Below are 128,598 nucleotides of genomic sequence, written 5' to 3'. Positions count from 1 at the left end.
TGCATGCATACATACACACACACACACAAAATATATAAAAAAATATTTAATTGGAAGCAAAGTTGTAATGCATTAGCTGTAATAGGAAAATGTAATTTTAACAGCAAATATAAGGACACACATATGTATGTGTACATTATTTATTTAAATATAACATACGTGTATATGTTTGTGTATATATGTGTGTTATGTGTATATATATATATATATATATATATATATATATATATATATATATATATATATATTTTTTTTTTTTTTTTTTTTTTTTTTTTACATGCTTTTACATGCACAGTAGCACAGTTGCTACTACTTGCACTTATGGTAGCTGTTAAACTGCATTTTATTGCTGTGTATCATTGGTAATGTTCTATCTATCTATCCATTCATCCATCAATCATACTGAATCAGAATGATTCTTTAAACAAAACAAAAACAAAAACATTCCAATTCAAATGTGTACACTGGTTCCATATAAGGAATATATGGATTATATTATAATAAGACTGCACCCTCAACAGAATGTGTCCAAACTCGATTGTCACGCAGCACTACTATTAAACAACCCTTATGTAAATTGGATCATTCATACTACACTCCTTTCTTCTTGTCAGCACCAACATTCTCACTCGATCTTATAATTTAAATGGATCGCATTAATACTACGCAAACTGATCATATTTACTCTACGTAATAGAAACAAGTAACTAAAACTTGTAGAAATGACATTTATTATAAACAATTAAGTCCTGTTTTCATGAGAAACTTGATATTTGTTTTAAATTATATGATAATAAGTTTTCCCCCTTTTTTCCAGTGCATCCTGGGATGATGAGGGAGAAGTTATCATAGCCAGTCCATTCGAGAGCATTTAGTAACACTTTATGATCAATTTGTGATACATTGATTTGCATTGACAGTGTATTTAAATACAGTGATATGCAGAAATGAATGCAAGTTTCCATCATGCAGCTGAATGACTATTAAATAAGGTAAATAAGTGAGTAAATAAATGACCTGGATTGACACTTGGCATGGCCACCGCGCTGGTATTTGCATCTTTTGCAGTGAGTTTGATAGTGCTGAACCCAGGCAGTGATGACAAAAAATATTTGCAAATGTCGTTAATTGTGTCTGTGTATAGCAGCTGTGCATGCGCTCCTATGATATCACTGGTCATGTCAGGCTGCCAGCTTACTGTCTGAGTAAGAAATATTAAGGGTGTGGGAGTATGTTCATGCAAATACTGTATTTGGAAAGGGAATATGAGAAGGATCCGAGTGTAATGCTCGGACAGAAAAATTAAAGCGCCGCCATTAACAGGAAAATATACATTTAAATATCCCGGGTTTATGCAAAAAGTTATAATAAAAATTTTACAATCTACCTCATGAACACTTAAACGCTCTGCCAATTGTGCAATAAAATAAAACATCCGTGCAATACAACTTTTACTAATCTGAATCTCTACTGTTAATGTGCAATAAAACATACTTCTTTATTTAATTGCTTTTTAATTTTTTTGTTTTACTTAAAAAAATTTGCAACTCGAAGCTTCTATTACCAAAACAAATTCCTCATAATTGCAAAATAATAAATCTGATCCTAAAGACAAAACAATACTTTATTAAGCCAAAGACATAATCTAAGTTTTGAGGTGAGGGATGAAAACATTCGATGTATGACAAGACTTTCTTTTGCGATTTTACCTTCAGCTGTTTCTCTTTTTTCTTGCGCACATCCTCCCACTCGTTGACGATACGCCCCCATAAGATCCACGAGTCCTCCTCCAGGTGTGAGAGGTTGGAAGAGGCCGAGGAGCTGGACACTAGTGAGGAGCCGCTGTTCCTCCGAGAGCCATTCACCGAGCGCAGCGATTTACTGTCCGTCTCCAACAACCTGCGGAACAAAGTAACACCAAAAAAGGACAACATTAGGCCTATGTGGAAAAGTGCTATCATGGATCTTGGCCGTTTCTGAGGTATAGTTATCTCAACATGAGTAGAGGGACAGAAACGACAAACAGATTGAGAAAGCTATAACCATAGTGAAGCCCTACAGGTCCATTTGCTTCGATTTTGTAAAATGAAGTCTGCTTTTCCTACCAGGTTATTTTGACTGGCAGTACTTTCTCCTAAAAACACAAATCATAAATACATTTTTGCTAAATATAGTCTACTAAAACACTTTGCACTGACTACACCAAAGAAGTTTTTTTATTATTATTATCATTATCATTATTATTATTATTAACAGGATGACTATTTTGACCTTTTGATAAAAAAAAAATAAAAAATAAAAAAATCTAGATATAAACATCTGAAATCATGAGCTGATAAGATTAAAGTTCATTCAAAGTGCATTTACTCATATATGCATTTGACATAAATGCATTTGAAAAACCTGCTCTATTATCTATGAGATGCATCTTTGTAATAACTGTTTAACTATTCTTCGCAGGAAGAAAATAAAGGTTGATTAAATACACACCAGAAGCAACCATATACTAACCTGAAAGCTTTATTTTTTAGCTGTAATACAAAAGGACATACATACAAGGTATTACAACAGTTTTTCTATACACAAAAAGGAGAAACAAGAAAAGGAATAAAGAAAAAATATATATATATTTTAAATAAATATGGCTCATACTGTGGTCAGAGCATATACCATAACACTGTCATGCTGGAACATTTTAGAGTTCCAGTCAAGGGACATTGTAATGATATATATTAGATACAGGCATATAGTATATACAGTATACAGGCAACCTAGACAATTGTGGGTTTATGTAGTGCATATGTCTGCATGATAATATCTGCCACGTCATTCAGACAGCCTATTTAGGTAAAAGCAGGTAGATCTTAACCATGAATGTTGATAAAACATACCAGACTCCAGCGACACGACACGGCTGGGGTGCGAGACTGATATGTAAACAAGATGAATGTGTTTTACAAAAACCGAAGTGAAATATCTGAAGCTCCAATTGTAGATTGATTATCAGAAGATAAGCCAGCACCCTCTGTTTAAAGGGCCACAATGACAGGCAGCAGGTTGACCTTAAAGATACGCAGGCTAATAGCGTGCAGCTGGATTAGCTCACTCTCACACACATACACACACAGTTCATAGAGCATGCACACTCACATTCACAAAAGCCATGGAAATCTGATCTCGGAAAAAACAGTGGGGGCCAGCACTCCCGAGCTGTGAATCCGGTTACAGATTCGATGAGAGTCACCGAGAGCGACAGAGCTTAAGGTACAGTTGCATGCTGGGAGTACTGCATACATCTGTACAGCTCTGCTGCATATTGCACTATAATAACTGCCATGTGATGTCCACATTAAAATATTATTATATTATATTATTCAATCACAAAAGCAACACTGGACAAACTAAATAGGTACAATACATTTTTCATTACAGACTTCTAGTTATTATTTAGGGTATTAAAGCCTACAGTAGAAAATATCCATGTGTCTGTATCCACTTCAACAACGAATAAACCCTAAAAGAACAATATTTTAGAGATGCTTCTGAGCTCTGTTCAGTTCCACAAAAGCTTCTAATATGGTACAGTCCACTTTCTCACATTTACCCAATCGTCTTCTATTCTATAAATCCCTTTCTGCTCAGCCAAATACTTTAAATTGTAATTACAACTTTATATCTGAAATGCAAACCAGAATGAGACCCTGCTTCATAGCCTGATAGCATCCAATACAGGAATAAAACATTAAATATGAAATCCACTGCAGGTTTCACCTATTTATACCAGTTAGAACACGGATACGCTCTGAGATCTGCTTCTACTTTGATTAAAAATCATATCCATAAAAACGAGCATTTCAGTTCGTCTCATCGAGTCCAGAGTGCACTAAACGTGACCCGTCTCTAATGATTCACCGCTGGTTAAACAAAGTACAGCCCGGGTTTTTACTCTGGGCAAAGCCGAGTAACTAAAGATCTAACACACATATGTTGGTTTTTATCATTAGAAAAGAATGATGTGGCCAAGTACAAAAAGAAACAAACCAACCAAGCGAACAGAACTGATGAGAATCGACTGATATTCAGTATTTTGTCTGGCTAATAAAAAAAAAAAAAACATGATAATGCAGTGTATGATCCATGTAACCAACACCGCAATCACACTGGAGCTACACAAAAACACAAACAAACCCTTGTACTGCATTGTCGATATCAGTGCAGCTGCTGTCGTGTCTCAGTGCCATTTTGATAACGCGGTCACGTCATCATGGTATAACAGCACTGTGTATTGCGTTGTATTCTATAAAAAAAATAAAATAAAATAAATAAATTGAAGACCTTTAGAGAAATATAATTTCACTGTATATTGAAACTAATAATACCAATCAGTCAGATTATTACATGGGGTATCTATTAAACTTGCATTATTAACAAACTTGTTCAGGTTCTCACCAGGCTGTTTAGCTTCCCTTGATTTTGTCGTCGCTTATGATGCCCAGAGTAAATGACTATCAGTGTCTGTATCTCTCTAAAGCCAACACACAATCTCTCTCGGTCTCTCTCATACACACACTTATCTAAAAGCGAAAGACCTTCAACCTGTGTGCCAGTAGAGCAACTTACTATTCCAGTTGTTTGCGCATGTGTATAAGTGTATGCCTGTGCACCCGATGGCCATTGCATACTGTTTGTTTTTCAGGTTTTACCTCTCCTGAGTTAGTGCCCTACTTCTGGGAAAGAGAGAGACAGAGAAAGCGTGCAAACGTGTACTTTCAGCTGTGTGTGTAGGCGCTTTGCTCAGCATATCTAATTTACCATAATCACTGATCCAGTGTTCCATCATTATCATCTGTGACACAGAACACACTGGGTACGTGCTGTTTCTTTATAATGCGAGAAAAAGCCCAGAGATACTAAACCCCCTTATTATTGCTTTAATGGAGATAAAATGTATACAATAAAGATCTAATAAATTGAGTACTACGCTTTAAAAAAAAAAAAAAAAAAAAAACGCAAAAGAAAAAAAAAGGGGGGTCTTCAAGAACGAAAATTTGTTAACCAAACACGTTTACTAGCAAGATGTCAGCGTGTTCACACACCGCAAGGCTCGGGTTCGACGAACTATAACCGCTACCCATAATGCTCAGAGCATTGCAGGATGGAGCCCCAGTACTCATGTTCCAGTGAAAGATATTTCAGGTTGCTAAGCAGTAAAAAGCTATGACTAACGCATGACTTCCACCTCAGCACTATGAAACCAGCAACGTTAAAGAGAAAGTAGACCACTCTATGACTCATCTGCGGTTCAGGGTTTCCCCACGACACAGTGTACTTCCTAGGGATTTCACGCTGATATAAAGCTACTGTACAGTGAGAACGAGATCGCTGTTAGAAATAAAAAGACAAAACATAATTACTGAGTCAGGGGACAGTAAAATACTCTATATGATGATGTTCAGGAGCTGTGAAGTTACAATACTATAAATGTAATAAAAGCCAGGGAGAGAGAGAGAGAAAAGTAGTGTAAACAAGAGGGCGATAAAGAGACTCATTTAGAACTGGTGGAATTTGACATTTAGAACTGTGGCACTTGTTTTACTACATACCTGAGTGTTTCTTCATATTTTCGAATTTTAGTTTGTAATAAAGTGATTTGATGGGATGGAGATTGACGTGCACAAGACATCAGAACTGACCCGGTGTGATTCCTATGTGCTCTAAACTATATTGTAGAGATTTAGTTTTAGTTTATTTAGTTATATCGTCATATTTTTCTCCAGCATTCGGGCCATTTTTCCTTCAACCACATTGCATCTTTAGCTAGTATGTGCTGTTTACGATGAGCACAGATATACCATGGCAGGTTGACAATGCTAATTGATTAGGCATTCACAGGAATCGCTAATCGGCTAAAGGTCAAGGTGATGTTGAGGTTATATTGCTTGTATCAAGTATTCCGTGACACTCACACCCTGATTGACGAAGATTTTTTTTTCGTTTAAATCTCCTAACATTTGTTCTGAAAAGAAGCAGACTTCCTCTTACCACCTGAAGTGAATTCGCTTCCTATATAATATGATCTGAAGTGTTATAGTCAAGTTCATTTCTATAGCGCTTTTCACAACAAACAATGTCTCAAAGCAGCTTTACAGAATTGAACAGTTAAGGTGAGCGATGTGTATTTATCCCTGATGAGCAGCCATGGAGACTGTGGGAAGGAAAAACTCCCTTAGATGTTATGAGAAAAAAACCTTGAGAGGAACCAGACTCAAAACGGGAACCCATCCTCATTTGGGTGACATCAAGAGTGTGATTATAGTCTTTAAACAATACAGAACATTGGAGAGTGAGAAATAACATTATATTGCTCTTATGCCACAGTGAAATCACTAAATATTTTGATTTATAACAAAAAGCACACCATGTTTTAAGCCACTTTGTCTACAAGACTAATTAATTCTTATCGCTTCACTTATAGACATTCCTTCACCGGTCTGTCTAGTTGATCACATTAATGCAGCTAATAAGACAAAAAGCCTGACAGCTCATTAGGTTACCCAGAAGATGGAAAGAGCGAACTCCTCTGTCCTGAAGAGACTCCCATGACTGCTAGAAAGCACCGACACCCAAGACTCCTTTTATAAATATTTTATAAACCCATAGGTATACTCTGTTGAATGCATTGCTATAAATTGTTTATCTATTATATATTTTATTTGATGCATTCTTTCTAAAATTATATGGCAGAGCTTCTGCCATACAAACCTGTGTGGATGAGCTATTAGGATAAATGTGTGCATGAATATAAAATCGAGCATTCATGTTCTACTTAGAAAAAACGCTGCTACTAAAAATAAATCCACACCCTCAGACGCTTCACTGCATCTTTCTAAAGTCAGGATGGCGTTGATTAGATGTCACGCCGACTCGGGTGTGTTAATTCAAAAAGGAAAAGCTGCACGTGGCAGGAAAGGAGTTCAACACCCTCAGCAGCTGTAGTTAATGCCGGATATAAAGGAAAGATTTCCTGAAAACGGTCTTAACCCTGACGTGTGTGCGTTACTGAGAAGACATTGCACTAGAGCTTTATGAAAGCAGCAGGTGGACAGTAGTGAGTTAATCATGGTGTTAGTGGCACATGAAAGGTACCCAGCTGTGGCCAGAGCTGCCCCTGTATAGCTGAGGTCAAAGGGCAGCTGGCCTGAACACCATGCCTGTAGACACAAACAGGGCAAAAATCTAAGTTTAGGAGATCAAAAACAATCGGGGACACAATGAGAAAGAGCAATGCAGACTGGTATCATTTATGGGATGCTCGGTTTCACTAAGAAAAAGATAACATTCCCCTCAGCAGAAAGTTTCTCCTCAAATAAACCAATTCTGCATATTTACACACTACAGAGTCGCAGTATACCGGTACTGGAAAAATACTGGTATATATTATATTTCAAACGGTACAATATCATAATTTTGCTGAATTTGTGTATTACATACGCTGCTGTTCCAAAATTCACATGTAGGTGGCAATGCTTCACAAAATGCTGTGGAACAGTTCAAATACTGAAAAGATAAGTATAACAATTTATGTACAGTGAGGAAAATAAGTATTTGAACACCCTGCTATTTTGCAAGTTCTCCCACTTAGAAATCATGGAGGGGTCTGAAATTGTCATCGTAGGTGCATGTCCACTGTGAAAAACATAATCTAAAAAAATAAAAATAAATCCAAAAATCACAATGTATGATTTTTTTTACTATTTATTTGTATGATACAGCTGCAAATAAGTATTTGAACACCTGTCTATCAGATAGAATTCTGACCCTTAAAGACCTGTTGAAAATATAATTTTATTTTGTTGTATTTATCGGTCACACCTTAAAGGCCGGTCCTTGAAAATATTGTCTGACATTAATCCGGGCCGTAGTGCAAAAAAGGTTGTGGACCGCTGACTTATGGTATTGATTTTGTATCTATACCGAGGAATTACATTCTGGTATCGTACCAAAGCCAAAATTATGGAATCAAGCCACCCCTACTACACACTGCTCCATTATATTGTGCTGTAAAAATAAAGATTAAAATAGCTGATAGCCCAAAGGAAACAAATAGCATTAGACAATACTGTGGAAAAAAGACATGCCCACTGAGGAAGAGTGAGTGTTCCTAAAAACACACACCACATTGACAATGATTTACCTCAGAGCCCTTTTTTCAGAAATTCACAGGTAGCTTGATTTTTAAAAAAAATCCAACTTTCTGTTTGCTTAACTTTATTCAGACTATAACTATAGAATAGAGTAAACTCTGCTGTAACAAAGAAATTTTCCCACTGTGGGGTATATCTTATCTTAAACCCATTGCCTATTCACTATTTATTTAATAAATGCTGAAAATATATAGTGTCACACAAGACAACCTTCATATTCCCAACAGGCAGCAGTTAAATTATAGTGGAGAGCATCTCTAAAGCCATTTGTGAGGGAAATAATGACAAACAAATTCGCTACATCTCAAGTGTGGTTACATTTCTACAAATTGGATTATTTACTTTAAAATTCTTCACTTCTTCACACAACTTTTCTCACATCTTTCCCCCAGTAGATTTTCCTGGAATATGTGTATGAAGTCATGTGGTACAACGTCTCCACAGAATCCACTTGAAGATTTCTTAGAGATTTCAAACCATTTTAAAGACAAAGCAGGCTAACCCTGTTAGCAATTCAACTTAACCCCCTCACTTCAATCATAGGATATAATCCACACACATACACAAAGTTTTTTTGTTTTGTGTTAGCATAGGCAACACAATGCATATTGTGTGAGCCTGCTGCCTTTTTCACTTTCATTAGTAAACAGAAACCCAAATATTATTAGTCACCACTTTTTCTGTTCTACAGTCATCTGTAGTCGCTAGACAGCCACACTGAAACACTGGAACACTTGCCTAGAACCTTGCCTTCATAATAAAACCTGAGGTGTAATGAACAGAATCCATTCCCATTACACAATCTGAGCATACACACCATGAAATCTCTACGTGCGTTCTTGCTGAATAACTGGTGAACGTTTCAATGAGTATATAAAAAAAAAAAATAATTAGCAATGCACAAGCTATTAAAAACACAGTGAACAGCTCTAACACAGACCTTGAACAAGTTCTGAATGAAGATGAGCATCGATGCTAAGCAAAACACACTGCTTATAGCCTGATAATAATGTTTCTAAAACTACAGATGTACTGTTATTTTGTGAATATGCTACTAATAATTGTTGAAAACCTGACGATCATAATAGTAGAAGCAGTATGAAGGGTTCGGAGCAGCCACAGACCAGATTACTGATTATTAGCAATCAATTCTGAGGTGAGAAATTGTAAAAGAGAAAGAAAGAATAATTTAGAGGAACTGAGCCAGTACGCATACCACAACAGAAAATCCTTCCTTCTTTTGTTTCGTCATTACAGCGGTTTATTTTCTCACATAAAAGTTTCCCATGAGGGTATAACTTTATCAAAAACACAGCTACCTTGAGGCAATTTACAACTGGTATACCCAAATAACCAGCAAGCTGCTAGATCCATGTAAGCGACAGCCTGTTAAAACACATTTTGACCTACTGTATGTTGCAATAAAATATGAATGTTGGCCTGAAAGAAAATAAATTCTTCTCAAGTTCCATTGACAATTCGATTGAAAAGGCTTGTTTTACTGCCTCCTTACGCTTAAGGATTTTTCCATGAGTTGGTAATTGTGCGTTTTCTTAAAGCACAGAAGGTAAAATATAAATAGAGGAAAATCTAAATCTCATTTAAACCCCATTTCTGTGGGGGATTCTTTTTTAGGCTTATGTGTTTGGTGTCTTTCATATTAAAAAAGTAACATACGGGATAATCAAATTATTGCTTGATTAACATTGGGTTATTACATTGTCTCTTTTTTAGGAACTATTTTTGCCATAAGGGACATTTTTATTTTTTCTGTTTCCATGACAACTGTAAGAATTGTAGAAAAGGGGTTAGAAGACAAAACAAGAAGATTATTACATTTAAATAAGTGATCAAAATGCATTACAAAATTCATCGCACTTAAAGCCCTACTACAGAGCTGATGTGTGTGTGGTGTGTAAAAATCCATTTGTGGTCTGTGTTTTTTCTAACACACGTATTGGTTTTTTGTCTCTCTTTAGACATACAAATTGTTTCCTGACAGCACCAACAGCCACTCCTACACAGGGTCAGCAGCATACATTGTGCAGTCTGTTACAAATCCTTCACACTGCCAGATGCCTTCCACTGCACACTGCACACGCACACTGATCGAGTACGTAAATCCACACACAGAGGCCTTGTATGTCTAACAAGTCAGTGCATAGCAGATATGCACATGCATGTACACACAGCATTGTGTAGCACTTCCTGATCCTGTTTTCTCATGAATATTTTTAGGTTGCAATCTTAAGAAAACGAAGCAAGAGAGAAAACAGAGCAGCTACAGATCCCTCTCTTGTAAACAATGCTGTGCTGTTCTCATTGACACTGACAACACAAAGCTGTCACAGAGCGGAGGCTTCACCGTGTTAACACCATGCACTATCAATGCTCAGAGTGAACACAAAGAAAGCTTGCTCTAAATTTAGCTCACGCGGGTAGCGGTGTTATTAAACACTACATAATGTACAGTGAAACAGAAGTCAAATATGCACTATTCAATTGAATAAGAGTTTATGTCTGTAAGTAATGCATTTACAAGGAGTTGTTTCCTATTGTGAGATAAAACAGTCAAATAAGTGCTAAAACTATGGAATGCTCCTTCACTGACAAACAATACGCTTCATTATGACATTAAAACTTTAAGTGCAAGGTCTTTAAAAGATAAACAACACACACATAAATAGCAGTGTATGCTTTTACTCCACTCGCAAACCGCCGCTCGTCCACCCGCCACAGACATGTACACAGAGGTGTATATAGTATGGTACTGTACATTTCTGTTTTACCAAATTATGTACTGTCATTTGTTAAATGTATACATATATAATAGATTATAATAAACAATAGATCCAAATATATTATTGCGATTAATCTGTTCCGAATGTACCTTAAATTAATTCTTTTCAAGTTTTTAATACTCTAATCAACATAGGATTGGAAAAATATGAATGCTTTGTGCAAATCTATGTTTATTATTCGTAAAACCAAACTCGACGTAAGCTATTTTTTTTTTATTTCAACGGGAATGTGTCATAAGAACATCTCCATCGTAAACTGGGGACTACCTGTGTGTATTTTATATACTGTACGTGCGTGCGTGCGTGTATATATATCATATATATCGTAATATACAGGTCATAATATACAGGTAGTCTTCGACTTACAACCACGATTGGGACCGACAGACCGGTCGTAACAATTTGGTCGTAAGTAGAGTAGGCTATATGTACAGTACTGTGAAATGATGCCGGAAGCTGGTACGCACTGTCGTACGCCGCGGCTAGCGATTGTGGTCGTAAAGTCGAATGGTTGAAAGTTGACTACCTGTATGTATGTATATATATATATATATATATATATATATATATATATATATATATATATATATATATATATATATATGCGCACATTTTCTTTTCTTTGCTGCTGTAACAGAACGTTCCCCACTGTGGGACGAATATCTTATCTAGATGGATAGATGGATGGACAGAAGGACGGACAGATAGACAGACTGACAGACAGATGGACATATAGACGGACAGACCGACGGAGACGGACGAACAGATAGATAGACGGACAGACAGACCGACGGAGACGGACGGACATATATAAATAGACAGACAGATAGAGACAGCCATCTAACGTGTTTGCGTCCAAGATATTATTTGAGTTTGACTAGCCACTTTTCTTTTTCTTGACAGTCATATGACAGCTACGTGCTGCAGTTTTGTTTCCTGTTTCCTTTGGATAGATTACCCATGTACACTATTTGATGCACCTAATAAAAATCCTCCTTTCATCTGCCAGGTCGATGGATAAAGTGCAGCAAGCAAATTCAAAATAAGTTCATATTAGTTGAAGTACATTTTAACTACAACTTTGTTGAGTGTGCATAATCACTGTAAACATCAAAATGCTCTACATTTTAAAATGCTCTTTTTTGAAGAAGTCAGTAGAATCTTTTTTTTGTTTTTGTTTTTTGTTAAATCTGTTTCTGTAATAAACAACTAAAATTAAAAACCTTATAGCATGTGCTTGCAGGACATACAGGCCACTGATCTGCCCTTCCCCTTGTACAATTTATTCATATTAGCAGCTAAAAAAACTTTTATTCGGTTGATAACAATCAAGTGTGATTAGCAGAGGCATTTCCTCAGCAACTCGTCGAGAGTGATGGGGTATTTTCTGTTACTGGGGAAAAGCCAGAATACTACAGAAAGCCTCGCAAGTAAGCACACCTGAGAAACTGTTGTTTTTTCAGCATTAGCCATTCTTCCAAAATGAACATTTGTGACTGCATCTCTATATTTAATTAAAGTTCAATAAATTAGGAAAAATGAAAAAAATAAGAAGGCAGAGCACAATCTCTCACCTGTTCTGCTCCTCAAGCTTGGCAAGTAACTCCACATCATCTGGGCTAAGCTGTGTGGAGGACGGAGTTGAGGGAGAGAGGCCCGGCGAGGACAGCGAGACGGTAGACGATCCCACCATCGTATGCAGTGAGGACGGAGCGGCCACCTGGCTAGCCATCTGACTGACCGTGTGCGACACTGAGTTCTTCACCCATGAAAGAGTCGAACTCAGCTTGCCGGCTACTTTGTCCGTCGCCACCTGTGGAAAGTAGATGGTTACAGTAGGCTCGCTTATTGTCTGGGTGCAAACTATAATCAATAACTATTGTTTTGCGCAATCGCATCGAAGCTACGGGATAAGATTAAATGTTCCCCTGAGGTGAAAAATCAGCAGCTCAGGTACATGGGGCAAGTAGATTTCAGGTTATTAGCGTTTTATTCGTACAAATTAACACAAAAATAGGCAAAGCAAAAAAAATAAAAGAAAATGAACAGCACACTGGGAATATTAATTTTGAGAATATCCCCCAATGATTCGATTCAGCATGGACATCTCATGTCTATGTAGCTAAACCAATCTATACTATAATCAAGTCTAGAGCTGAGCTTCTCAAGCTTCATGTAACAGATCTGCCTAAAATAACACACTGAAAATGAAACATGGCCTACTGCTACACAGCAACTCTAGTCGGTCAAATCATTCTCAAGCATCTACAACCCGAAGTAATCCGAAGCATAAAAAAACTTTCTCAGTTGTTGAATATATTACTGGCAGTAGACACTTGTTTTTACCATTAGTTACGATCAGAGATTAGGAGGATAAGACATCCTTCTACCCAACGAATAAAGCCGGAGAGCGCCACCTCACAAACAGACAATAGAGTTCATGTTAAATCTTCAGTTTAAAAGCAGTACACTTTCTAATCAGTCCTCTGACTTTGTATCACCAGCTGCATGCAAATACGAGGCTAAAACTGTCCTCTAGAAGATCTTAAAATAAATGAAACCCTACAGATACGCCGACACAGCAGGGCAGGATATGAGCTGGTACAGCAGATGTTTCAAGAGGAAGACTGTGTGAATGATCATTTCGCACTGCTTGAAAAGACCCACACGTGTGTGTGCACGGGCATGTCACAGGGAAATAATGCAACATGGAACAAAGTTTTGCTGAAAAGCAGTATTTTAACTGGCCTATTGTACTCCTGGGCTCTAAACACTCATCCTGGTCATGTGATGAATGCATGCTGTTTTAACATGGATACAACACTTAATGTAACACATCTAACTGAAAGAATTTTGCTCATACACTTATGGCATATTACATTAGCTTTTTATAGTAACTGCATTGCATTATCTGTGTTTATATTCACTGGCACATGTTTACTTAACATTAACACAATGGTCATTATGAACCAACAGTGGTGTAATCAAAAGATAACACACTAAATGAAAAAAAAAAGAGAAGTAAAACGTGTCCATGACACTCTAGAAAACACAGTTAATATTCATACAATATGTTACTGAGCTGAGCATTTTTACTCTAAGCGGAGTTGCTGAATAAGGATTTCATCAGGACTGAAACAAAAGCAAGCACAGCAAGTTATGAAACAAAAACAGCTGGAAGTCAGCTGGATGTGGACCCTCTAACGCACACCTCCTTTGACGATAAATAGTGCTGTCTGGGGGGTTGGGAGCGTGTACCGTTAACTAAAATCAACATTCTCATGTTCATACAAGAAAAACTTTCATCTAAACTGCTCCCAAACATTTAGGTGCCTTCATGAAAGGTCCAGCATACTTTCAATCCTTTCTGAAGAATTGCATGCTTACCGAAAGATCACCTCATTCTTCAGCAGGTCACTCTCAAACAATAATTCCATCAAAGCAGTAGGTAAGCTGCATAAAATAAAACCAGTTCTCAAAGAGTCCCGTTCAATCCGGCATGTACTCGCTGAGAATCAAACATCCTACTGGATTTAAGCTGAGGTTCTAGGTATTTGACAGGCACCTGATTGTCACGGTGTCACCTGGGATCAAAGTGCACACACAGCAAGTGACCTGAGACAGACCGAGTTGATTAGACGATGTGAGCCGGTATCAGCCCTTTTCGTTTGCGTTAAACTGGTTTCGAAGCTGGAATTAACCTGGCAGAAGAAAGCCCCAAATGACGTCTGCGATGTTACCAGTTAACGCACACATCATGCCGGTAACCCCAGGGGGAAGTCTGTCTCTTTAGTCCTGAGCTGCTCTCATTTGCAAGAAGCACTTCTGCGAATCCAGAGTGAAACGGCTTTCATATCCGGACTGCTGGTGAAAACTACACGTGCTGAGCTTTGTGGTTTTTGTAGAAGGGGAGGGGACAAAAAAAATAAATAACAAAAAATAACAAAAAAAGAGAGAAAGGCAAAAGTGCATGCACAATTGATACTGACAAACGATGGACATTTTCTAGAGAAACCTTTACCGCTCCCTACACTGTAGTGAGGAAGGAGAGAGGAGAAAGAACGTGCAGGAGGTGGGGCATGGACAGGAAGCAAAACAGAGAGAGCAAAGTGCAGTTAGAAGGAGAAGTGAAGGAAACTATGATGCATTAAGCAATTAGCAAGATTTCTAAAATAAAGCCTGTGTTTAGATGTACACCACAGGGCTGCAGAATATTAAGGGAGAATATTAGTGGTAATTAAATTTGCACAATAGACTTTTCTGAGCTATAATTGATATTGTACAAAGTGTTTAATCCTTGAAAAGGCTGGAACACGCGAACACGTTTTCCACAGCAAGCCTTCATTTAAATCAGCTGCAAAATACATGCCAAGGACCTTAGTTTTACATTTTGCACAAGGCGTCACTATTTTCAGATCGCTAAACCGCCGAACCTAAAATTAGACCCCACATCCAGAATGCAGAAAAGAAACTATGGGAGCGCAAAAGTATTATATCGCAATTTTTCAGGTTGACTGCAGTCCAGAATACTATTTTTTTTTTTTATGTTGTTATGCATGACAAATTTTCCAGTAACTGAAAAAAAGAAACTAATCTAATTTCCCTATTGATGAAACCAGCTCTAACAGGAAATATGGCCTCAAAAAAAAAAAAAAAACAACAACAGGTATAGCAGGCTACTGAGGAACTAAAAATCTACAAAAACCCCCAAAACAAATAAGTAAATAAATAAATAATAAATTCTAAAATGAATGGATAAAATGCTTCATTTAAAAAGTAAAATCACCTCTACTGTGTTCAGTATATGAAAATGAAAAATAAAATAAATAGTGGGAAGAAGTTTTTAAATGCTAATTTATTTGAAAAATATTAAAAAAATAAATACTTGCCATGCAGCATACAGCTGTGAAATTGTGGAATAAAATATCTGCGTCTATTCATAACGAGGAGCAACTATTTTAACACACCGACTAATAACCAGATTTTGATGGGCGTTATATCTTTGGGCAGCTAAAATGCCAAGGCTTCAATTATGTTTTTTTAGTACCTGCTGGTTTTCTCGCAAGAAAAAAAGCATTGGTTTTCTCCAGTTGCTTTCTTGTTGGTTAAAAGTGCACCAAAAATCCCAAACCGGCCAACATTTGTTTTCCAAGTGCCTTTTATATAAAAATCAATCAGTTCATTAGAACAGTTACATTTCTAGGCACCAACCCTCCAGTGTTCTTAGCCAAATGACAAAATACAATCAAATGTATGGAATCTCCTTTAGAAATATTGAGACTCGCTGAGGCAAGAAAGCTGGATCAATCACAACTGGTTCATGGTTGCATCTTCTAGCATTACAATGATCAAGCATACATTCAAATTGATGGAAAAATGATTCAATGACCACGGAATCAAGCCGCTGACACGATCATCCCAGTGTTTTGTCCTAAACGCTGTGGACCGAGTTGAAGAAGAGAACATTTTTTGCGCTGTTTTTCTCGGCTCACAGTTTTCCATTAAATCCTACATTTACCAAAAGATCTTGGCTCTCATGTGGCACAAGGGAAAAAAAGGATTCAACCTATTGTTGATCACAAATGTGAATCAAGGTGTTTTCATAGCCATCTGGGACCGGGAGTCTAAGAGTGCTCTCAGGGTTGAAGCGGTGGTGGACTCTTCTCCTGATGAATCATAGAAACACTAGCTAATCACAAACATTCCCCCTATGTGACACAAATCTCCCGACACGCCTCCTCCCACCTTCCTCCCCTCCTCCACATCATAAAGCATGTAACACTTTTTTAAAAATCTGGATTGGTAGCAGCTGTATGTTAGTTAGTTGGAAAATGTACTCAATTTTCAGCATGAAATGAACGCTATACTTGAGGAATAGTGTCATTTTTGCACATGCAAGTTACAAAATAGTGGAAAAGCGTGGATGCAGCCATGAAAGATTTGTTAGTATGTTAGCCAAGTTAATCAAACCCTCACAAAAATTAAGCTAAACCATATTATTACCACAGCATAAACCATACTAATGTGTCTGTGTTGATAGCAAATACTGATAATTTTGAATAAATAAACTCTCCAAAAGTGAAGTGGTATTTAATTTACATTTGACAGTGTGAGGAACCAAGTGCCATAACCTAATACGCTAAACTCGGAGTTGAACAAATGTTCCGGACTTTCCAATCACTAATTAAAGTAAACAAGAATCCTGACTGATCCTTGATTTCTTGACATACTCTTACGTATGCATCAACAGTGCGACTTTGTACAATACGTTTGTTTAGATTTATTATATTTTTAGCAGGATGCATGTACAACTTCATGCTTAAAAAAAAATAAAGAAAAAACAATTGGGGTAAAAGGACCATATGCATGTGAATCAGAGTGGATTAAATTAAACGTTGGCTCAGTACCACAATGTAAAAGGGAGTGTTTCTGTCTCCCAGCCCCCCTTATAACCCTAAAGGCCTGAGAGCCACAGCTGTTACTAGTCTGGAGTGCATTTACACAGCTGTTTTGAAAGTGTGCACCCACACAGACAGACAGACTCACACACACACACACACACACACACACACACAGAAAAACTTCAATAGTACACCTACTGCTTTTCACCAAGAGTGTGGCTTCTTACATTAGAAAATCCATGCTGGCATTTAGGATGACCGGGCTTAAAAACCAAACTGTAAGCCTAAACATTTTCCTGATATAAATGCGTGTACAAATAGGTATATTTACATAACCCTTAACATGTATAAATGATCTTGGCAAGCTTTAACACCATCACAGCACTTAATGGGGGAACTTTAGCTTAGCTCAGCACTTCATACAACATAACTGGCACAATAAACAAGGGCATCAAACACTCTCGTGGGAACTGAAGCTTCACATGGACCCAAACTGCATCTGAAATCACTTGTTCGCTAACTCGTATATAGTGCATGGCCATAAATAAGGAGGAATGTTGAAGACAAATCGATCCTGAATGTTAAACCTAACCTGAACTGATATCTGCAGTAGGTTATTTTGTGACATGTTTATTCATCATTATGTTTACTATATAAAAATACATTACAATTATCTAAAATGTAAAAAAATTTAAATAAAAAAAATAATCACATTTCAAGTATATGAACATGCATCATGTACAGAACATGTGGGGTTTCCTGTGAGTGTCCTCGAGCTACACTTCATCAAATCCACTCAGTTTTGCTAATCCTGACTTTCCAATCACTAGTATTAACGTAAACAAGTATCTTAACTGATCCTTGATTACTTGACATACTCTTATGTATGTATCAACGCTATGAAATGGACAGGACCCTTTAAAGTACACTATATAGGAGAAAGATTTCATACTCGTATTTCATCTCCAACTAATCATTTAACGATCTAATTCCAAATCGAAATGTTCCTGACTGAAGTAGATTCTATCAACTGATGTAAGAAAATGCCTTTCAGTAAATGTAGTAGGGCTGGGCGATAAATCGATTTTATCAATCAACTCGAATGTGTAGTTTATATCGGTCTGTTTTAATAAAAATCGGTTTTCTCTTTAATGTCCGCCGACGCTCCCCTCTGGGCTCCCATAGTTTCGAACAAACTCAACCCCCGCCCCCCTCCCCCGCGCGTTTGCCACAGAGATACACAAACAACATGGCAGCGAGCAGAGAAGAACTCGTTCCCAAGAAAAGTAAAGCAGCAGCACTTTGTTTAGTGTTGCGCGTCCAATCGTACACTTACGGTACGAGTGGTGGAAGCGACCAAAATACATGTAAAGATGCTTCAGAACGGCGTTTCCGTTAAGAAACAGAAAAATCAGAGCATTTGAATCACCATATTCAAACAGTCATTTTACTGTGGAGTTTTGGAGAAAAGTAAAGGCAAAATCACTCCAAGCATCACTGCATTTTTAACCATGTTCCACATTCAAACACTCATAAAACATTTTTCTTTATAGGTTTGCTCAATCTTTCAAATTATTTTTATTTACAGTGTCCCTGTCTTTTACTCTCTTAAATTTTATCTCATTTTACTGTGGAGTTTTGGAGAAAAGTAAAGGCAAAATCACTTAAAACCTCAGGTGCATTTTCAATCATGTTCCACATTTAAACACTCATAAAACATTTTTCTTTGTAGGTTTGCTCATTTTATGTTATGTTACGTTCTATTTTCACAATTTACAAAGGCAGGGCCTGCATCTTGTATTTTTGGCTTGTTGTTTCTGATTGCACTTTAACCCAAAGTGGGTTATAATCCCAGAAGGGTAAATAAACTTTATTTAATAAAGTTAAAACTTTTATTTGAAAAAATGTTTGTCATATGCAGATTGATTTTAAGCAGGGGGGGGGATCGATTTAAATCGCAAATCGGATTTTTTGTGAAAAAATCGGGGATTTTTTTTTTTTTAGGCCATATCGCCCAGCCCTAAAATGTAGTCACTTAACAACTAACTAGTCAACGGTTTCCGTTCAGTATTGGAGACACTGGTTCAGGGATCTAATCTCGTACGTCAAACGGTGATTATTTTACACAAAAAATCATTTTAATCGTACAGAAACAGATCTACATTTAAATAATGGCAAGCCAGACCTGATGGCAACAAGAAAAATCTTATGAGATGACATGAGGAAGAAACCTTGAGATGATCCAGACAAGAACTCAAAGTGTTAAAGCAAACAGCTGTAGAAGAGTCAAAACAAACAGTACTCAAGTGGGTTAAAATGAAGTTTGGGCACTTTGTGATTAACTGATTACAGCAGCAGTTTCTCTAAAAATAATTCGATGCTATCTAGGGGGGGAAAAAAACTGTCCGTATTTTTCCTTGATCTTAACAAAGAGTTTTGTGCATAATAATAAAGTCAAAATCATATGCAACACTGTTTTTCATATGGCAAATTCTGGAAATTGGGCAGCCACCATACATTAGGTGGTGCCAGGTTCTCTTTGTGTGTTAGCCGGGAGTGTGTTTTATATTTCATTTTCTCCTGGGTGGAGGAATAGTCATGCAGAGCAGAGCAGACATTATTATGAGGTCTGAAGCTACAGTAATAACCCACCTGGTGCTGATACATTCACTAACTCAGCAGATAACCGACTAGGATGACGCTGAAGCGTAATTACAGATACCACTGTACTTCAGCAAATGATCGCATGAACAAAGCCTGTGGTTAAAGTTAGGCGGCTACAGGGACACACACCTTCACATCTAACCCTGTGCAGAAAAACAGGAAACACTAACTTAAACGAATAGAAATACACCCTGAGCCTGACCCTGTTTCCAAAGTCAAGGGCGCTGTGACATATTTTCCAACTCTGATAAGCAATCGCTTTCGCTGAAGCAGGAAAATAAAGTGATTTTGGAATTTAGCTGAAAGCTAAATCATCACGATTACTGATAACTCAGACAGCAGAATAAAGAGGTGAGCAGGCTACAAACAAAGTTGTCATTAAGGCAGCCGACAAACTACTGGATATTTAAAGAGGATAAACAGGTCCTGCTTTTTTTTATCAGGTTTAAAAAAAAACTCCACCCTAAAACACATGAAACATGTTTATATTAAAATATTTGTGATGTGTTGGTTGGTATTTGCTGTATGTTCGGTAGTCAGCAGTCTTTGGTAATTGATGTCAGCAGGACATTGCTTGTACATTTCTATTCAACTTCAAGAAAGTCAGGTTTTTCTGTTGGCTGTGAAAGAGAAAACAGCTTCATGATCTTCAATGTCATAACATAAATGTTAATGTTAAAGTAGTAGACAGAAATCACTGAACTCAAATATCAAGTCAATTTTATGCACATTGACACAAATCCAAGTATGTATGTATATATATTATAAATTTTTTATTTCCCCTCCTAAATGGACTCGATACAAACCACTATACAAAACAGCAGCACTGAAAAACAGAAGCCTATCTAGTTAGCAATCTACAATGTGACAAGAACAGTGACGTTGATGACGATATTAGCATGAAACTCGAAGCTAAGGAACCCGATCCGCTTGAGTAAAGTGTACAGATAAGAAGGTGAGAGATTTGGAAAGACCGGTAACACCAACGCGCAACTGCATTTCTCTCGAAAACGGAAAATAAAATCGATTTCTTTCTTAGATTTTTCATTACTAAGCCTTTCAGTGGATTTCTTTTCATGCTGTTGTTCAGGTGTGATGAAATAAACAGAGAGCAGTGTTATTTGGGCAAATCATGCCAGGTGATTTGGGGATTTTTTTTTTTTCGCTGCAGCACTGATATAAAAATCCCCCTGCTGGTTGTTATGAATTTCGCTCCAGCTGTCCAAATAAACTCTACAATGGGAAACCTGCTGCCTCAAAACATACACCTTTCAACAGATCAATATACACAGGAACAACCTAGTGGACTTTTCCCAGATATGAACACAGATATAACTGCGCTGACATAATCTACCTGCAAAACAAAAGTGTAAGCATCTATTTTGGGCCAAACAATCAACTCTGAAGTAAATGAGGATTATTTGTGAGCTAGCACACTCAGCTAAATTAATCAATACCATGCCCTGCTCAGCTTACAACTTGGCAACACACCAGGAAAACAAAGTAGAGGCTTATTTCTGCAAAGTCTCTCATACAAACACTAGAGACTTTTATACAAAGACTAGAGCAATTACTATAGACAGACAAGTGCATTTTTTTCCCATTGTTACAAAACTGCCATATCAATTTTTGCCACGAAGGAGGTACATTGTAGTGGCATAAGAAAGGAAATACGCAAGTTCAAATTCCAGTCGGTCACTGTTAGGCGCTCTAGTAAGCCCCTTAATCCTCCACTTACATTCTTGGATTGCATTCTGCCTCACTTAGAAGTCACTTTGGATAAAAGTGTCTGACAAATGAATAAATGTAGCTGACAGGCCTTTAATGAGAGCTAAATATGTGCTGTGAGATTGCTGACCAACATGAAGAATAATCAGCATAACGCATGCCTGCACAGTGTAGCATCAGATCTCTTTCTTGGTGGAAAAGTGAAAAAATTGCTGCTGTAGCCCAATCACCTCAGGTTCGGGTGTATTGTGTCTGCTCATCACTCTTTTATACTGGTTATCTGAGTTACTGTAGTCTTTCTGTAGTCTTTACTGTAGTCTTTCTTTCACCATTCACCTTGACTGTTGATTACAGTAAAGCTGCTTTGAGAATGTCTGTTGTGAAAAGCGCTATAAAAACAAACTTGACTTTGTCAACTCAAATCAGACGGACCATTCTCTGTCCAGTCAGACAGTTTTGCATGCAGAATTATGCTCTCCTCAAAAACCAGATTGAGCAACAGAAAGCAATGTTAATAATTACGTCATGTGACACACAAGTGCAAGTGCTGTTAACTTTGAAACTCATACAACCAATTCCGAAAGACAGTCAGATGCTGTGTAATATGTAATAAAACAAACCTTTATTTTATTCACAGTAAAACATATAAAGCTCATCAAATGTGTTAAGTGAGGAAGTGTACCATTTTAAGGAAAAGGGAAAAGAGCGAGAATCAATCTCGGATGCCCGTGATCATGAGGCCCTCAGGCAGCACTAATAGAAATCACTGCATGGTCTCCAAAAAACATCCAGGAATCACTGTCTGTGAATACAGTTAACGTAATCATGTCATCCACAATTGCAGGCCTATCATGTGAAGAAAAAACTATATATATAAACATGAGCCAAAAACACAGCCATCTTCTGTGGGACAATCCACATTTAAAGTTGAGTGAGGCAAAGTGGAAAAATGTTCTGGTGTCAAACAAATCAAAATTTTTAGTTCTTTTTAGAAACCATGAATGCCACATCCATCTGGCTAGTATAAGAGCTCATTAAAAAAAAGCCTGCTTCTCTGATGGTATGGTGATGCATTATTGCATATGGAATGGACAGCTTGCACATCTGTAAAGGCACATCAATGCTGAAAGGCATATACTGGTTTTAGAGCGACATATGCTTCCATCCAAATGGCACATTTTTCAGGAAAGGCCTTGCATATTTCATCAAGACAACGCTAAACCGTATACTGCATCTATTTCAACAGAATGGTGATGCAGTATAAATGAAATGAACTCAGTTGAACTCACTTGTTGAAAGGCAAGAGCTTGTACCGAGTCAAAACATCTGGCGCATCATGAAATGAAAAACATAAAGAAGACCCAGGAGTTTGGAGCAGCTAGAATCAAGTTTCAAACATAAATGGGGAAACATTCCTCTCTCAAAACTCCAGCAACTGGTCTCCTCAGTTCCCAGATGTATATATATATTGTTGTTAATTGAAGAGGGCATGCTACACAGTGGGTCCTTTTTTTTTTTTTATGCTCCAGCCATCAAATGCAAAATTACCTTATTTTTTCCTTAAAATGTTGAATTTTATCAGTTTAGAAATTTCTGCTTATTTTATTATTACATTTTACACAGCATCCCAAATGTATTTATTTATTTTTTAGAAGTGGGGTTGTAAAAGAACCGATATAATAACAAAAATGCGCTTTCCAATAAGTGCTTTATGATGATGTAAGATGAACGCAAATGCAGAGGGTTACAACTGAATCGAGACTGAAACCAGATCAATGTTGTTTAGGCACCTATTAACAACTGCACTTAGATTCGAAGCACACAAAATGTTCCAAGTGTGAAACCCACACCAGATCACACTCCGTCTTGTTTTATTCCTTATTTAAATAGAAGGAAGTCTCACACTATTATTACAGGTGAACATTCTTTGGGTGGGTTTGCTAGAAAAATGGTGCTTTGATCTACCTGCCCTCTATGTGCCATGTTTAATTCAGCTAACTGACAAAAAAAAACTCTGGGATTATCACAAAAAGCATATAGGTGCAACACCTTCCCAGAGCTTTGATGCACAGCAGGACAACCTTCTATAGAATGAGCACAGCTCAGCCTATCATCTCTTTCTGTCCATCTCTTCTTGCCTTATCACTATACTCTAACACTTCCCCTACACTGAATGCTCTATCATTTCATCATATCATTCACCTAGCTTAGCCATATCCTGCTCACAAACACACACACACACACACACACAACCAAGCAAATGAAAAACATTTTCTCCTGTACTCACAAAGGGTCTTCCCACAAGGCCAGACGGCATTTGCTCCACAATTATGTGTGACTAAAAGCTCTGATTTGCAGCTGCACTCTTTGTTATGGAATGAGAGTCTTCCAACATGCTGCGTTCATTAACGCTGTCCTCTGTTCAAACCTGCTGGATGCAGAAATGCCCTCCATCACAAGTGGAGTCTTAATCTCAGCATGGAGCAGAAATCCAGGGTGCAGAGACCGTGTTCGTGCATTGGTTTAAAGAGTGAGGCAAAGACACTGGCAGAATACTAAATGAGAGAGCATGGTGAATATGTAGCCCCTTTTCCATGAAAGGCAAAGTACAGCACCCAGGACAGTGGAATGAGCAACGTGAGAACAGCCAAAGCATTTGTTTTTTAAGGAAGCCAAGACTGGCAATAGACAATAAACTGTAGAATGGCACTAAAGGCACATTGTCTCAATACCAGTTTGCTGTAATCATGCCTACTCTGGCTGCTGCTGACATTTTAGAAACGTTTATGACATCTACAAATTTGAATCAGCCAATACGCTGTTGCTCTTTTCCTCCTTCCTGGCATGAATGAATGATTTTTTTTTCCTTCGTATTTCATGGTCACATGGCAAGGTGGAGAGCAAGAGAATTTCAATCAGTTCACCCTGTCAGGCACACATTCAACAAGCATTGTAGAAAAGAGCTCGAAGACAGGGACGTGGTGAGAGACAGGGTGAGAAGCAGACCGGTGGAGAATTCACACCAATATACACAGATATGAGAGAAAAATATTGAAAGAGAAAATGATCATTGGCACATGCTTTAGCCATAGAGAGAAGAGACTGACTCCAGGTGCTGCTTGTGTTCAAATTAAGAAATCGGATACTACAGACACTACCTATTTAAGATGCTTAGAAATGGGTTTTTGTTTAAAGCACACACACACACACACACACACACACACACACACACACAAAGGCATCTGACTGGACAAGTACAGACAAGACAAGCTCTTCTGTGTGGCCTCCAACTGCTCCTCTTCGAATCACGAACACAAAGACAACAGAACCAAATGTAACAACTGCTAACACACACACACACACACACACACACACACACATTGATCAATATGTTTAAACCCTGCCAACTCTTCCTTCCCTGTTTGCCTCTAATAGGCAAGTCTGATTCCACTCTAATCCACATATAACCACTAGGCACACACTTTATATGACAACAAATGCTCAAATTGACAAAGGATTAACTCAGCACTAAGTTAGTGTTCTTCTCGGAGCAGAACATGATTAGAAAAATCCCACCAGAGATTGGATTCAAAATAGGGAAATCATCACTTTCGTTTCCTGAGGTTTCCACAGACAGAAAGAGTTGACATTTTTAGCTTTACTTCGTTTTTGAGTTATTAAGGTTTGGATGAAACCCATTTAATTCAAGAGCCCAGTCGACCAGGCTAATAAATATCAGTACTCAATATACTTTTTATAGTGTTCGGTTCTTCGCTTTCAATGCTGTAAGGAATCTATCATACACCCCCAAAGCTATGCTGAACAGTCCACTGGTCATCCTCAGACACTACTTAAAGATCTACTGATTTACTCCTAAAACTGAGTGCAATTTTCCCCATCAGCTTCACCATCTGATTTCTAAATGACCAGCCTGGTTTCACCGAGCTGCTCAAATCTAGAAGAAGTTCAACACATGCCTACAAAACAACCTGCACAGTGTTTCACCTGACAGCGTCACTTCACATCTCCAGACTGATGTTCTATGTTAGTGTATATTCCTTCTGCACTTTTTCCCCCTCGTACGTTCATGCCAAAAACACACAGATGGTTGGACAGGATGAATGAACATGTGCTCGGTGATGGACTGGTATTCCATTCTGGTTGTGTTCATGCTTCACTTTTGCCTGCATCACCAGCCCTGTGATCAGCTTTGATACACCTAAACAGGACCAAATGGTTCCTGAAGATGGATGAGTAAGTGATGTGAACAGACGACAAAAAAAATTAATAGTTTGTATAGAAGACAGTAAACAGACCAAATCAACAGCAGATACACATGCAGTCAGACAAGACAGATATAGTATACACTTAATTGGTCCCCAAGGAGAAATGCAGGCAGACACACACACACACACACTATAAAAATCTGGTCTTATGCAGATCTAATCAGTTAAACTAGTCTGTTTTTAGCCCTGACCATGTCACTGTGGAGCATTAATACACCATATTCCGGTATAAACAACACGAGGTTCAAATGCATGTGTTCAAGCAGGAAGAAAAAAAAAAAGAAACACTCCAATGTGCAGCGTATTGGTACTTTCGAGCCATTACAGTGGAGAAACCGAGCACGTGAGGTGTGAACGCGTTCCCGAATGGCGTGTAGATGAAGCACAGTAAAGCTGCATCAGGTGTAAAGAGCAAGTCTTTCGGAAATCTAACATCTCCAGCTCCTCTGTGGAACAACAGGCAGCCATGCCCCCACCTCCCTCTGAGCTACATGAGCGCAGCCTAGCCAAGGGGGAAAAACCCCAACCAACAACAACACCGCTCCAGCAGATTTTTTTTTTTTTTTACCTTGGAAGCTTTTATGGTCAATCCTGTCCTTTAGCTAAACATTAACTTCCCCTGGAGCGAAGTGCACTGGCATTATCTCGCGCAGGGCGGACCGGGTGGGATTGCACCGTCCCAAACGAGACGTCAACGGGCGCGTTTCACACCGGCCACAGCGTCAACAATATCCATGGAGCTCAAGCAAGCTTGCTAGGCAGGAACCGGAGTGTGTATGCATGCATTCGTATGTGCACACACAGCACCGACAAATGGGCCACACACACTCACACACACGTCACTGCGCTGAAGCTAAACGCGCATGCGCGTCGTTTTTTTTTTTTGTTTGTTTTTTTTGTTTTTTTATTCTTCTTTCAGACTAATGCTGCCATCTGCTGTGGGTTCAAATAGCTCAAGATTCAGCATACATCGATCAGGCATAACATTTTGACTACACACCTAATATTGTGTTGCTGCCAAAACAGTGACCCCTCGAGCATTAACAGCTTTAACTTCTTCAGCAATTTTATCTACAGGAGCTCGTCTGTTGGATCAGACCACACTTGCCAGCCTCCGCTCCCCACATGCATCAATGATCATTCGTAGCCCATGACCCTGTCGCCGGGTTCACCACTGTTCCATCTTTGGACCACTTTTGATAGCAAGCCCCTTAACCCTCTGTGCTCCAGGGGCACTGCATCATAGCTGACCCTGTGCTCTGACCCCTGCTTCTTAACATCCTTGGGATATGCGAAAAAAAATGTACTGCTCTGTAATAAATATGCGGCAAGTAAAAAGCCACCCCCCTCCCGAATACAATATAAACTGCCATTCATTTTGTGCATTGCTGTTGTTTTTATGTAGACCTCACACACTATTTGTCCCTCTGATTCCACTTACACACACCTTAGATGTTCGACTCCTGTAATGATTCAGGTGTGACATGAGGATGTACTGTATATGAAATCTAGAAGTATCTAAAACGATAGAAACCTCACTGTTCATGTATTTGGCAGAATCTCCCTTTTCCATTCAAACCTCTCCACCACCACTGGTAAAACCAAAGAGCTGTCAAAGAACGTCAGGGACAAGATTGTAGACCTGCACAAGGCTGGAATGGGCTACAATAACGTCAGCAAAAAGCTTGGTGAGAAAGAGACCACTGTTGGCGCGATAAATCAAAAATGGAAGAAACACAAAATAAGTTGATTGCCCTCGCTCTAGAGCTCCATGCAAAATCTCACCACATGGGGTAAGGATGATTCTGAGAAAGGCGAGGGATCAGCCCAGATTTACACTGGAGGAGCTTGTTAATGATTTCAAGGGAGATGGGACAACAATTACCGAGAAAACCATTGGTAACACACCAAGGCCCCTCCGCTCAAAACTGCACATGAACAGGCCTGTCTGAAGTCTGCTGATGAACGACTGAATGATTCAGAGAAGGCTTGGGAGAATGTGATGTGGTCATATGATACTAAAATTGAGCTCTTTGGCATCAACTCGACTTGCTGTGTTTGGAGGCAGAAATATGCTGAATATGACCACAAGAACACCATCCCTGTTGTCAAACATGGAGAAGGAAACATTCTGCTTCTCTGCTAAGCATACAGGAAGACTTCACCACATGAACAGGGCCATGCACTGTAGAATATTGGATTAAAACCTCCTGGCCTTGAAGATGGGTCCTGGGCGGGTCTTCCTGCATGACAATGACCAAAAGTATATGGCCAAGGCAACAATCTGATGGTCTTGTAGCCCATTCCAGCCTTAGGCAGGTCTATAATCTTGTCCCTGACATCCTTTGACAGCTCTTTGGTCTTTCCCATGGTGGTGAAGAGGTTTGAATGGAAAAGGTTGATTTTGTGACCGGTACTTTCCTAAAAGGAGAGGAGTAATTTGGGTCTGTGGGAGTCGGAATTTTTGCTGGTCAAATATCAAATATTTAATTCACCCGATCAAATACAAATTAATCTATAACCTTTTTAATAATGTTTTTTGTTTATGAATTTTTTTTATATTCTGTCTCTCTGTTAAAATAATCCTACCATAAAAATTTTTGACTGTTCATTTCTTTGTAAGGTGGTACTAATGTACTAACTAAAGAAGGAAACTAATGTAGCTATTTAGAAAAAGAACATATGAAACTTTCCACAGACAGTTTCTTGTAATTCTAAAATGTAAGCATAGACATGATTAACTGAGGAAAAGAAAATACTTCCTTAGATTATGTGAGTTTCATAATTAATTGGACAAAATTAAGTATTGAAAAATGGTTAAGAGCAACATTATATAACTTATTAACTTATAATTATACCTGAATCTAATACTTGTTAGTGCAACCCATCCCTAGTGCCATGCTTACAGTTGGTCAAACAGGAGCACTTTGCTCAACAAAGAAAAACAAACCCACATATTAATTCATGTGTTGCATATTGTGTAAAGAGAGGAAATGACTAAACTATGCTACAAAGAAAAAAAAACACAATCACAGCTGGGATCAAGCCACTGGGTTCAATCATTTTATGTTTTTTCACTTCCATCGGTTTCACATGCAGTAAAGATGCACTTTGGTGACTGTCCTTTGTAAGTTTTAGCTTCGGTTCTCTCGTTAAATGAACAGTTGTGTTGGACCTGTATTTAAGTCTTTTAAGTCCTCTATTTACTTTAGTCTCAATAATCTATTAAACTGACATTAACATATTGTGATAATCCTTCTGTAACCCTCACACTTAAACACTTTACAATGACATTGTTAAAGAATTTGGTTTGGATATGAGGAAAACATTATATTAGAGATCAACCTGTACATTAGACTGATTACTACGTACTAGGGTACAAGAGTGTTTATATTATACTAAACACAAGACAATCATGTCTAATTACAGGAGATGGGGTGGGGGATCTTGATTTATATGGATACTAATTTAATAAGCATTGTACCAGTGTAAGGGCAATATAATATACAGGGAAATATAACAGGGGAAAAGTTTCAGGGAAATTCTGAGACTAATCACAATAAAAAAAAAATCACAATAGCTCTATTTCTTCTTATTTCTCAGAACTGGCCATAAAAATGAATGAAAAAATCTTACCATCAGAAAGCAGTCATTCCTTTAAATCTGCAACTCTTCAAAACCTCAACAAATGTGAACTCAGTCACAGCACACAGAACGCAGCCGTGATTTTAGTTGTAGTGGCACAGGAAACCAACTTTTCTGGTTTTTCATGGAGGTGCTGACGTTGATCGAATGTTGGTTATGATGTTAGACACACCCTCTCCTTTCTAAAGAAGAGTCATTGACGCAGCCTTATGATCCTGTGTATTCATTTTACGTAGCTGTTATTTTTAGCACAGAAACAACTAAAGAGGAAGCTCTGTTTGTATACCTGTCTGCTCTACATTGTATGGTGGGGTGTATAACTGTGTAACCAAAATAAGCCACGGATTAAAAATAAACAGAAAAAAATAAAATACAATATTCTATTTTATTATAATTTTCTATGTATTCCTTGCCCTCATGCCTTTGTTCTAACATTAGAGCAATGACATCACTTTTAATAAAAATAACCCACTCGAACTGACTAAATCAGCATATCAGTACACACCATATCTGTTTCTGCTTTATACTTCTTTATATTCTGTATATCTATACATTTCTTCACTTGCATCCATCATCATCCATCTTTTTTCATTTTGTGCTGCTGTAATATGTGAATATCCCTCAGGGAGGAATATGGTGATCTGCCTTTGAAAGAAAAATTGATCTTTATAGAAGGCTCTAGGTAATAGGTGAAACTAAATCGGCAATTAAATATAAAACAGGTGCACGTGGTTAATTAAATATTACAATTAGCTTTAAATATAATACTGTACATCTTTTTCTTCTTCTTTTGACCGATCCTGTTAGGGGTCGCACACACGCATCCACATCACTCACTCCTTTACATCTGCCTCTTTCAAACCAGCCACCTACATGTTTTCCCTTGCCGCATTTATAAACCACCTACTTGGCCTTCCTCTTTTGCCCCTTCCTGGTTGGCTCCATCCACAGAATTCTTTGACCGATCTACCTCATGTCCCTCCTCTGCACATGACCAAAGCATCTCCTTCTTGCCTCTTTCATCTTGTCTCCAAAATGTCCTACATGCACAGTCACAGTCACTCTAATAAAATCATTTCTAATCCTGTGTATCCTCGTCACTCCCAGTGAACATTCCAACATTATCAACTTTGCTGCCTCCAGGTCTGCTTCCTGTCTTTTTGTTAAAAATATAATACTGTACATACTATATGATACATTTCTGTGCCTTTTATTTCTTGAGTTATCACCTTGAAACAATTGTTTACTTTGGTAATGATATTGTGAAGATGCGTAAAGAGTTGGTCTGGAGCATCATGGAGAATCTGCAGGATCTCTTCTGCATTAAAAAACCTGACCTTGACCCCTGACAGATGTCCAACCATAGGTGAATGCTAAACTTTCCTTTAACTACAAAATTTTAAAACAGATTGTAAAAGGTTATGCTTATACCTACAGTACATAGAATGTATCAGTCAGGATCTAGGCCTAATATAGCACAGTGACAGCACTGTTTGAATGCTACATAATATACCACTAGCCTCTAATTGTTGATGGTTTTTTTCTTTATATGCTACCTCTGGGTACAATGTATTGTACTGCATGGTATTAGCTTTAACTATGTTGATACGACACAGCATGATTCACCAAAGCCAGGCAAAAAATATCAGATTAATATACTCAAGAAATATTTAAGCACATTAGAGAGTAGACAAAAATGTTGACTCCAGTCTTAGTTTTGATCTCATGTAGATTATATTACTAAAATAGTGTTCTTTAATCTCAGAATTATTGCTCAGATAAAAAACATTATGTCATTATGCCTTAAGTTATTACTGTTAAAATATAACACAGTGAATAGACTCAAGACAGAGGGCCTGGGTGAAATTTTATATATATATATATATATATATATATATATATATATATATATATATATATATATATATATATATATATATATATACATACAGATATCACATTCTGTAAATAAGCTACATATTTATCTGCACTATTTGCACGATTGCTACATTTTGCACTTCTGGTAGATGCCAAACTGCATTTCATTGCTGTGTACCTGTACAATGCAATGGCAATAAAATTCTATCTATCTATCTATCTATCTATCTATCTATCTATCTATCTATCTATCTATCTATCTATCTATCTATCTATCTATCTATCTATCTATCTATCTATCTATCTATCTATCTATCTATCTATTAGTGTTCCGTATTCAGACAGTTGCAGTGTTTAATCGTTGGTTGAAAGCATATTTGTTTAATAAAACCTAATGTGAATCATTTTTCTTAGGTAAAGAATAACATCTGGAGGGTTCACAGAGCATTTTGGTGAACAATATTTCTCTCTCACACTCTTTCTGTCTTGCATTCTCTATTAAGCTACACTTGCTACTCTTGATATGCAGCTATTCTGTACTCACTGGATTCACAGTATTAATGTAATTGGTTAAGACTACAATTCTCAAACATTTTGCACTCAATTCTTTATCAGTGAACAGCTTATGCAATTATAATACAAAAATAGAAGGGCATTATTTATAACCATGTTATCCGGTATCACCTGAATAAAGATGGGTTTTCTTCTGAGTCTGGTTCTTATCAATGTGTCATCCTCATATTGTCTAATATTGCTTGATAAGAATCCATTAATAGGAAGAAATACGTTAAATAATTTAAAATTTTCATCTTGAATCAATTCAACATTTGAATACATTTTTCTATTTGGGGACAACATCCATTAGAATTTATTTGAAACTGTATAAACAATTTTACAGATAATACCATGGGAAATGTACAGCTAATAATGTAGAAAATAGGAACTAGTAGTGTCTTTTGTGTGAAGTGGAAACAGATCAGTGGTCTAGTTCAGTGATACTTATAGTTCAATAAGAAATAGTCTAATGCAAAAGAATAAAACAGCCATGATAACACAGACATCTAATATGCAATATATATCTTTTTTTCCTTTCTTGTTTTCTTGTGTTCTAAGACATAACAAAAGTCGTTTCCTCGTGACCAGTACTTAATTTTTCTGTGTATTCGGCATAAGAGCACGTTTAAGATGCAGCATCCTCCACAAGAAAACAACTTTTATGTCAATATCAGGAGAAAATGTTAAAATATCATAACGCATGGCCTCTTAGCCATGGCACTTTCATAGGAGACTATTGTAGTAGTTAAATGCCCAGTATTGCAATGGGGTTATTGAGGGTGTAGATCAGGGGTCACCAACGTGGTGCCCGCAAGGACCACATGAGTAGCCCGTGGGCCTTTTCTTAAAATAGCTGTTTCCTCCTTTGTTAAATCATTGTTGATAATTATTATGAGAAATCATTAACATGATCATTGTCTTCACATAGATAAATATCATTAATTATTAATAATAACATATAATACAAGGTAAATTGAGCAAATTTGTTATTTTAGATCAAACTGAAAACTGTGTGTATCAAACTGGTAGCCCTTCAATTTAATCCGTACCTAAGAAGTAGCTCTCAGTTTCAAAAAGGTTGGTGACCCCTGGTGTGGATATTAATTATTAACCCCAGTCCAATAGGGGGCGACGAACAACAATTGTCTCTGAGTAACCTGCCGTGTCTCCCTCCCGTACCCTGCGCGCATGGTATTTACTGCGCATGCGCAGTTAAGTCTTCCTTTTTCCAGTGCAGCGGAGTCAATCCTTAGCGGTGTTTGACTCCTGGCTCCGGCTTTGGAGACTAAAAAGTCTGCAAAATGGTTAGTAAAACACTCAATACACAACTCCTAAGATTCATCAGGTGTTGCATGATTGTCCTAAAGATTAGTGATAGTAGGAAATGTTAAAAACATGACGGATGGTATTAGATTTAGCTTTTTACCCCCCCGGCGCTTCTTTTTAACGTGGCCTAATATGGCACCTTTTCTAGCGTTTACTAAACCAGAAACTGCAGCTGTATGTTTAATACTTCCACAAACCAGGGTTTTAGTATACATTTAACGGAATTGAAGGCCACACCATAGGGCCATTTGTATAAAAACAGCATGCTTTATGGTCCTGAAGCTACATGCTAAACCTGCTAGCTGCAGTCCACTGTGTGCTGCCATGTTGAAGTGTGTGTGCAGTGTGACTGTGGTGTAAATAGTTGTGTATGCATTGTTCTGTCAGTCTCATGATGCAACATTTTTTTTAACAGGGATTCGTAAAAGTAGTAAAGAACAAGGCCTATTTCAAGAGGTACCAGGTGAAGTTCAGGAGGAGGAGAGGTGAGACCTTTGCCCCATAAACCCAGATGCTCTGTACTGATCTCACCATGCCTTAAACATTCTCCTCGATTTTTCTCACAGAGGGAAAAACTGACTACTTTGCCCGTAAGCGCCTGGTCATCCAAGACAAGAACAAATACAACACCCCCAAGTACAGGATGATTGTCCGCTTCTCCAACCGAGACATCGTCTGTCAGGTAAGAAGCATCGTGCTTTTATTTGCCGCACATTCATTCTTCTCGTAGCCCAGGTTATTAGGAAGCTGGGGTCAGAGTGCAGGGTCAGCCGTGATACTGGAGCAGAGAGGGTTAAGGGCTGTGCTCAAGGGCCCAACAGTGGCAGCTTGCAGGTGCTTGGAGATGAACCTGCTGAACTTCTGATCAGTAACCCCAGACCCTTAGTTGTTGAGCCTCACATTTGTAAGCAATCGATCTCCATAGTTATTGGTCTATAGTGGGTCTAAAGTATGGCCTGATATTTTAGTGAGGGTCTGTGGAACCTTTGTTCAGCGTTTATTTTCTGCTGACGATGAAGAGGAGGTGATGGTTTGCGAATTTAACCCGTGCTAGTGTTTTGGGATGAAATAAATGTGGGGAAAATAAACGAATGGTGACATTTTATAAGGTGTGTAGGAAAGTGTAACTAGTCAATTTAATAGATTTAGATCCCAGAACTTACATGTTCTTGCTGCACATTTGGACTAGATTTAAGTAGCTAGGTTTAGATTAGGGTTGAAATGATTCCTTGAGTAAATTCTGTAATTCGAATCCAAAAAATATTGTTCGCCTCGATGCGTCGTTTAGTCCATTTAAATCCACACTGAGCACTGTTTCCCCACAGACCATTACTACTGACGCACTACCCGTTAAACTCTGGACTGCTCTGGGGTCTCGTTTGTAAGCGGGGCTGGGAACGTGCGTACGCCACTTTCTACGCACAAGTTGCCGTGTCTCATGTTTTCTCATTGTTTGTTTTTATAAAACGCAATCTATTGGTGGAAAGTGGCTTTTGTGCGTACATTTATAAATGGGACCCCTTGATTGGTGTAAACAAAAGACGCTGCAAAATGAAAATAGGAAAGAAAACGGCAAAGGGGTGAGATGATTCAGGCCAAAAGAACACAACAGGTTTCAAAGGTTTTTATTTTCTTTATCATTTTACACTTAAACAAAGACCTTTTTTTTTTTTTTTTTTACCTTTTTGAAATTGATTTCTTTATCATTTGTGAATAAAAGAGTGCAGGCAGGATGGAGTGGGTGGAGAAGAGTGATAGCAGGAGTGATTCGTGATAGAAGAGTATCTGTGAGAGTGTAAGGGAAAGTTTATAGGACTGTGGTGAGACCTGCGATGTTGTATGGTTTAGAGACAGTGGGATTGAGTAAAAGACAGGAGGTGGAGCTGGAGGTAGCAGAGCTGAAGATGGTGAGGTTTTCGGTGGGAGTGATGAGAATGGACAGGATTAGAAATGAGTTTATTAGAGGGACAGCACATGAACGTTTTGGAGACAAGGTGAGAGGTGAGATTGAGATAGTTTGGACATGTGCAGAGGAGGGACATGGGGTATATCGGTAGGAGAATGCTGAGGATGAAGCTACCAGGAAGGAGGAAAAGAGGAAGACCAAGGAGGAGGTTTATGGATGTGGTGAGGGAAGACATGCAGGTAGTTGGGTTGAAAGAGGCAGATTTAGAGGACAGAGGGGTATGGAGACGGATGATCCGCTGTGGCGACCCCTAATGGAAGAAGCCGAAAAAACACACTTGTATTTTTATGTAATATGGCAATTAAATGCAGTAAATTGGTTTAGTTTTTACAGATTGCTATTTGAGCAATAAAAAAATGACGACAAATTACTTTTACATGTTACAAGAACGGCCTTATTTTCTCTCGTATATTTAATATCGCAATAAATCGATGGTAGAATATCCGATTACTTAACAGACCTAATTTAGATTCTTGTATAACTACACAAGTGGGAAATGTGTGACCAGGTGATAGAAGGAAAAGCAGCAGCAGCAGCATTTGTTGAATTTGCGAAGCTTGAGCCACTATAATTTAGTTTTGTTTCCACGCTCTGTTAGTAATTCTGGCTGTAATTCACATCTCAGGCTTGCATTTATGCCCATTCCAATATATGTGTTTGGATCAAAAGATCTCCAAGATAGGGATTGATATTCTGTGCTTCAGATGAGAGCCAAATAATGAAAAGAAATTACAAGTGTTCAACATATGAGGGTCTGGGGTCCTCATTTTAAATTTATGGAAGGAGTCTCCGGTATCAGTCTTTATAGCAGGCTGTATAAAACGGATAAAGCAGAGGAAGTATCTGTTTAGCTTTCGTAATGAGTGATAACTGGAACAAACTGTGCTTAATATTAATGTTCCATAGCATTAAACATACAGGACAATTGCTGTTGTGCATTAATAAATAAAATAATTTTGAAGAGAAGGAATACTTTAGGTCAGGTTACATTGCACCATTCTGTTTAGTTTATTTTGTATAAATATATGCATTTTTTTTATACAATATTCTCAGATATATTATTTCCTGCTTAAATAAATACCCAGCTTGAAGTTGGAACAGTCGATGGAGTATACTGCACAAGCTGGCAAGCTTATTAATTTGACAAATGCATATGACTCGTATCCAGAGGCTCTGAGACGTCGGTGATTACAAAAAAAAAGCAGCCTGATGTGATTTAAGGATATTGTCAAGGTCCTGTGAAAGATGTTGCAGGATTTATTTATTTGTTTCTTTACTTGAGGGACTGCATAATGGATCTGCCTAATCAGTTAGCATTGGATGTGGACTTGAGCTGTATCAATTTTCAATTCCCCCCAGATGTACAGGTTGCTTTCACATCATGGTAGTTTTGTTTCTCTTCAGGGTTTAAAAGATGCACTTTGATACACTTGGAGTAGTCTAGCTTTTGATTTAGAGGGTAAGTCAAGAAGCCCCACTTCTCTAGGACCCTGGTGCTACATAAAACAACATGGAGCTACATTACAGACCACGGAGCTAAGAACTAAAGTTGTTCTCGCCACATAAAGTGCATTGTGTGCAATACAGGACAGTGTGGGACATGTACACAAGAACAATGTTGGCACCAACCAGCTTATTTAGCTGCAGCAGGGTAATACCGGGCTTCTGATGTACGCTAAAATCTGTAAAAAAAAAAAAAAAAAAATCTAACTGGTTTAATGATGGACTTTCGTTTTCTTTAGATCATTTTAAACTTGATCATGAGTGACTGTTATGTCACACCCTTTCCTGTTGAGAGAACACCTGTGCACATTAAAACAATGTGGTATTGTTAGCTGTTCTGCAGTACTGCATGTTCACTAGTTGGCTTTTGGCAGACATGGTGAAGTTCGATGGTGTGTACTTTACCTAAATCAGCGAGTGGTACAGTTCCACATTCAGTTAGAATGTTGTGCTCTATGCTGGGATTTCCCCATGAAATACCTCATATGGGGGAGAATTTATTTCTTTTGATGGTAAGCATGCTTGGGATGCAGATGTCAGATTTGGCAAAACTTCCTTATTTTATTTATTTATTTATTTTTTCTTTCTTTCTTTCTCCCTCCCCCCCCTGGTTCTTCCAGAGCAACTTTATACACAGCCTTGGTAATTTCTGTCTTGAGCTTTTTTTAAAGAAGGGCACAATATTCTTTCCCCCTGAAATTTCGCTGACTGAACTCTGAACTAGCTCATTTGATTTCTGCTATGATAGACTGTTAAAGCAGCCTTCTCATTTCTTTACCATCTAACAGCAAAAGCATTAGCATCAGCGTTCTGGTGTTTAATTTTTACCTGCTGCTGCGTTGAAAAAAAATGCTTGATTAATATTAGGATTATGTATTAGAATTCGTAACAAAGCAGATTGTTTCTCTTGTTCTTTGCTAGCCATCGATGTGCTTTAAGCAAACTAGTTTGAAACGTGTCTTTCACCCCTGTATTGATTAGAGAAACCTTCAGTCTTTTTCTCTAAATGTCTGATGCATTTCAAGCAGCAGTCAGTTTTTTTTTTTTTTTTTTTCCTTCAAGTCATGTTTGTGTGAAATCAATATTTATAAAATATATACATGACCATCATTTTTTCCCATGGAATGCTAGCAGGACAAATTGCACACGTTTTGAGTGTGCAAAGTCCTGAGAGACTGGAAACACAGACTTCACACACAACTTTGAACTCCAATGTAAGAACTTGGTGCAACAGTTCAAACAATATTTACCATGATGTTCACAAATGACTTTTCATTTTATTGCAGATCGCCTATGCCAAGATCGAGGGAGACATGATCGTGTGTGCCGCCTACTCTCACGAGCTTCCCAAGTACGGCATCTCTGTGGGGCTGACAAACTATGCAGCGGCCTACTGCACTGGACTACTCCTTGCCCGCAGGGTAAAACCCCATGCAGTGCTCACTTTAATGTGTTCAGACTTAAGCCTTTAAACTGTAAAGAGAGCCTCATGTATTTGCCTGAGAAATCTAATTTAAAGAGGATGTGCTGTAATGAGTGGGGTGTAATTGATCTCTTTGAGTTTGTGTGCCAGGAGTCATCTCTTCATTTACTGTGTTTTAGGTCTCCTGATAATTTTCTCCCACCCACATCTTGGCTGTACCCTTAAAGAATTTCAGCTTCAGCATGAATTGACAATAGCATCACTTCTGTATTGCTTACTGTTTAATTATCCCTAATTCTTGTACTTGTCAGTTAAACTATGGAGGTTTTGAACAATGGCGATAGTCTGTGAAATTGTGGAGAACATTATGATGCTCGCGCATTGACTGTTCATACTGTACAGATTTCCTCTTACTCAGAAGCTATTTAGTTTTGGACAGGTTAAGTGAGTTTGTGGCCTTGACAGTGACAGCAACATCAAGGTGAGTTGTGAACCGGCTTTTTGTGAAGGACAGAACTAAAGGACCAGGACATCCTTTTGTGGTAATAACATTCGAGATGATCGAGTATTATATGCTGTGGTTTCCCATGTGTCCAGCTTGCACAGCTGCTTTGGAGTATCTGAGCGAACCATAATGTCCTCCACAATTTCACCGACTTCCTCCATTGTTCAAAACATTCCACAGAATCCTCCATTACTGCCATTTCCCCTTTTGGCTGTCGAATGTGAATGAAGTCACTTTTCAGTACAAACACGCCCAATAATATAGTCCCACCCCCGGTTGATTGACGGCTTTCCGTTCAAGGCATCGGAAATTCATATGCAAAAGGAAATCTAATTCCATTTGTGTTTTGGCAGGTTACATGCTCAGAGAAAGTGAGAAAGCAAACGTGGTAATATTGCTTTTTAAATATGACATGGTTTTAACTCGCAAGACACGCAAACTACAGTTGCAGACGGACTGTTTTCCATTTGAACTTTGACAGTCACTGTGCGTTCGCAAGATTTGCAATTGCATTTGGATTACGTCGCAGTTTATGCGTTCGCATACGGAAAATGCAGCTGCAAATCGAATTTGCAATTTCTATCGAAAATGACCTGGAATATGCTTCCATAGATATTCATCTCACTTACAGTTTTTTTTTCTTAAATATGACTTACCATGCAGTCATGTACATTGCATATGTATATCGACATGGAGAATCATATTTCTTTTCCTTTTAGCTGCTGAACAAATTTGGCTTGGATAAGGTGTATGAGGGCCAGGTGGAGATCACTGGAGACGAGTTCAACGTGGAGAGCATCGATGGACAGCCAAGTGCTTTCACCTGCTACCTGGATGCTGGTCTTGCCAGAACAACAACTGGAAACAAAGTGTTTGGAGCCCTGAAGGGAGCCGTAGACGGAGGGCTGTCTATCCCTCACAGGTAACGCTCTTCCTCAACCGCGGTGGCCTTTTTCTTTTTGCTTTGGTGATTTGGTAACATGGCATTAATTTTGCACGACCTCCTGCTGCTTAATGATGATTCCTTTCAACCTGAGCAAATTGTAGTTGGTCCTTCATTTGCACAGTTGATGTTTCAAGACGGGACTGAAAGCAGCTCAAGGCAAAAGATGATCTAGTTTTATGTCCTTTTTAAATGGCCTAGCAAGTAGTCCTCTAAATGAAAGGCATATGGGCTTTTGTCAGTTTTAGGACCGTAGCTATAAATCGATATTTTTTTAAATTTTATTCTTAAACTGATCTTAAGTACTGATTCTAGTTCCTGTTTTAGCTGAATTGCATCTCCATTTTCTTCTTAGCATCAAGCGTTTCCCTGGCTATGATGCCGAAAGCAAAGAGTTCAACTCGGAGGTCCACCGCAAACACATTCTGGGCCTGAACGTGGCTGAATACATGGCGCTTCTGAGTGAGGAGGATGAGGAAGCTTACAAAAAACAGTTTTCTCGCTTCATCAAGAATGGAGTCACCTCTGAAAAAGTAAGTCCAGTAGTTAAACATGTCATAACCTGTCATAACTTAAATGTCGGGATGGTTTGGAAAATAACGTTTCCCCTCACTCTGTAAGATGGAAGAAATGTATAAGAAGGCCCATGCAGCCATTCGTGAAAACCCAGTGCATGAAAAGAAGCCCAAGAGGGAGGTTAAGAAAAAGAGGTATGTACAGATTTTTTTTTCCCTCTTTCCCTGTTCCCTCTTCTTGGTTTTGGAAAAGTATGGTGGTTCATATTTTTTTAATCCATCTAGAAGTTTTTAAATTCTACGATTTTGAAATATTTCACGTTCACATAAGCCGTTGTGTTGAACGACTCCAGTTCCTTTCATCCTGCAACAAAAATAATTGATTACACTAGCAAAAAATAAATGCTAATGAATAAACAGCTGATTCTGAAATTTATGTATTTCTAATTTCCACTGACGGGTCTGTGTGACCAGGTTTAATAAAATCAATTCTAATGTAATTATAAATTTTTTTTTAATAACACCACCTAAGCAAGACACTTTATAACTAAAGGCAGATTTTTTTTTTTGTTATACTTTCTTTTTTTTCACACCATGGTGTGTGTGTGTGTGTGTGTGTGTGTGTGTGTGTGTGTATATATGTATGTATATATATCATTACTACGAAGTCTTCTCACCCATTAAGTGTATTCTGGTTTGCATCTGTTTAAGCACATGTGGGACTAAATCACAACAGTGGTTTGCTGTAGTCTCCAGTGTAGGATTGAATAGTGTTCTATTAATGAAAAAATATGGAATGAAAGCAGTTATTGGTTTTGCTGGTCAGTAAATGTGGTGTTGTGTACAAGCACTTGGTCAGTATCACAGGAGGACGAACTCTCTGCCAAAATACAGTCTGGGAAAATGTTTAAATTCACTCCCTAAAAGTTTTGGGATAAATATTTGAAGATTCAGGAAATTGTGGCTGTGTTGACTCCTGGCCGTCTGGCTGAAGTTAAGATTTAACTCTGTATGTTTACACACTGCGAGACCCACAGAAATGTTGTGTATTTACTTACACGCTGCGAGACCGATGGAAATGTTTATTTATGTACCTACGGTACTTTTGGAACGTCAATCATCTCACTTTCAGGCCGGTCTTTAAATAGGAAAGATTTTCTTTGTAAAGGTCCTGAATTTTTCACATGAAAGTAGAGCCACAACTATTCAGCATAGCGGTTTTCTTTAATCACTGTACAGGTTTTGGTCATTGCCTTCACACTGGTGCTGCGATTGTAGCACTCAATTGCTGTAAACGGGTCGGTAAATAATTTTGACCCGGGGTTTGGTTTTGCTGACTTGAATTGTTTTCTGACAGATGGAACCGTGCCAAGCTCACCCTGGGCCAGAGGAAAGACCGCGTTGCTCAGAAGAAAGCCAGCTTCCTTCGTGCCCAGGCTGCAGAGGAGGACTAATACTACAGCCTCACTATATGGTTTTGCAGAATTTTGTCCTAATAAATCTATTGAAAAGACTCCATTTTGTTTGTGCTGTATTACAAACAAGGTTTTCCTCCAGGGTCTTTATATAAGGTCTTGGGTGAGGGTTTAATGGTGAAATCCATTTGCATATCTGGAATTTGAGGGTTTTTTTTGGGGGGGGGGCACCAAGTTTGGACACCAAGCATGTCTTATTTTAAATAATCCCATAATTCCCTGGGAATGTTTTATAGGTCTGAAGATGTGAGATCTACAAATCAGATGTGTAAAATGTTTGAGTTAAGAACTGAATTTGGACAAAAGTCATTTATAGTCTTTATTTATGGACTGATGCTTCATCAAATACGTTTCTGGAAGTACACAGTGTTTTGTAATAGGTTATGGGCAGTGACATTTGCAGTTACTCCTGATTTTAAAAATCTCCACTGGTAAGGCTTTGATTAGACAAATGTTGGAACCCACATACCTCTGTTTCCGTTCTCTGATTATGATCCTGATCTATCCAACTAAAATCAGAACCAAATTCCCATACATATGCTACATGTTCTGCAAGTTATAACATGCTTCTAACTTACATAAATATCATGCTTTTAAAAAAAAAAAGTGTCTGCATTCTACATGTAGCCGAGCGGAACTGCTGCTGACGACTGCTGCTGACGCTGATAGCTATATATTCTAAACACAACACTTGTTTTTGCCCCATTTTTCATGAGCTCAACTCAAAGATCTAAGACTTCTATGTACACAAAAGGTTTATTTCTCTCAAATATTGTTCACAAATCTAAATCTGTTAGTGAGCACTTCTCCTTTGCTGAGGGAATCCATTGTCCTCACAGGTGTGGCACATAAGATGCATGATTATTGCACAGGTGTGCTTCAGGCTGGCCACAATAAAAGGTCACTCTAAAATGTGCAGTTTTATCACACAGCACAATGCCACAGATGTCGCAAGTTTTGAGGGAGCGTGGGATTGGGATGCTGACTGCAGGAATGTCCACCAGAGCTGTTGCCCGTGAATTGAATGTTCATTTTTCTACCATTAGCCGTCTCCAAAAACGTTTCAGAGAATTTTGCAGTATATCCAACCGGCCTAACAAACCGCGGACGACGTGTAACCACACCAGCCCAGAACCTCCACATCCAGCATCTTCACCTCCAAGATTGTCTGAGACCAGCAACCCAGACTGCTGCTGCAACAATCAGTTTGCATAACCAAATTAAAATATGTCAGGCATCTGGCACTTTGGAGAGGTGTTCTTTCAACGGACGAATCCCGGTTTTCATTGTACAGGGCAAAATGCGTTAGGCAAATGGTGGTCACAACAGATACTGACTGGTTTCTGGACCCCCAATACAGTTGAACTGCACATTTTAGAGTGGCCTTTTATTATGGCCAGCCTAAAGCACACCTGTGCAATACTCATGCTGTCTAATCAGCATCTCAATGTGCCACACCTGTGAGGAGGATTGATTCCCTCAGCAAAGAAGTGCCCACTAACACAGATTTAGATTTGTGAACAATAAGAGAAATAAACCTTTTTTGTACATTTTGTACAAAGTCTTAGATCTTTGAGTTCAGCTCATGAAAAATGGGGCAAAAACAAAACTTGCGTTTATAATTTTTTTGTGTATATACATACATACACAGCAACATAGTGTCTGTCTACAAAATTATATTTGGAATCAATCATAAAGTCTAAAGCTATTATAACAAGCTTTTTTTTTTTCTTTTCTTTTTTTATTCCAAAAATATTTACCCCCAAAATATAGTACAGAAATTGGGACGTTGCAGTTTGATCGTTTCAGTGGCAGTTCTGTCTTCTGTTAGTGCTGGCAGGATGTCTGCTGTTTTTATATTCTCATACTTAACCTGTAGTATATCTTGTACAGAAAGGTATACTATACAGGCCAGTTAGGAATCGTGCATTTGCTCCTAATGTGAATTACTGGTTTAATTGTCAAACACGTTAGTTGTATCCAATTGTGTCTCTGAAGAGTGAAAGTGAACACTTTTGAAATGATACATGAAGACGGCCACTGATATCTTTTCCAATTGCTGCTTATGCAACTACATAGATTTAGTGTGCGATCCTTCCTACATAGAGAGCAGGACCAGTTATGGTCTTCTGTTCAGAAATAGCAGTAGCAACATCAGGATTTAATCAGCCGTCTCTTAATGATTTGGCTGCTAAGGGGGTTTACCATTTCATTCATCTTTCTAAAGTCTTTCATGAGATGGGGTTTCTATAGCAGGGACACATTACAGACACCTGTTCAAACACCTAGCAGCAATTCTTTTTGGATGTTTAATAAACACCATGTGGTCCCAAAAAAACCTCTGCATGTAGAGGATATTGACCTAAGGAGATGCACTGCAGATAAGATAGTGGATTAAAATACTCTGTTGAGGTTTGGACACCTTTTGTAATATGATTTCTGTCCAGACAAATTAAAGTCACTTGATATTTACTTCGAGTCCTTTGTATGTGAAATCTTCTTCCACAACAGTGTCTTCAGGTTGTTCAGGATAAGCGAATGTTCCATCTCCATTTGCTCAGTGGCTCCTCTCAGAGCCATGCATGCATACAGTTGCTTTTCTAACTCTTCCTTAACGTCCGGTGGTGCTCCATGGAGCAGATAGTCTTTCAGTGCACTGCAAACTTTAGCCAAGTTCGGCTGTGTTGCCTCAGTGGTGCAGTGGTGCTTGGTGAGGTCACAGGTAGTGTAGCAATCTACTCCATATAAACAGTCCGTGTCGACTTCGCACCGTCGTTCGCGCATCAATTTCTGGAAAGCAGCTTCAGGAACGATGCGCCTGGCGTCCAGCACCTTCAAGTCATGGCGCTCGGTGTAGCCAAAGCATGCTGCATTCACTTCACACATAAGAAAGCTGCCAAATGGCCCATGAAAGATGTCTTCCACCAGTTCTAAAAGGCCAATTGCAATTTTGGCCTTGCGAGGCCATGATGGTGCCGCCCACTGATCCATACTCCTGCGCAGGCTTGCTGGTAGCCAAAACTCCACAACCCAAGGCAGGCTGAGGCCATAGAGTGGTGCATACGGCACCTTCTCCAATACATACAAGTCTCCGCAGAAGCCCAGCAGCCTTGGAGTGTGTTCCCGACCCTGCAGGACGACGGCCATCAAAAACTCGTTCAGCTGCATCAGAGCCCAGGCTGAGCGTGCCTCTGCCAGAGAGATCTCGCCATCCTTGTTGGCATCGGCTACGCCAAGCACGAGCACCGCCAAGTCATGCAGATTTGCCTGATCGCCCACTTTAGCCTAAAGGCAGAGTGACATCCATTGGTGAGTTTCATTGTTGATAGTTGTACAAAAATAAATGTTGAATTTTTAACTGTAATAATAGATCACGCTAGAAGGTTCCAACCCTGGTCCTGGAATTCCACCTGTTGTCATGACCTGATATGGGGAAACTATACTAGATGGTTACCTACTACTACACACTACAAACGCTTTCTCAACTCCAAATAGATACTACACTATTTACTGTGTAGAAAATACTGTATAGTATAGTTACACATTCATTTGACACTTTTATCCAAAGTAACAAACAGTTTAGAATATTTCTTCTAGTTCCCACCCACGAGAGTATTTGATCAAATCTTCAAATTTAGAAAATGTGTTTTTAATTACTACTTAGGCATCAAACCAACTAAAACTACAGCACCAACACGTGAGCTCATAGATGCCTACGATTGGCTCGTGACAAAGGTGACATTGATGCAACCCTCCTCAAGCAGCAAGCAAAGTAACTATTTCGGATTTTTTCCTTTATTTGAAGTTTAAAGCACTTTACTCTCACCTTTAGATGGCTCAGAACCATCTCTCTGAACTTTTCCACAGATGTGCCTTTAGTGGGCCTATTAAAGGCTGCAGATTCTCTCCGAGGCTCCAGTTCTCCTTCAAGGTCATAGTGTGGCACATCCTCCATGTGGCACTTAATGATGCCCTCCAAATCCCCCCAGCTACCAGAATACACCTGGAATGTATACATAGAATCGACTGCAGTTCTTTATGCCTCCTAGAATGCCTTTATTTAAAATGTATGTAAAATGGGGAATTTATTATTATTATTTTTTTATCTTTTATGGACAGGCTGTTCTTTTGTCTAAATCCTATGACCTGATATTAATGGTGTGTCCAAAACAGGAGGCAATGCCTCACTTACTGGATGCCTTGCTGATCTCCTAAGTCGGTCTTTATAAGGCAGATATTCAATATATTAAATATATAGATATGGACTTGTATTTTACATGTAAGTGCATATTTATCTGCACTTTTTTAATTTGCACAATTGCAAGTATTTGCCCTTCTGGTAGATGCTAAACTGCATTTCATGGCTGTGTACCATTACTAAGCTCTCCGTCTGTCTGTCTGTATGAAGGTAAAAGCAAGAAAACTTTTTGAGACTGCCTCATGAAAAGTTCATCAAAAGTATAACATTCATTAAAATGGAATAATGCATCACAGAGGACAACAGCCCAGATATTTCTTGTTTGAATAAACCATTATTGCATTTATTTTTGTTTAGTACCAGGTTAAAGAAACGTTGGCACACGGTAAGCAAACCCAGTTGTTACCAATAAATAACTTTTGTCCACTAACTGTTCCTCTCATCCCAGTGTTTTCACCTGCCATTTATTGTACAGTCTGCTTATTCATAGGACTATAAGACCGCAAATTATGCCTTCAAACTGTTACCAGATGAAGGCACCTCAGAAGGCTGTATCATGTGCATTTGTGTTTTGTGATTACAACAATGCCTTGATGTCTTATTGCCTTTAAATACAGCTTCACTAGGCAGCAACGATCAAGTTTTTCAGACAATAAGCACAAAGTAAAGTAAACTTGTCTGTATCGCATTAAGATTCTCACCTGGTTACTTGGTTTGATAGAAAGGCATTTCCCAAAATACAGAGTTTCTTTCTCACATAAGCTACTGCAGGCTGTACCATCGATCACTCCTTTCTGGAACTTATCACACTGAAAAACACACACAAACACACACCACTATTTCACATCACAGGAACACCAGTAATCGGCACTGTATTTTCTAATTTGGGAAGTCATGGTCCAGCAGATGGCTCCCTTGTCACAGCCTATAAGAGGACCTTGGATCTGCTGGCCTTGTGAAATGCTGGATGCGTGGACTCACAATAGTGTTTTTGCACTCATGTCCACGGCACAGCTCTGTATAGGAGGAGTACTCGACATACACCACCCAGCTTCCTACAAACACGGCCAGCCAGGAAAAGAACAGGTACTTCATGTGCAAGTAGGAGAACCGAGCCTGGACAGAAGACAGAAAGAACTATGAAATGATTATACTAGAAAGCAATTACCAGATAACGGAAAAAAAAAAAAGTCATATCAGTCTTTTTATAACCAACACATAATTTTCAGTGGCTTCCATTTTAATTTCTGAGTTGACGTTTTAGTCATTGACAGCCTGGACTACTTTGGAGCTTCATAATAACAACGCTATCAACACCATTGTGCTTGTCATCTCATAGTTTGCTATCGATCCAAGCTGAGTCTCTACTGCAAATCAGTGACAATGCATTATATAACTCTAAGCTCAATGGGAATTTCTCATTAATAAAGCTTAGCTGGGACCAGTGCTAAAAACTGGTGAGAGTAAGAAAGGAAGTCTTATTTATTTATTTATTATTTTACTGTAGTTTGAACATTTATCTCCTTATTACAAAGTAATTGATTAGTAGAGTCCCTTCTGTAACAATAATGGTGGACGACCTCTCATATGAGAAGCTGTCTTGTCAATCGCATAAACACACTATATAGACAAAAGTATTGGGACACCTGACTCTCTCGCCATTTGTGGTTCTTCCCGACTCTGTTACCACAAAGATAAAGGTACACAATTGTATATGATCTCTTTAGATGTGGTAGCATAACATTTCATGAAGATATGCTTTACATGGGTTGGAGTAAAAAATCTTGAGTGGCCTACAATAAGATCTCTAACCTTTAACACTTTTGAACACCTTTGGGATGAATTGGTACACTACATCCAACATCAGTACCTGACTTTACTAATGCCCTTGTGGCTGAATGAGCAAAAAATCTCCACAAGCACACTATAAAATCTAGTGGAACATCTTCCCAGAAGAGTCAACTCTATTATAACATCAAATAGGGACTAAATTTGGAATGGGATCTTCAAAAACCATAGAAAATCTTATGATCAGGTGTCTACACACTTTTGTTCATATAGTTTATTAAGACCTATGTGAAAGAAATACATTACACATTTATGCTATAAAAATGTACAACTGTATATTAATGCTATATTATTGCCTTAAATGGTATCAGTGAAACTGTGTCTCTCAGAGGTCTTGGGCAATAGAAAAGAGGTGATGAAGAAAGAAAAACAAACTCCATAAACTCTGTCACATTTCTTAAAAGAAATAAACAATTATACAAAGAACAGCAGGTGCATTGTACCCTAGTGAAAGAAGAAAAACAGATCCGAGGTTCGTTTGCTATTCTTTGACGTCAAGCCCAGATTCGATCGCAAGGCAATCCGACAGTTATAAAGTGTTAATCTGCTTAAACCAATAAACTCAACAGTAATTTTCATTTCTGTACCCGATCCATTAGGAAGCAGGATTTAAATGAAAAGCTTGTGAGACAAAAGCACTGAACACTTGGGAGCATGTTCACCCGAGGACATTCAGTCTACAGTGACCTGACACATTCCTGTCTGAAAAACCCAGAGCTGACATTATCTCGCCTCCAGCACTGACAGGCGAAAAGAGGACCTTGTAGTGCAGCACAATTGCTTCCAGCACTGATGACTATTATTAAGTATGTGCAGAACGACAGAGTAAGAGAGCAGCTTCATTTCTTTCCTGACAGCAACTGAGAGACTTGAAGAAGTAAGAGGTAGGTCTGTGCCCCCATTGTTATTGTCTTAATCTACAACACCTGTGAGCCGTGTCTGCACAGTAAAACACTTCTTGTCGTAAATGCACTCGCCCGCAAAAAAAAAAGAAAAGAAAAAGTGAACAACCTAATAAAGGTGACGGTGTGTGTTTTCCGACTGCATACTGAATAGAGAGGATGACAGATGAGAGACACAAAACAAGTCGTAATGAGGAGGTGAGAGAGTTGGGTTGCTACCGACAGCTGTGAAGGTGATAACACTCAACATGATGTGAAAGCAGAAGGCTGTATTTAGTGCACCATATGCCCCAGAAATCCGGGCCCCAATGATGCTAACATCATTGAAATATTTATAATGGGGAATAAATTATTAATATAAATGCCTTTCTGAACAGACACCTCCATTTTATTATTCTTTTTTTTTAAGAAAACAGTGAGGAGACAAAGCTGCCTTGCATAATAAGAAAGCTGCATATTAAGTATTGAAATATCATGAAATGGGATTCATTCTGGGAGGTATTCCTGCCTTTGTCTCCATGTTCCCAGGATAGGCTACAAAACTGAACCAGCGATAAAACGGTTTTAAAAATTAATGAAAAATTGCTTTTCATATTCCATAAAACCCAGCACTTTAGCATGAGGATGGAACAAGTGATAATTGGCCTACTGGTTTCCATTCAACATTTCTACTAAACAATGACTTATAATTGCTTTAGTAACAGATATATGTGTTAAAAGACCAAAATTATAATGACAGATTCATTTTTTGTCCTGGTTCACAAAACAGTCATTAAAACTACAATATTTGTCCACTAATTAAACCTTTCCAGACTCTGCTCAAATGACAGTCTCAGAATTTCCTGTAAGCAAATGTAACAACAATTAAAACAGATAAGGTTGAAAACAGTTTGTTTACTTCACACCTGACGTGAAGCTTGTGTTTTCACGAGACATCGTCTTTCTACCCACATGACAGTGTTGAATCACGAACGCCGAATATGTTTTTAAACCGGACTGTGAGTAGATCAGATGTGTTAAGATCTCACATTAGTGGATAATCTCAGCCGATATTTATTTAGGACAGGTCTAAAATCAGGTCATTTTCAGTTTTGGGATTTTCTTCCAGGCAGTATTTTGTTGTTTGACTTAATATTTTTTAACCATCAATGCTATAAATCTGTGTTTTCTTATTTAAGGCTTTTATAGCCTGCTTTCTTGTTAAGGGTCAGAGTCTTTTTAGATGTTAATATCAAAGAAGCCTGAGCTTGGCACTATTAAACCACAAGCTGAGAGCTCAGCATCCAAAACAACCAGATTCCTGCAGGACCCAACTTTTAGAGAACCATCAAGCACATCTTCTTAAAACAATAAGTTTGAGGGTGGCACAGTGGGAAGAAGTCACACACCTCCAGTATCCTTAGTTTCATCCCGAGCCCATGTTATTGTTTGCATGAAATTTCCATACATGTGTTTTATTAGGTTTAAAGCAGCTTTGAATGTATGGAGCCAGTTTTCTTAAAAATATATTTGGAATAAATACAACAAGCTGCCCATTAAAACCAAACAGGATATGGTTGTGTAGATTAAAAACGCAACAAAATGATTAAGATAAAAAAACATCTCTGAGAAAACTTAAGGCATATAATTCAGGCTGTAGTTCAACTGTTCACTTATTTATAAAAGGAAACACCATAAATGTGCAGCAAAGTGATTTTAGGTCTTGTTATTTGGTTTAAGCATTTTGACTCAAGTCCAGGGCAAACATTTGTTATTATTAAATCCGGATTCAAACGACTGTGAACGATCTCAGTGTATATACACCGATCACCGATGACATTAAATAATGTTTACACGGGAGGATTAGCAGACAAATCACAGACTTGAAGGAGCCTCTTTTATTCATTAGTTAATGATTATCTGTCTTGGCTTTGGCAGTAATGGACGTCTCGACTATTGTTCTTTTCGCTTGTCCTGGCCATATGCAAAGAGGTTGTAAATCAGGCCTTCAGTTTTATAAACATGTTGATAATGTATCTGCAGAAAAATCGTTTTAATCAGCTCTCTGTTTTCAAAATCCATGATTTACTTGTTGCTCCTTGCTAACAAACTTACCTCGGAGACTGGAGTCTCCGCTCATGTTCCTGAATGAATGTATTATAATCGAACATACCAGTGGGAAGTTGATTCATTTGTGTTTAAAGTAATGCAGTACAACTGACAGGCATCAGATAAGACTTAGATGTGTTTACAGCATTTAGCAGACTCTATTACAGAAGTGTAGGAAGATAGTTTAGCAACAAAAACTGAACAAATAGAGTTCAAATGCTTGGTAAAGAGCTGTATCTCAGTCTTCATTTTAAAAGAGTGAGAAGGAAGGTGCATCCGTGAAAGGTTCGCTGCATCACTTGGGTGCCAGGACAGAGACAAGTATTGATGCAGGTCTTCTTTGCACCTTCATGCATGTAATTAGGAGGGCTGAGAATTAATACACAGTGTATCCTCCTTCCTTGTTTCCTTCACTGGTGGAAAAGGTTTAGCAGTCAGATTCAGTCTGTCAGTCTGTTAATTTAATCTAATCTCCCTCCTTTATTCTTTCCCTTGTGGCTCCACTAATGACAGGTCATTGCTTCCAGTCTCCCATGAGCACTCAGGGAGATGCTAATGTAGCCATCGCTATTCCATCTTACTTTCTCCTTCTGCTCATTCCCCTAAACCCCCATTAAGCATCTTTCTGCCTACACCCACTTTGCTCGCTCACTCTCTCTCACACCCACTTTACCTCACTCTTCTAGAATCACTTAGGCACTGCTGACAGATATGGGTGGTCTGGCACACTGTGCACTCTTTTTGCTAGGCACAATTGGTGTTACAGATCTTTTCACCAGACATAACAGCATAGTTTATTTAACATACGCCGACCAGGCATAACTTTATGGCCATCGATCAGCTCCCGTTCTTTGGTAGGACCACTTTTAAAAGATACTGACCACTGCAGACTGGGAAACCCCACAAGAGCTTTAGTTTTGGAGATGCTCTGACCCAGTCGTCTAGCCATCACAATTTGGTCCTTGTCAAATTTGCACAAATTCTTATGCTTGCTCATTGTTCCTGCTTCTAACACTTTAACTTTGAGGACAAAATGTTCGCTTGGTGCCTAATATATTTGTTACCACAAATGGAAATAATCACATTTACTGTCACAAATAATCTCAAACCTCACAAGAAAATGTCAGAATTTACCGAACACCCAATTTCACAGGCCGAAACCAAAGAACAATGGGAACCTCCTAGACATGCAAGTTTATATAAATGTACTTTCAGTTTATACTTTGCAGCTGATAAACTACACAATTTATTCGTTTGTTTTCAGTAACCAGTTTTCCTAGTTCTTTAACCTATTCAAGGAAGACTGGGTGCAAGGCAGGACTATACACCCCCAAGCTCCAAGCACACACACATTCGCTAATCCAACACCATGATACTGGAGGTTGGATGAAAAGGAGAAAAAAAAACAGTGAAAACCTGTATGGATGAGGAGGACAAGTGAAACTAAACACAGACAGCTATTATAAGCTATCTGAGCTATGATTTAATTCAATTTTTATTTATATAACACTTTTAACAATGAACATTGTCTCAAAGCAGCTTTACACAGATAATGTGGTGATAAAAATGTATATGTTCTTTATAAGGGTAAGTTTGTCACTGATGATTGAGCCGGTGGCTACTGTGGCAAGAAAAAACTCCCCGAGATGGCATAAGGAAGAAACCTTGAGAGGAACCAGACTCAAGAGGGAAACCATCCTCATCTGGGTTGCACCGAATGTCAAATTTTTTGCATATATAGGATGTTGCGGGGTACAGTGATGGTAATCAGAAGCAAAAACTACCCACTTCGCCACTGTAATGTGCTTTCACCAACGGTCAATTCTGTTATGTAATCAGACAGAGATGTGTGGAGTTTTATTAGGAATGAGATTTCCAAAATATTTCCGAAAGCTCTTCCATTTGATGTGAACGTGCCATAAACAGTAACAGCAGTTGCAGCAATGTAGAAGCTTCAAGCTATTTTCATAAAATAATGTTTTTCGAAATAACTGAAAATAAAACAAAACCCACATTGCTCTTAAATTGCACATATAAATTGAACCGAATACCCAACTACTATTCTGTGAAATTGGCCTGTGCCTTTACCCTATATACCCATATTTTCGAGTGGTACGAGAAAGATAAAAGTGGAACAATGCTAAATGTTTTGAGCTTGGCTTAGTTTGATCATTTTAATATCAAGTCATGTCACATTTCAAGACAAAGTGTGCTACATAAAAAAATGCTGTACAATAAAATTTTCCTTAATCGCATTAACTACAAATAATCTGAAGTACATTAATTAATTAATTAGTGCAGTAACAATAACCGCTGTGAAAAATAATTAGGGATGCACCGAATATTCGGCCACCGAAAATATTCTTTTCAAGAGACTTTGATCACCGAAAAAACGCGGCCGAAACAGTTTGTTGTGATGACGCAAACAGAAACCGCTGCCTGCACGTGCATGTCTGAAGCAACATGTCTGCGGTGTGGACGTATTTCAGTGAATCTTAGAAAGACCGACGGAGAGCGATTTGCAAAACATGTACTGCCGAAATTTCGTCTGCAAAGACTTTCTTCACGTCGGGTTTAATTTATCACCTGAAATCCAAACATCCCGATCGCTATGCTGAATATAAGAGGAACGCGGCACAGAAAAGCAAAACCCCTCCGAGCATGCGCACTCCGTCTGTGGTGGACGTTTTTGAAAAGGCAGGAAGTTTCCCAGTGATATTGTTGTATTGTTGTATCTTTAAGCAGTTGCACTTGTTCTGAATGCACTTTGTTTTTATGAAAGAACATATTTAATTTTACAACCTTTCAGCAGGACAGAGGGCCTGTACATTATTATTAAATGTACACATGAGTGCATTTAAGTTAAACATTTAAGTTTGAATTTTAATTTATTTTATCCTGTGCATTGTTGCAATGTGCTATAAATAAATATTTTCATAATTCGTAATTGATTTATTCTTTGAAACTTTAATATTTAATTTATGCAATTGAAATGCCTTGATTTTAGTAAGTTTAGTACACAATCATAGCCATAAATGCAATGGTAATAATAATTGGCATAATTTCTTTCGGTGTTTCGGTTTTCGGCCTTGCTTTCCTCTTTTTCAGTTTTCGGTTTCGGCCAAGAATTTTCATTTCGGTGCATCCCTAAAAATAATAATACAACTCTTACTGCTAAGTAGCAACCAACATATAAATGTTAAAGAACTATTTCTGTTAAACAGTGGTCAGTCCAATAAAAATCTACTGGACTAATGTCACTGTTACCTTTTTCACTTTTTTTGTTTTACATTGTGGAAAAAAGTCTTCAATGCAATTTTGATTTCCATAACATAATATGTCTAACATTCTAGGGTGCAAATTATATTTGATTGTGAGAGAAAGGTTACTTAAACCAACAAAATCTTGAGGCTATTCGTCATAATCAATTTGACCAAAAGTATTTAGACACCCATATGTTCTAAAAAGCTCTTGCAATAGTTACCACAAACCTTCCTTTTACTATTACTAAAAGGCCCAAACCTGTTTTGTGCCCCATGCACAAAAGTTAAACATATAAAGACATGGATTGTAAGGTTTGAGGTGGAAGAACTCAAGTAGCCTTCAAAATGCCATAACCTCCTCCCCACTGAATAAATTTGCACCTCCTTACTTAACATCAGTGCCTAAACTCAAAAATAGTCTTGTGACTGAATGATCACTGATCCTCACAATCCAGTAGAAAGCTTCTCAAGAGTATGAGAGGGTGGACAACCTTTGTGTTAATGACAATGATTTGGAAATTGTCAAAGAAGGTTGTGATGGTCAGCTCTAAACACATTTTGGCCACACACTTTTTTTGCCCATTATACTTTGCAAACCTGCGTAAGATTTATCAGATTAGAAGGAAACCACTGGTTCACATTAACTTTCAAGTGATGTGATTATATTCTCGACCAGGCTGGGCCATTTCAGTGGTGGATAGTAATAAAGTAAATGTAATTCATTACTGTACTTAAGTAGTTTTTCTAAGCATATTTTTACTTTACTTAAGTATTTCCGTCTGGGGAGACTTTTACTTCAACTTTACTACATTTCAAAGTCATGTATCTTACTTTTTACTACATTTAGCAAAATCAGTCGTTCCTTTTTATTTATGAGCGGATAAAAACTTAACCGGTCAATCACACGGCAAATCACCAATCAGGGCAGAGCGCACGCTTTGTTTTAAACTTGTTTTGAATGTCGCTTGGCAGTGGGGCGTCCATGGAAATCTTAAATTTTTTTTTTTTTTTTTCATTTGCACGGTTGCGTCAATTATTATATCATGTCACTGTCAATGAACCTGGTTGGGGCTCGGAGTGTGCACCCACCACCCGGAGAATTTCCCTCACTCATACATTCAGAAAGGAGAGCCAGGGGTTGGCTGACATCACCCCAGTCTTCAGGGTTTTTAATGGAAGAACTGACAAGACCTGGAATGATGTCACGTCAATAAGAAGAGCTGAATCCAAATAAAAATTATGGATGACAAAAAAAGGTATAAACACTCAGAAGCCCAATTCAGAAAAAAAGAGGGAAGATTAAGGGGGGAAACGTGCAAAAGATAAAGATGTGTATGCCGCTCTATCACTCATCTGGTTATAACTATAGGTAGTATAGGCAAATGCATTTAACGAAACAGGCTAATAACTGTATAGCACTTAGGTTATGCTCGGTTGCCTGTTATGCTTTTTACATCCTCACTAGTCTAGTTGGATTGTAGTTAAAACAGCACTTATTGATTTGATTATTTTTAATCAAGGTGATGTCAGAAAGGTTTTCTGTGATTCTACTGAAAAGGTCCTGAACCGAATTCAGTAAGGGGGAATCTCCAGTGCATCTTGAAAGCCTAATTTAAAAGATACACAGTATATTATAAAGATATAGATGTTGTCTGTATCTTATGGCTACAATTATTGAAGGAAATGTTTGGTTCTTGGTTCTGAGAGTTTGATAAATTGTGCACAATGACGTGTATTTAATTGTGCAATAAATGCATTTAGGGTGAATATTTATACATGAAAGAAAGCTCTCAGAAATGTATGCAAATTTGTTGACTGCTCTAAATCATAGTACTTTGAATACTAAGTACATTTAAAGTCAAATATTTTTGCACTTTTACTCAAGTGAAAGTTTAAAGGGAACTCTTTTACTGGAGTAATATTTTACTATTGAATCTCTACTTTTACTCAAGTACATGCTTTGTGTACTTCGTCCACCACTGGACCATTTGATCTCATGCTTGCTTTTGGACCACTCCAGTGTAGCTTCTGCAGTAAACTCATTGTCCTGCAAATGTTTTTCTTCTAGAATTGCCCTGTATTTTACACCATCCATGTTTCATTCAAATCTAACACCTTTTCCAGTCTCTAATGACAACTAGGTCAAGTGACACTTTAATTGTTATATGTGAACTTCATTCAACTAATTACAATATGATGACTAGCTGCGCCAGAGCTAGATAAATTGTTTCACATCAATATTAGAACCTTTATTTGCTTAAATACTCATTAAATACAAACATTTATTTATTTTTATTAGTATTTTAATTTTGCAAAGTATACTGATAGATTTATAAATATAAGTATATTACAATTATGCCCTTTACAGTGCCAGATTAAAACAGCACTAAATTAGACACACTGGATGTCTTAAACGTACAATAAATGGTTAGATGAAAAAACAAACTACAGTGGTTAACCTCAATAGCTTTGGGCAGACCGATGGCCCTCTGGTGTCTTGATGTGTTACCATGGCAGCGTTCTCTTCATTACAGGTATAAGTCAACTGTTTCATGTTGTGTTCTTGCTGGTCAGTGATTAAAAGCGCTGCTCCCCTGCTACAAAGTATTTAAAGCCTTTGTGACTGAGTCAATATATAAAAAAAACCTTTTATTATATATATAAAATATATTAAAAAAATATTAATTGTAAAAGTTTGGTCCAAACTGGAAAAGCAGATATATAAACAGTACTATGTAAGCTTTTAAGGTAGGTGTGATGATATTCTATACAGTGAGAATGCTTTTAAAAATGAAAGTGTTAGTTAATTTTTTAATCAATTAACAAAATGAAAATGAAATAAATAGAAGAAAAATCCCATTCAAATCAATATTTAGTGTGACTACCCTTTGCCTGCAAAAAAAAGCATAAATTTTACACATTTTTTGAAGGAACTTGGCAGGTAGGTTGGTCCAAACATTTTTGTGGGGGGAATAAATATTTCTTCCATGAGTCATTGTTCTTCTTTACACTAAATATAGTTCTTAATGACATTGGGTGTATGTTCGGGCTGCAGAATAAACTTGGCACCTTCCTGATGGTATTGCATGATGGATAAGTATCTGCCTGTATTTATCAGCACTGAGAACATCATTAATCCTGACCAAATCTCCAACTCAATTTGCAGAAATGCAGCCACAAACTTGCAAGAAACCTCCACCATGCTTTACTGTTGCCTGCAGACACTGTTACGTTTATGTAAACAATTAAACAAAAATAATCAAATAAACTTTTAACAAAATAGTTTGTCACATGAACCATATTCGAACTGTCACATGTTTCTATGTTCCTTTTTTCATGTTTCAGTAAAAAAATGTTTGCAGAAAATGTGGCCATTTCTCCCCCTTGAACCTGTTTCTGTTTTTGAAAAAAATAAAATAAAATCTCAGAAGCTATGTGTGTTCCCCAGGATATATGACTAAGTGACAGAATGCTGACTTTGAGCATGTTTTAAAACAATCTCAGTTAGGATTGATAATTTAATATGAGAATGGATCCATCTAATACAACACCATTATCAAAAGTATTAATACTTCAGGATCGATTAGTGCATCCCTAATTCCTACCGATAGTCTTGATTGATGTTTTTTCAATACATAGGGCAGCGTGGATTAAAAAATAATTCAGATATTGAAATTAAAACTTAATTTGTTTAGCTTTATATTATTTAAGTAAAAAATGTGACTACTTGTAAAAGTAAATTCTATAATTAAAATAAGTAAATTATCTTTAAATTTTGACATGGGTTTGATTAATGTTAATTTACATGGTCAGTTTACTCCCAGACTGTGCAATTTACCTACTGACTCAAATCAACTTACCTCTATTCTGGGGCAAATTGAGCCACAGAAACACTTTTTATATGAGAAGCCATATCTTTAGAGCACTGTCATATATGCATTCTCATCATTTAAATTGAAAAGAAACATCCTGAAATTAAATTAGATGCTTCTATTGTATTTCTGCCTCTTTTCCCCATCCTGAGGATTTACCAGATAAGTAAAAAATGACTCATCTTATCCCACTCTCCCCTACTTAGATGGCTATTGTCCACACTGAAATAGGCCACACGTCTCATTATCAGCCTACTTCACATTTAATACTGACTGTCTACAGAAACAAATACCAGGTAAAAAATATTTAAAGACTATTAAACTAAATTAAATGCATAAATGTTAAATCCAAATCTTTTGAAATTATAAAATATATTCTTCAGGCTTCTTGAAATTAAATAATTTTTTTTGCATAAATATAAAATGAACTGTCAAACTTTCCCACAAGTCCTTAAACGTTAGTCTTTAGACACAGTGAAGCCTAATAAACAAACATCAACAATATACCCATTTATTAAGGAAAAATGATCCATCAGTGAATCTGATCTGCAGATACAATTCCACAAACGTCATGAACACCACATTTTGATGGATTGCTATTCTTTGAATAAAACCGGGAGCTCGTCACACCTGATCGCTATCCCTGAATACACAGTAGTCTAATTTAATCTTCGAATTAACTGCTAATCTTTGAGTTTCCAAACTTTGACTTCCTTAAACAATTTAAAAAAATTATATTGGATTATCTCAATATTAATAAATAAATCTCTCTCAATATATAAATAAATATACAAGTATAATATTACTGCCTCACTTGTTTGTCTACTGTGTAAAAATCTGATGTTTGTTGAAGTGATATTTTTTGCACAATACAGACATACAGTACAAGTTCATGACAGAGTGCCATACACCCATGTCAGTATTATGGACAGGGACCTAGTGTTTTCCACACTCCACCATACATGACTTTCTGCATCTGTTTTACATTCACAATCATTAGCACTTGTATATTTATAGCTCACCTTTCACAGCACTCGTCGCACGACTGTCGCTCCATGCTTTTATGGATTTTACGTCATCTTGCTTGGGTCATGGTTCATTATTTCTTTTTTGTTTGCTTAATGTTTATTATTATTATGCAATTATCTACACGTGTTCACACATAGGCGCAATTTACTGTAGTTATCTGCATGTAAACCTTGAGTGAACCAAGAACCCAGAGGAAATCTATGCAAATATTGGGAGAACATGCAAAACTCGACACATGCAATAACCCAAAATCAAATGGAACCCTGGAGCTGAGATGCGGTAACACTGTTCCACCATGGTTTAATAATTACACAATATTGTTCAATAGTGCATTGTGAACATGAACAGAAACAACAGATCTCACCTTGGCCCCTGCTTTGAATTTTTCACTCTAATATTCATCATGTAATGTATAGTAACTATGGGCTTTTAATGTTCTGACACTCACAGGAGAAACACTGTTATTTTTAAAGCATCGCTGCATTCCAAGTTCCTATTGGAAGGTGTGAACACTGACGCTGTGTTCACTGAAGACATTTTCCTATCGTTTTCCTTTTTTGTGTGTATTACAAGTCTTTAAAAATGTTTTGCAGCAATGCATTTGTCAGTAATGGATCAGAAATGAACTCTCATGTGAACACTATGTCAAAAAATAAGTGGTGGAGTTAAACTCGAACGACATGCTATCATGGCGTAAATACTTCCCACTCTTTATCGATCCCTGAGTCTTTGATTGAAGCAGCATCCATCTCCAGACCATTATAGGTGTAACATTACAAAATAGTGAACAAAAACAATACATAGGCTACATGACCAGTTCCATTAATGTGTGGTGAAATTAACTTCATTGCCTCTAATGTGGATTGTTTATCTACAGGATAGTGGTATTCAACATTATAGAAGAGCTAATCATGAGTTTGTAACAACGACAAATTATTGATCTGAGGTCGTTCATTCCGCTTTTCATTAATAGAAGCAAGAAAGAAGAGGCAAGGCTGTAAAATGGCACCGATACATCCAGACTTCACTGCATCTTAAAGGCTTATATCCCTCACTTTTAATAAAACTGTGTAAAAGATTTAGAGGATGTTTACTGCCCAAATGTCAAGCCTACACACATTCTGTGGCTCTTTAGCTTTAACTCATCTTTTTAACTTTATTCCACCAACAGTACAACTAATAATATCATGGCTTCTCTTGGAATGGAATAATTAGCTTATCTCTGTTTTCAACTAGCAAATTTGCTCCTTAATTAAGAAAAAAAAGATTGATTAAATAAGATATTACATCATTGTCTGAACTTTATCTTCAGTATCAATTCCTCATGAGCTTATCTAATGAAAACTCCACTTGCTCATTAAAATACTTGCAAGAGATATTGTGTAAAATCTAAACGGTTCTCATCTCTCAACCTTGATTTCCAGTATTTGCTAGAAAGTTTGGTACAATTTACCAGTAAAGGGAGCCAAACCCCACCTTGACTAGTTAAAGTTTTAAACAAACCAGCAGCATCCTTCCATTTTATTCTTTTATTAACTCAAAAGAAGTCTTTTATTGAGGCTCCCACGTTTTTTTTGAAATAGTAAGCCACTGCCTATGAAACTAGGAAAATTCATAGACACAGAGCATGATGTCTAGCACAATCACTGGATTCTTTTAGCCAACTACATTGAAGTCTTAAAGGTTCTGAAGCTTGTGGCCAGAAAAGTGTAAAAATGACAAAACTGTGCAGAATGTCAAGAATTTTAGTGATCAATTGTACACCAGTGGCGGGCGGTCAGGGCCAGCAAAGCCTTTTCTACTGGCCTAAACACGATCAGAAGCACTGAACTACATTTACAACCTAAATTCTAATATTTGTTCCATTAAATTGTATTAATTTATTCCCAACAGTTTATTCTCTTCATTTCGTACTGTTTCTCTTGGCTGCACTGCTTCCAGTATTTGTATGTGGATGTTAGATTTTTTTGTCCATTAAGGTTCAGGTACCAAATGCACAGCCCGCCACTGTTGTACACTATACTTGAAGCAGGAATATTTGAGTGGTACAAGTGTACAAATGGCAGGCTTTGTGAACAGATGGTTCAAATTAAAAGACTTAAGAGGGGGCAACAGTATCAAGGACTCTACTAGTATTAATATACAACATAGGGCCTACTCACTTTTTAAGTTACATTTTCAGGTATGTACTGAAGATTTAGATCACATTTCAACGTAACAAAAAAGTAAAACATTAAACTCCAGTGGCTAACTGTTAAACACATTTAAATATTGTGAGTTATGGTTAAGTTGGTTTGCTTTACTATGATCAGCTGACCAAGCAGTCATTTGTTAGGCTTTTTTTAAGCTAGGCCATAATTTAAGCTCTTGAAAAAAATCAAGTCGTTGAGTTAAGTAAAATCTCCAAGTAAGATGCAGTATGTTTTTAAGAAGGCCCAATGTGCAAAATAACCCTTAATATTAATTTCCATATAATTTTTTCTGTACTTACAACCATATACAATCTAAATATATCCACTTGGTATTTTCTGACTGCACTTTGGAGACTTGGCATGTGCTTTGATTCAAACAATGTCTGCATTACCCCTGCATTATATACAAGAATGTATATTCTCGTATGTTATAAAGGCGCATGGCACTGACGTACGTAATTCCTGAAGAAATTTGTGTAAATCATTTATGCAGAAATACTATTTATTTGCAGTCAAACTAAAATGGCTTGTTTGGGTTGACAGCAAGACACGAGGACCAACATCCTGATAGACTCTTAGAGACACACTGTGCTCTGGGACTGTAATCTACCCCCTGTGGACCACAAGCCACACAGCCTTTCCACTCATCTCTCTCGAAGACTGGCCTGGGAATTCACAAATGCGTCAGAGCATCACACTGCGGGTATGTACCACCTAGCAGGTCTGTTGCTTTTGATTTTCATCCTCGATATCCTCTGCTACTTGAGGAGAAATGAAAAGAACGAAGTATTTCATTTGTGCTCGCTTTTGCCGCCTCCTTATCAGCTATACATAATTCATGTTCATAAAGTGATCCCTCTGTGCCCTCTTCCTAATGGGCCCCCTCCTCGCCAGAGTGATGAACAATCGAACGATAGCCAAAGGAAGAGAAGGAAAGATGAAGGGTAGGCACTGAAAGTGAAAGAGCAAGGCAGTGGGGAGCAAAAATGTGATGGGAATGCTTTCTGTAAATATGAAAGGCAATGTGGGGGTTCCTGGAGTGTGCTATTATGGTCCTTGTATTTGTGTGGAAATGAGGAAGATAAAATATTGGCAAGATTTGAGAGAGATAATTGCTTGTGCTACATATTAGCGAATCACAAATGGTGGAGAGGAAATAACAATAATCAGCTTTTAGCTCTGCAATGAGGCTTGACTCTTTGGTTCTCACATAATCTGAATGGTGCAATTTGCCATTAGAGGGGGGTGGGAAGGGGGGAGGGGGGTGTTCATATTTCCTTTGGGAAGGAGATGTACGGAATGGGTCATGCTCTTATCTTGCACTGTGAAATGTAATGACTCAGTTTGTTTTCCAGATGGATGCTTGGCAAATAATTATGGTTGCAACAGGCTGTGGCAGCTCATAGTCAAACATACATGCAAAAGCCTTGCCTTCTCGGAGCAGGAATACTAGCCTGTGCTTGTAGCAAAAAAATAAAGCATTAATAAGGGATTTTACACATATATATATATATATATATATATATATATATATATATCAGTGGCGGGTCGTGCATTTGGTACCTGAGCCTTCAGTGGGGACTTACCCGACTTAATCCACCTCTTAATACAACCACTATCACGTCGCAATTATAGAGAACATTAACAAAAACACAATATATAAACACGTGGCATTACAGAGAGAGAGTCATTTCACATATGGAGGGTGAATACCATTTTTACTAAAGCAAGCTCCAAACCTCTACACTACAACCGCAGCTGTGCAACTACATCATCTGGAGCGGTTCAGAATCAATATTTGTCTAATAACAAAAATGACAAAGACATAAAATATCAAATCAAATACAAACTACTCACCAGAGATGCATACTCATAATTTTCACCGCTCCTCAGAGGCTATAAGCCAGTAGATTAGGCCAGCAGAGAAGGCTTTGCTGGCCCTGACCACCCGCCACTGTTGTACAAAAACATGTCCCACCATGATGTTGCCCACACAAAGTGAGTGTCATGAAGACAGAGTTTTCAAGTCCTGGCATCAGTGAACACTTTTTGGATTTACTGAAACACCAAATAAACACACCAGACCTCCTCACCTGATAAGTGCTTGACCTCATTAGTGCTCTTCTGGCTTAATGAGCACAATCCCCACAGCCAAATTCCAAAATCTAGAGGAAACCCTACTAAGAAGATTGAAGGTTATAATAACAGCAAAGGGGGACTAAATATGGTTGTGATGCTCAGATGTCCACATACCTTTGGCCACATAGAGTGGTGCAGATACAAACCAAAGGTTCCTATGAAATCCACTGGCGAATGTATCATCATATTTATCCTGAAACATTACGCAGTATGTTTTTATTAACCCATGCAGCGTTCCTAAATAAATCTTTCATCAAAGTCCATAGAGAATTATTACATAGTGTATATTGTCATAAATAAATAATACCCGTAAGAATGAGTATATCAATCCAGGATGCAGAATAAACACATGTTTAGAGTAAAGGCTGTCTACTAGAGTTTAATCCATATGCATTATCAGAGCTATAAACCTAAGCCCCACTAAATGCACCATTTCACCTCAAATACTACAGCCCATATAGAGAGTTGGTAGACGTTATTCATATTCAGAGTTCAGTTATACAGCTGCCTATCTGAGTATCTGAGTGAAATAGCAGTCTGGTTAATCAATGCAATCTACTATCTAAGGCTTAAACAATAAGCTGACTAAGCACTCATCTACACTGGTCTTAGAATTCTTAAAAGTTCATTCCAAATCTTACCTTAATAAACAGTCCTTAATATAAGTAATTCATCTGATTTAGATGTTTATACCAGTGTGCTGTGTAAAAAAAAAAATTAATATTGAAAGATAGTGAAATTAATTAATGGCATCCAATTGGTGTTTTGAGCAATTTACAGAACAAAATATTTTGACCCATGTGTGCAATTCTGTGCAAGTGTCTAAATAATGCTTACAGGTGTTTACAAAGCTCGGTCCCAGTACTTCAACTTCAACTAAGGTTAGCGTGCTAATTAGCTAGGATTATCAGGACAACACTATCAAGCACACACAGATATTCATCTGCGTAAAAGCCAAGTTACAGCTCTGTAAACATAAATCTTCGTCTCATGATGATTTATGAGGATGTGAAAAGACATGGTGGGTTGAGGTCTATAAATAATGGCATTATATAATCATTATCATAATATAATAATTTCCAGATCAGAAAGCAAACTTCCAAACCGTTTTTTTCCCCAGCTTTGTTGTATACTTGTACCGACACAATGGATTTAATTATTATTTTTGATCATTTCAACAATCTTTCACATTATACATGCTAGTAGAAAAAGAAAAATGTTTAAAATTGCACAATTAAGTCTGTAGCTACACCTGAGTTGTGTATATAAATTCACACAATTTCAGGTGAAGAAAAAAGCAGCACCTGCAGCAGCAAATCTCAAGTATCTCAATTCCATGGGAAACCTGCCGACTTGGCTACCTTGTATCCCGGTATACACAGCATGCCTGTGCTTCCTTCTCCTCTCAGAGATGAACTCGTTGATGGAGGTGTCACACAGGCAGCATGGGCCACTGGGTAGTCTGATTAATCTTGTATCAGACAACCAGCAATCGTCTGACCCAGCCTCCCACCGATGGAAAGTCCAACATGACAGCATCCGCCTACATAGTGGGGTCTTAAAAACCCAGTGGGGTCGTGAACACTTCCTACACAACACAATCCTTACAGATCCACATGCACACATATACACATAACAAGCATTCCCTATAAGTATCTCAAATCAACAATACATTCATTTTAGTTTTGCTAGCAGTGTGCTCTCTTGCTAAGATCAACTAGTATTTATTTTCTGCTAAAGTTACAAGACATAAAGATGTCGAGCTTTGCTTGCATATTTGAACAGGTATCAAACTGTTCATCCTTTCTGTGTTATGACTTACCAGTGAAATCATCACTATTCCCTAGATTATGTATTTGCATTGTAGATGCAGTATAACATTTCTAACTGCCCTCTCTGTGTAACCTCATTTAGTTTGTGACACAGTTCCCTGTGCACTGAAAGCTCAGTTCTCAATTCTCATGGGCACAGAAAAAAAGGAGGCTGGATGACTGGCAAAGCCAGTAGCCCAAAGCAGTGTTAAAATAAAGCTCCCATTTAGAGAGTGGCCCTGAACTAATAAGAGACTCGGATGAGGAGGGTGTTTAGACTACATTAACCAACCTGAAAATCTACAGGGAAGAAAAGTTTGAATAATAAGTGAATTCCTCTGCATGAAAAAAAGCACTGAATATATTTATATAAAATATGAACCATTAAAATAATGCAAAATTTGAATATTGAAACAGACAATGCAAATTGAGAGAATTTCCAATCTCCTGGCCATTTCCTTCATATGTTTGCTTTTTTCTGCTTGATGCAAAAGGCTTATTTCAAGTCAACAACAAAAATGGTGATTTGCTAAAACATTTCCTTTAAGCAGGGCATAATCAACTTCATTCAGTGCTATATATTCATTTTGTGCATTTTGCGTCCTGCTGCATTAAAAAGGATGACATTCAGTGCTTAAATAAATTCCCTGTCAGCTGTGATTTTAAGAAATCAAACTGATAAAAAAAAAAAAAGGATTTATAGGTACTTGGGTTGAGGAATACCTTTGAGATCTGGGCTTGTCTGGGCTAGAAAATCTGTACCTGCTTCTTGATTTGTGCTTTAAAAGCAGGCCCTCTGTCCTTTCTACAAGGCTGACTGCTTACAGTTATTTATTTCTCTGGTCCCAAGTCACTTAAACTGAGACCTGAATGTCCCTAGAGATGAACTGAAAGGTTAAGAGAAATGTGAAAATAAACCTGTCACAGAAGAGTTGATTTCCTTTCAGTGGGAAAAAACAACAGCTAAAAGACTGAACAGAATCAAAATTGTGGCTCCATTTTCCATCTAGCCATCTTCTGAACAACATTACAATTGATCCATTGTAAAGTAAAAATGCTGCCAGCCAACTTTGTTTCCAGAACCTTCCATATTGTTAGATTTACGAAATCTCACCCCACAACCCAAAATTAATAGTCAAGTCAAGTCAAGTTTATTTCTATAGCGCTTTTCACAACAGACATTGTCTCCAAGCAGCTTTACAGAAATCAACCTGTATACAATCAATACTGTATAGAGTATTCTTTTATGTGTAATTTTGGGATGTGGGTTAAAACTGTATACAGTCCTGATTAGGAAGTTGATACTGTCATTGTAAACATACTAATGCAAAATTTTATGTGGGACAGCAACAAATATACAACTCCAATTTAAAAAACAAAACAAAACAAAACCCTGAAAAATAAAAACCGATTGTAATGATTAGCAAATCTCATAAATACATATTCTATTCACAATAAGACAGAAAAAAAAAATAATCAAATAAAAAACATATACAAAAATAAGGTAATTTTAATTTGATAGCTGCAACACATCTCAAAAAAGTTGGTATATGGCCATGTTTACTACTGTGTAGCATCACGTCTTCTGTCAATATACATCTGGGAACCGAGGAGACCAGTTTTGTGAAAGGAATGTTGTCCCATATGGTTCTGATACAGGATTCTAGCTGCTCAACAGTTTTTTTTTGTTTTGTGATGTGCCAAATGTTTTTAAATGGTGAAAGGTCTAGACTGCAGGCAGGCCATTTCAATACCCGGACTCTTCCACTATAAAGTCACGCTAGATGCAGTATGCAGTTAGCATTGCCTTGCTCTAATGTGCATGTTTATGAGACCATAATTTCCATTATAGTATCATGATCGTTTTAAATGCAGTGCCACCTGAGGCCTCGAAGATCACGGCTGATTTTTGAGATTTCTCCAGATTCTTTGAAACTATTGATATTATGTACTGTATATGATGAGATAGTCAACTGTTTTGCAATTTTTTGTTGAACATCATTCTGAAATTGTTTCACAATTTGGAGACACAGTCTTTTACAGATTGGTGTTGCTCTGCCATCTTTACTTCTGAGAGACTCTGCCTCTCTAAGATACACTTTTTATACAATTATCTTACTGACCTGTTGTAACCTAATAAGTTAAAAAAAAAACTTCAACTGATTCATTTTAATAACACATACTTTTTTGAGACTTTTGTTGCCCCGTCCCAAATTATTTGAGATGTGTTGCAGCAATCAAATTCAAAAATATATTTTTTAAAATTTTTGTTCCTTAAAAAAGTACATTTCCTTTGTTTAATCATTTAATGTTCTATTGTGAATAAAAATGTGTTTATAAGAATTGCAAATCATTGCATTCTGTTTTTATTTACATTTCACACAGTTTCCCAGCTTTTTGGATTTGAGTCTGTACTGTGCTGATTAGTTAGATGTCATATTATCTAATCTGACATAAAATATCAAGCCAAGTATCAAGGATGAACAATACGTTGTATGAAGGGTGTCATTCAATGCATATTATGTTTGATGTGAGAAAACTATCAAACATGCACTAAGTAAGGTATAATTGTTTTCAAGTCCCTAATGCCCTTGTGATTCATGCTACATTTTCTCTAACATGCTGAAATGTTTTAAATCTTTCATTTAAACCAAAAAACATCTGTCCTCATTTTTACTTTGAGTGACAAGCATCTGCTTAGCTAAACTATTTTTAGTTTTTGCTCTAAAAGCATTCTAGAGATAAAAGTGTAAGTAATCTTGCACTTTGGACTGTATGCCATGTGCACCTTTAGAATCACTGCTGATGATGTCACTGACATTGGAGTGAAAAATGCAAACCACTGGGTGTTTTACTCTGACGTGATAGTCACTGACATGCTGTATAAATCTACCTCGGAATCTATTAATCTCACATCTTCATGCCATTCTGCTACCAAATACCTTCATCCCATTTCCTTACAAAACTGCACATAACCCCCCGACACAGTCAGGTCCATAACTATATGGACATCAACTTGTTTTTTTTGTCATTTTTACTCTGTATACAATAATAAACGTTTTGACGTGAATTAATCAAGATAATAGTGAAGTGTAGATTTCCATTTCAATTTAAATTCAAGAATTGTCTCAATTGTTGCGATAACCTTTACAGCAATTTATCGCATAGTCTTTCCATACCCGAATGCCTTGAGATGCTTTGCCAGGCCCTTTACCACCCTGTTTGTGTGTTTTTCTGCCTTCAGTTCTGGCTTCAGTAAATGAAAAGTATGTTTAATTAGGTTGAGGTCAGGTGGATTACTCGACCATTTAAGAAAATTTTATTAATTTGCCTTAAAAAAAAAGCTGTTGGGTTGCTTTCACTTTGAGAGCGGAAAGTGTACAGTAGCACTTTACACTTTAGAATTCATCCTGCTGCATCCTGCTATTTGCAGTAACATCATCATTGGCAGTCAAACAGGCTCATTTACCCTACCTTTTCTTCTTCATACTCTAAATTAATCTTATGATAAAACTGGGCAGGCTTTTTTAGAGGGTTTTTTAATGCAAACTCATCTGTCCTTAAAATAAACCCTTTGGATTTACATTTATTAAGGCATCTCTTGATTGCATACTTTGACAATGACACACGAGTGATCTTCTCTTGGCAAGATGTCAAGAAGGGGTTTTTCTTCACCAAAGAACAAGTTGTGCAATCGTTGCAAAAGCCATTTTTCAACCTAATGATGGTCTCCTTCACCTGCATCAACACATCTCTGTACCAAATATCTCTTTTTCATGAAATAAGGTTCTGTCTGTCTGTCTGTCTGTCTGTCTGTCTGTTTTTCTGTCTGTGAGGGGACTTCCCCGACTTAATCCACTTCTTAATGCCACCACTATCACGTCGCAATTATAGAAACCATTAATACTCAATGAACAAAAACGCAATATAACAACACGTGGCATTACAGAGAGAGAGGCATTTCGCATATGGAGGGTGAATACCATTTTACTAAAGCAAGCTCCAAACCTCTACACTAAAACCGTAACTGTGCACCTACATCATCTGGAGCAGCAAAATCTAAATAAAACACAACCTACTCACCAGAGATGCATACTTCTAATTTGCACCACTCCTCAGAGGCTGTAAGACAGTGGTACCGCACATATTCACTGGTCTAGAAGTGGAGAACAAACCCTGTCCCAGGCTGAGACGAGCTATCTAGCTTCGGGGTTGGCCGACCTCCTCACGATTTCTAGCTTTTTTTGAAAATGTATTTTTAAGTATGTCTACGACCAAATCAATTTCTCCTCCCCCGTAGGCATAAAAAAGTGTAAATCAGATGTATTCATGTAAGCAGCGTGCTACACACATGTTTTGCCAGTCGAACGTAACTGTAACAGTTTCCCTCTGACCAACCAATCAAAAGACAGATAATTGCTGACACTCTTCTGGGCCAGCTAACTGGCTCTGTGAGGAGAATATGAAATCTGATTTGTTAAAGAAACAGACCTGTTGCTAATAGAGACTAAGGTAAAAGAGCCAGCAGAACTGACTTTGAAGGACCAGGGCAGATTAGATTGATATGGCAGCACAGGCTGAAATCTGATTAGACAAAAAATTTTACATCCACATACACGTACTGGAAGCTGTGCAGCCAAAAGAAACACTACGAAATAACGAGAATAAACTGTTAATAAATTAATAAAATTTCATGGAACAAATACTAGGATTTATGTTGTAAATGTAGGTCAGTGCTTCTGAAATGACTCAATATCCCCATATTTCTCAAATAAGCGCTGTCAATCGATTAAAATATTTAATCTCTATTACTTGCATTGTTGCATTGATTGTTTTGAGTTCACTCATGAATAATCGCAACTTAATTGCACTTTTTTTATATGTTCTAAATGTTAGATTAAATTAGTTTTTAATTCTCTAATTAACATGGGCATGGACAAATATAGATGCTTTATGCAAATATATGTTAATTATTAGTGAAGCAATGCTAAACATAGAGCATGAAGACAAAATATACTTGTATTTTTTATAGTAATTTTTTTTATAGTTTTATAGTAATTACAGTGTTTTAAATTACGTACATTATCAGGACACAAAAAGGAACCTTTGCTATGTTTCCACACGGACAGTTTTAATTGCCGGATGTGTGCACCATTGCCGTTTTTTGGTCTGTGGAATGGGGATATAAGTCTCTGATCCATTTCCACAGTAGATGGTGTTTATTTTGACAGCACTAATACAGTACAGACCAAAAGTTTATATATATTATATTTACAGTACAGACCAAAAGTTTATATATATTATACATACAGTACAGACCAAAAGTTTGCAAAAGTAGGCATCAAGAGAATGCCAAAGGTGTGCAAAGCAGTAATCTAAGCAAAAGGTGGCTACTTTGAAGAACCTACAATATGACATATTTTCAGTTCACTTTTTTGATATGAATAAAATTCCACATGTGTTAATTCATAGTTTTGATGCCTTCAGTGTGACTCTACAATTTTCATAGTCATGAAAATAAAGAAAACTCTTTGAATGAGAAGGTGTGTCCAAACTTTTGGTCTGTACTGTATATATATATATATAAGGGCTGTCAACATTAACACGTTAATTTTAACTACACTTCTTTTCTTTGCACCCGATTAAAGGCCCTATTCACGAAGGATGCATGAGGGTTAATGCAGCACACATTTCTGTTTGACCATTTTTATTAAAAATATACATAAATAATTAAAAAAGAGGCAAAATAAAAAACTTCAACGCAACACACATTTATTCACGACATTTAATCAAATATAAAAAGCTTCCAAAACCAAAGCCACCTTAATACATACATTCAGCAATTAAACCATCCATGTGGAAACATAGCAAAAGTTTTAGTTGGTGTCCTGATGATTTACGTAATTTAAAACATCATAATTACTTTAAAATATTTACAAGAAAATTTTGTCTTTATGTTGAGTATGGTTTTAATAATAATAAACATACATTTGCATAAAGCATCCATATTAATTTAAGGTACAAAGGTACTGTCAGGGAACGGTCTGCCACGCCTTCCCTTAACACGCCGCACGCTCATAGAGACTCTCCATCATACTAAGTACCGGCACCTGGCGCTCATCACCACTCGGCCCAATATAAGCGCCTACTCCCCCCAGAGTCGTCGTCCGTTCTACTAGATTACTAAGTAGAACATTCTGGGACTAACCCCTTTGGATTATTCACGTTCGCAGGAACTTCACCTTTCCAGAGGTATTATTGGATTGTATGGACTTTCACGGTACTGTTGAATTCTATGCCACAGTGTATGGTGTTTCTGGGTTCCTGAATAAAACCTCGACTTTTGTTACTTCGGGTTTCGGCCTCGTCTCGCTGAACCCTGACAGATTAATCACAAGTGATCTCCTGGCAATAGTGCAATTAATCACGATTAAATATTTGAAACGATTGACAGCATATACAGGAAAATAAGTATTTGAACACCCTGCTATTTTGCAAGTTCTCCCACTTAGAAATCATGGAGGGGTCTGAAAATGTCATCGTAGGTGCATGTCCACTGTGAGAGACATAATCTAAAAAAAAAAAATCCAGAAATCACAATGTATGATTTTTTTTACTATTTATTTGTATGATACAGCTGCAAATAAGTATTTGAACACCTGAGAAAGTCAATGTTAATATTTGGTACAGTAGCCTTTGTTTGCAATTACAGAGGTCAAACGTTTCCTGTAGTTTTTCACCAGGTTTGCACACACTGCAGGAGGGATTTTGGCCCACTCCTCCACACAGATCTTCTCTAGATCAGTCAGGTTTCTGGCCTGTCACTGAGAAACATGGAGTTTGAGCTCCCTCCAAAGATTCTCTATTGGGTTTAGGTCTGGAGACTGGCTAGGCCACGCCAGAACCTTGATATGCTTCTTACAGAGCCACTCCTTGGTTATCCTGGCTGTGTGCTTCGGGTCATTGTCATGTTGGAAGACCCAGCCTCGACCCATCTTCAATGCTCTAACTGAGGAAAGGAGGTTGTTCCCCAAAATCTCGCAATACATGGCCCCGGTCATCCTCTCCTTAATACAGTGCAGTCGCTCTGTCCCATGTGCAGAAAAACACCCCCAAACCATGATGCTACCACCCCCATGCTTCACAGTAGGGATGGTGTTCTTGGGATGGTACTCATCATTCTTCTTCCTCCAAACACGTTTAGTGGAATTATGACCAAAAAGATCTATTTTAGTCTCATCTGACCACATGACTTTCTCCCATGACTCCTCTGGATCATCCAAATGGTCATTGGCAAACTTAAGACGTGCCTGGACATGTGCTGGTTTAAGCAGGGAAACCTTCCGTGCCATGCATGATTTCATGCATTCCAACCATGACGTCTTAGTGTATTACCAACAGTAACCTTGGAAACGGTGGTCCCAGCTCTTTTCAGGTCATTGACCAGCTCCTCCCGTGTGGTTCTGGGCTGATTTCTCACCTTCCTTAGGATCATTGAGACCCCACGAGGTGAGATCTTGCATGGAGCCCCAGTCCGAGGGAGATCGACAGTCATGTTTAGCTTCTTCCATTTTCTAATGATTGCTCCACCAGGGGACCTTTTTTCAACAAGCTGCTTGGCAATTTCCCCGTAGCCCTTTCCAGCCTTGTGGAGGTGTACAATTTTGTCTCTAGTGTCTTTGGACAGCTCTTTGGTCTTGGCCATGTTAGTAATTGGATTCTTACTGATTGTATGGGGTGGACAGGTGTCTTTATGCAGCTAACGACCTCAAACAGGTGCATCTAATTTAGGATAATAAATGTAGTGGAGGTGGACATTTTAAAGGCGGACTAACAGGTCTTTGAGGGTCAGAATTCTAGCTGATAGACAGTTGTTCAAATACTTATTTGCAGCTGTATCATACAAATAAATAGTTTAAAAATCATATATTGTGATTTCTGGATTTTTTTTTTTTAGATTATGTCTCTCACAGTGGACATGCACCTACGATGACAATTTCAGACCCCTTCATGATTTCTAAGTGGGAGAACTTGCAAAATAGCAGGGTGTTCAAATACTTGTTTTCCTCACTGTATATATATATATATATATATATATATATATATATATATATATATATATATATATATATATATATATATATATATATATATATAGACATAATCTTCACATTGTTATTTTCTTAGTATTTAAAATAGGCAAGATAGCACAGTACAGTTTATTTACTGTAGGTATCATGTTACACAGTGAATCCTATTACTCTGATTTACCAAGTTACAATGCTGTGTACTGGTTATATGTGAAAAAGCACAACAATAGATTTTAAACCACAGCCTCTCCAGACAGAATCGCATCATCCATGCAGGTTGGGAGGCAGTGAAGGCTTTTTTAGATTCCACCTTGCTCCTATTAAAAGTAAAGTAAACCATTCCCCTGAAGCTGCTGTCTCTTTCATTGACTTTGAGACATTACCGCTTACACACTGGTTCATGATGTACTTAATGAATAACCAACATGGATGGTCCATGAATGATTGAGGTGGACATGCTGAAAAAACTGTACCTCAGACTCAGAATTGATTGAGATTGAGAGCAGTGCAGCCAACAATCATATCAAAGTGCACTGCTCACTGCTCAAGACTACACACTATAGGTTTACAAATAACAACTATCTGATCACATTGTAAACTAATTTAAAGCACTGTAGATGAACAGCTTATCTATGAATAACAGCTTAGATCCTGACACCCTTCTACTGTGGATGCTCCTCGCACACTGATTCATCCTGATGCTCTACTTCTGCCTTTATCCTTAGATTTCTTCTGCAGTGGATGGTCCCACATACAATGCATTAAAAAAACTGCACTTACCAAAATAATCTGATATTTTGATAAGATAAAAAAAAAAATAATGCAGGCTTGTTGCAGTTGTGCAAGGGGTCATAAGTACTTAATAGCAGTCAAATGTTCAGATAAACAGGATCTCAATGTAACAAAAAAAGTATATTATTTAATAATGTGGTATATTATAAACAACAGACATTGAATGCTCAACAAGATGAATGTCACTGATGCCCAGTTACTGCTACCAATCACTTGAGCACTTACATCACAGATCTTTTTACAGGCCAGTAAATTTAGATAATCTACTTTTACTTCCACCCCAACAAACATCAACACAGAATCAATACTGTAGCTGTTAAAAGAATATTAAAGAGAACGTTCTATGACATATATACACCTGTTGTCTTCACCTTGGACAAATCTCTATAGTGTCACTGGGGGCAAAACACTGTAATGTAAACATGGGCCAACCTCATGAAGATGCTTTCAACTAAATACAGTCTGTTTTTAAGCAAATATTAACAACAGTGAATCATTTCTTAGGCAAATATTCTCAAGGTAATATCTGTTAAGCCCTGTGGGCCCTCCTTAATCTTTATAACTCAAAATCCAAGAGTAAATAATGTTTATGTGTGTGTTCTTGCAGTTGTAACAAATCTATGGAAAGTGCTGTTAAAATGACACAAAATGTTTGAAGTAAATTTTTCAGGTTCATGTTTTGTGAGTGGAAAATATGAAATGTATCATGGCTCCAGTAAAAATATATGCAACGGTCACGTTTGCATAATGTATCTGATATTTAGAGAGCTGGCTTGTGTTCAGAATATTAATGTGTTTTTTCCACTGTAAAATTCCTGACTGTTAAAATTGTAAAAAAAATAAAAATAATAATAATCCAATTTACACATGTAATAACAAAGTAGACTTTTTGCATGTGTCCAGATCACCTTCATAAAAGCAAAATAAAAGCTACTTTGGAAAACAATGTGAGCAAGAATTAAAAACAGTCCTAGAACCGTGTGGATGCAACTCTCCATAAGTCCCACAGATGTGTTGTAAAAGGCAGCTTTGCAAATTGATCATTTCTTGTTTTGTCATTTTTCTCTACGGCAGTAGAAATATCTGAATTTCTTCTCTGAAAAATGTGTCATTTACACTAAGACCTGGTCTGATGTTCACTGTTTTCTACTGGTAGCTTTTGGACAAACAAATAGATTTTGGCAGACAAACACAGTGAAGGTTTTCTTTTTTTTTTTCTTTATAATTTGTTAATCAAACAAGCTGTGTCTCTCGGTCATGGTGACCTTGTGGCATGCGTCTTACTAGCTCAGAACATTTCTCAAAAGATTTACTTATAAAGGGGCATTTTGAATTCAGTCTCAGACATAACAAGATAATGAATGAATAATAAAGAAATGTTCACCGCCCTATTCGGCCAGGTACATGGTTGGAACCTGGAAAAAGGTCAAAGGAAACTTCTGCTACTAATATTAAATCACTGACAAGATATTTTTGCAGACAGTAAGTTAGACAGGGGGTTAAAGCATGGATTAATCAATTTCCTTTAGTACTAAAAAGCTTGTGAAAATGACCAGAACCTCCTGAGCTTTAGTAAATAGTAGATGGTCAGACAAAGCTGGATTTGTGTGTGTGTTGCACTTTAACTCACACACACGCCACTCAGTTCGGTCTGACTGTAATGTTTGGTCTGCTGGTTGGAATTCACTTAATCCTCCCAGAACGTGAGAGGAGAATGAGCATTAGTGTATCGTATAACTTTGCCCGCTTCGCTTACCAGGATGGACACGGTTGTTGGAGAACCACAACTGAGAGCTTGTTGATCAAACAAATTGCGTATCTAGTTCGCAGGACTAACCTTTTTTTTTAGATACTCAATACTTTCAACCTTGATGGTATAATCAAAATCCATGATCTTTGTCCTCCACTTTTAGTCATTTCATATCACTGGATATGACTAAATCTGTAAATGTAGAGTGATCTGTTTTTTGTGCATCCCTGGTTCAATAGTGACAGCATTAGAATCTGCATTTAATCACAACAACAACAAAAAAAGAGTTGGTAATGAAGCTGCGTGGTACAGCAGAACAGTGGGTTCTTCAGTGCATTGATTAAACTCTGAAGCATTCTGAAGAAGGTACAGGGGAGACTGATGGGCAGCTAGCTAGCTAGAAAGACAGTACTATCCATCACCGCGGTTGCTACGGCAACGGCGCGTGCGCGGGTTTGCGGGGACGCGCTTTAGAGACGCAGCAGCCTCGGTGTGGTGACGGCGCGTCTTCTTTTTTTTTGGGGGGGGGGGGGGGGAGGGGGTGGGTTGTACGAAAACCAGCCGCAGTTTAACGTTTATAATATGGTATACTGGGGGGGTAAATAAAATGTAATGAAACGCCTGAATGGTGTGTTTAAGAGATGAGAGGAGTCGCGGCACGGAAAGTTTCGACACAAGAAGATGAATAATGAGAGTGAAATAACATGAATTTTAATAATTATTATAAATATTATTATCTTTATTATGGTGCGGCTCCCTTTATAAAAGCAAAAGACTGGTGGAGATGATGAGCAGCTCCTACCTGTATGTAGATGGGTTTCCTCAGCCAAATCCACGGAATCGCATTCCTCGCCATGTCCTAAACAGCTCATCTCACAATATTAACCTGAGCCAAAACACACACACACACACACCACCAAATAACTGATTACTACAGTGTCACAAACACCGGAAACGCCCCAAAAATACACGCACGTGCATTAATAAGAGTGAGAAGAGCACTTACTGAACTGGAGTCCCTCACGCCGCGGAAAGACCGTGTGTGTGTGTGTGTGTGTGTGTGTATTTCACATTTTACCGCTAGATGAGGCTAAACATTCTCAGCCCTGCTTCTCCAAACCCAAACTGAGCTGGGGGGGGGTTAAAACCTCCTGCTCAGCCACTAAGCCCCTGTAGATATCTCTGTATTTATCCCAGTATTCATTTACTCCTGTATACGACACAGTGCTGAAGGTTTAGTCGATAAGCATATTAAAGTTGATTAGTAAGTAACACTCAGCTTCTTCATTAGGCACATCCAGGAGCAGCTGCTGTGAAGACAGTGAAGGCAGGGGATGGCTAAAAACAGACATGTAGAGTATGAGGTTTCATTTTGGCATCCTAATCAGATGACTTGCTGCTTACAAATGTCTTAGGGTGGATTATTTTTAGACTTTTGGATCAAATTTGAAGAAAAAAAAGTGATGTTAGGGCTGATTTCTTTCTTGCCCAGGCTGTAGATTCAGATAGTTGAAGGAGAAACTGAAAGCAGATTGGATTCGCACATTATTCAGTCAAAAGTACTAATTACTCAAAGGGACACAGGAACAAACTTTGTTGTTTTTTTTACGCAAAACTTATACACAGTTTTATTGTCAGATATATTTAAGCCTGCTCATTGAACATATATTAACATGGACAAGATTAGAAATGAGCCACCAGGAAGAAAGAAAAGAGGAAGACCAAAGAAGGAGGTTTATGGATGTGGTGAAGGAAGACATGCAGGTAGTTGGTGTGAAAGAGGCAGATGTGGAGGACAGGGTGGTATGGAGACGATTGATCCGCTGTGGTGACCCCTAATGGGAGCAGCCGAAAGAAGAAGATATTTAAGCCTGCTCATTGAACATATATCAACATGCCATCTATTATATAGATCATTTTGAATTTAATTACATTTTGCTTGTTTAGTGGTTTTAACAATAGACATTGTGCCTATAAGTCTATCCCTAATGAGCCTGCAGCAACAGTGTTAAGAAAAAACTCCCTGAGATGGTATGAGGAAGAATCTTCAGAGGACTCGATAGGGAATCCTTCCTTATATGGGTGGCACCAAATGTGCAGTCATTACAGCTCCATCATTGTTAAGGTGTTCAGTGATGGATCATTAAATGCAGAACTGTTCATGTAAACTAAGCCATTTTTGTAGACTGCTTATATTAATTACAATCCAAATGAATCCTCATAGTTCTAAGGTTGATCAGCAACTTCATAGATCTTTAGACTGTTCATGTGGAACAATTCTAAACTGCACAGTGGTGTCTAATTGAAGAGAACGCCATCCAAGGTAGGACGTCGGTATGAATCAGGCAGATCCGAAAAGTAAAAAGAGGCAGAATTCACTGGTACCTCAGGATCATGTTTAACTCAGTGGAGACCTTCTATATTTACTCTTGCTGACTGAAGGCCAGATGTTGCCATTTTGGGTTTGTCAGCACCTTATCGAGCAGTGAAAGTGCAGTGAAAGGTTCTAAATGGACATCTTAATGACTCACATGTTGTAAAAAATACTTACGAAAGCTCACCCTTGCTTCAAGGTATGATCTAATCTTAGCTGAATACTGTAGACATTTAAATAGGAACTTCTACTGTAGTCATAAAGACAGTCCTATACTCATCCCAGGAGTCTGACTAGTAGAAGGGTAATTCATAAATCCAGATCAGGTGTCCTATTTTAGTCCGGTTCCCCTCTAGGTTTGTTTCTCATGTCACAGGAGTCTTTTCCTTCCTCTTTTTTGCTTCTATTTTACTCATAAGTTATCTAAAACCTGTGGATTTTTCCTGCCCTTAATCGCTTTTGTTCTAAATGTAAATTGAATCTGAACTGAAATGGACTGAAATGGATAGATCCACTGGTGACCAGATGTTATTAATGGTGGAACAGCAGTGACATTTTTGGCATACAGACATGCTAAATGTATCCAAATTCTTAAGACATGTGTAACTACTCATCTAAATAAATATGCTGATAAATGTTCAAATGGGTTTTCAAATGTATCAATCAACTTAAAGCAGTAAAATATAATTCTCTCCTTAATTTAAACTCTGAATCGGCAAGAAAAAAATACAAAGGGAAAAAAGATTCCTGTCACAAAACAGTAATTTATTGGCCCTTTCACCAAAATATGTAGCAAACAAGAACAATGGCAAACAGTTTCATTCCTAAATTTTCAGATACCTCAGTTACTTTGCATAATAGTAACTCAAACGATCAAAAGCTAGTGGAATAACGGTCACAATGCAAACTTCCCTGAAAAGAACAAACTGTACAAAGCTCGATATATTACATTTACAGATAATACTCATACGGTTTCATTTGTTAGATTAGTTGGTAGAGATTGAGACAATCCTTTACATTTTTTTCAAACTAAAAAGGGTCAACATGCAGATTTCAACAAATGAAGGACATAAAAAAAACCTTATGTAAATAATATTTGTACATTGTTTTATTTTCCCCCCTTCGGGGCAAGGGTAGTGTGTGAGAGTGCATCAGGCGAAGCAGCATTGCAGGGCTCTCATTCTCTCAATGCACAATTTTTATTATTTATAAATTTTTTAATAAATAAAAAATATTTACTTTTATTAATTTATCATCCTCAGCACACTACTCAAATGCTACAAAAACCCCTGCCAGAAACACTGCTGCACCCGTATCCACAGCGCACACACACACACACACACACACACACACACACACTACCATGCCAGTGTTGTTGTTGCACTGAAGTGATCATATATCCAAATCACTGGTAGACTTGCATGGAGTAGAGCAGACGTGAAGAACTGTACACAGCTACCGATGAGCAACTTCAAAAGTACTCCAAAAGTACTGGATCAAAACATTGATCTAATATACATTTTATATGTAAACAATTTTGGAACAGGTGATCAACAGGTATTTAATGTGGTGTGTTAAATTGAATGTTTAAACTATTAAGATCATTGAATTTCTGCTTTTGGTTTGGATTTTACCTGTAAAGCCTGCATTTAAAAAAAAATAAAAATACAACAAAAAAAAAAACCACACACCATGAAGACTGGGAAGTTGTCTAGGGGGGGTGCCAAAATCAGTGCCACTGCAATTTGAATTTTTCTGAAAAAGAAAGAACCGCTAATGTACTAACAACCTATGAACAGATCAGCCAATGAAAACGCTAGTGGCTGTGAAGGAAAACCCCGAAACACCCAGTGACATCAATAACCTTTAAAGGGCAGGAGTGAAGGTATTCAAACCACCTTCATTCTTAGAAAATGGCTCCACATCTATCTGGCAAATTTCAATATTTAAGCAATCCGTTTTTTTTTTTTTTTTAATATATATGTGATTTCAGAAGCATTGATGGGGCAAAAAGTGTTGTATTTCTTTGCATTTTTTTTTCTGAATGAAAGCAAAACCTTTAATGATACTGTTTATTTATTTCTCTAGTTTTTACAAACATTTTTTAAACAGGAGAAAATATTAGATTGCCATCATGGCTGATAATCAGTACATATACCATGCTGTATGACACGCTACCAGCTGCCCACAGTGTGCGAAGTAAATGGCAAGCCAAAACTCACACATCCGTAATGCATAGAAGTTGAAAACTAGGTAACGCACTTTATTATGAATTATAAGCATTGCCTCCAGACTGCATATTTTTCTACATATTTACAGTACACAAGTCAATTCGACATGCTCACACATACACACTGTTGGTTAAGGCATCACACACATGCAATCCGACTGAGGAAGGACTACAAAGATCTTCAAGTTATGTTGTACAACAAAAATAAATGTGTAACTTTATGGCTTTATCTGGGCCACTTTTTTTTTTTTTTATCAGTCACAATTTAGACACAGCTTAGCTCTATTTTCTTGCCATTTATGCCTGTGTGTGTGTCTTTCCATCACTCCACATCTCCTTCATGAGCCACCTCTACCTCCATGGTCTGGATGATTTCGGACGCTTGCTCCTCCTCTGCTTTTGTACCAGCTTGCTGCTGTGCCAAGACATAGTTCACCACCTGCATTATGTTCTGGTCTGAAAGCGTGACTGTGCCCTCATTTATGGCTTGCATGGCCTCCACTGTCTCTTCTGTGATGAGCACAGTTTCAATCTCCTCAGTGGTGGAAGGTGCCTCCGCTGGGCGCAGCTCAGGGGGCAGCTCGGGGCTCAGGATGCTGACAGCGTGTTCCACCTGGGTGCCTTGATTATGGAACTGTAGCGTGTCCTTTTCTAACATGATCTTACCTGGCAACTGATCACCATGGAATTTGGAGATGTGCTTTCTCAGCGTGCGGGCGTCGATGTGAGCCTCCTGGCACAGCGGACACACGTAGGGACGCTCGCCTGTGTGCGTGCGCACGTGACGCTTTAGTGATCGGGCGTCAGCCCATGCGACACCGCATGTCAGACACTCGAACGGTTTTACACCTTCGGGGAAAGAAAACAGGATTAAACAAGGGCGCATTACAGTATCTTCATACCAACCAATGCCTCAATAAACAAGAAAGGAAAAGCTGTGTTGGTTTGGTGTGTCGATAAATAAAAACAATCATTGCAAATCAGCGGGAAACGTAAGACATCGACGTATTACATATCTCAACTTTGAATTGGACTTTTCCCAGCATGCTCTTCTTGATGAGAATAAAAAAATATAACCTATTGCTATTAAAACTATTATTTATAGCATTTGGCCCTTATCCAGGGAAACTTGCAATGATCTCAATGATCTGAGGAGTTCAATGATCTGAAGGGCCTTGCTCAACAATGGTAGCTTGATGGTGCTGGGATTCGAACTCGCAACCTTTTTATCAGAAGTCCAGTGTCTTAACCACTGAGCTGCCACTTCCCTTTTTAAATCCTTTGAGGAGATTTCAAGGGTGTACAATACAAAAATGGCATCAAAATACACACAATTTTCTCAGATTTTGCATACAGAACATGTGGCAAACAAATGCTATTGCTTCATAAATAATCAAAGACAGGCAGATTGCTCATGAAATCTAGACAGATAATTAATGAAATCTAGATTTCTTTGTTGCACTCAATGGCCAGGTGCTTCTATACATTTCGTAGTTGTCTTTTTGCATAGTGCTAAACAAACTACTGTTTTGTACGTGCATCTACATTAGGTCACCTTGATGGTTGTTTATGTGGCGGCGGTACTCTCGAAGCTGAGTGAATTTTCTGCCGCAGTGTTCGCACTCCCTTTCCAGGTTCTGCTTCACTCTACCCTTCTTTCCATGAGTGGCATTCTTCACATGCCTCCTGAACAGAGCCTTCTCAAAGAACTCCTTCCCACAAACATTACACCTAAAAAAGAATACCAACACTGTGACCCAGTATAGGAATCCACATACTAAAGAGCCTGGATTAGGATTCGGATTAAGCCGGTAGTCTGTGGTTGATACTCCCCCCCCCCCCTCATATATTTATAAAAAAATAAAAAAAAATGCATTAATAGTACATCCTTTTTTGCATTAATGACTGTATGCACACCAGCATGCATTGATCATTCTCAAACAGTTTATTTTAAAGTTTCAGTGTGGTCCAAAACCTTTGGACCCTACTGTATGTGCGCACGTATAACATGACAAAATATAGGAGGTGGTATCAAACCATTTCGAGACTAATGGCGCTAACTGGTGCTATTCTGACCATGTGCGTTACCATGTCTGTGATTTCAGACTTCCAGGACATATTCCAGAAGCAGCAGGATTGCTGGGAGCGCTGGGACCATTTCAAAGGTGATCGTACGTAAATCTAGATAAATAAAGTACTTTCTTAGTAAACAGCTAGTCTCGAAACTTTGATACCATCTTGTACAAAACTGCATTCGCATTAGAAACTAAAGCTTGTTAGCTATTCTATTACATTTTGGATCAGCTGTTTTTTGATGCTTCCAATAAAAAAAAAAAAAAAAAAAAAATCGCAGCCAATTTAATAAAATAGATCAATTGTTATATTGTGTATATTATGCATATTTTTTTTTACTCTATGTAGTGTGTGTAATGGTTAATGTAAACAATGCGTCTTAAATTAATAATATCAAATTGTTGCTTAAACACAAGAACTTTAGTCAGTTTTCCACTATTTTTTTCTAGTGAACATTTTAGTTTAGATACAGAGAAGTAAGCTTGTTAATCCGAATGCCTCAAAGTTCATAAGATTACCACACAAAGATTTTTCCCGCTGGGTCTTAAAAATCCTAAAAATCAATTTTACACCTTAAAACAGGTCCTAATTTTCGATGTCCATGTGACAAAAACTCTAATGCTAACTGAAATGCTCCAGCAATACTTTAGAATGTTTGTGTTTGTTTCCATGGTGTTGTAGTTCTTCTTTCGCAATTCTAAATATAATTAACTGTATTACGAATACAAATAACACCAACATGCAACAGCCAATCAGCTTTCTGTTATTGGCATGAGTCTCTCTTGGGTTGTACCACAGACATAAAACTTGAATTTAAAGCTTGGCTGAGGCCAGCTGTTAAAACCGTATGTGTGTTTTTGATGTTGTGGTGTATTTACATTTTTAATTGTATTAAATTAAATTCTTAAATGGTCTTAAAAAGTCATAAATTTGACTTGGTGAAACCTGCAGTAACCCTGCATACATATAGCTTATTACTGCAACTATAATAGCTGCTATCATGCTTCCTTCTCTTACCTGTAAGGTTCTGCAACGTTGTGTGATTTTACATGAGAATACCAATCTTTCTTCCAGCTGTAGCTCTTCCCACACACCTGGCACTGGAATGGTTTCAAGCCCAAGTGCTTATTCATGTGCTGCTGCAAATCCTTCGCATCGTAGAAGCTTTTATCACAGCTGTAAAATGGGACCAAAACGCAGGCACCACACAAACGTTAGTCGAAATGCTAACATTTAACTGTAAATATACACACAGTACAGGTTTATTTGTGAATATATTTGTAAAAAGAACTCACTGGGAGCATTGGAATGAACGGGTCTTTGTCATGGGTTGATGTTTTTTCACGTGTTTGCTTAGTCCAGATGCCCGGTGAAATGATGCGCCGCATGTCTGGCAAAAATATTTCGATTCACCTATTTTTATGAAAAGAAAAAGAAAAAAAAACAGGAAAGAAATTATGAAAATTGCTTAACAGGCGGTTTAATACATTACATATCTCACACATTTATAATTACAGAAACATTAATGTAAGTGATGGTAAATCACTAGCAGATGTCACAGGTCTCTTCAGCTTTAAGAATGTGTTTGTGTACTAGGCTTGCCTGTATGGACACTGATGTGCTCATCCAGGCCCCTCTTGCTGATGAAGGACTTGTCGCACAAGGTGCAGTAGAAACGCTTGGATGCATCATGCAGTGCTTGGTGCATCTTCAGGTTGTGTTTGGTGGCAAAGCTTTTCCCACAGACCCGGCAGGAGTGTGGTCGCACGCCTGTATGGTTCAGCATGTGGATCCGCAAAGAGTACAGCTTGGGCAGAGTCTTATTGCAAATATCACACACAAATTCGCGCTTGGTGCGACTTTTGGACTGACTAACAACCCTATCTGAGACCTCGTCATCTCCTCCTCGAGCTAAAGTTGATCTCTGGGTCTTCTGGTGCTTATGACGAGTCAAGTGGGCACGGAGGGAGACGGAATACTGGAACTCTTTGTTACACAGCTGGAAAAAGATTGCATCGATTAATATACAGGGTTTCTGCAGGTTTCACAAAGTCAAATTTAAGACTTTTTGAAACCATTAAGAATGAAATTTAAGACCAATAACATGACATCAAAAACAAACACACGAATATGTTGTTAGCAACCGGCTTTAACCGGGTACTAAAAATATTTTTTCAAGCCAAGTATCGCTAATCTTGAACTTCCCCATAGCTAACAAATAAAATCAATTTTACGTCTGTGTTACAATTAAGAGATTCGCACCAATAACAAAAAGCTGATTGGCTGTTGCATGTTGGTTCATAGTCATAATACAGTGAAATATATCTGGGACAGAGAAACTATGAACTACGAACACCATGGAAACAAAAACATTCGAACGTGTTCCAAGAGCATTTCAATAAGCATTGCAGTTGGCGCCACATGAACATTAAAAATTAAGACCTGTTTAAAATCATTTAAGACCTAGAACAGAAAATTTTATGTATAATAGTTCAGATTTTTTTTTTTTTACTTTTTAAGACCCCATGGAAACCTTAATCCTGTATGTTAGTGTCACAGAACAATTACAGCGTTATAGTTACATATAAGTAAATATTGTGATTAATGTAATATAAAACTTCAAAATCAGTCCTGGTTTTTTAGTGTGAACTCATTAGGTGGTCTATATTCAGTCTGGGAAATGGTACAAGCCCATGGGTTGCCTAATTAAACAGAAATCACCCCTTTAGATCACCACTGTGTTGTAGAAAAAAAATACTTTTTTTACTTAATCTTTCTTTGCGTAGACATCCAACACCACCCATATTCAAAAACTGATGAACATAACACAAAAAAACGACAAGAAAAACGACAATTGTGTAAAGAGTCAATCTGGGCCTCACAGTAAGCTGTTGTAACAGAACACGTACGTACAGTGCATTTGAAGTTGCGTGACTTCTCATGCTTCAGCATGTGCATGATCAGGGTGTAGCGTCTCTGGAACACCATGCCACACTCACTGCATGTATGTTCTCCATCTACTGCTCCTTCTGTTTTTTCTCGTACTGCTACTTCTTCTATAGACATCGCCTCGGGTTCAACTGCCTCTGCTCCATCAGGTAATGTTTCTGTACCATCAGAGACAGGCTGAAGCTCAGTTTCAGGAGAGTCAATTGATGGCCTCTTGAGAGATTGTGATATGCGGCCTCGCTTCGCCAGTCTCGGAGATGTCTGAGGACAGATTAAAACACCTAATTTAACATCCTGTTTTTACAAATTTCTGTACAAGCTCTTCCCAATACCTACACACATTAAGCCTTTGATACATAAAAAAAAAAAAATAAAAAAAATAAAACACATTTTGGTTCCACTATTTAAAATCATGTGAGTGAAAACGAGGAGAAAACGTATATAACAAAGGGTGCCAAAAATTTTGGGAGACACTGACTGGATGTACGATAGTCCTAAGAGGTCATGCATAACGAGTTGTTTTGTTGCAATCACGACTTAATTTTCTTGTGATCAACAGAAATGTTGTTCTTTCTTGATCATGACTTTCTTGAAATCTCAAAAAAACACAAAAAAAACAACATCGTTTCCTCGTGATCCGTAACTTAAATTGTGTTTAAGTTGCTTTCAGGACAAAACAACTTTTATGTCAAGATCACAAGAAAACAAGAAAGATGAAAATATTAGAGGTCGACCGATGTGGGTTTTTCTCTGGCTAATGCCGATATTTAGAAATAAGTGCAGCTGATGGCTGAAATTTAATGCAGATTTTCTTTTTTCCACCTTCATCTAATTAGATCTAACAGTTAATTAAAAAGACTATGATATATGAATATGATATAGAAAATTGCTTCTATTTAACATTTATTTAATACCACAAGCCTCTCCAGTCAGTGCACTTGTTAGCAGGTTGTACCCCTGCCTACATGTATAGTAAACTACAGCTGGTTAAAGGCTCTCGAACAACACAGTACCAAAATATTACTCTCATTCTCTCTCCTATAGTAGCATCATATGTAACCATTGACATACATATACATATATATATATATAATGTCTTTATTAAGTACGAAGGATAATAAATTAAAGCCCTCGGTAACATCAAGCTGACGGTCCGGTGGATTTTGAGCTTCGGTTGTTTTTAGTTTTTTCGCTGTGTTCCGCACCGTTGGTTCTCGTCGGACGGCATCAGCAGGTCCTGCATGCGGCGGTGCTCGTCGACGACGACTCTGATTGGCTATTTAGCTTAGCGAATTAGCACACGAAAAAAAAAAAAAAAACAACTAAATTTTCGCTATTTGTCTTTGCAACTTAGCAGAAAATGTTTAAATAAAAAAATTTAAAAACACGAATCTGTTAGTAATGATCGCGGCAGGTATGAACGCTGCATCCTTGATATTTACAGTTCTAGCTCTTCCGGTTTCCCTGTTAGGATGCCGAATAGACTACTGCCACCTGCCGGTATGAGAGAGCTATTTTCTCTCACTCAAGCGCAGAACGTACATGTACAGTTTGTTGATTCAGATGCGTCTCCCTAATTAGCGGCCTAATTTGCAGCGCAATCGGCCTATGCCGATTAACAATCAATGTCGTTTAACTGATCAATCGTGCAACCTCTAAAAATATTATAATGCATGGCGTCTTAGGACTTAAGTACATATATGATTTTGAAATTAGTCAGAATGGATTCTTCGCTGTGAAAAATGTTCTGCCATAGCCCATACTCATACCTTCACTGTGTTTGACATCTCTTCCTCTGTCTCAATTCCCATATGCAGACGAACGTATCCTCCCTCCCTCACTGACCGCTTCCTCAGAAGCCTCTTATTAGGGTCTGCAGTCTCTAGATCCTCTTTCTTCTCATCCTCTCCTCCAATTGGTATACTCTCTGCAACCTCGGTCACAACTGACTGCTGTTCTTGTGGGGGCTGCTTTACCTTCGGGGGCCTCCCTGGGCCCCTTTTCTGAGGTGCAGCGGGTGGAGGCTGTTGTGTAAGTACCTCCTGTTGGGGTGGAGGCTCCAAAACCTGGACAAGTGGTTCCTCTTGAAGAGCCGGTGGTGGTGCAGTTAGATGAATTTTCTCGGTAGGACTCGTCTTGCCTGGCTTGACGCTAATAATGTAGGCACCAGGCTCCATGTTCCCTGCTACAGGTGTTTCTGCAACCTGAGGCTCTTCCACTGTCCAGCACGCCTGGACCACAGCCAGGGATTCACTTGAGCCTGCTTGTCCAGAGTGAGTGACCACAGTCATGGTTTCACCAGCTTCTGGCTGGCCATTATGGGCTACAAGAGAGAGTGATTCGGGCAAGCCAGCCTGGCCGCTGTGTGTGACCACAGTCATAGTCTCCCCGTCCACTGTTGCACCAGCAAGCAAAGCCAAAGATTCAGCTGTTGCGTCTTCGCTAGTGATAACAGTTATTGAGTGTTCAGACTGTCCAGAGCTAGCCACCACTGCCTGGCCATCACTCTCCATGGCCACAACATAAGCAGAATCAGAAGGGGCCACCGACTGAGAAGGCAGAGTTTCCCTGGCTATTACCGTGTGCACGTCTCCTTGTTGATAAACCATTAGCTTCTGCTCCTCCACTTTTTTGTGCACCATCTCGCAAATCTGAAGGACCTCGGGCATGAGCAGGTGCCGTGCAAGCATGGCCACCTCTGCCATAACGCAGAAGTTGAAGGTCAGCTCTGAAGTGTAGGCAAACTCCAACAAAGGCAGGAAGCTTGCCTTGCTAAAGCCTGGCAGATTGAGACACAAAAAAAGCACATGCAAACAATACGTTATGTTCCAGCAGCAACCCAAATGTATTTAATATATTAAAGTACTGAGTTTCAAGTATTTGTTTATATAAAATGCAGTTACCTGAGAGATCCACAATGGCTTCATGACTGGACACAGCACCCTTCTCAACAAACAGCTCATAGAAGTAATCACTACAGGAAGCCAAGACAGCTTTGTGTGCCCGATATTCCTCAGCCTCAATGAGCAGGGTTATGTCACAGAATTGGTTATTTAATCGCTGCTGATTCAGCTTGTCTAACATGGTCTGGCCATGTTTTGGCAGGAACTGCTTTACAACACCTTTACTGTCCACCTGCAGGACAAAAACACACAATCTCTTATCCACTGTACATGTTCATCTGATTCTACGCAGGTCGCGAAAAGCTCGGCAAAGTAAACTTTTTTAGGTGTTGCATTTATACCATCTACCATTTAACGGAAAATAACCGAACTGAAACGTTATCACATCACCCAGTCACTGATGATCTTCCTGTAAATAAACCCACCAGAGTCTATTTCAGACATCCCATTCACCTCGACTCAACACTAACGATATACTTACAAAAACCAGTTCATGTTTGCCAACACTGGCAGCCTTCGGCTTCATCTGAATGGTGGCATGCAGTTCCGCTAGAGCTTTCTCCTCCTCATCATCTTCATCCTCCTCTTTTTTTCTACCTGGACCATGGGATCCTGATGCATCCTCAGCACTGACTTTCCCACGCTCCTGCTTCTGTTGGCACCCACAGTCCTTAATGCAATCCTTTACTTGCTTTAGGATTCCTACAACATAGAGATCACCAGTGATGCAAAACAGCATGGGGCAGAAGATGCCTTTCCAGGTTTTGTTGTAAGAAACGTGTATAATGACATCAATTCTTATTATGTTCTGTTCGGACAAATCCAGCATGGTCTGAACAGCTCTTTGCCTGTAAAACATGAACCGCGCTAGCTCGATTAAGTAGATCAATGAACATTTACATAGTCATTTATGCAATTTGGCAGACAACCTTATTCAAAGGGACTTGATACCACTAAACAGTTGAAGGTTGATGGTTTTGCTTAAGAACCCAGCAGTGTCAGCTTGAAGATGCAGGGATTTGAACTCACAACCTTTATGATTAGGAGACCAACATCTTAACCAATTAGTTACAGCTTCCTAAATGCACTATTGAGATTTTTTACCTGCATTTTAATACTATATACTTTCCTCTAAAATGACTTGTCTTCGAATGAGCATTAACAAATAATTCAGAAACGCCTTCCTTTCCACCAGCACTTACCAGCTGGTAATTGTGTCTCCCAGTTTAACCGACTCAGTCTGTGGTCTATGGGACGATTCACTTCAAATGTAATGATCAGAGTTAAGAAAAAGATTACATGTACACGCTCACATTTATAAGATTTTGCCAGGCGCCCTTATCCAGAGCGCTTTACATTTGTCTCATTTATACAGCTGAACAGCAGAGTGGTTAAGGGCCTTGCTCAGGGGCCCAGGAGTGGAAACTGGGTACAGGTGGGATTTAAACTCATGACCTTCTGTTCCAAATAACCACTAAGCCATCACTCCTACAATTTGATTTCATACATTTTTTTAAGAGCCTAGAAAGAAAAAGGACTACATGTGATAAAACTGAATGGCTCCACAACCAAAAAGTAATGGCACCCTCTAAGCAAGCCACTTCCCCACAACATACAAATATTTTAATATACAGTGGTTCCAGCTTCCTGGTTTCAAACAGCTTTTGATGCAAATTACTCTCGGGTTTCTCCTACTGTCTATTATAATCGCATGCTTTCTCAATAGCCTACATTTGAGAGCCAATGTTTTTTGTTTTGTTTTATAGATTCCTTGCCTATCGACTGATGATTAACCGATTAGCTAACCGGCTAATTTAGCGGAAGTGCTCATCTACACCACTGCCTGATTGGATAAAGACCAGTGGCTCCGTCCCAAATGGCTTCCAACGGGAACTATCGTGTGCACTGCAGAAACGTGTAGGGTAAAACCTTCACCCCATACCCTAGTCAGGCATTTCTACAGTTAGAGTATGCAGGGAGAGAGAAGATAGAAAAGGTCTGGTCAAAGTGTGCAGGTGTACCTCTCCACCAGTATTTCTGTGAAAGGTTCTCCCAGGTGAGATGCTGATTGAGATGCTCTCCTCCAGAGATGTGAGCCTCGAAGATCAGTTCCTTCCGCCGCTCGGCCTGCAGCACCACTTCGAGCTCGATGAAGCCCTCCTGACCGCGGTGGCGGCGCTGGTAAAACAGCACTCCGTCCCGCACGACGTAGCAGGCGGCGGCCTTGCGGATCTTCCTCTTGACGTTGCCGTGAGTGCCGGGGGCGTAGGGCTCGCGCTCATCCGTTAAATAGCGCTGAATGGCCAAGTAGCTCTCCTCGCTCGACATAACACACGACCAGCGGCACGCTCACACACACGACATACATACAACCCTCCCGAAAGACCTCAACCAGCCAAAGCTTCCCCTTCTAAAATTCACAAAAGACTCTTCTGGACCTGCACCTGTGTTCGGGTGAAATTTAGAGACCGGTATTAATAAATATTTTCCAAGTGGGAACTGCTGTTCGTGACCGTGTTCGGGCGGACTTGCACGAACCGACAAAATGGCTGCTGCACAACCGGAAGTTGCGTGTAAAATGGCGAAAAACTAGATATTATTGTGACGAAGCTGGTCATACACAAGATGGCGCTTGTACTCTAACAAAAGGACAATACATTAGTCATTGAAATTATAGCAAACACTCATCAGGCATAACTTTATGCCCAGCTGCCTGATTTTGTGTTGGTCCCCCTTTTGCTGCCAAAACAATCCTGACACATAGAGTATTAACAGTATTAACTTCTACAGCAATTTGAGCTACAGGAGCTCGTCTGTTGGATCGGACCACACAGGCCAACCTTCGTTTCCCATTTGCATCAATGAGCCCTGGCCACCTATGACCCTGTCACCGGTTCCCCTCTGTTCCTTCCTTGTACCACTTTTGATAGATACTGACCACTGGATAGCAGGAACATCCCACAAGAGCTTTTCTTTTTGGAGATGTTCTGACCCAGTCTGACCCATTACAATTTGGCCCTATAGTCAAATCCTAACACTTGCCCATTTTTCCTGCTGCTAACACATCAACTTTGATTACAAAATGTTTACATGCTGCCTAATATATCCCACTCTCTAACAGGTGCCATGATGAAGAGATAATCAGTGTTATTCACTTCAGCGGTCATAATGTTATAAGGGCATATTTTATGTGTATATCTATACATACAGTATTGTTACATATAGTAATGATTTGAATCAATAAATAAATGACATACAGTATAGCCAAAAGTATGTGGACACCACACCATGTGCTCGTTGCAAATCCTGTTACATGTTTGTCCCCCTTTCCTGCTGTAACAAACTTCTTACTACATGAAGGAGTGCAGCTTTGGGGATCTGTGTGCACTCTATCACAAGAGTATTAGGCAGTGAAGTTGCAGCTTTGCAAAATCTTACAGTTTAAAGGTGTTCAGTGTGGGTGAGGTTAGGACTCCATTATACTCTTGGCAAACCATGTCTTTATAAGCCTGCCTTATGTGCACAAGAGTATTGTCATGCTGGAACAGCTTTGGACCCCTTAGAAGTGAATGGAAATCATAATTCAACAACTTGCAAAGACATTGTACACACTTATGCACCTCCAACTTTGGGGAAATTTTGCTGCATCACACACTTTTATAAAAACAAGTGTGCATAGCACTACAGTCCCTTTGAACAAATACTGTAGATTATTATATAGCCATACTATAAAAGTTAGATGTTAAATGTTTATGCTATTAAATAGTATAGAGCGAAGAACAGTTGTTCTTCAGATGTGGTGGTACAGAATCCTAGTACATAATACGTTATAACACCTGGGTAAGAGCTAACGTTAATTCCAGTGTTATATTTAAAAGCATAGAAACTTCAGAATTTTAAATAATAATATTTTTTTATTATTAACTAAACGATTTGGCAGTATTTAACATATTTTCTTTATTGCGATATTAAAATTGCCATTGATTTTAGCCATTATGTTAAACTAGCCGTACTTAGGTCTTCAGTAAACAATGTTTGTGTGTGAATATGATGAAATAAATGTTTAAACCTGACAGTGAAGACTCTGAAGACTGTTGCCAGGCAACTGAGTGACCCATCATCCATCTTTCTTTAGCTGCATCAGTTTGTCCATGCTTTTCATGTATGTATTAATCGACTCCATGCACCTTTAATTTTTGCCATGTTGAGATCCAGTGACATGTGAATCTTCTTTGCTTGTTGTGGGATGAGGGTGGGAGAGTGGGAACACTGGTGCAAAGAATATATCTAGAATTATGGTAAACAGGTTAATTGAGGAGCAGCATTTACACTTAAGAATTCTGTTGATTGGAAATCAAAACATTTTTGTCACCAGAGGTTTGCTGTTGAAATGAATAAAAATGTTTTAATCTTTCAGTCTTTGGTATGTCTATTAAGCTTATTTGGTCCTGTCTAGACTTCATTAACCTTCCAAACTATCTCTTGACTGTCTCATCTTTTAAAACTTTTAATCTGACAAACACTGATGCTAGGTATGTAAAAAAAAAAAAAAAAAAAAAAAAAGGCTAATACAGGTGTTGCACCACACTGATGGACCCACTTGGATTCCATTATATTTAATTTATTAAAATTATATTGGTAATAAAGAAAAGGCAGGCTACAAAGAGAGCAATTCTCCTTTCCTGTAAATAATGTGAGTAGCATTGGTTTGTCCACGCACTGTGTGTCTGCCCTTATCAAGCCTACTATACATTCCTTCCGCAGTAAGAAACTCTTTTTATTTCCATGTCAGCCTGACACTGATAAATCAGCACCAAATAACATTATTTAACTACATTAAATAGTGTGAGGGTAGCCCTGAACCATACACACGTCACACATGTCGAGATATAGTACATACTCTATACACACACTACAGGCCCACTCATACAAACTTTTAAATTAATATGCACAGTGCAAACACAAGCACGCATGCGGAATAAACATGTTTTTTTTGTTTCGAAAGTCTGCTGCAATGAATGTATTGTCTTGCTTCTGTCAATAAGACAGTAAATTCATATTCTGGTTGACAAATTGATCATGGAAGAGACAGGAATAGACAGGAAGATGCCAAACTTACGTGTCATTGCTCTATCAAAAGAAAAGTCTTCAGCAAGGCCTAACCTGTTATATAATAATCAATCTGTTATACATTCTGCAGAGTCTGATCTATGCAAATCAAGAAGCAAATCACTTTTCCAAAATGTTCAAGATTTTAGGGTGCATCAATTGAAATACTTTTGTTGCATTGTTTATTGCAAACAAACCGTTTGTTGCATTGTTTATTGTAAATAAAACTAATGAGTTTTATTTCCCCACAGTCTCCATTTCATTTAATGCAAGTGTTTCAGCATTTAACAAGTACAAGTTGTCATTCTCTGAATACTTTAATTCATTCTTTTTGTTCATATAAATGCAGATTTAGATGTATTGCTACAGATGAGATGTATCACTACAGAAAATAACAAGTTCACCAAGCTCAGCTCTTAAGCAATAGAATTGTCAGCCACTGCTAAGGAAGATGCACACACTTGAGGTTTATATAACATGTAAACATATAACATATAATGTGTGTGTGTGTGTGTGTGTGTGTGTGTGTGTGTGTGTGTGTGTGTGTGTGTGTGTGTGTGTTAATACACATTTTCATGCAGAACGGGGTCGCTGTTGCGCTGTCATGTGGTGTCAGATGGAACACTGTATTCATACCAGGACAAAGTCTTTGGATTGTGACTCAGGCAGTACTCCTGATTCCATTCAGTGACTTTTGAACTACTATTACTGAGTGTAATAATCAGTTAAAAAGCAATGTGTCAATTAGTTGCATCATAAAACCCAGAATATATCCATAGTAGACTTTGTAAATGCAAATGTTGCAACAATAATACCCCCCCCCCCCAAAAAAATAAAAATAAACAGCAGAGCCTGAATCAATATATAACTGCATCATACCCTAGGCTATATAAGCATTTTCAGGTGCATATCACATATAACAGTGTAGCACATGCATGCATCTCTGTTTTATAACCACACATGTATGCATATGTGGTTATGAAACAGTGTGCTTTGATGATAACAGAGATAATAGCAGCTCTGCTTTCAGCCAATTTAATGTACTGATAGAAACACACTTCAAACACAAACAATAAACAAGAGTGCAAAGAAAATGTAAGCGCTCTGCACTGGCAGTGTGTTCTATGAACCGTTGTTGAAAAAATTAGACTGACAAGGTTAATCTTATATGAAATCATAAATCTGTCATATTTTATTCTTAAAGGGCAAATGAAATTAAAACCGCATACACCGTGTGTATGAAGAGAAGAACAATTTAATATGCACAAAATGTGTGGATTTTTTAAATTAATGTTTATTAGAACATGGACTCTGCTGGAATCTCTGAGTATACTTGTGAGGGCTATCAACTGACCAAATGATTAACGCATACATATAATGCTCTATAACCTCTATAACCATAAGAAAATTGAGACTAGGACTGGTCATTGTACTCCTTGCTCTCCTTGCACTCCTTGCTCTCCTTGCTCTCCTTGCACTTCTTGCACTTTGCCCTGAATCAAGATACGTTATGGTGCCCTTGAAATGCACTGGCATGGTGGATTACACTCAGGCATAGTAGTAAAGGCACCAATCCAGGTCACATTACTTCTGAGCCCTCATGGGTACACCCTCAGGCTCTCGTCTGTATGTTTACATGCATGTCCACTCATTAAGATTCACACCTGTTTACACCACTAGGCTGGTGTTTATAGTACACATGATATTTCCAGCGGAATATGACTTTTACCACGGAAGGGCACTGGGACCATTCACAGCATTTCAGTGTAGTGGAAAATCTAGTAAATTCTCAGAAAAGAACAAGCTTTCGCTCGTACAGCAGCTTCGGTACAATAGGTTCTCGTGCTGGAAGAAAGAAGTAGACACATGTTGATTCAAGGCTCAAATAAGAACTATTCCTTATCAGACAGAACTCTGTGTATCTTTGTGACTCATGAAACTCAAAAGTTGTAACAACTTACAATGACCCATTCTGTTCATGATTTTATCTGTTCTGTACGGCTGTTTTGTCTGAAATGTACTGTGTATGAAATAAGAGGGTATGGTAGGGACCTAGCAGTAGGGGGCATAATACTTCATTAACAACAGTTCTATGGCGTTTACTCCTCACATTTCTGTGCTAAGGGAACGTAAGGCAATGGCAATCCACAGACAGGCACAAAAACTGTTATTTGCTGCTGATTTAGTCAGATGAAATAAAATAACAGGCATGATATGACAGACTGTTCTGTGAAATCTGTGGGTTTGTATAGAGAGTACTGTGTATAAGTCTTAATGTCCAGTTTTCTCGACAAGACAGTAAGTCAAGGTTTTTTATCAGCAAAGATACAACCAGATAATTACAGGTCACCAAACTGAATTTTTCCAGTGTGATGACAAAAACATAGAAATAACTTGTCCAAAGTAGACAATCTGAAGTCAGAAAACATGTCTGCTTCCTTTTGAACAGTTGTTAAAGGTCATTTCCCTAAGAGAAAGAAAAAAATCTAGTCAAATGCTTCCACCTGGCTGTCTTGTCTGGAACCAAAATACATGCAAACGTACTAAAATGACCTAATTCACCATTTCCTGCAGCATTATCAATACAGAATTTGACATTCTGATTCAAAAGGTTATGCGTATGTCAAAAGAAGAGCTGGAGAAAAATATATGGCTGCAGAAGTACTGGTATATGTCATGGTTCGTAATAAATTTTATTCAGTGAAGTAGGAGACCTGGTGAAAATCAATGGAATGATAAATGCTAAGGAATGTAAACAGGTTTTGATTGAACATGCTGGGTTGAAGTGCTATAAACTTTCCTTTAGCATCAAAATGACTTCCTACGCAGACAGCACACACGATTAGGACCTGCTCGGAGTGAAAGTCAGATGGACAAATAGTAAATCAGTCCCTAGTTTCCTAACAAAAACAAAGCTGCAGCCGTGTACCTGAGATTTTGGAAGACAGCTGTGTTACAGAAACACAAAAAAATAATTGTAAATTGAAGAAATTTTTAATTTTAAATAAATATGCATGCATACATGCATATTTATAGTTTCACTAGATCATCTTATATTTCAGATTCTTCCATCTGACCTTGTTGACAACATTGTACACTCTTAATATTCTCATGAGATTCAAGATGAACCGCAGGAGATGCTTTAATTACAGTCTTGAACCAGGTCCCACTCATGCTGAGCATTTATTGCCAGCTTCTTCGTATTGGCAGGTTGTCACAGACGATATTTGGGGTAGGTCAGATGACGTTTTCATTCATTTATTTATTTTTTATATTTATAGGTCAATAAAGTGATGAAGTCCACACATTCTATTCAGACATGCTCCAACCATGACTGTGTGTGAGATCACTAGTACTGGATACAAACATACAACAAAGTCAAAGAGAACATGAAACAAGTTATGTTACTAGTTCAGCCATGTGTTTTACACAAATCTCTTGATGAAACAAATATATGCATTTATTCAGTGAAAGAAAATGTGCTAAACTAAAAATTATGTCTGTGTATACAATATATAGTGAAATCTATGATCACTAGTAAAAATGCATATACAAAGCCATCCACTAATATTGGCACCTTTGGTAAAAATAATTTGCCTTAAGGATTCAGAGAAATACTCTACTTTCATGAATATCAAACAATTGCAAGCACAACACAGTTTTATCCAAAAACGATCCTTGTTAAATATTTGTGTTGCACATTTTTGGCAACTCCCATAGTAATAGAAGTAGAATATATCTGAATTATATTCCTATTAAAATTTTATTATTTTGTACACCCTGATGATTAGGAACAGGAAATTGTTAAATCATGACTTCCTGTTTCCCCAGAATGGACCAAGAAATATAGCTGTGATGTGTGGCAAAATGTCGTTCAGCTTTCACATAATGAAAAGTGGCTATAAAAAAATAGCAAAAGCATTAAACTCCCCATTTCCACAATCAGTGCAATAAATAACTTTCAGACAAATTACAAATTTATGAATCAACCTGTATGATTATGTGTCTATATTGTCTAATAGCATCGAAAAAAGGGTGGTTCAATTGGATACATTTTCTCCAATAGTCACAACTGGAGAATTGCAGAAGTTAGTTGTGGTTTAGGGTCAGAAAGTCACCAAGTCAACAGTTCAGTGTCACCCACATCACCACAAGTTGTTTGGAAGGATTTCAAGAAAAAAATCCTCTTCCTTTCGTCCAAAAATTCCATACTCAAGCATTTTCAGTTAAGTTGTCAATAATTGTTCCATACATACATTTAACAAAGATTTGTTTTAAACACAAACTGTATTGTGTTTACAATTGTCTGATATCCATGAGAGCAGATCATTTTTTTTATATTTCCTTAACCACAGATCGATAAAGACAATAAATACAAATGTCACAGGTTTCTTTTGCTCAAGGGTGCCAATATTAGTGAAGGGCACTACATATGACTTCTTTAATGCTCATTACATTTCATTACAAATAAAATTTTCAGCAACAAATGACTGGGTTCCACAAGTTGACAAATCTTGACAATCTGGTTCCTTAAAAACTTGCAGAATCTTGCAGATTAAAAAAGTGCTATAACAGTGAATTAATGTGTCTATATCCTCTATAAAGAATGTGATGAGTTAACCACTTTTGCTGCTATTAATATCACAAATGCTACACAGTATATATCACTGTCTGTATGAAGGTTATTTAAAAAGTCATGTGGGTTCATCAATCTCTTTTAGATAGCTTCCCACAGAGGAGCTCTCCAGTCATGATGAGGATAATAAGAAGTGTTTGGCTAAAGAACAAATCCAGACACTTCTTGGTGAGAAGATTAAAATGGAGAGTGTGTGTGAGGGAGAAAGAGAAGTAGAGAATGAAAATTAGGAGATGATGAAAAGAAGAGAAAGAAGACAGAGATTGCCTATTTCTTTATTTGGTGCTATTTAGATAGTTGTTTTCTATTAGACATATGAGAAAGAGAGTAAATGTGTCTGGCTACGTCAAACAGTCAAACACTTGAGAATGCAATGAGAAAACCTATTTATAAGAGAGTATAGTATCACACATGCTGGGGTGCACACAGCATGTGCTTCTCTTGTAAATATATACTTACACAAGAAGACTGAATGCACAGCTTTAAAAAGATAACCCTATAGCAACATGATAATTCCTTGTTTAAATGCAGCATACAATATATAGAATAACTTTTTTTATTAACATTAAAGTTAACATTTAATTACAATTTAATCAATTAGGTAATATGGTGTATATATCTAATGTTCAGGTGTATCATTGAGTGAGAGTGGAGTGTTTGTGAAAAGACAGATACTGGTACCTATATATGCTGAGTGTGTACATATAGCACATGTGTAGTAGAGTCGTATTATCAACTCAGTGACTACCTTTTCCATGGCAAATACACACAAACACACATATATACAAACTCATCCACCAACACACACTGTTCCATCCACAACCATTATTTCTATTCAGGCATACAGGGTCACCTTCCATTTTCTAACTGTGTGCATTAGTGGAAAGTCATTGTCAACTGACTATCCACTTATTCATTAAGAGTTAGATACAGTGGCATTGTCTGATATTTGATGCAGTATAAAATAATGCCATGAAATGGATGCCAGTGTCCAAATGAAGGCCTTACACACACTGTCTTTTTATTCTTACATATTGGCACTTTTAAAAAAGAGATATGGTAGCACTATAAGGTGGAGGATAGTGATACCTGTCCGAATATTGTCTCCTGAGTCAGAAATCAGATCACGAGGTTAACAACGATTGTGAAAATTGCACGGGCCGCTGAGAGATTGTGTCCTGTGTTTCCATTAAGAACAGCACATCTAACTCATAAGATAAAAAGCTAGAAGTGCTTGTGTTCAGAAGAGAACAGGATATGCTACAAGGTGACTTTCTGTCCATTTGGAAAAATCCCAAGAGTTTATGAGCATGCAAGTGACCTTGAAATCTAACAGGTCTTCCTGGAAGCAACTTCTTATTATTCAGGTGAACAAAAACTTTACAATGATGCTAATTATTAACAGAAAATACATGCTTTATTTTAAACCGCTAACCTAGTCTTGAAATACCAGTAAGAATGCTAAATGTCAGTTGTTGATATTATGATACTGTTTAATGAGAGTGTTTTATAAATTTTTTCACAGTGACCTAACAAGACCATTACACAGAATAAAGCTGCTGTAGTTACTTGGTCAGGAGCTGAGTCAGACTGTAGTGCCAGTGTCAGTTGGTGTAAAAACAGAGATGAGTTTAGCGTGAAAGCCAGGAAGTGAAATAGTGTCTTTCCAATGCTCTGTACACTGAGCACAGGATAAGTACAACACGTATCTCCACGTTATGCAATCGAGTCATGAATTTTTAGCTATTAGCTCGGCAAGGCTATATGAGTAGGCCACTCCTAAGGGTTGTGGGATCAAAGTGCTGCTATTGTTTCCACTAACTTTCCCTTCTAAAGTCCTTTCCATCTACCACATTAAGACACCTCTTAGCGTCTTATCAAGGATCAGGAAACAGGAATCAGTTCAGAACAGCATTAAGGATATTTTAAACCTGAAAACATGCAAAAGTAAAAAAGAAACAATAAATATTGAATGAATCAGATAAACTTGCACTTAAGCACTTCTGGTAATTTCAGCAGGAAATGAAGGAAGACCTAAATGTAGCCAAGGGAGATTAGCGCACCATTAATTCTGCATTTGTATTAAACACGTGATTTATCCTGTTTGGACTAATCACCCATGAAGTTACCCCAGCACAAAGCAGTACCAATAATGAGACCTTTGTTAGTGCACTCTCTCAGCAGATCGAGAAGAAAAAAACAAGTTAGTGTCTCATGTTATAACTAAGGGCCTCTCTGTTTCCAATGACACAGACACCCACTCAAACTAGCACACTAGCTGTGACCTTAAGTTGACATTGCTGGGAACGTGGTGATGGACGGCTTTAAAAGAATCAGCAAAAACAATTTGGTGGACTGATTCACTTGCTTGGGAATGTACTTATTGACATGCAAATTACTTACATTTACCTATAAAAACTGGTCGAAAGACATGCATAATTACCATCTTTTAAAACTTCCATATAAAATCCGGTCTGTCTCATAAAACCTTCCTTTAATTATGCGACAGATTAGATTTTATATGGAAGTTTATTGTGTAAAAATCAAAGAGTACTTTATATTTTTGTGACATTTCTGAGTATTCCCTTTGGGCATTACATTCCCTGGAAATGCTTTCAGCAGGACTAAATTGCATACCTGCAGTTCCGAAAGTTCTTAGAAACTTGTTCACCTCCTATAGAGTTTATCTTAATGTGAGTTAATAAACACCCGAGTGCTTTCAAAAAAGCCGTCTGTTTGTGGATATAGACAAAAGAATTACACTTTTACAATAAGTTTAATCAAATCACAAATAACAGAGAGTAGTCAAAAGTATAACAAGAGTGAAGCATTTTTTTAAACAAGTGATGTTAATTAACTGGCTCTTGTTCAATTGAAGTTTGACCTTGAAATGAAGACCTGACTGTCCAAAGTACTGCATGAGCGTATGCATGCTTGCCATAATGTGCATTTAGCAGGCATGAGTGCTATGAAGCAATGAAAACTTGCTGACAGCCGAAAACGTATTACCTTAGCCAGCACAGATTGTGCCCTCCCTCTGTATGGAGGATCAGCCCTACCCATGACAGAACGTAGCACGAGACAGAGGACAAGGAACAATGAGAGGAGGAGGGAGGGCAGGAAAGAGGGAAGGAACTGAAATGGAATGGGAAAAGGAAAGAGCACGAGACAGCATAGTATTTTGGAAGGTCACAAATTTGATCTGCTCTTCAGACATACTTTTCACTGTTGCATTGCTGAAATGCTGGGCCTAGAGATTAAATTGACCATCTATGATGATGTATATGTACATTTAAATAGATCACATCCTGCAATTATAGGGTTTCTAATGTTATAATAGGCTACCTCTACTCAAAAAAGAAATTAATATCAAATTTTCATTACTAATGTTACACTATTCAACTAGCAATGAACCAACAACCAGTATACTATTACCAAGAGAAACTATAAATATTGATTATATTATTGACACATTCTTTTCGCATATGTCTGCATAGCTATCTGTATAAGCAGGTCCATATCAAACACACATCACAACTTCTTTCCACAAGACCTTATCACAATTCTCAAGAATGCCATCAGTTCAATTTTATTAGATGTGCGTACCAATGAAAATACAATATGCAAGACTGTCCTTGTGGATAAATCTAATCATAGGTCAAAGAGTAACATTTTATGAAATCTATGCCACTTTTGTACTGATGTCTTTAATAATGTTTGATATTAACACCGCCCATTATACAGAATGCAAATCTAAGCTGAAGCTCAAATGTAGGTAATGACATAGAGCCAATAATAAATAAATAAATAAATCCCTAACACGTCTACTGTCACTTTGCAGGGTTTGGTGTTAGCAGTGATAATATAAACAGATTGTGTAATGCACTGAGATGGCAGAAAATGTGGCGTGATAAGCCAATGGGCTACAGGTTTGTTCAAACCTGCAGTAGTCGCGAAATAATAAGACTAAAGTGTTAAAAGAAGGATGAGATAATATAATAGATAGTGTTTGAATTGATAATTACTTAATTCTACACCATGAATCTCACTTAATTGTAAGACAGAATAAAATGTAGTTGTAAACATTTCTCAGTATATGTATAATATCTGAGCTTTTGGGTAATTTTTCATTTAATATGAGGTATAATGAATAATGAAAAATCTATTTAGTATGCATAAGCGGCCTTGTTATGACTAAACAGTCACAAAGCCAAGTCAAAGTCATGCATAAAAAAAAAGTCCTGGTCGGTAGTGTAGTATGTTTCATGTGTAAACTGGCCTGTGTAAGCTGTAAGAGGAGGAAAGGAACAGTGGTATTTACACTGACCTATAACCCAGCAGGGGTCTGGAAAGATTCTGTTGCCCTTTGGTTATTTAGATGTTCTTGATCATACCGGTGAAGCAAAGGGAACACGATGGTGACGTTTAAACCTACAGAAATGCGCTGCTCTCTTTACACAGATTCAGCAGGCAAACAATCAGACACACACACACACACACACACACACACACACACACACACACACACACACACACACACACACACACACACACATTTTATATGTAGATGGCGTCCTTTCAACACAATAATTCCAGTGCTATTTCAATGCCATTTCACAATGCCACTCTTAAGCAAACCAAACTAGAAAGAATAAAGCTAAGGAAGGAAATGGCTTTTCTCTGACTAACGTCATCAGCCTTGTGGACAAAACAAGTAACACTGTGCCAAGGACAAAAACCTCTTCCTCCACAGCTCCTGCCCAGTTTCAATCAGCTAGGTTAAGGATTAAATATTTCAAATCTATAATTGAAGTAAAGCCACATTAGCCACTTAAGAGCCGATCACAGCACTCATCTTTAGTAAACCTCAAATACAAGCTGGTTATCTTTAACACAGTTCGACAACAGAAGTAAAAGTAATGATGTCATGTTTTTATAACCTGCTAAAAATGTTAATGTACAGTACATTAAAGCTAAAAAGCTCATATAGTAGGTCCAAGATGAGGTACATGCATCACCTGCTATGAAGTATATGGAGTTTATAGTTGTGGCCATCAGACCATGCTGATTACACACCAGGGATGTAACAGAAAACAAATACATTGTAAATGAACAGAGAACATGTTCTAAATAGGTACAAATATAGATAAGAATACAGAGTGCATTATTCACTTCATATGCCATCTGGATTTGATTAGTGTTGTAGTGTTAAATGCCATTGGACGTAACAAAATACACAATATATACAGCTTGTGACACAAAGAAAGACGAAGTAAGATGATAAACAACACATTTACAGCATCCTTAGTAACTGCCTGATCAGGAATGTGGTGGTTTCAAACAGGCATATGTCTATATATTGAGAAATAGAACCATCTTAATTAAACTGATTTAGAAAAATACCGAGAGCATCTGAAGCACCTGTCAAAAGTCTGGAAAAATCAAGTCTTTTACTGAACTTAAGACACATGCACATTCCTTTTGTTTATATGCAACAAAGAAGGTACAACACAAAAGCACAAGAACTGGACAGTGAATGATTGGAAGAAAGTTCTAAAATTAATCCAAATATGACATTATTGACTCTAACAGAAGAACAGTAGAGAAGATGTTACCAGATTGCCTCACACCCCCAGTCACACATGGAAATTGAAGCTTAATGCTTTGGGGTTGGTTTGGAGCAGGGAAGGTTGGAGACTTATTTCAGGTGAAAGGAATACTGTACAAATATCTTTACCTTTTCATACTTCAGTGACATGTAATTTTACCTGAACTGCAGCTAATTGAAACTAACTTCACCATTTAAAAAGATAATGATCTAAAGCATATGTCCAATCTCTATAATTTGGAGAAAAACAAACAGTCAGCTGGATTGTTATCAATCATGGAATGGCTTGCCCAGTCACTGCACCAAAATACTATTGAAATGAGCACATTTTTAGATGAGGCCACTTTTTAACTTGAGTGAGGTAGCTGAGGCTGAGGAACTGTTTGAAGGATCCACTGACAATTCTGACAGTGCCAGCATTTGTACCTTTGGGTTCTACGACAAACATCAAGTTTCGTGAGCAGTTAGTTCCAACCATGCCAACTTTGGGTTTAAATATGAACACAGATATTGATACAGATATTTGTAAACTAAATTCTATAAAGATAAATATATACAGTAGATAATTATGTATGTGCTTTATCCCAGTTTAAAGATCTTATTACATTAGGTATATGCAACATATTTAACATATTCCTGTTTATTTAGTCACACTAACAAATTTTTAGAGAATTATTTAGTTTTCACAGTGCAAGCTTGTGTGTTAAATACTGTCTGGCTCTTTAAGACATGCTTACGTTTTCTTCTGATGATAACTGTTTCTTAAAACTATGCATTTACACACTAGACTAAAGATATGTTTTGAAACTGAATACAGTGAAAATGATTTCCTGCAAACAAGCCATAATTACAGCATTGTCCTTTAAGAAGCTTATTCTAATCAACAATGCTTGCATGCCGGCTGTAAATAAAATAAACAGGGACAGAAAATTAAGCTTGGAAAAAGGTGGTATACATTGACAAAATAAAGTTTTTGCTCTTTTTTCATTATAATAAGCGCTGGGGTCATATTGAGGTTGTTTTGTGAGCTTTGACGGTTGCTATAGTGAGGTAAAATGACCTCTGGCTTTTTACTTCTAAACAACTTCCATAAATACACAATGTAGAGAGTCACCCAGGTCATCAATTGCTAGTTGGTCTATGCAAAATTAGCTTGAGAATGTAATTAAATGGAAAAAAAACTTGCAACGGTTGGCAATGTGAAGTACGTGTAAACTGCACAGAATAGCAAATATCAGAACATGGTTTGGGAAAAAGAGTTAGCATGGTGCTTTCATTTTTCTTTTTCTTGTATAAATACATCTTTAGGAAACGTAGTTCTCATTTCTTTATCACTTATAATTACTTCTGTCTCTCATCCACAAACAGCATGCAGTTATTCATGTATAAATAGGTCAACTTCCACGCATAAACATTTCTCCACAGGAAACAGTGAGTCAGAACATAATTAAATGCACTATATTTGCTACTGTAATTAGTGAGCAGCACATCATACAACAAAAAGCCAGGCATTTTATGAGAGGTAAAGTATTTGATACAAATTCAATCATTTTTAAAATAATTAAGAATAATAATTTGATGATATATGCGTGATATATTAACATGCAAATTATAAAATTATTATATGCGAAAAATCATATAAAAAATGAACTGTGCTTACCACTTGCCACTTATTACTCATGTCACAAGTGTTTAGTATTTTGAGTTTTAATTTCCATATGTTGCACAAATCCAAAAGGAATCCAAGTTTTCTGGGAGAAAATGCTTTATTGGTTGTTATGTAGCTGCTTTAAACATTGAATGCAAAATAAGATACAAACACTGCAATAACTTTGTGAAAATGTAGATCTCAGAAAATACATGCCATTCTTTGACCTGGCATGTGATTAATGCTATACTCTTTGAAGAAAAAAAACTGATTGTATGTAAAGAAAAAGCCTAGTTTTTTTTATATAGTTGCTACCTATATTACTATAATCGAGAAAAGCCTCTTAAACCATGCAGGATTATATAAAATGTAAAAATGTATCCCATAGAAATGACATATCAATTCCTAGGTGCATATTCGCTCAAATTAAGTTTAATTTAAGACATTTATGTAGACATTTCGGTGTTTGGTCCCTATTAAATTCCAGACTTATGCATTCTGAAATTCACAATCATATTCTGTCATCCTGCAGAGGATGTACTTCCACTGGCGATCCCTGAAAAAGAGTAAATATGACATGTGAATTACTTCATGAGCATTGCCAATTTTTATTGAAAAATAGGTGCTATAAATGTAATTATGCCAAAAACAAAAGGAAACCTTTTTTATTTTTTTTTATTTTACCAATTTTGATCTTCCTTCAAACCAAGGCACTAATACATACCGGACCACCCCACTAAAGGTGGTCTGAGCTCCTCGGATGAAATAGCCATAAGCAGGGACGATCAATTCAGCCTCTTCTTTAAAGTACTCTGGAATGTCCGAAGTCTTCCTGTTGATAGTGAAGGAAAAGAGGATTACTAGTCTAAGCTTTAGGCATACACTTGGTTTGAAGTTGTAATAACGATAACACCTTGCAATAACAGTGCAAGAATAATCATGCACTAATACCCAAATTAAAACTTAATACTAATCTAATGAAGCATTAATCACAAGCTAATGAAGAGCTAACCTTAAGTATAATGTGAGTCTTAAGTGCATGTTAGTAGATGTTAGTTGGATAATTAACACACAGGAGTAACATTTTTAAACAATGATCTCTCTTAGTTTATAATAAAGAATATACATGTAATGTAAAAATACAATGATAAACATATTTTGCATTATTCAGCTATACATGAAAAGCATCATTGTTAATATAAAATTCAGGAGACCTGATTTACATGGATGCAGTAAAGCAGTCAAAATGAATACAGCAGAATGTAAGATTAAACACCAGAAGATAATATTATAAAATACTGGATACAAATTTTAACATACTGCATAATATGTCTGCTAAATAAATAAATGTTATTGTTTTAATTTCACCCTTGTGGGCAAAGAAGCAGTGCCCCATGCACTTGCTACAAAGAGCATGTACTAGTACTACTGTGGGAGCTGGAGGGAAATGGATGGAGAATGATACAAAATGTGCATGATCAGTGCTTCTTCCTAAGATGTGCGTTACTGACTCATGAATTCATGAAACTCCAGTCTTAGTTAAAGTTGGTTTTTCATTAAGCTGTGATTAATACATGCGTTCACTTAACACTAGTTCACATTGAAGTAGGTATTAATTCAGGTATTTGTGCATGTATTCATGTACTATCATTTAAATATTAAGCCTTAAAGTACTACTAACCAGCAGGAATAAGGGCATCTTTTACTGTAGCGGCAGCAGTAGAAACGCCACTCTCTGTCCAGAGTAGAAGGAAAGTATTGACTCTTCACTCCAGCCACTATACCGTTGTCACTGCACGTGGAGGTCCTTCAGGAGAAGACAATAAATTTAATGTGAGATTAAATAGCGAATTGCTGATGATTCTGGACAGCATTGGCTTTACATTAAAGTGTACAAATTGGTAATAAGCACAACAAGATATGTGCTATGTCTTTTGCATTAAATGTTATAAATGTAAATATAAGGCATGTAAAATTTAAAATATCTGTTTTGCTCACAAAGAGATTGATTAAAAATCCATAGAATATATCGGCCACCTTTACAACCCCAATTGAAGAAAAAAAAAAGGAGAATGTAAAATGTAAATAAAAACAATATGCAATGAAAACCTACTACTTTAAAGAAATATTTAAGTAATCTTGTTATTAAAAAAAAAATTACAATGTTAATTAAAAAGGTTGGGACAGGGCCATGTTTACCACTGTGTAGCATCCCCTCTTCTTTTAACAATAGTCCAAATATATTAGTACAACCAGTTGTTGGAGTTTTGGGACAGGAGTTTTGTCCCATTTGTGTCTGATACAAAATTCTTCCAGCTCAGCAATCCTGGATCTTTTTTGTTATATTTTCTGATTTATGTTGCGCCAAATATGTTGAAAGGTCTGGACTGCAGGCAGGCCAGTTCAGCCCCCGGACTCTTCTTCTACAAATCCATGCTGTTGTAATAGATGCAGTATGCATTTCAGCACTGTCTTGCTAAAATATGCGAGGCCTTTCCTTAAAGAGACAGTATCTGGATTGAGCATATTTTGCTCACCGTTGATGGTGCCTTTACAGATGAAAACTACTCATTCCATAGGCACTAATGCATCAGAGATGCAGGCTTTTAAACTTTTGAGTGCTGAAGATAAGCCAGATGGTCTCTCTGCTCTTTAGTTTGGAGGAGGCAGCATCAATTGTTTTTCTAAAAAGAAGAAGCCCAGAGAGAATGGTGGTGTTTCTGGATAATGTTCACATATGCCTTTTACTTTGTATGATATGATTTCTGGAGCTGTTTCTATGATGATTAAACTTTGCTATTTTATTTATTTATTATTATCAGTATAGTGTGTTTTGCTGTACTAATTGTATGTTAACTAATATTTAAGTATTTCATGTAATATTTTAGTACAGAATATTATCACTATGTTTCTATACTACACAATATTATACTATAGATTATAATCACAAAATTGTCTAGAATGTCTCCATAAAATGTAGCATTACAATTTTACTTCACTGGAATGCAGAGGCCCAAACCTGCTCCAGCATGATAATGCCCTTTGCACAAAGCAAGCTCCATGAGGTCAATGGTTTGCCAAGGTTGGAATGAAAGAACTTAATGTTACACATAGCCTCTTGACCTCAACTCCACTAAACACCATTGGGATGAATTGAAACACCAACTGTGCCAAAGACCATCTTATCTAACATCAGTGTCTGATCTTAGTAATGCTCTTGTGGAACTGCAATCTGTGATATGTTTTTGAAGTGAAACTAAATGTTTATAAAAAAAAAAAATGTTAATCACAAAATAAGTAGTGTTCTTGTGGCTAAATAAACACGAATCCCATCATCCACTAATGGAAAGCCTTCCCAGACAAGTGAGGTTTTGGAGGGGATTAAATCAGACCCGGGAGATTGAAAAAAACTTTTGGCCACATAGTGCATGTTATATTTGTTTAAACATTACATTTACTTTATTATAACATGGACACTACACTGTAGTATAATTCCTATATTTTTTATAAATAATTATTAAAATATAGTATCTCTGAACTATACTATACTATACTATACTTTACTATACCATACTATACTATACTATACTATACTATACTATACTGATATAATATTATAAATATTATAGGTTAATAACAAACATATCTGTTTATAAGAACAAATCTAATGTAGGTTGCCTTCTTTGCTTAGATTTTTAAATAAGCATCAGTCATAAATCTTTTTCAGTCAGTGTGCTCCTGCAGCCTATGATTACAGTCACTAGTGTGATTGTAACTAAAGCATGCTTACTGCTCAAACAGGATGTTGACTTGTGTTAGTCATATTTCTGCACCCCAGTGCAGCTGCATTTCTATTTTTCAGCAGTATGCAGCCTTGAAATTATTTAATCTGCCAATAATACTGAAGTATTCTTGAGGTCAGAAACCAAGCTCATTCTGATGAACCTCATGTTATAAATGGGGTGAGAAACAAGAGGTACTTGTGAGTTTTTCCGTAAATAAAGGTCTGTTGATAGTTGCTGCTTGTGTATGGCCCATACAGGATGTTGTCATCACAACAGAGCTGCCACCATCAGGCCACCAGAAACTCAGGCTCTTTGTCATGACAACGCTGACGCCATGGGGATCAGTCCCACCAATGGGGACAGGAACAGGCTTCTCTCAGAGGAATGTTATCTTTAAAGGTGTGCAAATCTAAGTGACTCTTTCTGGAGCGTGAAGGGTGAGGAAAGAAACGAGCCCCCTCTCAAGTGACTGCTGCTGATAAAAACTATGGTTTGCTTAGAACAACACTTGAGAATAACAAGCCTGTAAACAACATTTATACCAGAGTATATCAACTTCTATATATATTTAAAAGTGCATGTTAAACAAAGGAAATATATTAAATTATTTGATCTTTTGTCCCCATGTGGAAATATTGTAATTTTTTTAGTGCAAAATAATAAAATTCACAATTTGTGCAAATTAACAATTTAACAAAAACAATTATTGTGTCAGTATAAATAGTCGTTGTTGTACAGGTACCAATAAATACCCCACCCATGTACTGACAGTCATATCTGAGGCAAAAGAACATGCTTGTATTGTAAAGAGCAGCCTGTTTAGAATTTAACCTTTAACTGGCAAATTCCCAACAGGTTGCATGTCTAACTGTGTGGCTTCTCAAAGCCCCATCTGGCCTGGGCAGGCAGTGGGAGGCTGAGACTGCATGGCTCCAGGTCAATAGAAACCTCCTATAGCGGGCAGATTTAAGAGGGGATTCAGAGAGGAGGGCTCAGAGCCCAATTAATTCCACAGAGTATGCTTTTAGAGCAGGAAAGAACCTGTTGAAATGCTCCTTTAGGACCTAAAGGCACTAAGCACTGTCTCTTAAAATCCCATATGGCAAATTTTTCCTGTCCATGCAAGCCATGCAATTGTCTTATTAAAAAACGCAATTTGACATGTCATTTTCTCTGTTCACATTCGGCGCTGGTACTAACATCCAATTCGATTCATTAGAACATCACTAAATACAGGTCAAATGTATTTAGTTTCATATGGAGTGAAATGGAACACTTCTTTGTTCTCTAAAGCGTTCCCTAAAACACTCTCCTGGCATTGCTTTCAGTCATGAATAAGAAGGTTTTTTGCATTAGGATATCAGGACACTACACATAAAGTCCATGTACGAAACCACGTCCTGCTCAGGAAGTGGTGTTTCATGCATTAGAGCATACACATCTACACATTCCTTTCTGCTAGGTCCAGTCATCTCTAAATAACTTTTCTGGTGTTTATCCAACAGATTATTCATATTCATCTATTTATAATCAGGTTTAAGTCCCTCCAACTTTTGTAATGCTTTGCATTTGTTTAAAACTTTATCGTAAACATTCTTCCAACATAATTTCCACGTCCTAGAGTTCTCAGCAGCTGGCTCTGTCACAGGTTTAATGAATCAGACCACATTATAAGACTAAGGAATGATGAAATGCTCACTTAACAAAACATCTTATGCGAAATTCACTTGATGAACCAGCTTGAACAGGAATTAAATATTGTTGTCGTTTGTTTAAGTGTTCTTAAACTGGAGTCTCAAATGTGTACGTAATAATGAATTTGTTTAAATACATAATTTGTTTAAAGCTAAGCTTTTGTTGCCATTTCTATTTCTAATTTATCCAGTTTTAAACAAATTAACATATAACAAAAAAAACAATGCTATTCTGTTTTGGTTGCAATGGAGTTATATAGTATCTATGCCAATACCTGTAATCATGTCTAACGGGTTCTGTACCAGTACCAGTACAGGCTTTTAAAATAATTTTTTTTAACAAAAATGTAAACCTGCACAATAAAACATGAAATATCAATAAAAACAGGGCTGCTGCAAAATAAGTCCTTCTCACTGTATAACATATTGCTAACTTATTAACAATGAGGAAAACATGCCAATTACATGTTATAGGATTTTTTTTATTACATAAATGCATTTTTGCAGACCCCAAAAAGCCGTGTGAACAATGTATAAGATCTGCATTATCCAATAGACGGGCTTTTCAACTTAGAAGTGCCAGAATAATTTAAATATAAATCTTAAATGAAATCATTATCATAGGTTTTACAAAGAGAACACTGAGATATTGCACTACAAAGGACTGAGCAACCCTGAGACTCCTTGGAACAATGGCACCAAACATAGAGTTAAAGTAGCAGAGCAGAACAAACTTCCCTACCACTAATGAAAGCAAAACACATGTCATTGCCTCCCACAACACAGACATGCATCATGCATGGAAGAGCAAGGTGATGAGAAATCAGCTGTTTAGGACACATTATCAGTTAATTTCTAAGAATGTATATGTATGTATACGTAATATGTACATACATATTATACAGTGGGTTAAAATATTGGTTATACTGGTTTATATATGTGAACATATGTCAAATAAAAGCTTAGAGGTCTGTATAAGTGGTTGGCAGTTTTGTAAATCACTTTGGAATGTAATGTTTATATCAGATGTGTGCAAGTCTGCTTTAATATAATGTTCTGTTATTAAAATGTTAATTGTTGAATGGAACTTTGAAAATGGCATATTCTCCTCTTTCACACACACACACACACACACACACACACACACACACACTTACACACACACACACACACACACACACACACACACACACACACACACACACACACACACACACACTTACACACACACACACACACACACACACACACACACACACACACACACACACACACACACACACACACACACACACACACACAAACACAAACACACACACAATCTAGCACTACCACCATCACCATCACACTAATCTATTAATGCAACAACACAGCTATGCACAGTAAAGGTCACCATTGCTGCACAATAAGGGCATCTATTGTGTGCTAATAGTGATCTTTCCTAGTCTTCATTTTTAGTACCATGGAAAATTAAATAATCTGCCATTTAACACAAACAATTCATAGTGAACGTCTACAATAAACCGGTTTATTATGGCTAAATATTTTGTCCAGCCTTTATCCACAGAATTATTTAATAGATTGTAATATTTAGTAAGAAAAATTGAGCTTGTAGAGCTCAGGTCTATGTCCACCTTACCTAACACATGCATTGACCTTGGAGGGAAAATGTTCTTCTTTAGGTGTACATTCTTCGTGATTAATAAAAACATTTTAAAGACCAGATCCTTCAACACTGTGTGTCATTAATTTCACACCCTTGCAGATGAGGCAGTACAATTGTGTGAACACAGGCCTTTTTCCTGCTACACATGCTGCTAGAAAGTACTTGCCTTTGATGCCTGTTTATGTGCCTCTGCACAACTCTTGCATGTAAGTGAGAACTTGACACTTGGCAAGTTACATATTTAGTTATTATATGAATGAAAGTACATCATTATTTCTACCTCCTAACTTCTGCCTACTTTTACCTCACAATTTAAAGTGGAAATACACTGTGTGCTCAAATGATGTCCTGTTTTTTCCCAATGGTGTTTAATGGGTTGAAGTCATTGTCATACTGCAGCATATTTAAGTCCATTAGTTTCAGTGAAGAAACAATGTAATGATACAAAGCATTTGAAATGTTTGTGCTTTTAACCTTGTGGTAACTGTTGGGAAAGAACCACATATGGTTGTAAAGGTCAAACTACTGGCCATACAGTGTAAATATAAAAGACTCCTAAGAAACAGGAAACAATACAAAACAACATTTCTTAATCTAAATGAACTTTAACACACTGTTTTATTCTGTAGGGATTATTACTATCCTCTGAATCGCCAGCCTACACAGTATAAAAACTGTGGGAAATTAACAGCTCTTTGAAACACACCTTAGACCATCATTTTATAAAGCATGCACAGGTGATTTGGTGAAGCAAAACCACAAATAAATGTCTGAGTTCACTGATTACCAAATGCTAAAAACATCCTGACTACATTTTAAATTTCATATCTAAGTAAATCCTCCTCTTCCAACAGCCCTTTTTTAATGAGGTAATACAAGTAACATTGTAGTTACTATCAGTTGTTCTCTTTGTAAATTATCCTTTTATAGAGTATAGAGTTCATGTTTGTAATATATGCTTTTAATAAACATTTTTAGTTTGATTCGCTCAAACCCATAAATAGCCAACCCTGTTCAAATTGCCCTTCATCAAAACAGAATGCACTGAAGTGCTCACTGAGGTCCATCTGAACTTAATTAAATGATTTAGGTGTTAATTTAACATTGGGGATTTTGCAGCATATGCACAGCTGAGCCTCTACTGGTCTTAAGGCGGTGTGATCAGCATCAATGTTACTTCAGCATGTATATTTTAAAATTACGATGAGATTTAGGATATTTCCCCCCAAAAAATTTATGTATGAACATTATTATTTTATATATATTTTTTCACATTTTCTGTACAAACTCAACAGCCCATCCAAACCAACCAATTTGTTGAGAACGCTGCTAAAAAATACTGCAAAATTTTGGGCTACCAAAAGAGATAGTAAACAATCTTTTCCTACGTCCATATTACTTCAGTAAATTAATTCCTGTATGTTTCAGTCTTTCTCATTATTATTATTTGATAATTATTTCAATTCATATATCCATTACCTTTTTGTTCCTATACATTACCATAGGTAACAGTACTTAAGATGTTGTACCAGCTGCTTAATGTACATTTACTTATTTACCTTTTTTTTTTGCTTTGTTTTGTATTGTTTTATATGTTTTGGTCTCTGATACCGAATCAGACAAATGCTTTTAACATGGCTTTTAGCTTATTTACCCATGCTCTTACTGTACTGTAATGTGTTCTAAATAATACATACATTATACATCTCTTCAGTATGTTTCCACTATGTCTGAGCAGCATCAAATGTTTTTAAAAATTTTTAATTATATGTCCTGATGAATAAAAGAGATCTTGATTAAAATTACCATGCAATTCACAAAGAAAGAAAAATGCAAACTCTGCGGTTCAGCCATGTTTATACTGAAACCTGCACCACATAACAAATACTCTCGATTACAGGACTCTGTTCTTTACTTTATAGCACTAGCATGCCAACTAAAATGAGCTAAAACTGTTCCATTCAGACTGGGAACAGGTGAGTGGGATTCAAAACAGCAGTCCTAAGAATCCCTTTCTCATGCACAGGACTTTTCACACTCTTAGACATTGTTTTATATCCTGTCTTTGCTTTGTTTTGTGTTTTACATGGACGTAAGTTGCATGAGTAGAAATGACTTTTTAGTCAGGGTTGTCATTATAAATAGGTTAAAGGTTTATATTATTCTAAAGGGTTGTAAGGCTTATCATGCAACCATTCAAACCAAAATAATTCCTTGTAATTCTCTACTTTCTGGAAAACAGTCATTGTATTGAAACTATGATCATGTGTGAATGTGTCCTGAAGCTGAAATTTGAGCTGTGAAATTGTCAGTGTTGCAAACAGACTAAAATGTACATTACATAAATAACACACGAATCGAATACTTGCACTTCATTTCCTTTTCAAGAAAAAATAACTTTTGTTTTCCCTACTTTTTATTATGACTTTCAAAGAACTCATCACAAATCTCAAAGGTCCTCTCTTCTTTCAGCCAGCCATTGCCCGTATCCTATTTCACTTGCTAGAGTAAGCAAAGTCTTGTATTAAATAGGACATCTTCTATGTCTTCTTATAAGGAACACTGAGGTAACTTTTAGTAATCTTCTAACAATAACTGTCTATATTCAAATTAAGGTATCCTGTTTGGCAATATTTGTTATTTCTTAAGTACATTTAAAACAGTAGCAGCATATTTTTGTTGGTTGATACTTCCACTTTAAACTGAGTTAAAAGGTTGACACATATTACATTTACAGTATAATTCTTTTGTATTTTGTCCACTGTTAAAATTTTAAAATTGTAAGTCAGAAATCAATTTTCTTTTCAAAGACTCTCAAAGATTTGTATTCTATTGCAGAGTTTTGTTTTGTGCACATGCCCAGTGTCCGCTTGTAAAAATCCTTTTGGCATCATACAAGACCCTTAAATGTTTCCCCCATGAGTTTTCTTGGCCCAGTGTTTGACTGGGCTTTAAAACGGATGTGAGGTGAAATGCCGTGTACTGGTCCTAACCAAAATGTCTGTTTGTCTCATTCTAGTCCGGTTTGGTTGGCTTTCAAATTTTCCTCTATGGTAAACAAATAACACAGAAGTTTCCACAGCAACGTCTAGCTTTGAAAACAGCTGGGAAGTGATGTTTTTGTTCAGCTTTCCACAAGCATTCATATCTGAGCCCTTACCAAAAACATGGAACACACGGGTTCTGCACTGAAGCAGAACATCAAGATTGAACAAGCAGCAACAGTACAAAAAGTTAAAACATTGGTTTGTATATTTCATGATCATGAGTTATAAGTATGAGATATTTCATTTTCTGTGCCTTCCAAGAAACATAATCAGTGTAAAATATAAATTATGTGGATATACGTGCAAGAAATAATCATCTGTTTGCGTATTATATGGTCCAACATGGCAGCCACTGATTCGCCTGTTTCATTTCTGAAATTTCTGCCCAGCTGCTCTGCATGAAGCTTTTCTGGTGAATGTTTGATTTCCAGATGTTCAGGCTCTGAGTCCAGAAGTGAAATGTAATTTGCAGCTGAAATGCAGGGTTAGAAAAACATTTTTGCTAAGTTGAGACAGATATATGCAAAATTACTTTTCACAGACAGGCTTATACTGAAATGTTCTTTGTTAAGGACAGCCATTAGAGACTAATAGGGATTCCACCCTTGTGTTAGATTCTACAAAGACATTTTATAAATCTAAATAATTTACAATTTTAGCAGACACAGCAATGAATCCATAGAATGCTGGAAATCTATTATTTTATATTATACAGTAAGTAGATTTGTACATTTCACATTTAGTTAACATTTTAGTTTCATGAATTGTATAATTATTTTCAGTAGAAAGGCTAGCAACCAAATGTCAATGCAGGCAGCCACAATTCTCCCAACTGCTTCAAACAGCTGGTATGGGAGCCTGGGATTCAGATAGCGTTCTTGTCCGTATTTGCTACTCGTTTAGCTCAGATAAGATTCCATGCCACCTTCTGTTGCTCTGTTCTTTTGGATGTGTTCTTACTAATCACACACATGTTGCACATTACATGTCCTAGAAGTTACAAACACACACTCACTTACCACTCCATTCCAGAAAGGTTAAGATCATCCCACCAGCACGCGCTAGGCTCACCGAGGGTAGAGGGGGTCGGCTGACATTCAAAGCTCCACACACGGTCTGAGCCCTCTTCCTCACTGAAGTAGCTTTTGATAGCCACCAGTGCCTCACCATGAGGGCATTGGAAGTTAAAACCTTGGCGCCAAGCGTTGACCCACTCCTCTCCATGGAAATCGTGGTGCTGAGTATGAATAATTGTAGCCAGAAGCAACAGTTGGGCCAGAACGCGAAGAACGAAAGCAGGATTCATTTTCCACTTCAGCACAGAGGAAGTTCTGACTACTCAACTCCAGCTGCACGATTTTAAGTCTCTCTGAGGAGGGCTTGCTCTCCAGATGTTCCTTGTCTAGCTCTAGTGGTTATATCAAATTGGCAGCTTTACAACAAATTTATAATCCACCTTTATTTTAGGTAAAGAGGTTTTTTCCTATACACAATCCGAGATTGCTTTACAACAAATGAGCTGGATTCCCTAAAATGAAAACCTCCCTAAAACTTTGTTAAGGAGGAGAGATCAGGATTGCCAAGTAATGATGCTATACTTTCCCCATCCATGTGAAAGGGGTTGTGTTCACATCATCTGTCATCAAGTTAAACAGTTCAGAGGTTTTGGTTGTTTGCAAAAAAAAAAAAAAGAAAAAACTGTTACCATTAGAGACAGCATTTGGGACAAACACCAACTCCAGCCGTGAGAATATTTAAGCAAGTCTTTGAAAATGTAAACACTCTGCGGTGCTATGAGCATGCTGTCACGGTTATTTTAATTATTGATTAATATTCACCGCTTGCTTAAACTTTGACCTGTAGTGTTCTGCTATCACAAGATTAATTGTTTGTGTAAGCAATAAAAGGTAAACTTGGGATTCCCAAATGTCTTTGTGAAAATGTATAATATTCATTGATGCATTGTAATTTTTCTATAAAAGGACCATCTGTATGGGATGATTCACTGGATGTACAACTAGTAGATGTTGTTAAAAAAAATTCCGATCTTAAATACTGCCACTCTTTTTGTGAATGCTTCACTAAACACAGAAAATAACAGTTTGAAAATGAAAATAAGAACAATCATTAAAATTGTTTGACGTTTCTTTGCCAAAACAAATAAAAAAAAAGTAATTCTACAAACTTCAGCACCTGCAGTAATATCGCTTCATGCACGCCTTTAATCTAAAGAGATAAGTCTTACGCCTAGACCTTGTAAATACAAACTTGTCTTTCAGATTAGTTGATCATAAACTGCAGTCACTACTTATTTAAAGCCTTTGAGGTTATCAGCGTTCTCTGTTCAAACATTAACTGGTCTTACCAATAAATGGACGAGCGTCACAGTAAACTTTGAACTAAAGTGGTGATCTGGTATCTGTAATATAATGAATTGCAGACTTTAGTTAAAGGCAAATTAAAGGAGAATTTGATCATCTGCAGTGAGTAAAGCAAGCAGAAATGTTGTTCTTTACTTCACATCTGAAGGTGACTCACATTCCATTATTCAATGTGACACGGGTTATATAATCTCACTCCAGAGGGCAAAGGCATTTCATTGCCTGTATTATCCACGTTTTGCCCATGGTCTTAAAAAGAAAATGGTTTTATTGTCAATGGCTTGTCCTTGTCAGCTTAAAGTGGTACAACAGAACTCATTCACTTACCCTTACAATAGCTATGCTGGGTTCCAATCTCTAGAAGTAAATTTGCTCTAGTATTCTTTCAGTTAATGTTCACAAAATAAGAAAAAACTGGGATCTACATAACTTTGAATGTGGCATGGATGATGATACTGGAAGGGCAAACTTTTTATACAGAATGATACGAAAAACAACAAAATCACAAAGTGGGCAACATATTTGTTGGTTTTAAGGTAAGAGGAAGATTAACCCAGCCATTAGGGTTGCACAAGCCAGTGCACTCTTAGTGCCGGTCCCAAGCCCGGATAAATGGGGAGGGTTGCGTTAGGAAGAGCATTCTGCATAAAACATGTACCAAATCAAATTTGCGGATCACAAAAGAGAAATTCATACATCTTTAGCCAACAGGTTACCGGTGGAAATTGGGCTACTGTTGGCCGAAGGAGGAAAGGGTGTAGTGGAAGTGAAGAGAGTTTAGGGTAGGGTGATGAACGTAAAGCTGGAAGTTTAAGGGGCGATGATAAATGTCATCAGTGCTTATGCTCCACAAGTGGGTTGTGAGATGGAGGAGAAGGGAAAATTACCTAGGAATGACAAATTGGTGATTGGGGCAGATTTGAGGAGGTGATGGGTAGGTATGGTTTTAAGGAGAATGTGGAAGGGCAGATTGTGGTAGATTTTGCTAAAAGGATGGAAATAAAGGATGGAGGTGAAAATGTGTTGACTAGTGAGGAGAGTGTGTTGAGAAGATGGAGGGAGTATTTTGAGCAGCTGATAAACAAAGAAAATGAGAGAGAAGGTTTGATGGTGTGGAGATGGTGAAGCAAGAAGTGAATAGGATTGGTAAGGAGGAAGTGAGAGCAGCGATTAAGAAGATAAAGAGTGGAAAGTCGGTTGGACCAGATGACATATCGGTAGAAGCATGGAGATGTTTAGGAGAGATGGCAGTCGAGTTTTTAACAAGATGGTTTAACAGGATTTTGGAAGGTGAGAGGATGCCTGAGGAATGGAGGAGTGTGCTGGTACCGATCTTTAAGAATAAGGGAGATATGCAGACCTGCAGTAACTACAGGGGAATAAAGTTGATCAGTCACACCATGAAGTTATGGGAAAGAGTAGTGGAAGCCAGGCTGAGAGAGGAGGTGACCATATGTGAGCAACATTGTGGTTTTATTCCGAGGAAGAGCACTACAGACGCATTATTTGCTTTGAGAATGTTGATGGAGTATAGAGAAGGTCAGAAGGAGTTGCATTGTGTGTTTGTGGATTTGGAGAAAGCGTATGACAGGGTGCCGAGGGAGGAGTTGTGGTACTGTATGAGAAAGTCAAATGTGTAAGAGAAGTATGTGAGGGTGGTGCAGGACATGTATGAGGGCAGTGTGACAGCAGTAAAATGTGCAGTAAGAACGACAGACTGGCTCAAGGTGGAGGTTGGACTGCATCAAGGATCGGCTCTGAGCCCTTTCCCATTTGCATTGGTGATGGACAGGTTGATGTCAGACAGGAGTCTCCATGGACTATGATGTTTGGGAATGATATTGTTATTTGTGGTGAGAGTAGTGAGCAGGTTGGGAAGAGCCTGGAGAGGTGGAGGTACATGCTGGAGAGAAGGTGAATGAAAGTCAGTAGAAGTAAGACAGAGAAAATGTGTGTGAAAAAAAGAGAGGGCAGTGGAGTGTTGCGGTTGGAGGGAAAAGAGGAGGAGAAGGTGGAGGAGTTCAGGTACCTGGGGTCAACAGTGCAAAGTAATGGAGAGTGTGTTAGAGAAGTGAGGAAAAATGTGCAGGCTGGGTGGAGTGGGTGAAGAAGAGTGGCAGGAGTGATTTGTGATAGAAGAGTGTCTGCAAGAGTGAAAGAAAAAGTTTATAGGACTGTGGTTTATGGATGTGGTGAGTGAAGACATGCAGGTAGTTGGGTTAAAAGGGGCAGATTTAAAGGATGGGTGGGTATGGAGACAGATGATCCGCTGTGGCAACCCCTAATGGGAGAAGCCGAAAGAAGAAAAAGAAGAAAAAGAAGAAGAGGAAGAAGAAGAAGAAGAAGAACACTGTGAGTTGATTCAAACTGCCAAGAAGAAGAAGAAGAAGAAGAAGAAAAAGAAGAACATTGTGAGATTGATTCAAACTGCCAAGAAAGATGTTGAAATCCATTTAATCATTATTTTTGCCATGATGAGAAGAAAAGCATCTCAGAATACACAAAACATTGGACCTTGATGTGGTTGGGGGTCTTAGGAGCAGAAAAACTCATTGGCTGCTACTCTTGTTACCAAGCACATGAATCTGAGGCTACCGTGTGTCTAGTCTAATTAGTAGGAACTTTATTGTGCAGCAAGGCGGTGAGCTGACAATATTTGATCAGCAGAAAATAAGTGAAAGGCTTTAGACTAGCCAAGTCATTAACCAGACCTTAACCCAACTAAGCAGCAGGTTACCATCTGAAAATAAAACTAAATCAACAGCTAAAGCTACTATAACTAGCCTGTGGAAAACATCAGTGACTTGATCAAATATAAATAATTTTTACTTCAATTAACGTTAATCTGTTTCAATATGTTTGCTCACCTAGAAGCTGACTGGAAAGAAATCAGATTTGCCTCGTTCTGCATTAAAACCTTCTAGTTGTAAGACATTTGGTGGTATATTACATGAAACCTTTATCTACAGGGATGTACAGAAAAAAATTTGTTATGTATTAGTGGTGTCGCGATGCTTTGATCTAATTGGAAATTTACTGCAATCAGAAAGACTAAAAATAAACAGGACACGCCTAAGAATAGTCATGGCACAGTATGTCACATGTTGTGGAGTTCCATACAGGTCAAAATGGAGCAATGTGTATTTTTAGTTTAATCATTCCATAAAAGGCTTCTTAACCTGGGACAGTATTTTGTTTTGTCACTAGCTTATATCATACAAATGCTTGAATCCTATTTGTCAGAAAGTTAATGTTCTGTAACAGCAGTTTTGACAGAAGTACCAACTGGATTATTTAAATGCACTCATTCTAATATGTCATCATTTCTATAGTAACAACTTACACATGGATTTGTGCTCTACATAATTTAAGAAAATTATAAATATAAACATAGAATTGTCCATATAGTGATTTTGTCCCTCAGCAGACATTTATTTAACATTTATGATAGACACTTAGTAACAGTCAGTACATTTTCCTACATTGGAAAGTCTTCAGGACAGAGGAATTTTTATTTTCCAGTTCCGGGATAGTCTGTGTTTTTGCTTTGTTTTATTAATATCCTAATTAATTAACATGCGACTGAGAAATAAAAAAAGTAAACATGGTGAGGGAACAAATGTAGCTGCTTAAATGTACACCATAAAAAATTTATAATTTGTCTCATATACATTTCACTGCAATATGTGCATTAATAAACTGATAAACTAGCGTGACATTGATACATTGAAAAGTTTAGGGTGATAACTAATCCTATTACCCTGTTATTAAAAATGTTATCTATACATCATGACCAGCTTTGTTTCATTCCTTTCATGTCATGTCCAAAATGTAATAGTGATAGACATTAACGGCTGATGAAAATAATTAAATAGATGCCCATTCTAATTGGTGAGCTCTTATATATATAAAAGATGTACTTTATTCACTTATTTACCTATTTTCTTACAGAGCTGTGTGCTGTGCATTTCAAATGCTTTTTTGATGTTGATGTTAATCAGCATGAGGGTGAGGGACTGCGTACAAAATCAATGGGCCATTAGTGGTTTGTTATGTCAGTGTTCCCTTTTAGGACTCTTTACACCTTTTCTTTGTTCTGTATTTTAGCATCTATATTTTAGCATCTGTATTTTAGCAGACTAAAGGTTCTCACAATTACCCAGCATTACCTTTTAGTGAGAGAAGTGAGACAGCAGTGTGCCAGAATCTTATTAGCTCTGATAGCTGCTGGGGACATTGATATCAACATGACCTGTGCCACTATTAAATCCTAATTGAATTAGATTAAATCCAAATCTCTGCTCTAAAAGAATGGTCTAAATGCCTGGCAGAATTTCCAAGTTGCTCTTTTAGAACAGATTTACGAGCCAAATGCCTATCATCAAAAATACTGATGATTCTTCAAAACTTCAGAAGTGCCACTACTTTCCCTCTGTTTGCCATAATTCAGGCACAGTAACACTCTACACATTGTACAGCCTTGATGATATATGATAATGATGAATTAATTTCAGATAAAAGTACCAACTGAATCCCAAGTACTCAGCACACAATGCACATTAACATTCAGAAAATTGATGTGCATAAGATGGGTGAGTAAACAAGCTCCAAGCTCCAAGCCCATGAACAGATGAAACATTGCATTTTGAGCCTTAGCCATTCAATTAACTTAAAAATCCTAGTTAGATAAAATCATAAAACAGAAACTTTTTGAACTTGAAATTTCCAACTGTAAAGATAACAGGACAGTTCATACATGTAGATAAACATGTGTTTAATAGTGTTCAAAACCTGGATGACAATTTGTCCTTTTTACATGCTGATTTTGTTCATCAAAAGTAGTTTTGACATTGCTGGTGGCATGCCCATGCAGATGTGACTTGTGTGTGGTTGTTGGCTGAAGTGAATGAAGGAAGAAAAGATAACAGTGTTTCCCCTAGTGAAGCAACATCAGCATTCCACACTTCACCCCTGTCCTCATCTGTGGCTGAAAAATCCACCATCAACAAGAATCTGAGGAAATCATGGAAAATAGACAGACAGACCAAATCTGGACAGTTAAAGACTAGAAAAAGCCCAGCTGTTAATTGACCATCCAGTTTGGGTGAGTCTACGGCCACCCGTTCTTGGCTGACAAGATGGAACGAGATACGGTCTTAGGCTGTTGAAGCTCATCCACCTCAAGATTTTATGTACAATCTGAAATGATTTTCTGTTTGCCACAGTTAAAAAACGAGTGCTTATTTAATTTACTATAGACTTTTTTTCAGCTTAGACTAGTCTGATCACTCCCCTCAGATCTTTTATTGAACCCTCACTCACAGAATATTTTTTGCTTCCTGTGTAAACTCTAGAGACTCGAGAAAATCCCAGAAAAACAGCAATTTCTGAAATACTCAATCCAGTCCTAATATCCACACCCATGCTTTAGTTAGTCACAGAGATCACACTTTTTTTTTTACATTGTGATGTTTGATGTTAAATTCATAACTAAAGTTTGTGACTTATCTAGCTCAGCGTATCTATCTATCTGACTATCTGCACGAATTTTTGCTTTGTAACGCTTACAAAATGTTTTTCATTTGTAATGATTAGCTAACTGCATAAATGTGCATATATTCACATGTTCCTATTAAAATGGATAGTGAGGGTAGATAGATAGAAACTGTGTTGCATTTTTTCACATCGTTTTTATTCACCTAGTTCCTGAGTTAAATTCCTGATAATTAAAAGCATTACAGCAACTGGTCTTTAAACAAATGGAACAAACTTATAATGTTCACACCTGGAATGTAAGGGGGAAAAGAGGTGTTTTAGGATTCTTTAAGTATTCGTTTTAAGATTCTGAAGATTACTCAGACTTTTATATTGTATGTCAGGTAAAATGAGATCAGGTGGAAAAAAAAGGGGTTAAAAAAAACGAGTGTTTCAGCATTCTTTGAAGTATTTTTCAAGATTCTGAAGATTACTCAGACTTTTATACAATATGTCAGGTACAATTAGATCAGGTTAATGCACATGTATTAAGTACAGATAAAAAAAAAATTCACATTTCTTTGGGTTATCTTCATATACTCTTAGCTAGAGTGGCTATTCTAAATTCTCTCATACAAGGTGTGAATGAAAGTGTGTTTGTGTCCATAAGAGATGGCCGGTGCTGGACTGGTCTTGCCTCAAAACCAGTAACTTCATTCAATTAGGCCAAATGTACCAAAGTACTATTGCATTTGTCAGAGGAGTAGCTTTTGAAATCATCATATCACTGTTAATGTCATTAATCAGTGTAACACACACTGTTGCTGATCATGCACCTTTCAAATAACCTCACATTTCATATGCATTAATATTCATATGCATTAATTAAAATAAATAGTGTTCTTAATATTCATAAAAGGCCAATGAAGTTATCTGTTCCAGCCAAACAAATGTAATTACATTCTATTGCCACTGTTATAGTGATTCAGAACCATTCATGAACATGATACACTTTCTATTTATTTCTTCAAATCATTTTATTTAGTACCTCCAAAATTAATTTCTAGATACTGTATACATTCATAAATTACTATTTAAAGTTAAACTCGGCTGAACACAAAATGGCAGATATTATTGTGTAATGCTGCATTTAATGCTGCTATACTGCGAGCATTTTAAAAGGTTGTAAAATCAAAATGCAGACAAATGGCTCTAAATGTCCCCTAGACATTTGGCATTTGATAGACAAATGTCTTTAAATACATTTAAAAGGATTATTCGAAAGGTCAGACACACACACTCTTTACTCCAAAGCATCAAGATTTTTGGAATTCTTTTACTATCAGTTTAAAGAATTAAAATGGTGACATGAGAAGATGGAGTGATGATATGGAATGACGTCTTACAGTTATCACAGGTTATTAAAAAAGGTTCAAAATATAATTACAGTAGTGTAGGGATTATTTAGGAATATTTTTATAATTATTTTATAATATAATTTAAGAAACTAACCGCATGCATACAAGTGTGTTTTCATTTCTTTGTTCTTTAGGTGCTTTAATGAATGAAGCTTTTAGATGTAAAGATTTATGTAATCTTTTTTCATTGATTGCCATGACCTTATGACATTTGCAGTCCCACTGACCTTACCTGAGCTCACACACACAAGCTATTTCACACAGCTGAGCAACTCAACGAACACACGCTTAAACAAATACAGAGGCAAAGCCTGCTCCCAACACCAATCACAGAGCCAAAAAACCAAGGGGTGTGGGTCATTTCTTCGGTCATAACCAATCACAACGTGTACTTTTCTCAAAACATAATATTGACTTTGGGTTTCCTAGTGCTTCACTAAGCGGCCCTTGAAGCTGAGCATGGGAGTTTTTATCGAAGTGAAACAGCCTGCTTCTTATTTAATCTCACACATTTGTTTTGATTCTTCTGGTTGAAGAGATTAAAACTTCAGATCTTTCAAGTAGTCACATAATAATGCAAAACTTCCAGAGCTATACCAATAAGCCCTAATGTCTAGTGCATTAAAGAGCTCAAGCACACTATGAGCCATGGCACAGCATTATAGTAAATCTCATTTACATCAGACTTAATCTTATTAGCTTCATTAGCAGACTTATACATGCAACATCTAGCAGATATCACAAACCTATGCACAATTTAGGTGTCATTCAAGAGAATACTACATATTGTAAGAATTCCCAAATGTTGTACAATACACTAGAGCATACAGGCTCTTGCTGCACAATGTAACTGGATGACGTGGTATGGAAAATTGTGTGACGCTCTGGGTATTGTATAAGTATTGAATGTGTGTCCTGGATGCTGGGACTGCCTGTCTGGCTTTTACTTCCCTTTAGGCTCTGTTGCTCATTAGGAGTGCCTGCATTGGGCCAGATAGCCTGGTGTTTCCCTCTGTCTCTTCTCTAATTGTGTATCGAGTGCTGTGACCAGCCAGGTGCCCTGCAGATCCAATGTTCCTTCCAGAGCACAAAAAGAAGCATGAGGAATTTGAGTGAATGACAGAAATAGGAAATCATTAATAAGCAGAAAAGACTATGTTGTTAAAGAAAAAAAAAGGGTGATTGCACATGGTTCATATTTATATCATAAACGTCGATATATTTGATAGATTCCGTTTACTTTTATTTAGGCGCACTGAAATTCATAACATCTCTTGTAATGTTACTGTTATCCTGACTGGGTGTCTATCCTACGAGATCATTTAGCTCAAGCAGAAAGTTCCTGGATCCAATTAAAGAGTTTGGAGGATATGTTCCAACTCTATTAAACAAAAGTCCTGTTTCATTCCACATAATTAAGCTCAAACAAACATACTTCAAGCCAGAAGGTGTGCATTATACATCCAATAGCTAATATTTGAATAATGGTATGTATTGATTTATTGATGTAATCTACACAAAAATGTTGTAACTAAGTCTACTTCCTGGTTAAACCATGGCATGTGCTGCGTACAACCGAGGTATACCCTGCAGCCCAGAAACCTGTTGCCTTGATCTGGACTCCAGATGCTTTGTTAGTAACACTGCAAATGCTCATGCCATATCCAGTACATTAACATCTGAAGATAGTTTGAAGGAAACAGCTGGATAAAAGGCTAGCACTCAGTTTCTTGCATTTCCTTTGAATTTAAAGTTATCAGGATGTGTTTTGGTGGAGCAAATGAGCAACATGTAAGAGTGGTTTGATTCTTTTGGACTATAAACTCCACACTACTAAAAAAACTAGAACACTTACAAGTTACCATATATACAAGAGTTGCTGAGGGGTTCATTGGCATTAATTACAAAGTGGATCCAAACGTTATGTAAATACACCATCTGCCAAAAAATGTGCTTATTACATCTCTGACCTTCTATGGATGACATTATTCAATTTTGTGAAATGATATCTACCAGTCATCTTCATCTCTAAGGATTTATATCTAGGTGTTTTTAAGAACAAAGTGATGCCTGAAAGGGTAAACACTGATGAAAGATGAGCTCTGAGCTACAATGTAGCAAGTGTTAATGCCAAGAGATTTTAACTGTGGCTGTTAATATTGGCCAGAGTTCAGGTTGGAGCCATCTCAACATGCAGTTCCAGATTCCATTGCGTACGGATGGTGGGAATCTTCAGATGATCTAATGTTGTAATAGAGACAGGAATTACTCGGCAGAGTTTATTTTAATATAACTACACCCCCGTGGAGTCTTCATAATGCACCTCAGTTTGTATTAGAATCACTTTTCAAAGTATCTCCATAAACTAATAAAAAACAAAAAACAGTTGGTAAGTGTATGACACCTGAGTTGATTTTCTGTACGTTATGTAAAAAAAAAACACAGGCTTAAACTGTATGAATGAAGTCCTTACTATAGAATATAAACAAATGTTTCCACGTGATTAGCTCTCTAAACTAGATGGAAACTGTTTAAGTAAAAATAATGAACAAGACTTGGAACAAAGTATAAATGTAATATTTTTTTTAGATGTGGTGATGAGACAATGTTTATACTTCTTTTTTTTTATCAAGTACTCTTTGTCCATCTCATGAATTTGTTTGTGAAATAATGTCAACAGGGTATAACACGATTATGACATATTATATAAACGTGTATAGTGATTTAGTGTCATTTAAAGGAATGTTGTTTTATAATTAGCAGAGGAACCTCGTTTATAAATATAGCTCCTTGATAACAGTGTACTTTTGTATGCCAAACAAAAAAGTGAACAGGAGAGGCCATTACACGAGAAAACAATTACTACAAGAACAAAGCACTAAAAATAGGTGAAGTGATGAGAGACCTGCCAATCTGTCTGCGCTACACTGACTCTCTCTGTGAAAGATATTTTGAATTCAAGGCCAATTTTTTTTATTTGCTTAATTGTTTTTATTACTCTGTGCAGGAACATGCCATTTCCCTGAATATGTACAGTGTTGCTACTGAACTGGGGTCTGACAGTCCAAAGACTCACACAATGCTTAACCTACAAAAGCATGCAGCACCTCCCAATGGACTTGCCAACCTCATGATCTATGTAAACACAAAGCCTGTGGCTTCTTATCTCTGACCAGCCTACATGAGCAGCCCTCAGACTTGTGCTGGGATTTGTTTAGAAAGAAGTTCATAAACTGTGACTCTAGTGCTAAACTGTGACTCTAGTGCTAAACACTAATCAGCCTACTTGGTTTGTAAATCATCAGTTATTAATGAGCAGCATGTCAATATTTACCATTTAGGATTATACCTTAGATTAAGTAAGGGTTAGATGCTGTTTCTATACAGCTAGAATAATAAATAAAATATTAATTGAAATTAAATTAATTGAAATTAATTTCAGGTTAAAAAGAATGGAAAATCTATTTAAATATGATTAAACAATATATCTGTGTTATTATGTGTTCATATGTAATATTATCTGTTAATATATATTGTGTTAATATGACCTTCCAAAAACATTTTTTGAGAATGTTTTAATACAGAATGTATATAATTTATAAAAATTTATAAAAATTATAAAATTGTATATGTGCACTGATATGGATACATGTAGATGTTTTAAATAGGAGAGAAATTAAAGGCAAAAAACAACATTAAGTATCTTTGTATGGTGTTAGTTACAAAATACTTTAAATGCACTTTATTGTAGTACTCTTTACTAAATTAAACTTTACCAAAAGGGTAAAAAAACATTTTTTTTAAAGATAT

At 37.5% G+C, this 128,598-nt stretch overlaps 5 protein-coding genes across 6 annotated transcripts in view; 1 reads left to right on the top strand and 4 right to left on the bottom strand.

Annotated features, from left to right (window-relative positions):
• Nucleotides 1–24,106, bottom strand: part of evi5b (ecotropic viral integration site 5b) — a 54,914-nt gene extending 30,808 nt beyond the window's left edge. The window contains exons 1-3 of the mRNA XM_083561846.1: nucleotides 24,086–24,106; nucleotides 12,580–12,818; nucleotides 1,614–1,899 (exon numbers count right to left, since the gene is read on the bottom strand). Of these exons, the coding sequence (XP_083417972.1) occupies nucleotides 1,614–1,899; nucleotides 12,580–12,737 (444 nt within the window). The 5' untranslated portion in view covers nucleotides 12,738–12,818; nucleotides 24,086–24,106. The remainder of the gene's footprint in view (nucleotides 1–1,613; nucleotides 1,900–12,579; nucleotides 12,819–24,085) is intronic.
• Nucleotides 24,107–33,322: 9,216 nt separating this feature from the next.
• rpl5b (ribosomal protein L5b) lies at nucleotides 33,323–41,856 on the top strand. Its single transcript, XM_083569959.1, has 8 exons — nucleotides 33,323–33,466; nucleotides 33,904–33,973; nucleotides 34,055–34,170; nucleotides 38,244–38,378; nucleotides 39,605–39,807; nucleotides 40,184–40,361; nucleotides 40,450–40,538; nucleotides 41,701–41,856. Exons 1-8 carry the CDS (start codon nucleotides 33,464–33,466, stop codon nucleotides 41,795–41,797), a joined length of 891 nt encoding a protein of 296 aa, XP_083426085.1. The 5' UTR covers nucleotides 33,323–33,463; the 3' UTR covers nucleotides 41,798–41,856.
• A 1,681-nt stretch (nucleotides 41,857–43,537) lies between these two features.
• Nucleotides 43,538–79,834, bottom strand: dipk1ab (divergent protein kinase domain 1Ab). 2 transcript variants are annotated; one of them, XM_083569748.1, is made up of 8 exons: nucleotides 79,512–79,834; nucleotides 77,882–79,467; nucleotides 76,799–77,837; nucleotides 76,595–76,698; nucleotides 46,998–47,132; nucleotides 46,718–46,825; nucleotides 45,645–45,821; nucleotides 43,538–45,103 (listed from the first exon to the last, which is right to left on the bottom strand). In XM_083569748.1, the coding sequence occupies exons 4-8, from the start codon at nucleotides 76,646–76,648 to the stop codon at nucleotides 44,288–44,290; spliced, it is 1,290 nt and encodes a 429-aa protein (XP_083425874.1). In that variant the 5' UTR covers nucleotides 76,649–76,698; nucleotides 76,799–77,837; nucleotides 77,882–79,467; nucleotides 79,512–79,834; the 3' UTR covers nucleotides 43,538–44,287. The 2 variants fall into 2 exon arrangements, with proteins under 2 accessions (XP_083425874.1, XP_083425875.1); XM_083569749.1 differs by lacking the exons at nucleotides 76,595–76,698; nucleotides 76,799–77,837; nucleotides 77,882–79,467; nucleotides 79,512–79,834 and adding an exon at nucleotides 63,304–63,397.
• A 352-nt stretch (nucleotides 79,835–80,186) lies between these two features.
• zbtb11 (zinc finger and BTB domain containing 11) lies at nucleotides 80,187–91,507 on the bottom strand. Its single transcript, XM_083568754.1, has 10 exons — nucleotides 90,343–91,507; nucleotides 88,803–89,023; nucleotides 88,322–88,553; nucleotides 87,188–88,197; nucleotides 85,383–85,679; nucleotides 84,072–84,468; nucleotides 83,765–83,882; nucleotides 83,487–83,645; nucleotides 81,952–82,127; nucleotides 80,187–81,245 (listed from the first exon to the last, which is right to left on the bottom strand). The coding sequence occupies exons 1-10, from the start codon at nucleotides 90,647–90,649 to the stop codon at nucleotides 80,719–80,721; spliced, it is 3,444 nt and encodes a 1,147-aa protein (XP_083424880.1). The 5' UTR covers nucleotides 90,650–91,507; the 3' UTR covers nucleotides 80,187–80,718.
• A 13,914-nt stretch (nucleotides 91,508–105,421) lies between these two features.
• On the bottom strand, nucleotides 105,422–117,050 carry dpt (dermatopontin). Its single transcript, XM_083570116.1, has 4 exons — nucleotides 116,534–117,050; nucleotides 107,004–107,129; nucleotides 106,047–106,154; nucleotides 105,422–105,878 (listed from the first exon to the last, which is right to left on the bottom strand). The coding sequence occupies exons 1-4, from the start codon at nucleotides 116,818–116,820 to the stop codon at nucleotides 105,812–105,814; spliced, it is 588 nt and encodes a 195-aa protein (XP_083426242.1). The 5' UTR covers nucleotides 116,821–117,050; the 3' UTR covers nucleotides 105,422–105,811.
• Between the last annotated feature and the right edge of the window lie 11,548 nt (nucleotides 117,051–128,598).

The sequence above is a fragment of the Silurus aristotelis genome (genome assembly GCF_946808225.1).
Source record: "Silurus aristotelis genome assembly, chromosome: 2".
Lineage (NCBI taxonomy): Eukaryota > Metazoa > Chordata > Actinopteri > Siluriformes > Siluridae > Silurus > Silurus aristotelis.
The sequence above is the reverse complement of the archived record's forward strand: the minus strand, read 5'-3'. Positions and strand labels throughout refer to the sequence as shown.

Coding starts and splice junctions, on each gene's coding strand:
- rpl5b (XM_083569959.1), top strand. Junction 33,974..34,054: donor GAAGTTCAGGAGGAGGAGAG/GTGAGACCTTTG, acceptor TTTTTCTCACAG/AGGGAAAAACTGACTACTTT. Junction 38,379..39,604: donor GACTACTCCTTGCCCGCAGG/GTAAAACCCCAT, acceptor TTTTCCTTTTAG/CTGCTGAACAAATTTGGCTT.
- dipk1ab (XM_083569748.1), bottom strand. CDS start 76,648: ATGGCGAGGAATGCGATTCCGTGGATTTGGCTGAGGAAACCCATCTAC. Junction 47,133..76,594: donor GGAAACCCATCTACATACAG/GTAGGAGCTGCT, acceptor TCTTCTGTCCAG/GCTCGGTTCTCCTACTTGCA. Junction 45,104..45,644: donor TGGTTCTGAGCCATCTAAAG/GTGAGAGTAAAG, acceptor CTCTGCCTTTAG/GCTAAAGTGGGCGATCAGGC.
- zbtb11 (XM_083568754.1), bottom strand. CDS start 90,649: ATGTCGAGCGAGGAGAGCTACTTGGCCATTCAGCGCTATTTAACGGAT. Junction 85,680..87,187: donor AGATGTCAAACACAGTGAAG/GTATGAGTATGG, acceptor ATCTGTCCTCAG/ACATCTCCGAGACTGGCGAA. Junction 84,469..85,382: donor CACGCAACTTCAAATGCACT/GTACGTACGTGT, acceptor ATCTTTTTCCAG/CTGTGTAACAAAGAGTTCCA.
- dpt (XM_083570116.1), bottom strand. CDS start 116,820: ATGAATCCTGCTTTCGTTCTTCGCGTTCTGGCCCAACTGTTGCTTCTG. Junction 106,155..107,003: donor AGATGCCCTTATTCCTGCTG/GTTAGTAGTACT, acceptor CACTATCAACAG/GAAGACTTCGGACATTCCAG. Junction 105,879..106,046: donor ACCTTTAGTGGGGTGGTCCG/GTATGTATTAGT, acceptor ACTCTTTTTCAG/GGATCGCCAGTGGAAGTACA.